At 34.6% G+C, this 120,588-nt stretch overlaps 2 protein-coding genes across 2 annotated transcripts; one reads left to right on the top strand and one right to left on the bottom strand.

Annotated features, from left to right (window-relative positions):
- The first annotated feature begins 11,600 nt into the window (after window positions 1-11,600).
- Window positions 11,601-69,526, top strand: LOC147074808 (cysteine dioxygenase type 1). Its single transcript, XM_085942969.1, has 6 exons — window positions 11,601-11,793; window positions 40,460-40,862; window positions 47,283-47,429; window positions 54,170-54,444; window positions 68,361-68,530; window positions 69,357-69,526. Exons 2-6 carry the CDS (start codon window positions 40,540-40,542, stop codon window positions 69,390-69,392), a joined length of 951 nt encoding a protein of 316 aa, XP_085799095.1. The 5' UTR covers window positions 11,601-11,793; window positions 40,460-40,539; the 3' UTR covers window positions 69,393-69,526.
- Window positions 69,527-76,014: 6,488 nt separating this feature from the next.
- LOC147074807 (uncharacterized) lies at window positions 76,015-114,141 on the bottom strand. The gene is made up of 14 exons (XM_085943249.1): window positions 113,997-114,141; window positions 109,647-109,752; window positions 106,693-106,775; window positions 105,101-105,258; window positions 103,860-103,992; window positions 94,927-95,074; window positions 93,480-93,547; window positions 91,431-91,725; window positions 90,476-90,588; window positions 84,183-84,395; window positions 82,227-82,354; window positions 79,043-79,169; window positions 77,499-78,433; window positions 76,015-76,023 (listed from the first exon to the last, which is right to left on the bottom strand). Exons 1-14 carry the CDS (start codon window positions 114,082-114,084, stop codon window positions 76,015-76,017), a joined length of 2,604 nt encoding a protein of 867 aa, XP_085799375.1. The 5' UTR covers window positions 114,085-114,141.
- Between the last annotated feature and the right edge of the window lie 6,447 nt (window positions 114,142-120,588).

The raw sequence follows: 120,588 nt of genomic DNA, 5'->3' as shown, positions 1-120,588 counted from the left end.
ATATTATTACTTAATAATATATATGTGAGCATTTTCTTTGCGAGATAAATGGTGCTGTCTGGCTTTGAATGCGGAAGCTACTTCAAAAATATTCATTCATCCTACCTAATTACCTACGATTTGTAAGTAGGTATAATAAATTTACATCATAAATTATTAATTCAAGACGATTATACATAGTAAATATCATTTCATACAATTTTCCTCATTACTAAGGATGGCGTAACTAAAATTACAGGTTTTTCCAACAATATCCTTCCATCTAGCTAGAACGATGGTACGCTGGTCATGTCAATTCAGTCGCTTCCACTGAAAGGCGCACATCCTCGCAACCTCACGCCTTCGACGTCACCAGAGATCACTCTTTTCTCCAGCTGAGATCTCTTTTTACCACGCGACCGAAGAATCGAAGAACGTGTCTCTAGCAGTTGGACCAGGGACGTTGTTTGCTGCCAAGCTCTTCTTGTACTGACATATTATTATTATATTCTATCGGATTCGATGAAAGTCCAGTTTTCAACAGCGAATAGAGATTGAAAATATAATCGTTAAGACGACCCCTTTTTAGTGGTTTCTTGTGCTGCTTCGATTGTTTTCCATTAATAAATGTATTAACATCATCATCAGCCTGAGTCTATCCACTGCTGGATGAAGGCCTCTTCAAGCTGCTTCCACTTCGCTCGGTCCTTTGCGTTGCGTTGCCACGTACTTCCGCAGAACTTTATCATTGCATCGATCCAGCGGCCTCTAGGTCTACCTTGCGGACGTTTTGTACCTCTTGGATACCACTGGATGACAAAAGTTGTCCAACGAATGTCTCTTCTTCGAACTTCATGAAATGAAAACTTATTATAGTATACAGACAATAAACATAATAAAACTAGTTCTTTTCCTACTTGGCCCCAACTGACATCCAAAATACAAAGTTTGTTTGTTCAAATTACCTGCCAATTCCAATTTTGATTTTTCACGACAGATAAAGTTTGCATATTTTGAAGTAAATTTCCATTTCTTTTATTTGACTTGGCTGTCAGAGTTATTTTTATTTCGACATGTTGTAATATGCCATATGCCTAGATACAGACATTTGATTTTTTGGTACTGTTCGGTTATACGGAATACAGAGGAAAACGCATTTTGAAAATACCCGATATACTGGATTATTTGTTAATTTGGGTTAGTTTAGATTAGGTTAGGTTGGGTTAGGTTAACCTAACAAATAATCCAGTTTATCGGCTATTTTCAAAATGTGTTTTCCGCTGTATTCCGTATAACCGAACAGTACCGTTTTTTTTCCTAAATCAAAACAATGAATCTCCTTTTTACAACGTTATTATTAGCTCATATTCTTGTTTGACCGGTGGTTGTTTGTCCAGTACAAATCTTGCAATCGATTTTTAACTAACTTCCCGACTAGCTAGACATTTGAAACTTTTAGAAAATATCAGAACACGATGCCAATGCATTCTTTTAATACTTTTAGCCATCTTTAAGTATAATTGAATTCATTTTCAGTTAATTCTGTTTTGTATGAAAAGTTATTTCAGAAAAATCCGTAAAAAGCAAAAGACTATGATTGGTTGCTAAAGGGGTAGTCCTAGCAACTAAATTATTAATATATACGTGCGTTACTATGGAAATCAAAATGAAATTTCAGTATTCTATATTTGTTTGTTTGTTTGTTTTTAATTTACTTCATATCAAGTACAAGTTTGAGCATATTGAGCATAATAATTCAACAGAAAATTTAAAAACGTTGTATATAAAAAGTTCTTTTTATCTTGTAATTATTTAAAAGTCGATTTAAAAATTTGAAACATCCTGTTTCTAAACAATGCGTATGTGTGAGTATTCTGGTCGCCTCAACTTTCGATAACAGACCTATACTATTATATACCTACGACCCAAAGAGGTTGGACGGTCTTTAATATACGGCCGTATATTTCCGATACAACATTTCACGGTGAAGTATGATACGAACTGCGTTACTCCGATACTTCATGATATTTCGTGATGAATTTCGGTCTCACAATCTGAATTAGGTATATTGAGATTATAATTTTCTTTGTATACGCGATTGAAAGGTATGACCTATTCTTAGCTTCGATTTCAATTTTTGTTTTATACTACTATTATCAATATATTTCAATATAAACAAATTTAATTTATATTATATACGCAAATACACATATGTCTGTAATGTGTCGATACCCTTTTATAGATGTCAACTAAATCCTATTAATCGGTTGACCCAAAAAGTTATCAATTTTGTTTATTACTTTCATTGTATTTATTTGAAGAATGCTATTATTTTCAATTCAGACAAATGAGAATACCGCCAGCGCTCGAAATGAAAAATTATATGAACCGGAGCGCTCGATAATTTAATTAAAAGTGTGTTCAATTGTTCTTTAAGTAATTAATATACTAACCTTATATTATATTACTGACCTACCATTATGTCTCAAGCGTAGGGTGTTCAACCAATGTGTGCTACCCGTACTCACGTATGGCTGCGAGACGTGGACCCTCAACACGAGAGATGTCCAAAGGTTAAGAGTCACACAGCGAGGCATGGAGAGGTGTATCACGCGAAAGGACCGTAAGAGAAACGAATTGGTTAGGAAGCAGACAGGAGTACGCCAAATAGCTGAAATGGAGATGGGCGGGGCACATTGCTCGTCGAAAAGACGGCCGCTGGACAAATGCCGTCATCCAGTGGGTACCCAAGGGGCATAAAACGGCCACAGGGCCGCCCTAAAAGTCGCTGGATTGACGAACTGGTAAAGATCGGCGGAAATAAGTGGCACGAACGACACAGGACCGAGAGAGTTACAGTTTTGCTGAACCAAAAGTAATCCTCATCAATGCACCCAAATCGAGCGGGTCAAAAACTACGTCTATATAGGACAACAAAAAAATAGTTGACGTGTGTATTTATAAGGCAGTGGCGAGAAGTGGAGGTAGGTTGTTAAGATTCGACATAAATGGAGCACACTAAACTTTGTCAGTCATACTTATTTGTTTTCATAGAACTAAGAATACAATTTTCAGATGGTGTTGGTTAGTTTTTAATATTAAATTAAACCCTGCGAAAACCAAGCCATAATAGCTGATAATAGTCAAAAATTACTCGTTTATCTATAAAATATCTAAAATTATGCCATTAAATCATACATCATTGTGGATATTTTATACAATATAGAAGAATATTTTTTATCTATTATGGTTTGAGTTATCCACGGCTTAATGAATTTTTAAAAACTAACCATCACTATCTATAATATGTATTCTTAATTCAAATATTAATGAAAATTTGTGCACTTTTTTGGCGGATCACCAATAACATACCAAAATTTTTATGGTTTGGGTAGGCAGGGTTTAAAGGATTTTTAAAAACTAACCAACAGTGTCTGGACTAGGGATTCCAATCCCGAGATTCCGAGCTATTTTCGATACCTATGAATCCCGGGATTGATAAACATAATCCCGGGATTTCGGGATTGATTTTTTTATCAATTTTTATGGAACATAAAATAAAAGAGAAAATATAACAGAAAAAAAACTTTTATTAAAAAATAACTACATTAGAAATAAACTGAGTTTGAATGAAGTTTGATTTATTGTAAGTTGCCGATTCATTTTATTTTTTCACATAAAATATTAAAAACGAGAAAGATTGGAAAAAAACAATGCTTCGCACTTTTAATAAAGTAATTCCACCGTGATCTCATACGTTTTACGGCAATTTCATATTTGCCTGACTAATGATATTTGCGAAGCGGAAAGGCCATAAGTACGCCATGATTATTTGCTTTACTATTTTAAATCTCACTAATCCATTCGTTAAGTCTTTACTATCAGAAACAGCAATCTCATATTAAATTCACATTATTATTTATATATATTATATTTAATATTATTTACTACATTAAACTTATGTATTTCCAAGATTGAACGTAGATATACAATATTAACAATAAATGTCTTAAATATTATAAATTATACTAGATTTATTTTAAACCGAGTTTATCAATGTTATGTGTAAATATAAAAATTGTATATTAACAATGGAAAAAATACCAATCCCGGGACCAGTCCCGAATCCCGGGATTGTCAAATTGTAATCCCGAAATCCCGGGATCAGAATTTTGGCTCGGGATTGGATTCCCTAGTCTGGACAGTGTAGTTTTAGTTCAATGAAAACAAATATGTATGACTGAGAAAAATTAGTGTGCACCATTTATTTTGGATCTTAACAGCCTACCTTCACCCTTCACTACTGGTACCTACATCATTTGGAACATCCCAGAAACATACATGTAAAAAAAATATTGAATTTTTGAATCCGCATTATGATACGGTATTATAAAGTTGTTATTTTGAATATTATATACATTTGGCTTCAGTATTACGTAAAAATAATTTTCTTTTATTCATGGTCATTCAAAAGTGGCAACACCAAATGCGCAAAAGCAAACTAAACAACCAATGTAATATTGGAAAATAATAACATCATGTTTTAATAAAATTACAGCATCATTGAAAAATGAGATAACAAATTCCAATAACATGTTTTTCGACAATTATTAACACCATCTAAGTAAGTACATAATATTGGTTACATAAAAATTGTACGTAAAACATTTCATCGTAGCACAGTTCGCCGTGAGCTTTCCATCGGAAATAGATGACCGTATACGGTCTCCAATTTTATTAGATTCAATATGAACATTAATTCAATTTTCATAGCCGATTTTGGTCAAATTAATGAATTCAAGAATGAAAACCTAACCTAACCTAACAAATAATCCAGTATATCGGTTATTTTCGGCCGCTGGAAACCGACAAGAACCGTGTTTTATTTAGACACGTATTTTGTCTCAGTACACTGTCTATACGACCTAAAGAGGTTGGACGGTCTTTACTATACGACCAATATTTCCGATACAACATTTCACGGTGAAGTTTGATACGGCGAACTGCATACGTACACATTTCCGGACACGCATAATATTATGTAGATTTTATAGCCAATGCTCTAATTACAAGAGCAGACTCTACGACTCACGCCGATAATCGTGAGCAATCGTCAGTCAACCAGCTACCAATTCGATCATGTTGACGTCTGATTTGATTGGTTCATGCCTATTAGTCTAGTCAAGTCGTTGAGAAGTCATCCGGGTCCACGATCCTCAGTGATATGCCATTTATCGAAATGAGTTTTATATTCTCCGGCCCTGGGGGTTCTAAACCCGGAAACACCCCCCTTGTGTGCGCGTCTGCCTCCGTCAGTGGCAAAGACATACTAGGCGATTATTTAAATTTTAATGCCTACCTTCTTAAGAAAAATAATTTTTAATTGCATATTAACGTACGAGTATTTAAATAATCACCTTATGTTCTGTAAAAATAATTTAATTTGCCAACGACATCTGTCGTATATGTAGGAATGTATTATAATTAAATACAGATTACAGCACCATCTGTGAAAGGTTCAAAAATGCCACAGCGCGTTGTATATCGGATTATTCGCCGAGAATGCTGATTTTTTTGTATGGACTTTATGTCACATGACTTCAGTATGTCTATCACAATGTATGCAAAACGATAGGCTCTGATGCGTAAGTCTAAAATCTTTGCATGTAATATTATTGTCCATGACTGCAGCAGAAAAAATCTATGGTATTTAATCACATATTATTAATGGATATAGATTGTTTTTAAAAATAAAAAAAATATTTTTTCTATTAATTTTTTATGTGTATAAAAAGTTCATCGAATTAGCATGTCGTTATCATTAGTGTGTACCTATTATCGTATAATATATCGTATTATCTTCTTATTTTATTTAAGTATAACTGACAAGTGTGTTCTTTTTCTCTGATATCCAAAGTCTACCTCTTTCCAAAAGTCAACCATCACCACTGGCCTCAGTATATTGCTATTTATATATACCTACACACAACATAGGTTGAGCAAGTGTCTGACAATGGCATCCTTCAATCACCTAAATAATTTGTATGTTTTCCACAGAACAGATTAATAAATATAATTCCGATAGGCTATATTCAATACACTACATTTTGACGCAGGGTTTTGAATGTGTGTGTTATACGAAAATGAACCACGCATTATAGACGTGCAATAGTGTGTAATACATCAATATTAAACGAGCACCAATGCATAAACAGAGAGCAGTTCTCAGTATTCGACGTATGACGTATTCTTGACTATGTTTACGTTTATTCCGTATTCTTCCGCACTGGAGATCAGTTGCCTGTTACTCCGTACCCGTTAGGTATTTCAGTTCCCATTATTTCTGAGTTTCATGATGTTTCCGTTTCTCATTTCATAAACCAGTGGATTTGAGTAGGTACTCAATTGTCACATTTAAATTTTTTTGCACGTTTATTAAAACTGTAGTTCTGCACCCTAACTAGGGCTTCGCTATGTACCTACGTTGAACCTAACTTATCAGATTGAATTTATATTATATTGTCGCATATCGATTTGATTTATGCTCCATTTTGATAAAACAGCCTCAATTTACCTACATATTATTTTATAGGCACGATTATTCTGAAATAAAACATAATTCATTTCTAATAAAAATAAATATTTTTGGATTGGTAACATTATAATAATATGATTATATTTTGGTTCTGCAGAACCACACTGGCATGAAATGCATTTGGGTGCCTGAATAGTATCTTCAAAAGTGACCTCCCATTATGTCTTAAGTGTTCAACCAATGTGTGCTACCAATGCTTACGTGTGCATGTGAAACATGGACTCTTAAGTTAAAGGTTCGAATACATTATCATCACGTTACGTGCTGTTACAGTAAGCTAACGTTACATGAGAAAAACGTGTAATGTCGTTTTTCTTGCTATTTAAAATTACTGATGCTCCCATCCCGTAGCACATTTTGAACCTTTAGTTAGCAAAACCTGCCTACATGGCCAGAACAACAATGAGGTCACCTCACGCGTATCGCGCTACATCGCCAGCCGCATGACTCAATGAACGTTTTTCTATTATGTTTTGCACGCCTATACATTTTCGACTGACGTCAAAACGCGTGTTCTTTGTTTTCATTCTCTCTCTGGATTTTCTATGTTTATCTATGTATGGTCTGCTGGTTTGGTTCTGTTCAAAATATTATCAATGGATGCAATATGTATTGCAAGTAATTTTAACATACACGTAGAGACACGTAGAGACTGTTAAAATTAATTGAAATTACCATACATAATAATATATTATAATAATTCGAAATACTAATAAATTAGAGTTGGCATTTTCCATAATTGAATTTCTATTGATAGTGATCATTCAAAATATTCTGCGGAATGACGAAACCATAGACTAAATTTGTCACAGTTCGAGCATGTGACAGTACGTGGCGTGATCATAATGTGATTGCAGCATTAAACAGAGAAATGTCGTGAGTCGATGATTTTATGGGAATGAAATCAAAATTGACCACTAAGGGAATATGGTATACATATTATATACTTATATTATGTGTTTTTTCTTCTATAATAATATTTTTTCCGTTCGCACATTTCAAAGGTCTTGACCCGAGATTGTACATGGATGCGTGCAATAATGGCGATTGATAATATTATTAATATTTTAATAATAACACATTCAAAATAATAGTTTTTTAACCCTCTAAAAATATTATAATAATTGACCTGGCACTTAGCATAAAGCCAGAGCTCACTTTGAGCGTAGCAACCTAAGTCTTGGGGATCTTCTCCCAGGACACTAGTTTCAGATGCTTCACATCACCAATTATAGGGTCCCGCGATACGCTCGATTAATACCGAGTATGGTGCGGGGCGGATTTCGGTGGAGGGCGCCTAATTTCAATGGTACAGATTTTTATTTTTGTAATTTCCATAAGCTCTTCTCATCCCGGCACTTTGCATTAGAGTAAATTATTTAAACTCAGTCAGAGCTCACTTAGAGCGTAGCATCCTCAGTCTTGGGCATCTGCTCCCAGGACATTCCCAGTCATACATTAAAAATAGATGCCTCACATCGCTACTGTAGTGTCCCGTGATACACTCGATTAAGACCGAGTGTGGTGCGGGGCGGTTTTGTTTGGAGGGATTAACTTCAATGGTACAGATTATAACATTAATTCAAATTTTATCTAATTATAACAAAACTGTGGTTACAATTTTGAAGCATGGAAATTCTACATTGAAGTTAATGACCCCACCAAACCACACTCGGTCTTAATTGGGCGTATTACAGGACCATACGTTTGTGTGTGAAGCATTTTTTTTAACGTTTGGGAATGCCTCAGGAGCTGATGTCTCCATGAAGTCAAATGTGGTTTGACTGAATTTACATGACTTTAAGTTAAGAGTACACATGAGAGAGAGGAGCACGTACCTGCAGGTAAAATTAAAAATCATAATAAGTAACAAAAGTTAACACAAAATTTCCGAACAATCTAAGTGAAGAGATATTCACGTAGGCCATAAATGATGTCGTAAATTTTCTAAATGCAACAGAACTGGCAATTGTGGCGACCAGGTCCGATGGGCCCAGCAGTTGGATATGGAGATTCTACATCAAAGTTAATGGCCCCACCAAACCATATCCACCCCGCACCATACCCGGTCTTAATCGGGCTTATCAAAAAGTTAAGCTACGCGCGTTCGATAACCATTTGTGGATACGACAGCTCGCAATAAGTGGGCTCGCACACCAGAACTCGCCGCATGCGTCTTACGACGAATTCGTCGATGTGACGTCATCGTAAACCAAGAAACAAACGTTATCAAATGGAGCTTCGCAGATTGGCCGGTGCAACTGCGACGCGAGACGATCCGCAGATGCAACATGTCGCATTTCCTATAGCCTGCATGTTGTATCTAAAAAAAGTCGACTCCGCGCAAGCGCACAGCTGCACAAACGGCCATTTCTCTCCAGACTGTCGCCGCGTTCGGAGCAGACACGATGCGGCGAATGTCGATATCGCTAGGCAGATGTGCGAGGTTTTATCAAGGAACACCGCCTGCCCGTTCTCGGAAGCTTTGATTTATGGCGGTTAGGCACACGAGGCGAGTTGTGATGTGCGAGCCGGCTAACTCATAGGTATGATCCTTAATTATACTTGTGTGCCAGTTGTGTATTGCTTGAATCAAATAACGGAGCGTCTGGGTATGGTGAATGCACCCGGAGAAGTGTAATATGTAGCGATTAAAGCGGCTAGAATATAGGCTCTAAGGTTAAATACTCATGGCACTTACAAAATTTTATTAATCACCATTTCCAACCATTAAAAATCAATAAAAAATATCATGGATTTTTTCGAAATGGACTCTCTCTATAACTATTTTTTTGTGTGCATGCCTGGAAGGAACTCCTGCATGCGCTCGGCTGCCTTTAGATGGGCGATAACGTCAAGAGGGACGCAGAAAGGCTGAGTGTGACCGACCGGAGAGAGTGGCTCGGGACAGAGATTCCTGAAGGACGATTGTACAGTCGGCCATGGATCTGAATGGTGTGTCTATAGTGCCAGCTTAACTAAAAATTATTTTTATTAAACTATTTTTTATTCAACGAATAATTTCTACTTCTTTCACCCTGTAACGCTCCAGCATTGGAGCATAGGGCAAGCACAAGTTCGCGACACTTACCTCGGTCCATCGACAACTCTTACGCCTTCTACCATGTCAGACCTGCAGCACGTAGATCGCTTTTGTAGCACCGCAACAGGTGAGGGAGGGCCGGCTACGGCGACGGAACCCTCGAGGTTGTGGTACGAAGTGTGCAGTGACGTCCCGTGGGGGTAGGCAGATTGAGCATCGCTTGGGGGCGGCAGTTACTCGAAGGGCGGCAAATCGAGAAGAATAAGTAGGTATATATAGAAATAGGTATCTAAACTTAGTATTCACGGAAATATCTTACTATTAAAAAAATTACCTCACTGGTTGGAAAAAAATGTATTTATTAACATAAAAGGTTTAACAGGACTGTAATTATTTTGTCGGGTTTGCGATGTCTGGTTTACTTCTATTGTCCTTGGACGTAACGTTCTTGATGACCAGCAATGACACAATATAGAAGTTTGCGAATTAGATTTCAATTATAAGTAGATACAATATAATATGGTGGTTCGTAGTTCCATTTTTGACCGTTATTCAGGTAAGTTTGTAGGACTGCATATATTTTGTTAGTGATGTATCCACACAACACATTTCTTTGATATTGGTGTCATGAAAGGAAGATAAAAATACTATATAAAAATGGGGCGGCATTTTGGCGCTGCCTAGGGGCGTCATTTTGTCTAGGGGCGTCACTGGAAGTGTGACACTCTCAGGCGGCACCCGGTATTTATGTCCCAGTCTAATTATTTACTTACAATATAATTATTTAAGAACATAGCATTCGTTATTGAGTATACACTGTTTGAAAAATATAAACACTTACTGAACGGGAAAGCACAGCAGTTTCAAATTCCGTTCGTTACCAATTTAAAAACAAATCTAATAGGTATGTTTGTAATGTGTATGTTTATTTATTTGCAGGTATATGTATCTGGATAATTCACACACCCACGATGGCTGAGTTGTTTACGCGTCGGCTTACAATGTCGTGGGTCCCAGATTCGAATCCTGGGTCTGAGAAATACACATTTTTTTTGTGTTTGGAGTCAGAGTATGGACCCAATATGTTGAGCAAGTGGATAACATCAGTTTCTCATAAAAACAAAGCTCCTCTCTGTGGAGGCCCATAATATGATCCTCTAAGGCAGCGTTTCTTAGCCTATGGGTCGCGACCCAAGATTGGGTCGATTAGTATGTTTAGTGGGTCGCGAAATATTCTCAACAAAACAATATTCTGGCAACACTGTTTAACGTTGAAGTTTCACGCGATCGTAGTGTAATAATTGTAAACGAAGCACTGAAAGAATGTACTATTGCCTTTTGCAACAACATACATCACAACATGCGAATCAGGATTTTCTGCTCTGATTGTAATGAAATCCAAATTTCGAAATAGACTGTAGCCAAAAGAAGACCTAGGATGTAGCCTGTCTAATATAACACTAAACTTTGATGAACTCTCAAAGCTTATCCAAAGCCAAGGTACACAATCAAAGGATCAAAATGTTGTTTACAAAAACTGTATTTAGTATTATTAAAATAAAATAAATTATTGTCAGTACGTGCTATTTTATTTATTTTATCTTGGGTCGCAGATCGAAAAGGTTAAGAAACGCTGCTCTAAGGAACAAACATGGTGAATCAGTAGAAGTATCTTGCAACTGGACAGCTTAAAACACCTGTACCTAAACAACACACCAGTATGTAGGCACATAAAATGACGACAGTTTATTAAAACTAAACCACTGAAACCTGTTCAGAAGTTTTTGTTTTTTTTATATACCATCAAGTTGTAAACAATAATTATTTAAATGTGAGATCGTAGATATAATTGAAGGGTTTACAAAGAAGAGATATCAACGCGTCACTCCGTCATTGAACAAACTTTCCCCCTCCACGAACCATGCGAAAAAAATAAACTACATAGATTAAAAGGCAACTTACTTACCCATTATCGGTTCTGTCACAATATTCATTCGTTTGTGCTCTGGGGCAGTCGTTTAAACACGTTTTTACGTACGTATACGTTTAAAAGTGAAATAAATAATATATATGAAAAAAGACATTTTCGTAATAATTGTGTATTTTGAAAAATATTGTGTACATATTTATATTTATTTATGCAGTTCTGGTGAATTATAGATACTAATTTATTTTGGTAAGTTCTCATTCTTTTTTGTTCATTAAAATGAACTACAGAAGATTCTCTTGAGTTATTAGAAATGTATTTATTTATTTATAAACGGTGCATGTACCGTAAAAACAAATTTATAAAACAAAAAAATAATAAAATTACAATGTTACATTCCTTAAGGGGGGACATGCTCGTCGAAGGTCAAAATTGAGTTTTTATTGTATTTTCAAACCATGATCCTGGACACGCCTTAAACGTTGTAGATGATCTATTTATAGAATTTTGAAGCCTTATTATCCTTTATAGTTATTTTAAACATTTGATAACTGCATAAAGTATTTTTGTTACATAAAATAGTATTCTTTTAAACCTCTCGCTCTAATATTTTAGAATATAGTCATATTTCGGTACATAACTGTGCAGTGGTGTTAAGATTTTTTACATTTATTAATTTTTAAACGCATTTAATAAACCATTAGCATAATTTATTACGAGATAATTTTTGTAAAATATTCACGATAAAAAATTATATTGCTAATCTCTGTGATCCCAAATTTGACAAGAATTAGGCATTTTATTATTCAAAAAATCGGCAAGATTAACACATTTGAAGATGATTCTAAAGATATTTATTATAAGCTATGTCTTTGACCATTCAAGTGTGATAAACATCTTATGAATAATGATTGCTTTATAATAATTATTGACCTAAGAATAAGGTAGTGTTTTTTTGAAATACGCCATTTCTTTTGTCATTCCCCAGTGGTTAAGCTACAACATGCGGCCGTAGCCATAAAATGACAAACTATAATTAAAGTAGGAAGTAAAATTATGTTAACGCGCGTGTTTGAACATGTACCTAACCGAATTTTTTTTTATTTTTTTTTAAACGGTACATGTTTAAACACGCGCGTCAATATCATTTTACTCCCTACTTCAATTATAGTTTGTCAATTTATGGCTACGGCCGTATGTTGTAGCTTTACCACTGGGGAATGACAAAAGAAATGGCGTATTTCAAAAAAACACTACCTTATTATTAGGTCAATAATTATTATAAAGCAATCATTATTCATAAGATGTTTATCACACCTGAATGGTCAAAGACATAGCTTATAATAAGTATCTTTAGAATTGTCTTGAAATGTGTTAATCTTGCCGATTTTTTTAATAATAAAATGCCTAATTCTTGTCAAATTTGGGATCACAGAGATTATCAAAATAATTTTTTATCGTGAATATTTTACAAAAATTATCTCGTAATAAATTATACTAATGGTTTTATAAATGCGTTTAAAAATTAATAAATGTAAAAAATTTTAACACCACTGCACAGTTATGTACTTAAATATGACTTTATTCTAAAACATTAGAGCGAGAGGTTTAAAAGAATACTATTTTATGTAACAAAAATACTTCATGCAGTCATCAAATGTTTAAAATAACTATAAAGGATAATAAGGCTTCAAAATTATATAAATAGATTATCTACAACGTTTAAGGAGTGTCCAGGATCATGGTTTGAAAATACAATAAAAACTCAATTTTGACCTTCGACGAGCATGTCCCCCCTTAATCTTGCGAATTATTCGTTGAATAAAAAAAATACTTAGTTAATTAAAAAATATTAGCAAGTTCAAGTAAGTTACAACAAAAAATCTTGGAGTGATCCATGACGTCGGTTAGTAATTAAAGTAATACTTACTTTGATTTAAAATACAAAAGCCGATGGTGTTAAGAGCCATTAGTTAAAATTTGTCGCAATTAAGTATGGACCCTTTAGCATAGTGGTTTATGTGCATGGGCGCGAAACCCGGGAGCTGCAGGTTCGATTCCTGCGGGGTGTCCTACTTTTTTAAAAAATGATTTTTTTATTGGTTATAACAAAATTATGTATGTTCAAAATAAATTGTATTTTAACATTTATTTAATAAAATACAAGTTGAGTAAGTACACAGCAAAAAAACAGTACTGTGGGTATTGAACATGTCAATGGACTAATTATTCAAAAATGAATACCACAATAATACAAATTCAAATTGACTTATTTACACTTTTAGTGAACTTTACAAAAATACAAATTCAATCCCTTCACAACACGACATGAAAAAACAAAAAAAAAATCTGTATATACTTAAGTACATAATTTGACAACATCTCATGCATATACACGCTATAAAATATCATTTTGTAAAAAAAATAAAAGTCACCCGACGGGACTTGAACCTGTACCTGCTGGATTCGCGCCAATATGCTTTTCCAATCAAGCTACAAGCATCTTACAGAATTACGACGATTTTAGCTAGTAGTTGTTACATGAAATGCTTATCGAATTGCGTTGAACTGGTGTCCTATTTTTTCTACAAAACGATTATTATAGTGTGCATATGCATGAGATGTTTTCAAATTATGTATATTCAGTATATAGAATGTTTCATTCTCAAATCTTGTGCCTTGTTCGTTTAATAAAAAAATAGTTCATTTAAAATTCTATATAGGTACTTACATACCAATTTAATAAATGTATAATAACACCATTACTACCTACGTGCGACCACTCACTTCCTTTACGTAATATCCCCCATGTCCAAACCGTCCCTGAAATTTTTACCACAGTTAATACATCCTGCGATTCGTGATTACGTCTAGCCACGCCTTACGTAACAAATGAATAGCTCCATTGGATTCCCAAAAGGGCTGACCACATCCTGGAATAATAATTGTTGTCGGGAGATGAAATGCCAATGTGTGTTTTGCGGTTTGTTAAAACACTCGATAAGTTATGGCGCGTCGTGTAAACTTTGAAAAGCTATTATCTCGCGCAGGGCCGCCGCTAGGAGCGCAGCTGCCCGTGTGCGATACAAAATAAATTTAATGATAATCTTTATTTGAGTCATTATTTTTTATTATAGACAAGCTGTGCAGATCATATATTATAAAGTACCAATCTCAGTATACTCTATAATCATATAACACCGAACAAACTGTTCATAACACTTGGGCAGATACATTATTATGAATATGTATGTAATAATTATAAATTACCAATCATTTACGTCGCGCACTCATAAAATTTTGTTATTATTCAAACTGGCGTCATTCAGTGGCGAAGGGTGGAAGTAGGCTATTAGATTTGACATAAATAGTGTACATTAAATTTTGTCAGTCATACGTATTTGTTTTTATTGAACTAAGACTACAATTTACAGATGGAGTAGGTCAATTTAAAAAATCAATTAAACCCTACTAAAACCAAACCATAATAGTTTTGGTATGCTTTGGGCGATCCGACAAAAGTATGCACACCTTTTCATTCATACTTTTTGGTTTTCGTTGAATAAAGGATATATATTACAAATGTTGGTCAGTTTTTTTTTTAATTTATTAAGCCCTGCTTAAACCAAGCCGTAATATTATATAAAAATATTATTATGCTTATCTATAAAATATCCATATTTATTATATTTGATTTATTGTCATAATTATAGATATTTTATAGATAGACGAGTATTTTTTGACTATTATCTATTATGGCTTGGTTTTCGCAGGGTATAATAAAATGAATTTTAAAAACTAACCAACACCATCTGTGAATAATTGTAGTCTTCGTTCAGTGAAAACAAATACGTTTCATTGACAAAGTTTAGTATGTATTATTTATATTGGATCTTAACAGCCTACCTCCACCCTTCGCCACTACGTCATATTATAATATATTATTATATCTAGTATGGTTTCATTAAATGAAATACTCTCAAATAACGTAAATTACCAATCATTATTTACGTCGCACATTTCAATAATTAAAAAATATTATTATTCAGACTACAGTCATAATAGTATATTACATAATATCAAGTATCATTGGAGACAGCTTGGAGAGGAAGCCTGCGACCGCTCTTTGATTCAGCTGTCTACGTTTTTCCGAACACGTTTTGCACATAAGAATGCGGTACCCACGATGGCCGCGCGGCTTAAGCGTCGGCCTATAACTCCGTGGTTGCCGTGTTCGAATCCTGGGTCTGGCAAGTACACATATTATTTTTCAATTTGTGTACAAGTCAGAGTATGGCCCTAATAGGTTGAGCAAGTGGCTAACATCCATTTCTCGTAAAACAAAATCTGTTAATAAAAAACCTCCACTCTGTGGAGCCCCATAATATGATCTTATTAGGATCGGATACGGTCAACACGTGGAAGCTCTGATCTAAAATCTATGTTTCTCCTGTCTCTCGTAGTCCAGTGCGTAAAAAGTTTGCCTTTTATCCAGGGGCTCAAGGTCACAATATATTTATGTGATTTTCTCAAAGTATTGAGTATTTGCGATTGTTTCACTTAAATTACTAACTACACTAATGTCATTAGGTTTCATGTCCTGTTATAGTGTTGAAAAGAATATATTATAATTAATATGTGTATTTTTTTTAACCTGCGGTTTTCGGCGGCTAAAATAATCTTAAAAACCCAAATAAAAGTACCTAGCCACCCCTTTTATACGTAATTCATTGTTAAATTTCAAGTTACAGTTGGTTTTTATATCAATAGAAGGGTTTTGAATATATTTTCTACTACCACAAAAAAAAATACATGAATAATGATAATAGTCGGCACAACCCTTAGTGCAGTTTTCAAAATCTATGACTAGTGTAGAGCAGTGGTGCCCAACCTTTAGTATATCTTGAGCAAATTAAGAATTTAAAAATTTTAGGCGAGCCACGCATATGACGATGACCTTTTTTTGAAAAAATCAGCACAATATGTATATAAACAATACTATTACACTACTACTGTTTATTGCTACTTCTAATCTACTACAAATTAAAAACAATACAGTACAAACAAAACTTATTAATAATTAATATGTCGTCAAAGGGTTTTTTGTGCATTGCAAGTATATGTGCAATCTGAAATGAATCAATTGTAGCAGCTCTTGATTTAGTTACAGACTTAGTAAATTTAGATTGTTGGGCAACTAATGTGGCTTTCGATTCTTTCACTTTAGATTTTCTTAAACCGACGTCCCTAGACAAAATGCCGCCCCTAGGCAGTATGAAAATGCCACCCCATTTTTTATACAGTATTTTTAATCATCCTTTCATGACTCCAATTTAATAAATAACCAACAAAATAGTATATAGGTAGGTATCACTAAAACATAGAAAGTTAAATTTATCCCCAAAAGTGGGGATTATTGACGTTGGAAATATAGTGGCTTCTCATGCATTTTTGCGATACATTAATTTACTCTGTCTTGAGGAATTAAGGGTGATCTGTGTCGCTTTTCTTCTTCACAAAACTTGGCAACATTTGTAATGATATTTTTAGCCTGAGATCGCAAAGGTTTATGCATTACTAAATCGTTAATCGATATAATGACGGAACAACCTTCGATACAGACTAATATCGTTTACCAGGAGTGGTAGGTTAGATGCTCTCTGTTAGAAGAGGAGGGTGCATCTTTAGTTCTGACGATAAATACAATTTCCGTGCGCACTGGTTAATAAGCCAGACTGTAATTATTTGAAAATCTGTACGTCTCGTTTATGGTCACCGAGCACGTCGAAAGGCAACGGAAGTAAACTAGACATTGCGAACCCGACAAAATAATTAAAGTCCTGTTAAACCTTTTATGTTAATTAATACATTTTGTGTCCAACCAGTGAGCTGATTTTTTGAATTGAAAGATATTTTCGTAATTAAGTTTAGGTACCTACTTAGCTATTTCTGTATATTATACCAAATGGTTCTCCTCGATTTCCCGCCCTTCCAGTAACTGCCGCCCCCAAGCGACCCTCAATCTGCCTACCCCCAGGGGACGTCACTGGCTGTTAATAGGATATTCAGTACCATATTTTATTATGAACCGTTGTAAAATGTTGCACCTTTTTCCAATAGCAACTGTGTAATAAAACTTAGCAATAGCAACGCGAGCCACATTAAAACGGTACGCGAGCAACACGTTGCTCACGAGCTACGGGTTGGGCACCACTGGTAGAGAAACATGGGGTAAAACAGCCTACTGGATTATATTAATTTAAACACACTCATAATAATTAATTAGTGATGAACATTGTATAATATATATTTTGTGATCACCTTTTCGCCTAATGACTTACATATTTGAGATTTTATAACTCTCATCATCATCATCAGGGGCGCGACAACCCGGTGTGGGTATTGGCCTCCTCCAACAGCTCCCTCCACCTGTCCCTATCCATTGTGGCCGCTTTACAATTCGGTACCCCCACAATACTGCAGTCACTGGCAGCTCCATCCAACCAGCGAATCATTGGCCTGCCTCTTCTTCTACGCCCTACTGGATTGCTGGACATCACTCTCTTTGCCGGTTCATTGTCATTCATATGGTGCACATGATCTAGCCATCGCAGTCTCCCAATCTTAATTGATTGAACTGCGCTGCAATCTTCGTACAGCCCGTAGAGCTCAGCATTATATCTTCTCCCCCAATTGGTGCCGTCCCTGATCGGTCCATATATACGGCGGAGAATTTTTCTTTCAAAGATGTTCAGGGCTCGTTCATTTCGCAGAGTTAGTGTCCAGGTTTCCGATGTGTAGGTGAGCACTGGCTTTACAAGTGTCTTGTAAAGAGTGCTTTTAGTTTGGCGAGATAGTATGCGGGACTTAAAATGTCTTAAAATTTTATAACTCTACTACCTAATAGTAAATCCATACATTGGAATGTAGATTTTTATAATATTAACTATTTTTGGGAATCGTAGTAAATTAATGATAATATGATATGAGGTAATAAATAAACCACCTGTAAAACCGTTTCGCTATAATATTAAAAGTATATAATCATAAAACCAGACAGCGTAATTCCATTTGATGGTAATTATATCCATTAACTTTACGTTAATTAAAAATAACTGTGTTATAATATTTTATTTCCATTTTGATGTATTAAATAATGAACAAAATTACGGATAGCGTTTTATATAGGTATCAATTGATTAAAGTTATTTTTTTACAGTCTGCAGACAAAACGTTACTGTTACGAGCCATAGAATTGTACAATATTTAAAAATAATTACAAGATAAAAAGAACTTTTTATATACAACGTTTTTAAATTTTCTGTTGAATCTAAACTTGACTTGACTAGCTTAAACGATCAAAAAAAAAATTGTACTTGATAGAAATAATACTGAAATGTCATTTTGACATGTCATATTGATTTCCATAGTACCCCAGACCCCTCCCCTAGCAACCAATAATGGTGTCGAAATAACTTTCCATACAAAACAGAATTAACTGAAAATGAATTCAATTCTACTTAAAGATTGCTAAAAGTATTTAAAAAATGCATTGGCATCGTGTTATGATATATTCTAAATGTCTAGCTAGTCGGGAAGTTAGTTAAAAATCGATTGCAAGATTTGTACCGAAAGAACCACCGGACAGATAAGAATACGAGCTAAGAAAAACGTTGTAATAAAAATACATACCTACCTTCCCCAAAAATTAATACTCATTAGACCAGAAACGCAATTCTTGGTAAGGCTTCTACCTATCTATCGATAATACCAAGTCAGAAAAGCTACCTGGTCGGCCAAATTGAATCATTTTGAAATCTGCGTGTTCCCGCTCCCAAAGTTAATAGGTCACATGTAAATTGTACGTAAAACATTTCACCGTAGCACAGTTCACCGTGAGGCTTCTATCGGAAAGAGATGACCGTATAGTATACGGTCTCCAATTTTATTAGATTCAATATGAACATTAATTCAATATTTTCATAGACGATTTTGACAAAAATCATGAATTCAAGAATGAAAACCTAACCTAACCTAACAAATAATCCAGTATATCGGCTATTTAAAAAAATTGTTTGCCACTGGCTTCCTGTAAACCGACAAGAACAGTGTTTTATCAAGACATGAATTTTATCTTAGTACTATACGGCCCAAATTTAATATAAGACCATATATTTCCGATACAATATTTCACGGTGAAATGTGATAAGGCGAACTGCATACGTACAAATTTCCGGACACAAAGTTAATAATATTTAACCTTTATTGGCTGAGTCCAATGACATTATTAATGGACGACGCACTCAGTACAGTAGCTAGCAAGTAAATTCGCCCATAGTGACATTCGCACGTGCATAGGTAGACGTCACGCAATACCCATTATGCGATATCACGCATCGGGAATTTATAGCATTATCACCTTTATTGTAACGGCGTTAGAACAGTGTTTCTAGTATCAATGTTCGTTTGAGCGAACCTGTTCGAACCGAACCATTCGGCAGACCCGACAAAAAGTTTCGGGAATTTATAGCAATATCACCTTTATTGTAATGGCGTTAGAACAGATTATGCCATTCGGCAGACCCGACAAAAAAAGTGAGCGTCATTTTTTTTTTCCAGATGCTTCGTCCATATTAATGTCATTGGCTGAGTCAAACCGCAACTCAATAACGTACAATTCGTGTTCTTCCTTATCATTTTAAATTATCTATAGGTACTTATCTTATCAATTATTTTAAAAGTTCAATAATTCCTTATACAACTTTACGAATTAAATTTATTTGAGAACATCGCTATATTGTGGCTTTGCGTTTTATTAAAACTCTTTTTTCCTTAAAATGTTGCCAATAGTGGCAACGCGTGGCTTGTCTATTTTCACGGAATATCACTGCAAAATCTGTTAGAAAAAATGAATATCTATCTATCCATATCAGATACACGAGTTTTAAAATATTTATACATTGTTCAAAATTAACAAGCGAGCAAATAAAATACTTGGGATCAACTTTATCCCTACATTCCTTATTGCTACAAAATTCTATTCTTTATATTTCAATAGTTTTTGTCAGAAAAACCTACGTGATTTTTTATATGCCGTATGGTGATCATATTATGCTCCAGTGGCAAAGGGTGGAGGTAGGCTTTGTAGATCTGTCATAAATAGTGCACACTAAACTTTGTCAGTCATATGTATTTATTTTCATTGACATAAGACTACAATTATTTACAGATGATGTTGGTTAGTTTTTAAAATTCAATTAAACCATGCGAAAACCAAGCCATAATAGATAATAGTTAAAAAATACTCGTCTATCTATAAAATATCTAAAATTATGCAATTAAATCATACATAACTTTGGATATTTTATAAATAGAATAATATTTTTATCTATTATAGTTTAGTTTAGACAGGGCTTAATGAATTTAAAAAAATGATTCAACAATATGTGTAATATGTATTCTTAATCCAACTAAAACTAATAAGTATGAATGAAAAGTGTGCACAATTCTGTCGTATCGCCCAAAGTATACCAAAAGTATTATGGTTTAGTTTAGGCAGGGATTAATTAACTTAATTTATTTTTAAAAACTAATCAACACTGTCTGTAAAATTGTATTCTTAGTTCAATAAAAACAAACACGTATGACTTACAAAGTTTAATGTGCACTATTTATGGCAGATCTTAACAACATACTTCCACCCTTCACTACTGATATGCTCCAGCTAAAGTGCAAACATGGCCGAAGAAAGAAAGAAGAAAATTGTACTGTTTCTCATAAGCTTTTGCGAATTCTCAATGAACCGGTTTTTTTTTTAAGAATTATTATTATTAATAATATATTATTAATTAATAATGTCCTTGCTTTTTCGTACAAGGTGGTTGTTAGTAATTTTCACATCATCACAATCACAAACACCCAGGCATTGAGAAAAACACATAAATATTGTGTCCTCACCGGGATCGAACCCAGAACTCTCGGGTGGAAGGCCAGCGCCTTACGCACTGCACCACGAGAGCCGCTCAATGAACCCCGTTGGGAATTCCCGTTATAGTTTCTAACAATTACGGATGTAACTATTAGCAGACTCATATCCGAAATTTTGTCTGTTAAATAAAATAAACAAAATGATTAACTAGTGCCCGCATACGACAGTTATAGTTGATATTATTTACAGTTCACTTTTCGAAACGTGGTAATAATATTAAAATGTATTCACATATTATGTATATAGCTTCAAACCGATTATCGATTAATAGGTCGGGTAATGCTTACGGGACTCCAATTTAAAAATGTCAATAAAGTGGTTTTCTTTAATATCTTTCGACCGTATCACAGTTATCGTGAGCTGTTCTATTTAATTGGATGCGGCGTCGAAGACCTGGGGCCTTATGTTGTAACTTGCGAGTTGAAGTCGCCCGGCGACATGACGTCATATGACATCATTGTGACGTACTACCGGAGTGAGTCAATAGCATTCGAGAGATTAACGCTACTCTAATACTGGCGTTATTCATTGTCCCCATACACAAATAGGTGTTTCAGAATAATATAATCTATGGTTAGCCGTGTGCATTGAGCGGCTCGCCTCGATGCGTGTATTGAGCTTACGTCACAATTACGTCATTTCGTCGGGTGACTTCATGTCACAAGTTATAACATAGGGTATTTGGCAGCGAAAGTGGGATGAAACGACCAAGGGCCGGTACACTTATTTGTTTTTCCCTAATATAAAATGGTGATTGGAGATAACCATGTTGACTCCTGGCCACTACACCAGTCAATTTTTGACAGGCCATGGTGGGTTGCCAAGATCTTTGAGTTTGAACTTGCTAACCGACTGACATGACCATGCGGCGTAGAAAAACAGGATGCAAACCACATCCTCTGGGAATGCTCGAAAATGTGCTCCGAGAAGGAAGAGACGCTCAAGTCGGTCCAACTAGCTGTTGGGCCCATCGGGCCGTCCGACCTGGTCGCCACATAGGCCAATTATTTTGCTTTTAGAAAATTTGCGGCGTCTTATCTCATCTCTTCACATAATTTTTGCTGTCCGTATGATTAGCTTCATTTTTTGTTACCTGTATATAATATTTTAAATTCATTTTCTTTTGGTTAATTTTATTCTCTGTGCCTTTTCTCTCCCTCGGCACTTTGCATTAGAGTAAAATCAGTAAACTCATTCCAAAGCTCACTGCATATTATCCCTTTTCCAGGGACGCCTTCAGTTATTAATGAAAACATATTATTATCAGTTAATTGTGGCTAAAAAAGGCACTAATTTTTTCTAAAGTTAATACATATAACAAGTTATCCAAAATGTAACAGAATCTTGGTTACTAACGTTTCATCCAATTTTATTATACAGTGTCTTATTTTATAGTCATGTAAATTCAGTCAAAGCACATTTTCATGGCAAACATGGCGACCTCGGTCTTGGGTAACTGCTCCTGAGAAATTCCCAGTCATAAAAAAATGATGCTTTACAGCCAAACGTAGGGTCCCGTGATACGCCCGATTAAGACCGGGTATGGGCCGTTCCTAGAAAAGGGGTCTATACGCAAACACACTTAAATAACTAAAATTAATTACTTATAATTTTGGTGATGTATGGTTATATTTTTAATCATTGGCATTTGCTTCTCTTCTTGGTCGTGCACTCATGGTTGAGGATCATGACCACGAAAGCATTTGCTGACGTAACTTAAAAATCTCCTCTCTCCTATAAAATTTAGTTTTTGCATATAGACACCCTTCTGAGGAACAAATTTATATTGGCAATGTCCTACAAATTAGATGAACCCAGTCCTGAAAACCAATATGTATTTAATTATGTAAATTAAGTACATAACTACTATAATTTAAATTGTATTATATTTCAATTACGACAATATCGTATATCACTAGTTTACAGCAAAAAATTAGAGCCAATTTAGATGTCCGAATTATCTAATAGGTATGGAGTTGATTTTTATTATTTTAAAATAACAGTAGATATAGGTCCATGCTTTGTAATCAAACACATTATTCAAACATCACAATGTGAACCCTACTTGTAGATTTCGAGACAAGCGTTCTGTTTACTATTCCACTGCTATTGAGATTTAAATATTCATAATGTTATCAGTTAAAATGAACCCAACGGGGGCCAAAGTTTTGAGAAGATAGTGAATTCGCATTATTAACTGAAGTTTTATTTTTGAAACTATCAAAAACCAAAGTTCTTTGTAAAAGGGAGTATTCAATAGAACCTACATAATATTATTTAAACTTCCAGTAAATGTTTTAATAGTATTCAAACTATACCGAAAAGCTTTTAATAATAGACCACTTAAGAGCTGGTACTCAGAATTTTAAGCCCAGGTGCATGTGCATACATAATGCTGAGCTCTACGGGCTGTACGAAGATTGCAGCGCAGTTCAATCAATTAAGAGAGACTGCGATGGCTAGGTCATGTGCACCGTATGAATGACAATGAACCGGCAAAGAGAGTGATGTCCAGCAATCCAATAGGACGTAGAAGAAGAGGGAGGCCAAAGATTCGCTGGTTAGATGGAGCTGCCAGTGACTGCCGTATTCTGGGGGTACCAAATTGGAAAGCGGCCACACTGGATAGGGACAGGTGGAGGGAGCTGTTGGAGGAGGCCAGGACCCACACCGGGTTGTCGCGCCCCTGATGATGATGATGCATGTGCATACTTGAATGGATTTGTAATATACATAATATTATTGGTCTGCCTAAGTGAAGGTCTCCTCTAGCTTCTTCCGCTTTTTTTTCTGTATCAAGCTCTCCGCGAACACGTAGTTCCGTACGATATTATTTTAATGTAGATAATGTAATCTATTCTTTGAAAGATTTTAGCCTGAAAACTGTTCAAACCGATCATACAATTATTCAATTATACCAGAAGCATTAAACGAAGTGTATTTCTCATTAATAAATTATATATTATATTATTAGCATGTGAGATCCTAAGAAGAATATTGGCCTCCGCAGAGTGGAGGTTGTATTAACAGATTTTCGTTTTTACTAGATAATAGACGGATGTTAGCCACTTGCTCAACTTATTAAGTCCATACTCTTGAATCCAAACCGACACCATACTTATATAGGGAAACAATTCAAAATACCTTGTTCTAAAATAATGGCGTTTAAAAATTTTGCACAACTTTTGTAAATGTGTTTATTTTTTTACCACGTTTTTATTCGTATCCGGAAATTTGTACGTAAACAGCTCAACGCAGGACATTTATTCGTACGCCGCAGTACGTGAAACATGAGTTCGTGTAACATTTAATCAAATGACGAGTTCTTCGTATGCTACATGATGTGGCAAATTTTATGAGATGTCTTTACTAGGTTATGCTAGGTTAGGTTAGGGTTAATCTAATTGGAACAGTACTATTTGCAAACTATCGCCGCATTTTGTAAGATACGTACAAATGTATTCCACGGTGAAATGTTCAACGAACGCTATGCTATACGAACTCATGTTTCACGTACTGCGGCGCACGAATAAGTGTCCCACGACGAACTGCATACGCACAACTTACATGTAACCGTTTTTATTAGCTCGTATTCTTGTTTGTCCAAGATTTGTATTGGACGATTGAAGATTTTTAACTAATTCCCCAGTGGTTAAGCTACAACATACGGCCATAAATTGACAAACTATAATTATTGAAGTAGGGAGTAAAATGATGTTAACGCGCGAGTTTGAACATGTACCGTTTAAAAAAAAATGGAGTTTAATTGAAATTTTATAAACTAACCAACACTATTTGCGATTTGTAGTCTTAATTAAATGAAAAAAATACCTACATATGACTGACAAAGTTGTGTGCACTATTTATATCGAATATTAACAGCCTACCTCTACCCTTCGCCACTTCTACCTACTACTAACTACATCTTCCCTTGCCTGTCTCCTTATCCATTTTCAAGCGGATTAAGATTGCTTAAGAATGTGTAAGTACATTCTTTTCTTTTTCTACCATGTCCGTTTACAATCATGATCGAAATTCCTAGAGACATTTGATATTATTGTGGGTATATCTTTGACTCGAATGCTACCTGAAAAATACAGCTACCAACCCCCGAACTTCATTAGTAGTTTAGAGAGTAAAATTGGTGGAGTATTTATAGAAACATTTCGAATTCGGACCAAGGGATACAACTTTACAATAATTAATAATAAATTATCAAACACACTAATATTTACCGCTGCTAACGTAGCGTCTTTTGTCGGATGAAGTATTTTTGTAACTATAGCTTAAATAATACGTATGAGGTATGTGGCTTTAAATCTATCGTTTTTTGACATCGCAAATTTAAAATTTTTATTTTTACTTAAAACCTAATATTTACTTATCTAACATACATAATTTGAAAACACTTATGAGACAATATATAACCAATAGAAAAAATCTTTTAAAAAAAAGTAATACACCCCGCAGGAATTGAACCTGCATCTCTCGGGTTTCGCGCCCACGCACATATACCACTATGCTAAAGGTACCATACTTAATTACGACAAATTTTAACTAATGGCTTTTATAATACTTTCTGAAGCGTTTTCTAAATTGAGCTACTATTGGCTGTCGGCTTTTATATTTTAAATCAAAGTAGGTATTACTTTAATTACTAACCGACGTCACGGATCGCTCCAAGATCATGGGCGTGAAACCCGAGAGATGGGGAGGGAGCTAACAGGGCCCTAGCCTGGGGGGGGGGGGGGCGAGCTCAGACGGGGCCCGGCGAGGCGAGTCAACCAGATAAGTGAGATAAACACATCTATCACAAATTTGCTTCACTAGTAAAAAAAAGTCTCCTGCGTATTTTCATTGTATAATATTATTATTTAAATTTTTAAGGGTGTTTCAATACTCGACATAATTCCATGGATATAAGTATTAAAATATACAAAAAAAACATTAATTTTACCGCGAAAACCATTTGGAAAACGCTACTGTATCTTTAGCGATAGGTTGGGGGGTCCGCCAAAGATCCTAGCCTGTGGGCCCGCTTCAGGATGTGGGGCCATGCTGACAAAGTTTAGTGTGCACTATTTATGTCGAATCTTAACAGCCTATCTCCATCCCTCGCCACTGGTTGGTACTAAGCCAGTGTAAACAAGCTCATATTTGACCGTTTCTTGAAAATAATGACATACTTATTTAAATTGTTTGTTTTTTTTGTTTTTTGACTTTTTTAAATAAGTACCTATAAGAATCTTTAGACAAATTGACTAATAAAATATTAAAGTAAATGACATTAAGAATGAACAGTTTGTACATCGATGGTCTAATGTTAATAACTATGACGAACATGACTGTTTGATGTACCTACTATGAACAACAAAAATACTGCCCATCGACTGCGAAATTCCTGTATATGTAGTTACTTTAACAAAAATGTAAAATCTCGTATCTAAACATTGCAGAATAAATCTGTAATAGCCCTTATCTTACCTCTAACCTGTCAAGCGTGTTGCATGACGTGTGTTGAGTTCAGCTTCAAAATGTAAAATTTTTGAATTATTTAAAAGGTAAAACCGTAAGTAATATAACAAATTTGGATATGTATCTTTATATATCTTTAGGTATGTCACATTTTATTGGATGTTGTCATTATATTAGGCGTTATGTGCTTTGTTTTACCACTTTTTACGTTACCAGATATCGTGGCGAAGGGTGGAGGTAGGCTGTAACATCTGATATAAATAGTGCACATTAAACTTTGTTAGTCATTCGTATTCGTTTTTATTGAACTAAAACTATAATTTACAGATGGCGTTAGTTAGTTTAAAAAAAATTAATTAAACCCTACCTAAACCAAACCATAATAGTTTTGGTATATTTTTGGCGATCCGACAAAATTGTGCACACTTTTTCATTCATACTTATTTGTTTTAGTTGAATTTGAAATACATATTACTAATCTTGTTAGTTAATTATTTAAAGTTTATTAAGCCCTGCCTGAACCAAACTATAATAGATAAAAAAATATTATTCTATCTATGAAATATCCAAAATAATGTATGATTGAATGGCATAATTTTAGATGTTTTATAGATATTATTGCGTATTTTTTGACTAATATATATTTTGGTTTGGTTTTCGCAGGGGTTAATTGAATTCTTAAAACTAACCAACACTATCTGTAAATCGTAGTCTTAGTCCAATGAAAACAAATACGTATGACTCACAAAGTTTAGTGTGCACTATTTATGCTTGAGCTTAACAGTCTACCTCCACCCTTTGCCACTGCCAGTTATTGGTATGCTATGTAGTTACAACATAATATGTATATATAATTTATAGATGGAGTTGGTTAACTTTTAAAAAAATCAATAAGGCCAAACCATAATAGTTTTAGTACGCTTTGGGCGACCCAACGAAATTGTGGACACTTTTTCACTCATACTTATTTGTTTTCGTTGAATTAGGAATACATTTATTACACATGTTGAGAGTCAGTTTTTTTTTTAAATTAATTAACCCTGCTGAAATATTATTATACCTATAAAATATCCAAACTTATATATGATTTAATGTCATAATTATAGATATTTTATAGATAGACAAGTATTTTTTTACTATTATCTATTATGGCTTGGTTTTCGCAGGGTTTAATTGAATTTAAAAAACTAACTAATACCATCTGTAAATTTTAATCTTATTTCAATGAAAAAAAATACGTACCTCCATATAGCCTACCTTCACCCTTCGCCACTGCCAGTTATTGGCATGCTATGTAGTTACAACATAATATGTGAACTATTAACAGAAGTTAAAGTCCCTCCACCAAACCCGCCCCGTACCACCCCCGGTGGCAATTGGTGATGTGAAGCACCTAAGAATTGGCCTGGGAGTGTTCTGGGAGAAGATGCCCAAGACTTAGATTGCTACGCTGAAAGCGAGCTCTGACTGAGTTTACTGAGTTTACTCTAATGCAAAGTGCCAGGGAGAGAAAAAGCACATAGAAATTACTAAAAAGAAAATGAAACTACTTGTTTATTAAATTAAAGAACGAAGCTAATCATACGGGCAGCAAAATTTATGTGAAGAGATCTTCACGCCCGTAGTAAGACGCCGCAAATTTTTTGAAAGCAAGATAATTGGCCTTAGTAGCAACCAGGTCGGACGGGCCGATGGGTCCAACAGCTGGTTGGACCAACCTGAGCATTTCCTCCCGTTCGGAGCACATACTCAGACACTCCCATAGGATGTGGTTGGCATCCTGTATTTCCCCTCCGCATGGACATGTCGGACGGCTTGCAAGTCCAAGCTCGACTATTAACAGTCAGATACGGGATATTAAATATTTAGTTTTTTTTAGCTTCCTGCACAATTTGTAAAAAGTTACTTACGGGATGTTAACATTAGGCCATCGATATTAAATTTGTAATAATAAGTAAGTCTTAGTATGTTTATGAGGAAATTTATACATTTTTTAAATCATACTAATTACATATTTGTATTTTGACCTTATTTGAACTAACAATATAGCGAGATGTAGATTATTTCGTTGTACGTAAGTATTATTTAATATAATAAAAATATATTTTACATATCAGAATTGAAAATTTGATAATATTGACGTCTTCATATATTATTATTTTCTACGATATTTTAATATTATGACAAAAATATGAATTAATCGTATTAAATTTTCTTTATTTCACGTAATAAACTTTTAATTGAAATTTAAAACATAGAAATTCATGACATTGACATCAGCTACTTGTAAATTGTACGTGAAACATTTCACCGAGGCACAGTTCGCCGTGAGCTTTCTTATCGGAAAGAGATGAGCGTATAGGTACTATACGGTCTCCAATTTTATTAGATTCAATAAGAGCATTTTTCAATTTTCATAGCTGATTTTAGCAAAATTCATGAATTCAAGAATGAAAACCTAACCTAACCTGACAATTAATAAACCAGTATATCGGCAATTTTAAAAATTTGTTTGCTGCTGGCTTCCTGTAAAGTGTAAACCGACAAGAACCGTGTTTTATTTAGACATGAATTTTATGTCAGTACTATACGACTCAAAAAGGTTAGACGGTCTTGAATATACTGCCATATATTTCTGATATAAGATTTCACCGTGAAGTGTGATACGGAAAACTGCATACGTACAAGTTTCCGGACACGGTTGATATCATGATACGAAGATAATCAAAAAAGTAACCTTAATTCGAAATGTGGTATTGGGGCGAAAAGGGTATAGGACGATTCGGCGCCGAGACAATTGGGCGCTACGCAATCGTATGAAATTCGAAAATAAATAGGCGTTCGTGAATTATTATAGGTATTGGTGAGAATTTAAATAATATGCACACATAAATAATGATTTAATTGTGCATATCTTTAAGATCTAACGAGAAGAGACTTGTTATATTTTCATAATATGAAGCGTCAGGCATAATAATTATCAATCCACAATAAAAAAAAATATTATATAAAGAGCAAAATGAATTAAAATTACTAGGTAGTAGATTGAAATGTATTAATATTCCTCGTCTATTTTATGTATCAAATCGTAACGAACGTCTATTTATTTCATTAATGAACGTTATTTTATTCGACAGTGTGGCGCCCACTTGTCCTGGCGTCCAGTTGTCCCAGTGCCGCGCAGAATGCTTCGTATTTACTTCGTATTTTATAAGTACTGACATAAAATTTATGTCTAAATAAAACACGGTTCTTATCGGCTTACTATTTACAGGAAGCCAGCAGTAAAGAGATTTTGAAAATACCCGATAAACTGGATTATTTCTTAGGTTAGGTTAGGTTAGGTTAGGTTTTCATTTTTGAATTCATGAATTTTGCCAAAATCAGCTATGCAAATTGAATTAATGTTTCTATTGAATCTAATAAAATTGGGGACCGTATAGTATACGGTAATCTCTTTCCGATAGAAAGCTCACGGCGAACTGTGTTACGGTGAAATGTTTTACGTACAATTAACATTGTAACCGTGAACCCATTGAGAAGGGCGTTTGACAGTCAAATCGTCCGTGTCACAAACCTTAGTCATGAACCTCTGACGAAATGGAAAATGAAGTAATCTTCTAAGCTGTTATCAGAATAAGTTTTTCTGTTCCATGAATAGGCTTTGGTCTTATTTATTTAAACGTATGTTTCCTTATGTACGAAATATTAAGAGCATTTTCACATAAATATTTATTAAGTTTGTACAATTTTATCAAACACGTCATGTCGATTGAGACAGTCATAAGAATAAGTAATCCTATTGCAAGGTGAAAGAATAACACTATATTATTATTACATTTACATACTAATTAAATAAACATCAAATTTCTCAAAATATTTCGTAATTTATTGTTTTACAGTGTTGTTTTCTATTGTGACTTAACTGTATTGCCATAGGGATTAAAACTTAAACTTATCTCACTCATATGGCAATAATAGAATCAAAATATTGCATATATTATATATGTTTATATTAATAGGCCTTGTGATGTTAATACGTTTATTATTACACTTAGATTATATTGTTGATTTATATCGATTTAAGTAAACATATTATGCAGTCTCCCCAGAAACAAGTATTTTGATAATATAATAAACATACGTATCGCATATCGCGGACATTCTGTCAATGTGTTATATCTGAAATTTCAGTCGAAATATTGATATTGGTCGCCAATCAATGTCACAGAACTAGGGATTGCAATACCGAATGAAAATATCAATACCGGTTTTTCGGTATTTATTATTGAATACCGGTATTCGTTGAAACATAAAAAAACAGTAAATAAAGCTATTAAAATCTCTTTAAAACATTATTTTATAGCAAAAACCTACTTACCTACGTTTATTATGTTGACATTTAAAAATATGTTTTGATCATAATATTGTAGAACTGGTGATTTCCACAAATAATTTCAATATATTGAAAATTTTAACTAAAGCCTTCTAAATGGCTAGTCCATTAAGTGCAAATAAGTGCGGTGCAGGAAAAGCTCATTCAACGCTTATACAGTCATTTCAATAATTGTATTATATAATAATTGAAAATTTTACCCAGATGTTTTCTATTTCGAAATAATATTATGTTAATTTATCCGGACAATTTTATAGGTATATAGGTATATTTGATGGATTTTGTTTTGTTATTATTTCACCTCTGTTGGATTCAGTCAATATATTTTCATTTTAGCAGCACATAGCTTGTTCACTCAATTCAATAGGCAATACAGTACAAAGTAATGAAAAATAACATTAAATTCATTTTCAAAACGTAAACAAGTGTGATTTCTTAATACCGAAAATTCCGGTATTTTGGTATTGATAAACACTTGAATACCGGTTTTTTAATACCGGTATTGCAATCCCTACACATAACTATTGCAATAATTGGTCGTAGTTACTCAACAAGTCCGATGAATATCTTAAATATCGAAAACAAATTCATCTTATCAGAACACACAGATTTTAACAGTGAAATTTTGTTATCTGAATTATCTCTTTGTATCAACATAATATTATTACATTGTTACTATGAAGATCGATCGAAAAATAAGATTAAATAATTACGATTATTATACGAAATCAATGCAATCGATAATAATAACGTCTTATATTCATATCAAATCAATGAATGCTTCGTTCAGTATTTTACCTTTCTGTACAGTTAGTCATTTTGTAGATAGGACTTATTGACAGAATTCCCGCGATCTTGAGATAAAATGATTCAAAATTTTTGCTGGTACCTAAAGTGCAAATTATCAATAAATATTTGGTGCATAGAGGTCGTTCATTTTAATATGAAGTTCAAATTGGACATAGCTATGCAGAAAGTAGCCAGTCCACAAAAAATAAAAAAAATGAGATTTGATATAGATCAGATGCGAGATGGTTTTCTCTACATTGTGCTGAAAATAGCCAAGCCGCATAAAAATTATTCTTGAAATAAAATACTATTTACAATTTGACATTTTACATACATTTTTAATAATCATGTTGTTACTAAAGTGCCATTATCTCAGCTTGACATTATTGTGGACTGGCTACATTCTGCATAACTACGTTCAATTACGGTTCCATGAATAAACAGAACAGCTATAAATAGAACTATGACATCTTAGGAAAAATAAAACATTTAATAATATTGAAATTGTCGTATCTCTATATTATGCTTTATAGATTTTTAATAACACAGGTTTTTAATATGCCGTAAAAAATCAAATTACATATGTAATTTCTGCATTCCTAATCACTGGAAAGCCTAAATTAAATGGTGTTGCCGGACGCCGGTAAGCTATGTATATTTATCGTCTTAATAATTCTAATAATATTATGTTCAAAATGCTTCGGTGACTAGGTACAACGAAATAATGAGTTTAATAATTCTGTGAAGTTGTAGATGATTATCAAAATCGAGCAGATAAATTGAGGTTTTTACGTCGTATGGCCAACTTCTCCTTGTACAGTTCAAGTCGAGCCCTGGCCTCCTCCACCGCCGTCCTCCAGCCAGAACGGTCCTCCGCACGTATTTTCCAGTTCCTGATTTTTAGCAGCTGGTTGGCATCTTTTGTAACGTTATCACCCCATCGTGTGCGTGGTTTTCCCACTGGCCTTTCCCCCCTGGGTTTCCTTCGAGGATCTTCTTCAGTATCCGTGACTCAGGCATGCGCTGGACATGGCCTGCCCAGTTTAGCCTCTGGAGTTTTATGAAGGTGGAGAGTTTTGAATCTTGGTTTAAGCGGTACAGTTCCGTGTTGTACCTAATTCTCCACTCCCCACCATCATTCATGGGTCCGTATATCCGCCTCAGGATCTTTCTCTGAAAGCAGTCCAACACTTCAGCTGTTTTCATATTTAGCGTGGTATGGCCAACATGCAGTGATTATTTATATATATTTCGTTTATAAACTTAAGTTTTATAAGTATTTAGTTAATAATTAGATAGGTACGATAAAAATGAATGTTTTATTTTTCCCCTGGCTGTTCTGTTTATTCATGTTCTGTTTTGTTCGATTACTTCAAATTGCATTGGCAGATTCTCAGTCTGGCCAAACCGTCTGCCAAAAAGTCACATTTGAGTCGTTCCCTGGAGTTGTGACCGAATTGAAACAATTCCTATTTTTGGGTACGATCATGTCGAAGATTATCGAGAACATACGAAAATATCCGAATTAACCTTGAGCTTCTAAAAGTGGCCGCGCGAGCGTGTCCCATCAAGCGTTTGACATAAAAATACAATTGACGTTTACACAATGATGGGGCTTGACTTTATTAATTATTTTAATAGACAATAATACTTCGGTGAAAGCTGCATTATTCTTTTTTATTTATATAGTGCAATACTGATACATTTAAAGATTAATACATCTGTTTACTTGACACTGACATGCTTATTTATAAAGATTTAGATAATATTATTTAACAATATTATTATAATGCTGTGGTGATTGACAGTGAAATAACAATGTCTCTATCAGTACTAGTAAAATATAACGATTATAAACAGAAACTTGGTACACACTCAGCGGGCGGCGAAAATTTTATTAGAAATATATTTTCTTCAATTACGTAAGGAGTTTATGATAATATATACTACGTTGCGACATTTATCACAGAGCGGCAAATGAAAGAATTAAAGCGAAATATACAAGTATCATCTATATTCATATTTGATACCTACCTTAATTTAATATACTAAAACCGATAGCCAACATTATAACGCAATTCGATAAGCATTTCATGTAACAACTACTAGTTATAATCGTCGTAATTTAATAAGATGCCCGTAGCTTAATTGGAAAAGCATACTGGCGCGAATTTAGCAGATACAGGTTCAAGTCCCGTCGAGTGTCGTATTTTTTTCTACAAAATGATTTTTTCTAGTGTGTATATGCATGAGATGTTTTCAAAGTATGTATATTCAATAAGTATAATGATATATTATTCTCAAATCTTGTGTCTGATTCGTTGATTAAAAAAATAGTTTATTACGTATGTTGTATTTATATTTGGTTGCCGTAGTGTACGGATCTATCAATTTACGTAATTTGAAGCTTTTTATAACATAAATATGTCTAAAACGATCATGAGTGATGTTAGAATTATTACTAGTAAAATTTTGGTTTATTGCGAAGAATTCGCTTCTAAAAGGGGAGCCTATAATTGCATTATTTAAGCATGCCTCTAGCACGCGTTGCCGCCATGATAGGTACGTCACTGAGAAGTCTTCTATATGCGACTACTGTGACTTCCTGTTATCGCCGATTTCTTTTTGTCGGACAGTACTGTGCGTTATACGCAAGAAACACAACTTCACATAGCTGAATAATACACACTCTCTTTATATCAGTTTTTCCCAAACTTTCGACATCTGTGTACCCCTTCTATAATCTTCTTAACACTGAGTACCCCTTGTCAAAAAAAGTTGCATATACTTTAACAACAATAAAAATATATTTAATTTTCCTTTTTTAGTACATACACAAAATAATAATAAACGAAAAATAAAATTCATTCATAATAAAATATAAATAAAAGTTATATTATAAATAACATTCATTATTATTAATGAGACGAATGAAATTGATTATGTTGAGACAGATCATCATAATTTGGTTCCTTGGTTGATAATTTTAATCTGAGATGCGGTTCCACATCCGAAAGCCTGTTCCTTTTTTGACTTAATGTCTACAAAATGCTGAAAAAGCAACTTCACATAGATAATAGAAGTTGGAAAAGGCAAGATCTATTTCAGAACTTTCTCTGTTAAAACTGGATACAAATGTTGCATTTACAACCAGAATGACGTTAAAGTACACTCCTTGTATTTATTTTTCAAGAATCCGTCTGAAGCTAACTCCAACAATTGCTCTTCTTCCGTATGCGATAAACCTTCTAGCATGGGTTTTGTATTGATGTCGTATTAATTCTTGTTGTAACCAGACGGTGCAGCGCGTACCCCCACCAAACTCTTCCTGTACCCCAGGGGGTGCGCGTACCACACTTTGGCAAATACTGTATTACTCTGAGGTTTGAAGCGAAGAATATTGTTCAGTTATAAATTAATGTGCCAGGTGAATATAATTTCACTGTCTGTACTGTATGTCAAAAACAATTTCACTGAAAATTACATCGTCGCTAATGGCTTGTTATTAAAAATATTAATTCACAATAATTATCAATAACTGGTTATGGAATCTGGTTTAAACCACCAACTGTCAACCTAAATCATGTCGCCTCACAACAAACTTCTGATAAATAGAAAACTGTTTTATCTTTCGAGAAAACAAATAAATATGATCTTAACTTACTTATCGTGGCATTAAAATAAGTACTTAAGTATTATATTAAATTTATAACTATTATATATAGTTATCTGCAAAATATCTTTTATTATAAAAATCGTTGCACTGGGTAGTGGACGCTGAGCTGCATCCAAGATTTTTTCTCATAAACAACCCTGTTTACAAGTTTTGTAAGGGTAAAATATTTTTTTAAATTATCAGTTATCATAAATGTGTGTACAACAGTGACGAAGGGTGGAGGTAGGCTATTAAGATCTGACATAAATCGTGCAACACTAAGCTTTGTCAGTAAAACGTATTTGTTTTCATTGAACTAAGACTACAATGTTTATAGATATGTTAGTTTTTAAAATTCAATTACACCATGCCTAATCCAAGCCATAGAATATATTAGTCAACAAAATATTCGTTTATCTATATAATGTCTAAAATCATGCTATTAGATCATATATAATTTTAAATATTTTATAGATACAAGAATTTTTATCGATTATGGTTTGGTTTAGGTAACGCCATCTGTAATAATTATAATATGTATTCATAATTCATCGAAAACAAATATAATTATATGACTGAAAAAGTGAACACTATTTTTGTCGGATCGCCCGTAGCATACCTAAACTATTATGGCTTGGTTTAGGCAGGGTTTAATTGAATTTAAAAACTAGCCAGCACCATTTGCAAATTTGTATTCTTAATTCAATGAAAACAAATAAGTATGACTGAAAAGGTTTAGTGTGCACTATTTATGTCGAATATTAACAGCCTACCTCCACTCTTCGCCGTCGGTGTACAAAACAACCTCGATATAACGGACTAAAGCGGGTGAGGGGGTGTCCTTTAAAGCCGAAATTCCGTTATATAAAAACACAAATATTAACCTGTGTATTCGTCTTCGGATGATAATAAATATCCAGACACACCCGTTGTGGAGTGACGTTAAAGTTCGATGTCTACGCGCTTACTTGGTTATATGTAAATTGTACATAAAACATTTCACCGTGGCACAGTTCGCCGTGAGCTTTCTTATCGGAAAGAGATGACCGTATACTATACGGTCGTCAATTTTATTAGATTCAATATGAACATTAATTAAATCTTCATAGCTAATTTTCGCAAAATTCATGAAAGCAAGAATGAAAACCTAACCCAACAAATTTAATAATCCAGTATATCGGCTATTTTCAAAATTTGTTTGCTGCTGGCGTCCTGTAAAGTGTAAACCGATTAGAACCGTGTTTTATTCACCTAGACATGAATGTTATGTCAGTACTATACCTCCCAAAGAGGTTGGATGGTCTTTAATATACGGTCATATAATATTTTCCGGATAATAGTTTCCGGACGCGCGCTTGCTTTCAGTAATCCTACTTTGAAAAAAGAATCAGGTTTTGTTTGTACTTTTGAAGTCTGCTATTTTTGAAGTTATACTTCTTTTGGCACGTTTGGGAAGTCAGATCAGAGTGTATTTTTGGCGTGTGACATGTAACACATAATTTATTTTTTCACACGAAAAAAAACGTACTTGATTGGATTCGAACCACCGATTGTTCGGTTATCAGCCGAACGCACTACCTTTACGCCACAGTATGATACTGCAATCGTGACGATTATACAGTATAATATTATAGTTTAGAATTGTTCCGTTGCCTAGGCAGCGAATTTATTATTGTCGGCCATCTTCAATTCCTTACGTAAACAAACGTTTAAACGTCTGTTAGTAATATAAGTTAAAGTGTATAAAAATAAACCAACGGCGTTCCAATAAGCGGTCCTTTTTCTTGAGTGTGTAATTTAACAAGATAATTAAGAGCTAGTCAAAGTATCTAGTTTATCACAAGTTTTGTTTTTGTTATGTTACGCCAAAGAAGTATAACTTGTAACGCGCGTACATAAGTACACACACCGATTTTTTTTATAATGAAATTTACTCTCTAAAATTACAAAAATGCGTGTAATATAGTTGAATTTCGTTATCTGACGAATACATTGTCAATAATAATGTCATTAGATGATCAAGATGCGATCTGTTCACTGATAACTTTGTTGTTGGGTGTGTTGTTTCTTCTTCCTTGCTATCTCGAATTCTTATACGAGAGGTATGGCGTGATGTCATGCGCAGAACATTGTTTACAAGCGACGATACTGGGATTTAAACATGTATATTATGCTCCTTTCACATTATACTGTTTTGACCGTACGGCAAAAAATCGAACGGCGACATTCTTTCAGTGGCGTAAAGAAGAGCATGGCCCAATTCACATTACACGGCGACGATTTAAAACCAAAACGGTTCCGTATAGCAGCCGTCTATTATCACTATATTCACGGCGCCCGGACGACTCAGTGGTGTACGTGACCTAATGCACGCTTTCACATTAGACGATTTAAAATCGACAACACTCAACTACAAACTGAGCTTGTGACGGAAAATACCAGGGAACTCAGAAATAATGGGAACTGAAATTCAAAACGGGTAAGGCGATAGCAGGTAACCGACTCGAGTAAGGAAGAATCCGTGTTAAACTTCCACACGTGTCAAGAATACGTTTTACGTCAAATACTCAAAACTGCTCTCGGTTTATGCATTTACGCTCTTTTAATGTTGGTGTATTACACACACTATTGCACGTGCATAATGCGTGCTTCATTTTCGTAGGACACTCATACATTCAAAACCCGGCATCAACATGCGGCGTATTGAATATAGCCTATCAGAATTCTATTTATTATCTGTTCTGTGGAAAAAACCGTGCATCAACCGTATAGTGTGAACTTGTTGCCGATTTGGATGTTTACAGTTCGATTTTTTCCGTACGGTTATAACCCAATAGTGTGAAATAAGGACTACACGTTGTTTTTAACAATTTTCACATTTCACCAGATATTTTGTCCGTTATATCGAGGCTTTACTCTAATAGTTTAAGCATTATCATATTTTGTCAATTGAGTTTATGCTATCCGGAATAAATTCTACTCTCTCGTATGGATACGGTAATTTTTTCTTTGGTCAAGTGCTTTCATACATACTAAGCAGGTAAGTACATAATATTATGAGTCTCCTAGAATCATATCTCACATTCTCCAAAAATCAAGTTTTGACTAAATCGCAAAAAAACACACTTGCACACTATTTATTATCAATGAATGGTATTGTTTTATTTGATTCGCTGATGAGTAGATAATGACTTTTTAATTAGCACATTTAAAATGCACGTCAATTACATCGATCGGCCGCCTGGCCATTACGCGCATGTGCGTCTTCAGCGTCCAAAGTATTAATATGTAAAATTCGCCATAACAGTGTGAGAAAGACATAGATTCCCGGTTGGTTAGAGATAGGGATTGCAATACCGGTATTTCGAAACCGGTATTCAATTATTCATCGATACCGAAATACCGGTTTCAAAAATACAAAATAGCGGTATTTTCGGTATTAAGAAAGCATACACATTAATGTTTTTTGAAAAATTGAATTAATATTTTTGAATTTCTTATTGTTGTTTATAACTTTCAATTATAAGTGATATGTTATAGGCTTATTGAATAAATCGGACATTGCGTTGCGATGCGCTTAGGTACTAGGACTCCCGTTACTGTACAGTCACCTTAGGTTACTCAGCCTATTAAACCGCAAATATGCCAGTTAATATGCACTTTGGCATTTTCATATTTCAGCAATTCCTTGAATCATCAATATTACATCTAATAAAAATGTTATTATTTTCAAAATCGATTATATTATCCAGTAAATACATATAATTTGTGGATATCCGTCAGATTTTATTTATCTACCTATCACTGCATACAGAGCATCGCATTATATTACAACAAAAGAGATATGTCTAAAAGTATATGCGTCAAAGAGAGACATACTCAATAATTGTGAGAAAGTGATATTAATAGAAATGCAAGTGTTGATTGATGCCTTTTTGATCATTTTATAGATAAAATAATTACAAGATAAAAAGAACTTTTTATGTACAACGTTTTTAAATTTACTGTTGAATTATTATGCTCAATATGTTCAAACTTGTACTTGATATGAAGTAAATAAAAAACAAATATAAAAATACTGAATACCTACTGAAATGTCATTTATATTTCCATAGTAATGTACGTATATATTAATAATTTCGTTGCTAGGACCACATAGTGGATTGGATTACGGATTTCTTCCGAAATAACTTTTAATACAAAACAGAATTAACTGAAAATGAATTCAATTCTACTCAAAGATGGCTAAAAGTATTAAAAGAATGCATTGGCACCGTGTTCTGATATATTCTAAAAGTTTAAAATGTCTAGCTAGTCGGGAAGTTAGCTAAAAATCGATTGCAAGATTTGTACCGGATAAACAACCACCGGACAAATAAGAATACGAGCTAATAAAAACGTTGTAAAATAGCAAATAATGATGAAACCTTATTGAACTTATTTATGTTACCAAAATATGCACTGTCCTTTTACGTACTGTAATATTGTCAAAGGTGACATCACCGAAACGGACGGAATTTATTAGCGTCGTAAAGGGGAGGTTAAGTCATTTCACTCATGCCCTGTTTACAATATCCCATTTCTAATTAGTTTTCTTCTCTTTATTCAACAGGTGGAATCCTCTACATTGAAGAAAACTGACATATTTAATAGAAAATTATATTAATATTAATTGATAGCAATTGTTTAAAAATGGACGTATACCAATCATCAATGGTAAACGAAAACCAATACAAAAACTCATCTGGACCAATCCCAATCAAATGCAAAAGTAGTGACAATCTACTACATAATAAAAACCTGCATAACTTGTCGTCCAACGTGGGGTCCTATGATCGCCCGGCGGAGTGCATCAAACCGGCGAAAACAGTAGACACCCTGGACGAGCTGATCAAAGAACTTCACAGAATCTTCGAGTCAGACCATATCGACGTGGAGTACGTCAGCCAGCTGATGCTGAGTTACAAGTCGAATCCTGCCGAATGGAAGAAGTTTGCCAAATGTGACAGATTTAGGTAAGATATTTTATTACTAATTTAAGGTATACAAAATAATTATTGTGATGATAAGACAAGTGTTATAAAACTGGCAAACTCATGCGTCTTCTCCCTATCTCCGTCTCTCCCAGACAGTTACGTGTATGTTCTGTTGGTCTGTCTTTGTTTTCATGTTTCAGCGCGTCTATTCTATAATACACAAGACTGCTTTTCGCCCACTACGACAGCTATCTAGGGTAGGTTTGTATCAAAATATTAGCACTTATTGTAACGATTACAATAAATTAGTTGTAATTGTTACAATAAGTGCTATGTTTTAACAGTACCTCTCTTGGCTGTGTTAACTTTAGAGCGAGATATACATTTTTGACTATTAGTTAGTTTGACGGTTTACTTATTGTAACAATTATAATACCTCAATACAAAAATATGATAAAGTGATAATATTTATCACTTTAGCTGTCGATAAGTATAGAATAGACCCACAGACTAAAATTATGGTTTTGCCCACATGGCGCGTGTTTCGCTGCGATTCGCCGCAAGTGAATGTGGACACCTCAATGAGATCACATGTACCTCAATCGCGCGCGACGGTCGTCACGGTGCAAGTGCTTGTGGACGGCTCAATGAGGTCACATGTACCTAGAATGCGCGCGAATCAAAACGCACTAGTCAAAACGCGCCATGTGGACAAGGCCTATTTATCTACCTTTATCAACCTGGCGGAGTTTCGTGACTTTGTTGAGCACGCCATCGCTGAAATCATGAACTTGTCAAGTGGCGACGCTTACCTAATGGTTTTAATTTAAAATCAATATAATTGGCCTTTTTGGCGACCATGTTGGACGGTCTGATGGGCCCAACAGCTGATTGAATTGACCTGGACCGCTTATCACTTTCCGTACACAATTTAGGACGGGTGACAAGACCAAACCCATAGAGCCTGACAGCGAAGCCAGCATGTCCAGTCAAGAATTGACTTGTGTAATGGTCTGGAGTGAAAGCGGTTGAAATTTATCGGTTTTATTTTATTTTTATCGTGGGGGTCTCAAAACCAGTCGGCGTCTCGAGACTCCAAGTCCTTAAACCTGGCACTGCCCATTGCTCAACGTGCAGATTTTAACATTTGTTTTAGAGCGACCTGTTTTTATCTTTTATTTCTTTTGCGATGTTTTTCTGCTTGGCATGATCTTAACTACATCGTCAATATTTTGAAAGGTCAAGTTTAATTATAGTTTAAATTTTTTGAATATTGCATAATATTATGGATTAAAAATAAACCTCTGCATAAATTAAAAAGGCAGCTGTTGCACCTGCATCTGTCTGCATCTAAAAATGCAATAAGACGAATGAGAGCAAAATAACATAATATCCTTCAATACATTCTTGCAACAAAACCGGCTAATAAAAACAATGAAAAAACATCGAATCTCTTAGGTAAGGCCGCGTTCACACTCGAAAATAACCATCTCTATATTCGTATGGTGTGCCCACACTATTTCAGAGTTATTTAATGCAAAATATACATATATGAACCGCCACAGCGCATCTATTCTATACACAAGACTGCTATCGGCAGCTATCGAGGGTAGTTTTTCATTTTTTTGTATCGAATTATTAGCACTTATTGTAATAATAATTACAATAAGTTAGTTGTACTTGTTACAATGAGTGCTATGTTTTAACAGCACCTCTTTTGTCCGTGTTATATTTTAGAGCGAGATAGACAGTTTTGTCAGTGTTTATACTTGTAATTGTTACAATAAGTGCTGATACTTCGTCACAAAAAATGAATAACTACCCTAGATAGCTGCCGATAGCGGCCTATAGCAGTTTTGTGTATAGAATAAATGCGCAGGAACTAAAAAATACAAATTATTTAGGTGAATAAAATAACACTTCTTATTTTTCTTCGTGACTTGTTCTTATGACTGAGGATCATGTCCTGGATGATTAGACTGTTGAAAAACCTTCTTAAAAGGTCTCCCATTCTTCTCGGCATTCATCAGTGGGAGTAGCCTATCTAGGCGTATACCGTGGCGTAACGAACGTTAGGCGCTCTTCAAAGTTGTGCCGAAAGTGTCCTAGGAGCAACTTCCCAAGATCTTGGTCGGCGTGCACTAGAGTGTGCGTGATTCCTACTTCGATATAATGTATAACGGTCAATTCTCGATGAGAAAAGACCTCGCTAGCCGTAACATTTATGATGTTGTGCAATCATTAGGGGAACCCAATGTTTGCTGTACTATTCGGACGCAGCATATCTAAAAGACAAGACAGCGCTTACGACATAAAGGACACTACCGATCCTAATAATTTTGACCGTTAAGAGCGTACATAAGTGAAACGGAAAATAATTTTCAACTGTGTGTAGAACGAAATTTCAGCCGCGTTGCAATTCGGAGAACGATAGCCGACCTGTTTGCACGTCAATTTGTTTTGTGGTGGCGTCGGAGGAATATATTCTTAAATCGTGTAAAGATGACTAAAAAATGTTCCGCATGTACTTGAAAAAGAAGACATTTCAATGAATATACTATTATTAATACGAATATAATAATAAACATAACATAAAAAGGACGCATGTTGAATTTTTATGACAAATTATATTTCGTTCGGCTCGCGTCATTTGCATAATCCGGGCATCGCCTAGTCACGATCTTTTTAGACCATGCCTCAGCTGAAGTATAGCCTTAAGCTCTGTCAGCTTGACCTGATACAAAGAATCCGACACATGGGTATGTAGCGAATCGCAAAATGCCAATAGCATCATCTTGCCCATAGGATGGTGTACGTGATTCCATAGTAATTCTAGACTACACTAGCGTCGACATCGACGATGTCTATAATATTCATTTCCGATCGCGCTTTTTTCTCGGCGATACTTTTGCCGAGAAATCGGCCAATTTCGAAAGTGACCTACCATAATTATTTTCCGAGAGATAAAAAATACAGTCAATCAATTTTAATGACAATCTACTGCTGCCTGAGGAATGTCAAACGATTATTCCACGCAGTGGAGTAGTTAAACCCCCTGTGTAACGATGTATATTAACATATTTTCATAAACATCGTCAAAAACAATCAGCAAGTCAAAACCTGAACAAAAACTAACCATAAGTCCGAGTAAGAAAGCATTCAGCAGCTGGTGTGTAATCTCCGAAATGTATTTATTTAAGAAAACCAATTACTGTGGACAATGGCCCCACAAGGGGGGGGGCTGACAGGGCTCTAGCCTGGGGGCCCGGGCTCAGGAAGGGCAGGCGTGGCGAGCCGACCAAATAAGTGAGATAAACACAAATTTGCTCTAATAGTAAAAAAAGTCGCCTGCGGCGCAATTTTGATATAATATTAATAATTAAAACTATTTGATTGTACGATACATTTTTTTACTGTGTTGATACTCGACAACTCCATCATTCAAATGGATGTAGTCGTACATATTAAAAATATAAACAATCGTTAAAAATACACTATTTGGATAACGCTACTGCAGCGCGTCACGCTGACTTATCCTTAGCGATAGGTAGGGGGGGGGGGGTCGCCAAACATCCTAGCCAGGGGCCCCGCTTCACGATATGTGGGCCATGCTGTGGACATAAGAAATCTAAATTCAAGACGTACACAACATGAGCTTTACATTATAAAAAATATTACCCTACAAGAGAGAAGAGAATACATAATATAATAATAATACTTACTTAAAAAAATAGAATAAAAATAAAAACATACTTAAGTACAATTAACCAAAAGTTAATAAAAATTAATCAAAAATTAATAAAGTTAATTAAAATTAAGTAAAATAATCAGAAAAATAAAATTTTGAAAACAAAAAACATAGCACAATTTTATACAGCTAAATAAAATTTGGAATACAAAATACATATCACGTCACCGAAAATATCTACGTCTTTGTATTCTTAGTTCAATGAAAATAAATAAGTAGGTATGACTGTCAAAGTTTAGTGTGCACTATTTATATCGGATATCCACAGCTTACCTCCACCCTTCGCCACTGATACAATATATATATATATATACAAGGATGCCAATGACATGATAAAATTAAGAAGATGGAATCAGCATGATCCCGGACTGAAAGAGTTAACTGCTTGGCCACAAGAATTACCATTAATAACACCCTTTTGAGGCATTCGACGCAAATCAGGTTGCTATAAAAATAAATATACATAGAGATATTCGCCGTAACTGTGTAAGATTGTATATGTCCAGCTACTGGAATAACTATGTTGCCAGTGACGTCCCTAGATAAAATGCCGCCCCTAGCCAGCGCCAAAATGCCGCCTCATTTTTTTAATACAGTATTTTTATCATCCTTTCGTATGTCCAATATCTAAGAAATGTGTTGTATGGATACATTACTAACAAAATATCAGACTTCTTATTCGCAAATCTCCACGTGTCGTTTCTGGTCATCAAGGATGTCGAAGGGCAACGGAAGTAAACTAGATATCGCGAACCCGATAAAAGCAGTGAGCTGATTTTTTCAATGGAAAGATATTTTCGTTATCACTAATCTTAGGTAGCTATTTTTAATATTCTAAATGATTCTCCTCGATTTGCCGCCCTTCGAGTAACTGCCGCCGCCAAGCGACGCTCAATCTGCCTACCCCCACGGGATGTCACTGTATGTTGCCATATAAAAGTTACTTAGTTAATGTAGATACGTATTTTTTATCATTTGAAATGATAAGTAAATTTCACATGATAGTTATTATCTAAATAATAGGAGATATTACATTCGATGTCATCCCGGTCAAAAATAACCGAATTTCGTTAGTGTTTTGCCAGTTTAAATATTATAGTTAAGCGGCCTTCGTGGTGCAGTGCGTAAAGCGCTCGCATTCCATCCGAGAGCTCCAGGTTCGATTCGCGGTAAGGACACAATATATTTATATGATTTTCTCAAAGCCTGGTGGATTGTTCCACTTATATTACTAAATTTACTACTGAGTTGCCAGAGTTAAATTAGAATTTTGTTTCAAATTCAGTACTTTACTGACAAAATTTTGAATTTAATTTGTAAAAGACATTTCACTTAAAAAATGATCTAAATTACGCTCAAAAAATCTATGGTTTCGTTAGTAGGGCTTCCTGTCCGGTAGACCACCCGGAGTTTATCACTTGTGTGCAAAATAACATAGCCATTACATAATATACCTATGCAAAGGTTGATTGGCGTTATCGTGAAAGTATTAGTCAGTTTATATAATGAAGTAGGCAGTTTTCAGATGTCAAGGATAAACACCACATAACTTCGGAATATACCTAGCTTTTTTTTTGCATATTTCTTAAGAAGTTAGGCTTTAAATTTTAAATAATCGCCTAGTAGTAATCTTCACCTCTGTTGTAGTGAGTGCAATAGTGTTTTTTTCTTGAGGTGTGGTGCATAGCCATGGGCTACATGCCGGTTCAGATTAGTCGTGTAATTTGGTAGAGTGGCGAGTAATTTAGTAACTAAACATGTATGAACAGAGAAATAATTTAGTCGAGTAATTTAGTAAAATCATTTAGTCGAGTCAATCCATTTTGTTCTATTTTTTCGGTCGAGTAGCGGCCCCTACCACCTCTCACTAAATACCAAACAAGCCTGAACACGTTATCTTTAGTCAAGTTCATTAGTTATCGTAGAATTTCTTCCTCCAATTCTTTTAATATACCTAGCCATTATAAATGAAATTATTAACTTATTTATTTTTTGAAAATACATAATTTGAAAACACTTCTGAGAAGTAGTATAAAAAGTATTTTCAAATTATGTATGTTCAATAAAAAGAATGGTACATTCTTAAATCTTGTAAATTATTTGTTGAATAAAAAATAATTAATTAATTATTTTTTGCTTTGTTACGCTGTGCTCAGTTCATTTTGACACGTCAATAGGTGCGTACTGACTCGCGTGGTCGCGAGGCAGCTTGGTGATAGAAAATATACCTAAAAACCTCGTGAGGCAAAATGCTCAGTCAGTCAGTACGCGACTCGCCCGAGCATTGCCACAACCGATCCAATCGTTGTCGGTTTATCGATGCTCAAAAGTGCTGCGCGCGGCTGCCTCGCGTGACGTTAATTTTGTTGCTGCGCATCGATTTTCGCAAAGCAAATACCCGAGGCTGCTTGCTCAGTCAGTACGCGCGTATTCACTTCATTGGTAACAAAATTACTCGCCACTCGACTAATCCGAACCGGCCTTACGGAATCAACGATTGCAATAATGCACCGTATTGTGAGAACATGTTATCATGACGTAATGAAGGCTCGATGTCTTATTGGTTGAATCCAAATGAAGAATGGAGAGCTCCGCGATTGTAGATTTAGAGATTGGAGATGGCCACTATTAATAAAATAATTGCTATCATGACTTAGAAGTAATTTATTTTAAAAAACCTTTTAATATTAATGTTTTATTTATTTCTCCAGATACACAAGAAACCTAGTGGACTCTGGCAACGGAAAATTCAACCTGATGGTCCTGTGCTGGGGGGAGGGTCACGCGTCTCCGATCCACGACCACGCGGATGCCCACTGCTTCATGAAGATGTTGAAAGGAGAACTCGAAGAAGTCAGGTTCGAATATAACACTTATATAGAAACCTAGATTAATTTTATAATATATCAAGACATCTGTCAATCCTTAAGGCGAAATGCAATACTCCTGTAATACTACTAGAGGAATCTATCGACATACATAAACGTAATTTACACTGTAAAGTGCTTTAAAATATAATCAATGCCTATCTAAAAAAAAAATGTCAAAAAATTGAAAAGAGTACCTACTTTGAAAATTCATTAATATTTGATCAATCAGCATCTCATGTAACAGATGTCAGCATTCTTACCTTTGATCAGTGGTGAATTTAGGGACACTGGTTGGTTTTGAGCCCCCTACGATAAAGCCTAAAATAAAAAACATAAATTTGAACTACAAACGTATCTAGTAAAAATAACCGAATATTTTTAATATAGTTTGGAGAAACTTAATATGCAGTAAACACCTATTTCTACAAACAATAATAAGATTTTGTGTTGTTTTGTTACAAAGTTTTTATGTGATCATAATATTATGGACCCCCACCCACCATAACACCCACGGTGGCCGCACGGCTTAAGTGTTGGACTATAACGCCGAGGGTCCCAGGTTCGAATCCTGGGTCTGGCAAGTACACATCGCACCCCCAGTAAGATACTGTAGTAAGTCAAAATTTGGCATTTTGCAGGAGAGCCATTTGAAGTTTCAAATATTCTTTGTAAATACAGGAAAAGTCTGAATGTAAAAATTATTACTCATTTTTATGGAAAAACATAATCTATTTTCAATTGTATTCATCATTTTTCTCTAAAACATATACAAACGGAGATATTTGAATATTTCTGAGTTACGACTGTATTTTATTAGGATATTTGACAATTTCATGGTCAAATTTGAATCAACTCAATACTTTCTATGTAAATTTCCCTACCATCACTCTAATAATTTCAACTAATTTGTTGGGCACTGTAAAGGAAGGTTTTCAAAATATTAAGTTATGGTACAATCTTTAAAGATTTATTGAAAAAAAAAGAAAAATACAATTATTAGTTCAAAAAAACAATAAAATAATTAATTATTTAATTTAATGAGAAAATAAAATTTTTACATACGATTTTTAATTTTTAAACATCACTTGGAAGAGAAGCAAAAAAATCATAATAAAATTCACGATGTTTAGCGGTGCAGAGGAAAGCAACTCCTTCTTTTTAATTGTCGTTATTTTTGGCCTCTCTTGATATGCTTTGGATAAATTGAGACCATCTATTGGTAACGGTTTACCTATTTGCTGTTGTCGAACATTCAATTTCCTACATTCTTCATGATAACTGGTTTTAAAAAAAATAATGTATGGATAGTCTCTGTCTACTTTTATAACTTTAATTTTCTGCCACAAAACTTTTTCTCCATTTTCATCCGTGTTGTAATTTTTACCGATTTGATCTGCTAGTTTTTTCATGTTGAGAAAATTATTTGTCGTCATGGGTTTAACTATGTATGGTTGTCCTGTTTTCTTACTTGTTTGTACAATGGTAATCATTTGGCTGGACACAAATATTGGTTCAATTTTTTTGAGCCCTAGTCTTCTGCTGCTCAATTGTAGAATGGACGATATCGCCTTCATTTTGTTTATGCCCGGTGACCAAAAACCTATTAGAGATTGTTGTATTTTTTTGTGAATTCCCGGTGGCATATAAATACATTGCAGCAATGTATTTATTTTTATTCTGCCCGGCACAATTATCACTGTAAAAAATAAAATGCTCATTGTGGTGATATTTTTCACATGCATTGTAATCGAGTACACAGCTACCAATTTCATTGGATCCTCATGCAGCTTGACTCTCGTCCCACATGTATCAGTTTGCAATATTTTCAGTGATATTATAGACTGTAAGATTGTACATTGCCAAACTTTCGTTTATAATAGAAAGTTGACACATTTCCGCAAGGAAGCGGTAAAACAGCCTGCAAATCATATACAGCTACATTAATGACACTATTTTGGCCATTAGTTCGGGACTCTGCTACGTCTTTGGTCTTTTCATCCCTTGCCTCTTTTTTCCAGGTTGATGTGTCTCATATTTTTCTTGAAGTTGCTTTTTTTCACCTGGTGAAGAATTATTGTATAGGTCGCATTCAACGCACAAATCTTTTTTAGGCTTAAAGAAGCCAATATTAAATTCGTCATTAAATATGGATGCGTATAATAGTGTTCTTTTCCAAATGGCATATTGCTGTCAGCTTGTTGTTTTTTGTATAACCGATACATTTCAGCAATTGTTAATTTACCATCTAAATACAATTTACACGTCTGTGCACGTAAATAATGTTACTCGATCACTGGAAAAGACTTAATGTGAGCTCTTATATCATTTTTTTAATCATCACCAATTTTTTTGTGATTGCCATGGTGATCTCTTGTTTTCCACGCAGTGGAGCAGTACCTTTAACTCACCCCAAATGTATTGATAAACTATTTTTGCATACTTCTTGTATTTTACTTCCATTTAATTGTTGATAACAAAAATTGTTGCCTCTGCTGCTTCCAGTTTTTTTTGTTTGAATACTTTGGAACAATAATATCCATTCAATTAGTGAGAAAATTACGCTGTATCTTAAGATTTTCTTGTAGTAACAGTGTTACAACAGTATTTTTTTTTAAAGTATTGTTTTAGTTTTTTAGAAAGCTTCTTGTAAAATACTGTCGTAACTTAGTTACAACACTATTTTATTATCTATTTAACAGTTTTCGGAAAGTAATGTACTGTATTAAGTGCTTTCGCTCTGACACTATTTGAGTTTGAGATACGACAGTATTTTATTAAAATAGCAAAAAAAAATACGAATTCAACCACATCCATAACTCGAAAACGCCCATTTCAGACTTACGACAGTATCTTACTGGGGGTGCGACATATTGTTTTTCAATTTGTGTCTGTCAGGGTATGGACCTACTACGTTGAGCAAGTGGCTGACATCCAATTCTCGTAAAAAACAAAAATCTGTTAATACAAACCTCTGCTCTGTGGAGGCCCATATGATCCTATTAGGATCGGGCATGGTCAAAAAAAATAAAATAATATTATTATTATGACATAAATTCTGATTAATAGAAATTTCATGTTTTTTTTGCATATATTGAACATTACCAATTATTAATTTAAGACGTTCACAACATGAACATTAAATACTAAATACAAAAAATATAGGTACCTATGTAGCTGCAGAATAATAGCATATATCTATTATTTATAAAAATATCAAATTACTTTGCAGTAATATATTCCCAGCGAATCCATTTCCAAGTAAACAATTCAGCTAGACCAGCAAGTCGATTGGTGAAATTAGAGACGGTGTATTATTACATCATATCACAACACATTGTACCATTACGGTGTATTAGCTGAATAATCATTTTTCATAGTATTTTCTTAGAACTGTAATAACAAATAATATTTCATTTCGCCACTCAATTTAAAACGCTGACTCTATATTTAGTTTAATATGATTATGTAACAGAATTTAATGTTAATGTACTACCTTGTATTGTATAAATAACGAACAACAATTTATCTCAATGTCACTCGAATCAGAGTACTTAGCTGGTAACTATCATGTATAATATACTATTGTACTGATACGCTGCTAATCAATCTCACCCCGCTACATCGTAGACTTCGTCATTATCATTATCCTCAACCTACACATCGAACACCACACTAGAGTGACCCAACAGGTATATATAAATTAGATATAAGGAAGTACACCGAATGAGCTAAGCAGACCCTATAAAGTATTCTAGCATTGCATAAAATTTGGGTTTAGTATTCCAGGATTCACCTTCCGAAATCATCAATGTCTATGAATATTATATGATATTTATAATTTAACTAGTCAAAATAATCGTAAATAATACATTATTTATAAATGAAAAGCAGTGACGTTCCGCGGGGGTAGATAAAGCATGCATTGTTTATATGCGGTAGATAAAGTAGGGATAATAACAATACCATTTTTGACAACATATTTCGTAGAAAATAGAGTAATGTTCGGTTATCAGGAATACAGCTGAAAACACATTTTGAAAATATCCGATATACTGGATTTCTTGTTAGTTTGGGTTAGTTTAGGTTAGGTTTGGTTAGGTTAACCTAACAAATAATCCAGTTTATCGGTTATTTTCAAAATGTGTTTTCCGCTGTATTCCTGATAACCGAACAGTACCGAAAATAGTTTTTTGTTCGCCTGCGGCGCTGAAAAATATTGGCTGCTCAAATCTTTAGTAGTAATGCATATCAGATGTCTAAAAATGAGGGTGTGGTAAAGCACTGTTAGTTTTTTTTTTTTTATACTGGACAGTAGATCACAGCCTATCTGAATTTGGACATGCCTGAAGCATCACAAGGTGTAGGATCGTAGTAGATGCATTCCATATTTTTTTCTTTAACTTCCCTCTCTGACCACTTTCTTCGCAAATGTATTCTCTCACTCTGTCGTGAGCAGCCCTCGAAATGGAAATCTGTACGAACCGGAACGCTAAATAATTTTCCGAAAATATTAACATAATTTAATGTATATGTATTTTATAAAAATGGTTGTGTTAGATTTTAGTTATTGTATGTCACATTTAGCCCAGATAGTCAAATTAATAATTTGTCCACGAGACGGAGCACTAATTTTGGGATTTCGTGAATCGTAACTCGGTCCGTTTCGAGTCCTGGTCGTGAGGATTATTATTATATCACATATTTTGCAAACATAACTAATATTGTCATATTGTTGATTCGATGGCAATGTAATACGTCATAGATATGACAATAACATGCGTCATAAAAATAACTACGTTAAAAACGCCACTATAAAAAAGCACAGACAAAACAGCCCACAGAAAACTCTTGACTTCAATAAATAAACTATATTTTTGATCATTGTTTGGAGTTTGGACAATAATTATTAGTCTCAGATTGAATGTTAATTGTTTATGTATATACCTACATACCAACCTTTTTATCACGTTTTCGTATTCTTGTTTGTCCGGTATAGATTTTTTCTTGTGTGTCCAGTACAATTTTTTATTGTTTATCCAAGATTTGTATTGGACGATTGAAGGTTTTTAACTAACTTCCCGACTAGCTAGACATTTGAAACTTTTAGAATATATCATAACACGACGACAATGCATTCTTGCAATGCAATACTTTTGGCCATCTTTAAGCAGAATTGAATTCATTTTCAGTTAATTCTGTTGTGTATTTTCAGAAAAAAATCGTTAAAAGTAATGTTTACTACTCACTATTATCCAATTCAATTCAATTCAATTTATTTATTTTTACATATTGTGGACATTACAAATTATAAGTTTAAGACGTTCACAACATGACATTTAGAAACAAAGAAATATAAAACAGTATTACATAAAAAAGAGATTGATCAGAATAGCAACTAAATTATTAATAGATACCTATATACTTGCGTTACTATGGAAATCAATATGAAATGTCAAAATGACATTTCAGTATTGTATAATATTTATTCAGTATTTCTATCAAGTACAAAAAAAAAGTATTAATTAATCAAGTTTATATGATTCAACAGAAAATGTAAAAACGTGGTATATAAAAAGTTCTTTTTATCTTGTAATTATTAATTATCTAGTTCTCGACTGTCTTGAACGAATAAATTAAATAACAATATTTAAATTTTGACATATTATATGTCATCCAGTGACAGATTTAGATAACGTGGATGCTTGAGGCACTGACTGATTTTGAGGTATCTCATGATAAGAACTAAAATAAAACCAATCATTTCAACCACCAACGTTCTTAGCAAACATATAAATGTAGATTCCTAGTATTACATGTTTTAACTAAAGATATTTTAACAGGGATTTTCTTATACTTTGGGTTTTAGTGTATATTTTTAAAATTTTGATGTAATTAAATAATAACATGACTGTTTTGAACTGTTTCGAGTTTGTCGAATTGAATGCGTCGTTTTCGTCAAAGAGAATTGCCACTGTGTACCACAGGAAAATTAATTCCTTCTCAACGAAACTTACTCTCAAACGCCGTAGTATGCAATCATTGTTAATATATTACATCAATGTTTGTAATTGTATGAAATGTGCCGCCCCTAACTAGTGTATGACCTGCCCGTTCCACGAAACGTTACTGACCATTTGTGTTGTATAAACTTACTCTTAAGCCAGGTACTCATTAGTGAGCCGTAACTGTAACCGTTCCAGATACTGTAGCTAATTATTTGGCGTCCATACTTGTTACTGTAATCTGCAACGGTCACAGTTACGGCTCGCCAATGAGTACCCGACTTTATACATAATGCCGGGTCCACACCGAAAACAAGTCGCGCGACAACTCGTTAAATTTTACGATAAGCATGATAATTATCGTAAAATTTCTTAAGCAATTATGATAATTATCGTAAAATTTAACGAGTTGTCGCGCGACTTGTTGCCGGTGTGGACCAGGCATAATATTACTATTACAGATAGTTTAAATATTCAATTATGTATCCTGCATAATATACTATAATATAAATAAATAATGAAATTACTATAAAATTGTAATATTATTATTTAAAAAAACAAACAAGGGTTAAGGTCAAATTTCGATTACGCACAGAATGTGATGAAGTGTCATTGTAAAAATTCCATTTAAATTCTCAGAAAAAAGACATTCTTGATAAATAATATGACTTGATAAATATATTTTTTTTATTATTATATAAATTTGTATTTTAATTCTGAATTCAGATACGCCTGGCCTCAGAAGTACGATCCGATCATCAAAAACAAAATGCCGGACCTTGACGTATGCAGTCACGCAAATGGCGGCCGTTGTCAAAATGGCGGCGACGCGGAGAATCTGAATTCGAAATTGGAATCGAGCTGCCGGATTGGCGGGAACGACGACAGCTGTTGCGAACACGGGCCGGATAAAAACGAAAACATTGTCGACTGCGAGGAGCAGCAAATGGTCGAGTTGGGAAGATCGAGATTAGAAACTAACGGAGTCTGCTATATTAATGGTAAGTTGATAGATACATATAATAACATTGTGACAGAATCACATTGTCAAGAGATCAAGACAATACATACGCGTTTTTATGAGTTTAGTGGATGCCAATGACTGACAGGGCTCTAGCCTAGGGGCTCGGGCATTGGAGGGGCCCGTCGTGGACGTTCGACCAGCTAAGTGAGATTAACACATACTGCAAATTTACTCTATTAGTAAAAAAAAAGTCGCCGGTGGCGCTACTTTACTTCAGGACTATTACCTAAATATTTTAAATATGAGGTTGTGTGTTGCAATTTGATTTAATATGATGATTGATATACTTACTTAAATGATAACTCCCGTGTAGAATTTGGGAAACAGTGCTGTATGTATAGCATCACATTGTCCTTAACCTTAGCGACAGGTAGGTGGGCTCGAAAGACATCCTGGGCTTGGGCCTCGCTTCAGGATGTGGTGGCCATGATGGCAATGATTCTATCAGAAAAAGCATAAACTACGTGGGTCCAGTGATCTAGTAGCGTCGAAGCGCACCGGGTCAGGTGGCGGAGGGATGATTTGGATAGATAAACAACAGCAAACCAAAATTACTTTAAGCACCACTAAGCAAGTCTCAAAAACATGCTCATTACTTTGGATTTTTCCATACTTACACTACTTACTTACTTCATCCTGTCACGCCCCAGTGTGAGGGCATAAGGCAATCACAAAATCGAGTCACTTCCCTCGGTCCATCAGCACGTCTCGCGTCTCCCTCCATGTGAGACATGTTGTGCATAGATCGCTTTTGTAGCACCGCTGCGGAGTGAGGGAGTGTCGCACTCTCTGGCGGCATTCAGACCACATGTCCCAACCACGTGAAGCTTCTCTTCACATTTTTATACACACGTTTATGCAGCGTATACGGTTTAGGCCTACGATGTATTTGCAGGGTATCAGGAATCAGGATACTTGTTGCTCTACTATTAGTTCTTTCACCGAAGTGTAAAAAATGTTGCAAAGTAACACCAACATTCATTATTGTTTAAAGAAATAAGCGAAATGTCATAAATAGTATGTTTGTACTATACGTCTGACAAGTTATGTTTTGAACGTTAATAAAAAAAATATGGAAAGTAGACGAATTTCGAGGATTTCGCGAACATGAGCTATACGATCCGGTTCGCGCCGGTCCGTTTCGAGCACTGTCGGCATGTAGAAAATAATATGAAGCGCTAGCTTACATCAAATTTTACATCATAAAAGCTACCCAAAACTGAAAAGTAACCCTACTTAATTTTTTTTTGTGTCTGGGCTGTTATTTCACGTTGTCTGGTTGGAAAAATTCCTTTGAAGTGTATTGCAAATAATTCTTTTTTAATTTATTAAACACTTGTCACTTAGTAATATGCATATTATATTATAATATATCCGTAATATTGAGCTAGGCCAGTGGTAGCAGCGAACCTATGGCACGTGTGCCACTAGCGGCATGCGAGATGATTTTGCATGACATGCGAATGTTTTCTTTTGAAGAGAAAAAATACCCATAATAATAATGAATGATAGATCGCAATCTATAAAATAGGCAAATACTCTAGAAAAATAAGCATTAAATTTAATGTAAATATATCATTGTACCTATAGGTTGGACCTTAGGCTTTATGCGTCACATGTAATGTTATCGCACTAATCTCATCAGGCGGCGGGGAAAGCAGCTCTGCGAATTTCTAATATTGGCCACTGCACGAGAGAATGCCTCATCTGATCGGAGCAATTCTGGTGTCAATTTGTGCTTAAAAAACCAAACAAAGCAAAATAGTAACAACGATTTCATTTCTACTCGCAAAAATGGCTATAAATACGTAAATAAGCCACAAAAACTTGGTGGAGCCTGTAGTAGTAATTCTGGCAGACAGTTTCAAAATTAGTGCACCGAAATGTATGGTGTAATTGAAAAAAAGTACACGTATACTATGTACTGTGAGTGGTATCTAGAAAATCATCATTTTTTTAGTAGAATTCTTAAAATTACTTATTCCCTGTGCTCGGCACGTCAGACAGTCGAAAAATAATATTTGGGGAGTTTTGACACGCGTACGTAAAAAGGTTTGCCAACCCTGGACTAGGCAATACTTACGTTAAGTGTGTGCCGTATGTAGATAAAGGTTCATTAAAATATTCTTAATATGGAATAATTCCATTTTATTTAAAGCAAATTCAACATGTCATAAATATATTGACTACCCTTGACAGTTCATAGTTGGAAATTGCTAGTCTAGTACAATAACAATGCCTTTATATGCCTTGTGCATATGGACAAAGAGAAAATAATAAAAATGACAGATAAACAGGCAATTCAAAGTTATCTGAATATGTATGAAATAATAAACTTTTGAAATTGGATATTATGTAGGGTAATTTATTTTCAATAACAAATAATAAAATTAATGATAACCATCTTTGATATTGACTAATAACTTTCTATGTTTTCTTATCTAGAATTAAGCAATTAATATTTATATATTTATATCTTGTAATAATTAATATCTTGTTTTATATAATTATTATAATGTTTAATTTTATATCGAAGGTTTAGTTTCAGTAGGCATCAGTGGCGAAGGGTAAAGGCAGGCTATTAAGATCCAACATTAATAGTGCACACTAAACTTTGTCAGTCAAACATATTTGTTTTCATTGAACTAAGGCTTTGTACAGACGACGCGATTTGACTCGCGCGTAAAAATCTCGCGCGCAATCGATGTGCCGTCATTGAGCCGTCCATATGTACTCGCGCCGTGTCATTTATCGCGCTACAAGCGCAAGCATTCGCCAGACTCTCGAGTACGTGCGTATTATGAGTAAGTCGAGGTAATATATGCGACAATAATTACCGATAGTTGCAACGATTATTTAATTATTGTTGCGTCTCATGTTGAATACTAATTATCAAGTAGGTATAGTAAACTAATAGTACTTCATACCCCCACGATGGCCGCGTGGCTTAAGCGTTAGTCTATAACGTCGTGGGTCCCAGGTTCGAATCCTGTGTCTGGCAAGTACCTACGCATATTGTTTTTCAATTTGTGTATGAGTCACGAGTATGGGCCTAATAGGTTGAGCAAGTGGCTGACATCCATTTCTCGTAAAAACAAAATCTGTTAATACAAACCTCCACTCCGTGGAGGCCCATATGATCTTTTTAGGATCGGACATGGTCGATAAAAAAGTAAACTTATGAAACGCGTTATATGGACGTAGCCCACATTTGATTGATGCTTATCATCTGGAAAAGGCTTAATGGCGCCTGTACACGTGCATGGATTTACTGGCAGCAATAGTGCGTATTTTAAACTATCGCGACAATAACTGTTTACACGTAAAAGTGCAGACTGTCTCTACACGCGATGTTGTCATTTTATGGTACTATTTCGTACTATTTGACAGGTAGTGAAAATCGGTCAATCAGAAAATTCGTTCGTAGTTCGTTTTTTTGTTGGCAGGTTCGCCACTATCGTTCTACTGCGCAGGCTCAGATCGAAAAAATTCTACTGTCGCATGAAAATTCAGAAGCTTCTAAACTTTTTTTGAATCATACATGTAATCTTGCCAACTGCAGGATAATACATGTTTACACTTTACCCATACATTTCCTTACTGTCAACAGTTAGTAAATACTTGCACGTGTAAACGGGGTATAAGACTATAATGTACAAACAAGCCGTAAAGATAATAATGAAGAAATATTCGTCTATCTATAAAATATCTAAAATGATGCCATTAATAATCATTTTAGATATTTTATAGATATAAGAATACTTTGTACTATCTATTGTGGTTTGGTTAGGCATGGCTTAAAGACTTCCTTATATTCCAATATTCTCAAATAAAAATATGTATTAATATAATAATTAATTCAGACTGTAGGTACCTAGGTTTTTCCGATGATTTTTAACAATATTGTCACGATATCTGTCATAATAAATTTAACGATATAACTTAATAGCAAGACACAGTCGACTAGAGATAACACGTTGTTTGAGGTTACAATAACAAATATTTGATTGAATCTGGTGACAACTGGAATTGAATCGTTTTAATTGATTTAAAAGTCTGCAATGTGGGTACCTATGTTTTAAATAAAATTGATGTCAAGACTTATTTATCCCTTAGAATTACAAGGATTTCGTTGTACTTTTTGATTCAGGAAGCATTTCGTGGAGAGATGATCGCGAGAAAAATAAAACATAAAATATTCAGTTAGTCATAAAAATTATGTAAACTTACATTAGTTATGGATAGTAGATATTCTTTGCAACGTCGATTTACCTATTTTTTGGATATTAGTTAAGATTTTTGACGAGGGATGCTTTCCATTTTATTCACTTTAATTTACATGCTCCTGTCAATTACCTACGTGATCGCAGCCATGATTTATTGTGGACCGGAACTGTTTCCTCGTGTCAAGCCTATCAGGCACGATTAGCGAGGGGAGTAATAGTCAATGCGCTCCCCAAAGACGTAGACATTTTCAGTGACTCGCTATATATTTTGTACTCGAAATTTTATTTTTCTAAATTAAGTATTTATTATAACAATTATTATTGTTTTATAAAATATATTCTCTTCTTCTCTCTTATGAGGGTAATATTTGTTATAATGTAAATCTCATATTTTGCACGTCTTGAATTTAGATTTGTTATGTCCACAATGTTTTGTTTTCTTAAGGGGGGACATGCTCGTCGAAGGTCAAAATTGAGTTTTTATTGTATTTTCAAACCATGATCCTGGACACCCCTTCAACGTTGTAGATAATCTATTTATATAATTTTGAAGCTTTATTATCTTTTATAGTTATTTTAAACATTTGATGACTTATATAAAGTATTTTGTTACATAAAATAGTATTATTTTAAACCTCTCGATCTAATGTCTTAGAATATAGTCATATTTCGGTACATAACTGTGCAGTGGTGTTAAGATTTTTTACATTTATTAATTTTTAAACGCATTTATTAAACCATTAGTATAATTTATTACGAGATAATTTTTGTAAAATATTCACGATAAAAAATTATATTGATAATCTCTGTGATCCCAAATTTGACAAGAATTAGGCATTTTATTATTCAAAAAATCGGCAAGATTAACACATTTGAAGATAATTCTAAAGATATTTATTATAAGCTATGTCTCTGACCATTTAAGTGTGATGAACATCTTATGAATAATGATTGCTTTATAATAATTATTGACCTAAGAATAAGGTAGTGTTTTTTTGAAATACGCCATTTCTTTTGTCATTCCCCAGAAGTTAAGCTACAACATACGGCCGTAGCCATAAATTGACAAACTATAATTGAAGTAGGGAGTAAAATGATATTAACGCGCGTGTTTGAACATGTACCGTTTAATTTTTTTTTTTTTCAATCGGTTAGGTACATGTTCAAACACGCGCGTTAACATAATTTTACTCCCTACTTTAATTATAGTTTGTCAATTTATGGCTACGGCCGTATGTTGTAGCTTAACCACTAGGGAATAACAAAAAAAATGGCGTATTTCAAAAAAACACTACATTATTCTTAGGTCAATAACTATTATAAAGCAATCATTATTCATAAGATGTTTATCACACTTGAATGGTCAAAGACATAGCTTATAATAAGTATCTTTAAAATCATCTTCAAATGTGTTAATCTTGCCGATTTTTTGAATAATAAAATGCCTAATTCTTGTCAAATTTGGGATCACAGAGATTACCAATATAATTTTTTATCGTGAATATTTTACAAAAATTATCTCGTAATTAATTATACTAATAGTTTAATAAATGCGTTTAAAAATTAATAAACGTAAAAAATCTTAACACCACTGCACAGTTATGTACCGAAATATGACTATATTCTAAAACATTAGAGCGAGAGGTTTAAAAGAATACTATTTTATGTAACAAAAATACTTTATGCAGTCATCAAATGTTTAAAATAACTATAAAGGATAATAAGGCTTCAAAATTATATAAATAGATTATCTACAACGTTTAAGGGGTGTCCAGAATCATGGTTTGAAAATACAATAAAAACTCAATTTTGACCTACGACGAGCACGTGGGCCGTTTTAAAAATCAAAGGGGTACGCATGGTAAGACCTAATTTTACCCGACCAGATTCAATGATCATTGCGAGCAATCGTCGATTTTCAAAAGCACGGAACGATTCAGCTACCAACTCAAAAGTGACTTGTCATCATGATACGATATGAATCAATATGATACAATTTATTTTATGTAGGGAATTTAATAACAATTCGTCAGCTGAATGCAAAACTATTCTAACTCACATTTGAAATATTTCAGAAGGGAGTTCTTTGAAACAACCTAATTCAGTAATTTGTTATGTTTATGGATAAATGTATACATACGACTATTGATGAAAATAATGATGCATAAATGTGTCTTTCACAGAACAGATAATAAATAGAATTCCGATACAGTAAATTTTGACACAGGGCTTTGAATGTGTGAGTGTCCTGCGAAAATGAACCACGTATTGTAGACGTGCAATATTGTGTGTAATATACCAATATTAAATGAGCGTCAGTGCATAAACCGAGAGCTGTTGTCAGTATTAGACGTATGGCGTATTCTTGACACGTGTTTAAATTTATCCCGTTTCTTCCTTACTCGAGATCGGTTGCCTGCTTCTTCTCACCCGTTAGGTATTTCAGTTCCCATTATTTCTGAGTTCCCTAGTGTCTTTATAAAATATTAAATAGCTTAAATATGATGATTCAAAGAACACTTCTGTAAAATACTTCAAATGTAAGTTAGATTAGTTCTGCATTCTTCTTCTTTTTCTTTCGACCATGTCCGATCCTAATAGGATCATATGGGCCTCCACAGAGTGGAGGTTTGTATTAACAGATTTTGTTTTTACTAGAAATGGATGTTAGCCACTTGCTCAACCTATTAGGTCCATACTCTGACGCATACACAAATTGAAAAACAATATGTGTACTTGCCAGACCCAGGATTCAAACCTGGGACCCACAACGCTATAGGCCGAGGCTTTATATAAATATATATATTTAATAATATCATATAAAATGTTTTTTTCTGACCCTTACCGCCTTCTGAACTTGCCACCCGGATGTTTTACACCCCCAACACCCCCGCTTGACGCGTCCATGTCCACATTGTTATTTTGTCTTTTTCTAGCGTATCTTTAAATTATCAAATTGATAAAAAGATACGCTGCAACTTTGATAGATTTATATCAAGAACCATTAATTATCAGCATGGCAACACATAATAGCCAGTGATTGTAATCAAAATAAAATATTGAATAAACAAAAATAATTACGAATAATAAACTCAAAAGTGCCTGATGTAAGTGTCAAAGAATACTTAGTTGTTTTTAAACCATAATCTTCGCTCAACGGGTCAAAATGATTGTGTTGAAAACAGGTCGAAAATATATTATTATTTTGATACTATGTTACTAACCTAAGATTTTGATGTAACTATCTGAAAAAAACATGTTTTTATGATAAAAATGTGCAATATTAATAATATTTTACATGTCTCATTAGACATAATATGTTACCTTAAAATTCAACGGAAATAGATTATCGTGTGGCGATTACAGAACAGATAAAATAAGATAAAAATCTGATATCTAGTCGCTATGGAACAAGACTTTGAAACGAAATACGGCATATTATTTATTTGTCATAGAAAAACATGAAATTTATGGATACAATTAATATATCAGCATCAGCCGGGGTCAATCCACTGCTGGATGAAAGCCTCCCCAAGCTTCTTCCAACTCTCTCGGTCCTGTGTCATTCGCTGCCACGTATTTCCGCCGAACTTTACCAGTTCGTCAATCCAGCGGCTTTTAGGGCGACCCTGTGGCCGTGTTCGTGCCCCTTGGGTACCACTGGATGACGGTAATTGTCCAGCGGCCATCCTTTTGGCGAGCAATGTGCCCACCCATCTCCATTTCAGCTGTTTGGCAAGGTCTATTACATCGCGTACTCCTATCTGCTTCCTAACCCATTCGTTTCTCTTACGGTCCTTTCGGGTGATGCCCAACATACACCTCTCCATGCCTCGCTGTGAGACTCTTAGCCTTTGGACATCTCTCGTGTTGACGGTCCAAGTCTCGCAGCCATACGTGAGCACGGGTAGCACACATTGGTTGAACACCATACGGTCACTCTTGAAGATACTATTCAGACGTCCGAAAGCACTCCATCCCAGCTTTGTTCTTCGAGCAATTTCATCGTGCATGCTTCCGTCTATGGACACCTGCAGTCCGAGATAGACGTAGCTGCTGACTTGGTCGAGTTGGTTGCCATTAACACAGATAATCGCAGGGTCCGAAAAACAGTTCCTCATCACTTTTGTCTTTGAGACATTTATCTTTAGGCCGACCGTTTGACTGACATTTCGGGTCTTGTGGGAGTTAATATAGTTAAGAGTGAGAGACAATGAATGTCTAATTATACTAATATCTAATAATATACACATTTTAAAGATAGGGGGAGAAATAATGATTAATAAAACAAAAAATGTTCTTAGTGTACGATACTTCAAAAGAGAGATGACGTGTACATTGCCTGGGTTTTAGTACACGGGAAGTTTATTGTCCGGGGTTTTTTATCTATGGGGTTATTGTCCCGTTACGGTAGTTGTATCGGCGCATATAGTGATAGTGGTTTTTTTACAAACACTTCAACTATTCATAATTTTTTTTAAATGTTAAAGTTTTTACCAACTTTATTGTATAAATTAGTCATGTAAGTTAGAATAATTATTAATAATTAATTGTATTCATTGTCAGTGCAGCGCACGAAATGGAAAAGTTTACGAACCGGAGCGCTCGACAATTTTCTGAAGATATATATAGTTATCAAATTTTATGATTATTTCTTAAAAATGAGTGTGTTAGATTTTCTATTACATTACCTATCTAGCTCAAATGGTCAAATTATATTTTCCACGAGACGGAGCAATAATTTTACCGATGTAACGGCGCTCCTATGCGCTCTGGTCCATTTAGAGCCCTGTGTCAGTGTGTATTTATTTACCTTTTGGTGAGTGCACGTAGTGCCTGAAGATGCCGAAAGGCGAAATCGGTGTCGCAGAAAACGACTCAAATGAATGTAGAAATAGTAGTAATGATGAAAATAGAATTTGAATACAAAATAATTACAAGATAAAAAGAAATTTTTATATACTTAAACGTTTTTAAATTTTCTGTTGAATTATTATGCTCAATATGCTCAAACTTGTACTTGATATGAAGTAAATTAAAAACAAACAAACAAACAAACAAATATAGAATACTGAAATAATGTAATTTTGATTTCCATAGTAACGCACGTATATATTAATAATTTCGTTGCTAGGACCAGCCAATAATAGTGGATTGGATTACCGATTTCTTCCGAAATAACTTTTCATACAAAACGGAATTAACTGAAAATGAATTCAATTCCGCTTAAAGATGGCTAAAAGTATTAAAAAAATGCATTGGCATCGTGTTGTGATATATTCTAAAAGTTTCAAATGTCTAGCTAGTCGAGAAGTTAGTTAAAAATCGATTGCAAGATTTGTACTGGACAAACAACCACCGGACAAACAAGAATACGGGCTAATAAAAATGTTATAAAAATGAACGTCGGTCCACAGTGTTGGTAGTCTTATAGGACTGGCCCAGGGTAAGAGAATTTGGTAGAATTTTGGTAGAAGGTTGGATACAATTTGGTAGAATCTCGATAGAAGATGGGACCAAACGATGAATAATGTCGTTGACTTGAATTGTTACAATCATAGACAAACGCGGTCACCGCAGTTTATATAATATTATAGTAATATTATTATTTTTAGTTCTCTTTACAAATCACGTACATAATAATATTTCCAAAAGTTATCAATTCAGCGATAACCTCTCCACAAGAAAAATCCAATACCAATAAACTTACGTGCGTTAGTTTTGAACACTATGGACACTGGACTAACTAACATGATTGAGTAGGGAATAGGACTTCCAATCCCGGGATCCCGAACTATTTTCGGTACCTATGAATCCCGGGATTGATAAACATAATCCCGAAACTTTCGGGATTGATTTTTTAACCATTTTTATGGAGAAACGAAAATATAACAGAAAAAATACTTTAAATAACAAATAACTTCATTAGAAATAAACTGAGTTTGAATGAAGTTTGATTTATACCCATGTGTAAGTTGCCGATTCATTTTATTTTTTACAGACCATTATTTTTTTCCCACCTCCATTGTATCCCTTCGATATTCGATTCTGTGAAGATCCTCCGACAACTGCTGAAGTTAAAGAGGCAGTCAAAAGACTGAAGCGCAGGAAAGCTCCTGGAGATGATGGCATCCATGTAGAATTTCTGCTCTGCGGACTGAGCGCTGTATTGCCGTCCTTGTGTGACCTTCTGCATGAGGTGTGGGAAAGGAAGGAGTGCCCCAAACCCTGGAGGGATGGTACCGTTGTTACTCTGCACAAAAAGGGTAACCCACAAGACTGTAATAATTACAGAGGAATCACTCTCCTCAGCGTTCCCGGGAAGGTGTTGGTGCAGATTCTCCTGTACAGAATTAGAAGTCCCATGCTGGAGGTTTTGCGTGTGCAGCAGAGTGTATTTGTCCCGGGGAAGTCCTGCTTGGAGCATATTTCAACTCTCCGATGCCTCCTGCAACAGTACCAAGAGATGAATATACCTGTCGCTTGCTGCTTCGTGGACTATGAAAAAGCATTTGACAGTCCTCATCGTGAATCTCTGTGGCAAATTCTGCTAGGCTATGGTGTCCCACGGAAACTGGTCGCCGTGATAAGTGCTCTCTACACCAATACAATGTCGCGTGAGAGCAGCCGGAACATCCTCTGACCTCTTTGAAATCACGTCAGGAGTCAAGCAAGGGTGTGTACTTGCGCCCTTTCTATTTATCATCATGATGGACATCATAATGCATAAGACGGTTTGCCCCGACAGTAGGATACGTCTTCATCATGATGATGACACAACCGATATATGCGAAGAAAGACTGTGCGACTTGGAGTATGCAGACACACAGTCGTGTTTGACTCGACGATCGAAAGGTTGGAGGTGACCATGAACAGGCTTGCCGCGAACTCGAAACGTGTGGATCTTCGTCCGAATGCGGCTAAGACCAAATCCATGTGCAGTGCTGCATGCAGCGACGCCGACACTCCTCTCCGGGTTTCCGGTCTGCCCGTCGAGCTGGTGTCCAGATTCAAATACTTGGGTGCCACGGTTGCCGATGATGGTGGTATTTCTGGTGAGCTTGGAATCCGCATGGGTATGGCGGGCTCTACGGTCAACCAGCTTGGAGTCGCATGGAGGTCAAGGCTGTATTCTGTGAGGAGCACATGTCGTTTGTTTAACGCGTGCGTGCTACCTGTGCTCCTGTATGGCTGTGAGACATGGCATCTTACTAAGCTTCAAGAGTCTCGGCTTTTGAGCTTTGAGAATCGATGTCTCCGCCGAATCTTAGGGGTACATTGTTACGACCGCGTTACAAACAACCGAGTTCGTGAGCAGACACAACAGCCTTCGGTGATTGAAGTTACCACGAAGAGACGATTTACGTAGCTGGGACACGTATTCCGGATGCCGCCAAAGAGTGCGGCACTTCGTACCCTTGTGGCACAGCCTCAAAGGTTCCGTCGCCGTGGCCGGCCCTCCCTCACCCTGCAGCGGTGCTACAAAAGCGACCTACGTGCTGCAGGTCTGACATGGCGGGAGGCGCAGGAGTTGGCGATGGACCGAGGGAAGTGGCGCCAACTTGTGCTTGCCCTATGCCCCAATGTTGGGACGTGACAGGGTGGAAGAAGAAGAAGAATTTTAAATCTCGCTAATCCATTCATTAAGTCTTTACTATCAGAAACAGCAATCTCATATTAAATTCACATTATTATTAATATTACAATATTATTTACTCCATTAAACTTATGTATTTCCAAGATTGAACGTAGATATACAATATTAACAATAAATGTCTTCAATAGTATAAATAATTATACTAGATTTATTTTTGACCGATTTTATCAATGATATTTGTAAATATAAAAAAATTATATTAACAATGGAAAAAATTCCAATCCCGGGACCAGTCCCGGGATCCCGAGATTGTCAAATTGTAATCCCGGGATCATAATTTTGGCTCGGGATTGGATTCCCTAGCATGGAATGTAATTAGGGATAGAATTAATAATTGGTACCTACTCAAAATCTGGATTTCCGCTATATTATTCTCAAATCTTGATCCCGATCATGGCGCCCATACCAGTGCCGAAAGGTGGAGATAGGATGATTATACATCCACCGAACTTTATATGTTCGTATATCCAGCGCGCTTTAGGACATACCCGTGGGCGTTTAGTGTCCTTTGGGTACCACTGTATGACGGCATTTTTTTGTCCAATGGTTGTTCACTCGCCAAGCGACAGGTTCAGCATATTGTCAATTCATCTGTTTAATGACTTCTATCACATCGTATACTCTTGTCTGCTTCCTTATCGATAGGTTTCTTTTGTGATCTTTACACGTTATGCGCAACATTTCCTACACCTTTCCATACCACGTAATTTTTTGATGTTTCACATGCATACGTGCGCGAAGGCAGCACATATTGCTTAAACACTTTACGCTTAAGACACAATGGGAGGTCACGATTGAAGATACTATTTGGGTCCAAATGCACTCCATTCCAGTTTAGTTCTACGAGCAATATCGTCATACCAGTAGCAAAGGGTGAAGGTAGGCTGTCAAGATCCGACGTAAATAGTGCACACTAAACTTTGTTAGTCAAACGTATTTGCTTTCATTGAAATAAGACTACAGTTTACAAATGGTATTGGTTAGTTTTTAAATTTAAATTAAACCATGCGAAAACCATGCCATAATAGAGATAGTAGTCAAAAAATACTCGTATATCTATAAAATATCTAAAATTATGAAATTAAATCATACATAACTTTGGATATTTTATAGATAGAAAGAAATTTTATAGATAGAATAATATTTTTTCTATTTTAATAATTTAGTTAAGGCAGGTCTTAGTGAATTTGTTTTGTTTATGTCGGATATTTTTCGGAATATTGTTTATGTTGGATCTTCACAGCCTACCTCCACCGCTCGACGAAAATGATACTATCAAATAGCAATTCCTACATTATACCAAATTTGATCCCACAGGGAGTATTACCGAACATCTAGTACAGGGGTAGTCAACCTTTTTATACCTACTACCCACTTCTGTATCTCTGTTACTAGTAAAGTTTTGTAACCGCCCACCGGTTCCACAGTAATGGTGATTTATAAAGTAGGGAAGTAACTTTATAAAATTTATAAAGCAGAGTTACAGCAAGTTAAAGCATATAATAATAATTACTAACTAAATACTTTATGTTTGGCAGAATAAATCTTTATAAAACAACTTATTGTAGTTCAATCTATCTTTTTATTTATACTTAGCATACATATAAGCATGAAGTTTGATGAAATTTCATTTAAATAATTAAATTATTAATGAGATCCCTGAGGCTAATGCTACGAAACTAAATACTAAATATCTTGCTCAATATTAAGAAAATGTTTTTGAAACGCCTGCCGCCGACCGTGAGAGCTGGAACTCTCACTAGTGGGCGGTAGGGACCAGGTTGACTATCACTGATCTAGTATATTATTTTATTTATTTATTGGTCATACTATCATATGAATATCTTGATTTAGAAGGCATGCGCCGCATCCACAGCATATGTGGACCGCACGCCACTGGTGCATATGTATGATTGGTAGGTCATGTTCGATAAAGATAAAATGATTATGGTATTTCGTATTTTTTTCTCCAAGATGCATAGACTGATTATTTTCTTTCCGTGTTTTCAGATTCTCTTGGCCTCCACCGCGTTGAAAACCCATCCCACGTGGATCCCGCTGTGTCTCTCCACCTGTACTGCCCACCTTTCGACGCGTGCCATGTCTTCAACCAACAGACTGGACTGAAGACCAAAGCCCAAGTTACATTCTGGTCCAAATACGGACAGAAGAGAAACAAGGTAAATAATGATCGCTGATATATCTTGCAAATCTTAGCTGGCTCTCACATATATAGGTACTTGCCTCGTCTGCCGCACAGCCATAAATCAAACCTTCCAAGAACGTCGATCCGGTGTTGCATATGAAGACCGTGCACATCTACCTAGCACCAGTCGCACGTAACCTTCGAAACGTATATATATTTGGATGCGGCGATCGGCGGAGCCGCTATAGGAATGAATAATTCATAGGTGTTCGTATGCATTCAGGCGCGTCTTCGACTTGCAGCCTGGGAATAATGCAACTTGTTGATTGCAACAGTAGATGTTCTTTTCAAACTAAAAAGTCGCATTAAACCAATCTGCGGAGCTCCATTTGGCAACGTGTGTTTTGTGAATAACGATGACGTCACATCGACGTATTTGACACGTTGCAGACGAGACTAATTTTGATGTGAGAGCCGGCTAAGACATTAGCTTCTTACGGAGTTTCCAGTTTCGATTCCCGGTAAGATCACAATACGAATAAATGTGATTTTCTCAAGCCTGGGTGTTTCTGTGATCGTTTCACTGCTACTGTAATCAGCCCATTGTAGTGTATAAAAAGGAAAAAAAACAATGTGGATGTTTTTCTGTTACTGAATTCGTACTACATAAATAAATAGCAACTATATATATTAATAAGCGAGTCGAGTTGGTAATTTTATAATGTTGTCAACTCTAGTGAGGCCAAGACTATATGTTCAATTCAAACATTTTCAGTGTAAACGAACTCAAAAAACGTATCATCATAAAAGAAATTCCATGCTTCTTCTTAATTTTTATATTGTTTTTTTTTGTGTTTCAGGAAATTCAGGACACGAGGGCTCCTGAAGATAATTAAAAGAACAACACACCAAATTATAATTAAAAAATAACAATAAATATTTTTTGTTAAATAAAATTTTAAACATTTGGATTAATAATTGTTAACATTATTTTTGTGTGTATTTATATAAAACAGCATTCCAATACCATTTTTAAGTAAATGTGCGCTTAGGGCAAGATGCTTTGACTCGACGCACAGTTTGAATGTCACACCACTAAATAGTGCAGGAATTGTCATAATTAAGTATTGCTCATAGAACTTGTGACTTCTCGAATTCAAGAATTTGATTTTGGAGAATTTCCGAGAAACTTATATTTACGATCGATTTGGTTCCACAATTCTTTATGAAAGCATTTTTGTGGAACAACTTTACTGTTCTGGCCCAAAGTTTACTGACAATTTTGAAAAATATCTGTTTAGAATATTTTTTTTTACCATTTCAAATCATTTATTACTACCCTGATAAGAACGAGAATTTCATTGATAATTTTTCGAGAAATAAAAATCTCGAAATTTCTAAAAAATAATTATTTCTCGAGAAATGAGATTCTTATTTTCGCAATATTTATCGAGACGATAAATTTTGATGCCCACTTTTAACTGTGTACGGATTTTGGACTACAGAACAGATTAATATTTGTGAAAAAATATAGCACTGCAGCATATATTATGCTTGATTTACATATGCAATATGGTTGACAGATGCCATGTGCGTTTCTCAAAATTAACAACGTCGCCACTTATGTTAGTTATGTTAATTTAACCGACATCTCTGCATCTGGCCCTTAGTGTGTTCAAAGCTAGTAAATAATGTATTTTGTAATTGTAAATATCAGTGGTGGTCTAGCCCACAAGCCTTAAAGAAGTGACAGACGTTAGATCAAGAGGTCCTGAAAATCGAGTTGTGACTCCAGTATGTTTTGGCCTCCTACGCTTAGCTGCGGGTCTGTCAGAAGCGATAGAACTCTTCCAACAAAGACAATCATAATAATATTAAATGCGGCTTTAAACAATATATTATAATAAGTACATAATTTATAATTTATATATATAATTATCGTTTAATAAGTACATTTCGAGATATGTATAATCTTAGGTATAATTTCCTGACCCCTTATATTTAGTCAATCTAAATTATGTATACCTATTGATAATTAGTTTAATATAATTTTCCATTGCAAGCTTCCTATCTCGATTTTCAGGGTGAACTTATTTTATGTAACAGATTTACACAGAAAATAAATTGACGAAAGACCACAGTTATTTTAGGAACTGATGATTGAAGGAGTACAAAGTAACAACTCGAGGTTGTGATCAATAAATCTCGGCTAATCTCGACACCCGCGATGGCCGCGTGGCTTAAGCGCCGGTCTATAGTGTCGAGGGTCCCAGGTTCGAATCCTGGGTCTGGCAAGTACACATATTGTTTTTCAATTTGTGTATGAGTCAGAGTATGGACCTAATAGGTTGAGCAAGTGGCTGACATCCATTTCTTGTAAAAATAAAATCTGTTAATACAAACCTCCACTCCTTGGAGGCCCATATGATCCTATTAGGATCGGACATGGTCGAAAGAAAAGAATCTCGAACATCGAGAATTGAATTATCCGAAATTCTCCAGAAATCGAGTAACTGTCAAAAGGCTAAGCTGCCGACCACAACCTGAATTAAAAAAATAAATAATGGAATTTCTTGATTTCTCAGTCAAACAAAAGGCCACAACTTTGATTTTGAACGAAATTTATTATGTTTGTCAGTAAAATTTATATTTACCGAAATATTTAAAAGTGAAAAGAAATCGGCAAGAGGTATTTTCATAATAATGTATATTTCTAGAGAATCTCGAGATGAATAAACCAATCTCGAATTTTCGCGAAAAAAAATCTTCATAATTTCGAGAATTCTCGAGAAATGAAAAAACTTTATAAATCAAGCTTGTAGTTAAGCATACATAAAAACTGCAACTTTGAAATCAATTTACTCAAATTGGTACACTTTATAATTGGATCTCGTTAATCGTCAGACCCTTCATTTATTCTTTTAAAATACTCAATGGCACATGGCATGGTCAATAGACTGACTTAGACTCCAGATAATTGAACTTTCTAGCTCGTAGCCCGTCACGTTCATTTTGTTACCAAGTAGTCAGCTGGGTTTAACTTATAACCAGCTTCTTGGGAAGTTCTTACTGGAACTCTCCTAGCAGGTACAACTTCTCGTCGCTTCTCATTTGGGCACGTGTCAAAAATGTTGACACGTGGGAGAAAATAATGTGTAAGTACTTCGAAATAAAGATTCCACGTGTAATTGAAAACTTCCTTACGTGTAGTACAAATCCATAGAATTTCAAATCAAGAAAGTGAGCATCTCTGTATAACCAGAGGTCTAGTTTCTATAGTAGCAGTAAGGCCAAAGGCTAAAACATTTTAAAATAAAGAAAATGAAGCCTCATTTTATATAAACGTGTCTTAAAATCAGTTATGTGCATGTGGTTTCCAAATATCTTAAGCCACCACTGTTTAAAATGTAACTTATATATTATTTAATAAAATATAATATTAATAAGATGTTTTAAATTTATAAGAATTTTAATAAATATTTAGAGTAGTATATAAATATTGTAGGATTATCTTTTTGTGTAAAATAATGATATTATATTAGTTTAAAAAATAATTTCTAAATAAATAAAAATACTTTATATTATTTAATATGTTGTTCTTCTCCACCACCTCTAATACCGACTTACAAACTTATCTGTAGAATGGTCAAAAATGGAACTACGAACTACCATAGGACGCCATTTTAAAAATTTCATTCGAATGACAGATTATGTCCAGTTACGAGTGTTGATTGGGTAGTTTTCGACAGTGGCTCCCCCATCCCATTCTTCAGATAAGTTTGTTGGTCTGTACTTAGCTATAATATTTTTTCAAAACATTGATCGTATGGAATGGATTAGCGAAAAACCCGCCGAGATTGTTATTATAATTCGAATTATTATACTGACATCTTGCGGTATAAAATAAAAATTGTAGGTATATGGAATATTACTCCACTTGAGGCGATAATTTCAGTTAAAAATAATTAGGTAGTTAAAATCACAATATTCTTTCTATATTGATAAATTCATTTCAGTGACTACTGACGACACTCAGCGGCATACATAACAATGTAATGCCAGTAATAGATAAGGAAATCATAATTAGACTGTTAGGTTCGGTTTTGTCATCCACGAAAATATTAAGAAAATGATAGGTACCTACCTACGAAAGAGGAAGGTGTCCCCGGAAAAGTGGTTTATATAATTCTTCTTCTCATTGTGCCATCCCCTAGCGGAGGTCGGCCACCATCAAGGCGATCTTATATTTGTCGTCTGCTACCCGAAAAAGTTCAGTGGAGCTGCACTCGTACCAATCACGGAGGTTCTTAAGCCACGAAATGCGGCGCCGTCTTCTGCTACGCTTCCCATTGATCTTTCCTTGAATGACAAGTTGGGGAATGCTGTATTTTTGTCCTCTCATAATGTGGCCGAGGTATTGTAGTTTCCTGGTTTTGATACTACGTAGAACTAATCGGTCCATCGCCATTCGATTGAGAAATTCAACATTTGTCACCCAATCAGTCCAAGGAATTTTGAGGATGCGTCTATACAGCCACATCTCGAAAGCTTCAAGTCTCCGTGACATCTCTTGGTTTAGCCTCCATACTTCCATACCATAGAAAAGAATTGAGAGCACATAACAACGTACCATACGCAGTCTCAGACCTAGGCTAAGATCTCGATTGCTAAGGAGGCGTCTAATTTTGAGAAAGGCGCTCCTTGCGATCTCAATTTTAGTTTTTATTTCCTGAGACTGGTCCCATTTCTCATTGACCCATGTACCTAAATATTTATAATGGGTCACACGTTCGATTGGTTTGCTGTTAATGACAAAATTTGTGTTGGTGTCTGGTGTCGCTGTTTTTGATACTAGTAATAGTTTTGTTTTCTTGAGGTTCATTTTTAAACCATAAGAATTACTGACCTCATTAACCTTTTCTACCAATTGATGTAAACTCTTTAAACTATCAGCACAGGCCACAGTATCATCGGCATATCGTATTTATGTTGATTGCGATTTGGAATGTGCGATCTATGTTTATATAATACATCATGTCAAAAAGTGACTTTATTTACTAAAACGGGTCTATATAGCACTCACGATATTGGGAAGTTTTATTATTTTAATTGTCACACTTTTTGAGATTTTGGCAACACTAAAATGCTTACCGCAAAAAAGGGGTCTATATGATTATTTTATTATCCAAAATAAAAAAATAAAAAAATTTACAATGATAAAGAGTGGTTTCATGAACATAACTATTATCACAGATATACTCCAAAAGTCCGCATGATCGAATAAAACGTTTTTTTCTCTCCTGAACAAGATTGAAGTACACATGCTTTGGCGGTAGAGGCGTTAGCAACTCTCCGTTTGACATATTATTAAACGTCAGAAATTCGTACGTAGTAGGTATGTTAATCTATTTTTTCTATCTTTTACATAACTATTACCGCTGAAAGTATTATTTTGTGTTTAAATTCTCATTTAAATATTTATTGTGATTTTGTAATACAGAAACACACATGTTTGTTTGCAAAATAAAACGGAAATTCCGTGTTGTTATATTGGAGACGTAACTAGTTTGTTTAAAGATTAATTGGCTACGTACTTCAAAAATGGTTTAATAATGCAACGATAACGGTAAGTACTGATTAAATATGAAGTCATTACCAAAATGGATAAAAATGTTATTTAATTTCCATGAAATTCAGAAGAGTTCCGTCATGACATGTTTACTTTCTATCTTACTATAACGCATGGACATGAGGTATAAGCATGCTGAATGCTTTCTCACTCGCACTTAGCCATTTCGTTTGAGGCTCTATACACACAATATCTCCTGTAAAACTAAAAATTTTACGTAAGTATTTCAGTTAAAGCGGTTCGGTGACGTGTTTTGCAGTGCTTCATTCGTGAATTGCCCTCGGAGGCTTCAGAAGAAAGAATAGAATGCTATCCAAGTATTCGAAAAAAATGTCTCCAAAGATAACTTGAACCTGTTAAAAAAAACAAATGTGGCGCAGCGTACAGTAAAAACAAAACAATGATTCGGTTGGTCGATGGTGCGTGTGCGAAAGTTTAGCCCTACTAGTGCTATTAATTACAATTTTTTTTTTTTTTTAACATATTGTGGACATTACAAATTATAGGTTTAAGACGTTCACAACATGACATTTAGAAACAAAGAAATATTATTAAAACAGTATTAGGTACATAACAAAAGAGATAGATCAGTATTAAGTTATTCTACCGTAGAAATGTGTAAATACAAAAAATATTAAGTATATAGGTACAAGGAAGTACACCGGGTGAGTTAAGCAGACCCTATTTTAAGAATTTATAAAACAACGTCCACCTATACTCATTTTCACGTAGATGGAATATATTATCAACATCCGAAGCGATTTGGTTGAACAGAGTTATTGCCCTCCCAATTGGCATCAACCAATGGCAGGTTAGTTCTGCTCCTCGGGTGAACAAACAACTGATGCTCCCGATTTCTAAGATAGTTATCAGAGACACACAAGTCAATACTACCAATAATGGCAGAGTTCTCATTCACACCACGTATAAGTCGAAAAAAATACGTGGACAAATATTGATATATTCTAGCACTTACACTACAGTATGTAAGCATACCTAAGAGAAAGTCAGTTGGATAAAGCCACCAATAGTATCCATATAACCTCAAATAAAGGAGTCTCAAAAATTTCTTTTGAACTCGCTCCACCATAAGGTCATATTTCAACTGATGCGAGGCCCAAACAATCGACCCACTCTCAAGCCGGCTTCTCACTAAGGAATTATAAAGAATTTTTAATTCAATAACATCCGAAAAGACCCGGGAAGTACGCAAACCTGGCAGTCGATATGCTCGTAGCGCTGACAACGTTATACGTATTCGTACGCATACAATCCACGAACCGAATCATTGTTTTGTTTTTATTGTACTAATGCTGAGTCCTGCGAATAATATAGTAAATTGTCTTGAGGACGCAAAGACTCAGATGAGCTGGTCACGTTCTTACATGCGATGGATAAGGTTTATGAAGGAACCCTTGGGCCACCCCAGGAGGAGATGGGCGGATAACGTCAAGAGGGAAGGCAGAATGTGACCTACTGGAGAGAGAGAAAGCCCGGGATAGAAATTGATTTTTTTTCTAGATGCCTTTATACGCACCTTTACCTCGCATTTACTATCGAGATTTCTTTAAGGACTTTGGGATGCAAACTACTCTATTTGATATCAAATGAAAATTGTGCTGGCTGAGAAATATGCCTTATTAAAAACTATTCTTCTACCCGCATCGGGTATTGCTAATTTGAATTCGGCCAGGGCCTATGAAACCGCCTTGCAAAAACCCTGGGAAATTCTTTGTAGCGCAAGGCGGTGGCGATTCTGATGAATATTTTGTCGTATTCATTGGGAACTAAGAACTGCAATTTATAGCTGAGTTTTCCCCATGGTAAAAGAAATGTCACATAGGACTGATATTCTGAGCACATACTTATCCTATCTTATATGACTGCAATCACTGGATCTGAAAGGCATAAATTAGCATTACATGTCGTGCAATTGGCCATGGAGCTGAATGGTCTGATGTACAAACTTAAGTAAGTAAGTAGTGCAGGTTGGATAGGTCTGCAGTAGTCATTATCTTCAATATCGAAAAAAAAATGTCGCCGTTCGATTTTTTGCCGTACGGTCAAAACAGTATAATGTGAAAGGAGCATATACATATTTAAATCCAAGTATCGTCGCTTGTAAACAATGTTCTGCGCATGACATCACGCCATACCTCTCGTATAAGAATTCGAGATAGCAAGGAAGAAGAAACAACACACCCAACAACAAAGTTATCAGTGAACAGATCGCATCTTGATCATCTAATGACATTGTTATTGACTATGTATTCGTCAGATAACGAAATTCAACTATATTACACGCATTTTTGTAATGTTAGAGAGTTAATTTCATTATTAAAAAATCGGTGTGTGTACTTATGTACGCGTGTTAGAAGTTATACTTCTTTGGCGTAACAAAACAAAAACAGAACTTGTGATAAACTAGATTCTTTGACTAGCTCTTAATTATCTTGTTAATTTACACACTCAAGAAAAAAGACCACTTATTGGAACGCCGTTGGTATATTTCTACACACTTTAACTTATATTGCTAAATTATATAATGGTTTCTCGTTGTTTTTATTTTTAAAGTACCAACTGTCACTCTAGCATTTAAACTTTTGTTTACGTAAGGAATTGTAAATGGCCGACAATAATAAATTCGCTGCCTAGGCAACGAAACAATTCTAAACTGTAATATTATATTGTATAATCGTCACGATTGCAATATCATACTGTGGCGTAAAGGTAGTGCGTTTGGCTGATAACCGAACAATCGGTGGTTCGAATCCAATCGAGTGCATTTTTTTTCGTGTGAAAAAATAAATTATGTGTTACATGTCACACGCCAAAAATACACTCTGATCTGATTTCCCAAACGCGCCAAAAGAAGTATAACTATAAAAAAATAGTAAATAATTTTTGACGAATTAAAAACCATTTTTTTTAATAATAGTAAAGACAGTTTAATTATTTATCATTTATTGATTAAATTGTTTATGGCTGATAGTGAGTAACGATACAAATAATTGATTACTTATTCTCTAGATATATTTTTTAGCTATCGAAACATTAAACTTATTTTGTATTTAAACAAAAATCAAATTACAGAGTTACTCAATGTCTTAAATGCCACTTTCAATCAATTATTTATCGTGTGCTCAGCATTAGACCTTTTTTTTATTTGCTTATTTTCTACCCCAACACTATCCGCTGCCGCAGTGATATGTGAATTATGCGCTTCGGTAACAGCAGTTTTTGTGACTTGTATGCCATCTTGACTGGGTCCCTTTACTGTTCCAGAATTTTCTTCGTTATGTTGAGTTTCAAATCTACTATAACTTGAAATTACAGGATCTACCGTAGTACTCATGAATTTAATACTAGATACTTTTTTTTTGTTAGTCTGAAATCCAGTTTGATTTGGGTCATTCACTTCGATAGTATTTTTGGAGACTGCTACTTTGTCATTGACATCTGTTTTTGTTTTAGTAATAATTTGAATGCCAGGCTGCTTTGGGTCCATCACTATAATCGTATTTTTATCGTCTTTTGTTGGAGATATTTTGTTTATTGGATGGTTTGCCTTTTCAACATTTTCTATTGCTGAAGTCAATTTATTATATAATGTATTTCCAGCTGTTTTTGCAATCATCTGATTACCAGACTGGCCTTGATTTTTCAACGTGTAAATATCTTTATCGTCATCTTTATCAGACCTCCTATTTCTTGGATGATTCGCTTCGTAATCAGCATCTATTGCTGAAATGACCTTAGAAACATCTTTTTTATATTCTGCACTTCTGGCACTCCTTTTAACTTTGCCATTACGTATACGTTTGGCTTTTTTTGTAATGATCTGATCGCCTTGGTTAGGGTCTTTTAATACAGTGTTTTTTGAAAGACCTTTCTTTTTATGTGCACCAGACCTTCTCTTCCTCGAAGGAGCATCTGTTTTAGGTGTTTCAGTATCTGATTCCTCATTTGGTATCTCAGCTTTTTTTGTAAACACAAGGTCATTTGATGAGTCAACAATGGCTGATTTATCAAGCAATATTGGGCTATCGGTCGATGTATTAAGAACTGTGGCGAACACTGTGTCATTATTGACAGAGAATAGTGGCACTGTAGAATTATTAACTTCATCCCCGAAGATCATTGGATCATCTTGATAGTCTTCATTATAATCGTCTTCTTCGCTAAATTCTTCGACATCTTCATTAGTTTCTTCTCCATCCGATTGATCATAGTCTTCTGAATCATTCTCTCCTTCTTCATCCTCTTCAGACTCAGACTCTTCTCCAGAATTGTTGTGGTACGCCTTATCTGTAAGAAGAAGACAGATACAGATATTACATAAATGGTATATTTTTACGTAGATACAGGGCTCAAAATAGACCGGAGCGGCGTTCCGGTTCGTGAAATCGGTAAAATTATTACTCCGTCCATGGAAAAAAAATTGACCGTCTGAGCTGGGAAGGCCATATACACATACACTTATATAACTATGTTAATATCTTTAGAAAATTTCGAACGCTCCGGTTCGTTAACTTTTCGGCGAGCCGGTATATGAATTACCAATTCGTAGGTGTGCGTATGCGTTTTGGCGGCTTCGACTTGCAGCCCGAGACGCATGCGATTTGTTGCTTGCTGCACTAGATGCTTTTAGTCGCATTCCACACAATATGCGGAGCTCTATTTGGCAACGTGTGTTTTGTGAATAATGATTAGTCACATCAACGTATTCGACACGTTGCAGACGAGGCGAGTTTTGATGAGCGAGCCGATTAAGGTTTGTTTGCGTTGAGTTGAGTTGATACCACGAAGGGTACTTTTGAAAGAATCACTGTCATAGTGTAAGTATTAATAATGCGTGAATCATGGAGTTTAATGGAATATATTATTATTCTAATAGAAATCTGTGATTTCATTTACCCAAAAGACAGATGTATCTTTGTCTCTTCCAGCAACCCAATCCATAGATAAGTCCCGTCAAATGGTTTTCTCTGTCCAAATTAAGGCAACTGAATTCAGATTTAATCTCTTTGTCGCACCAGGGTAGCTGTGAAAAAAAAGTAACAAATTTAGATTTGCTAATATTTTCAGACTGCGCCAAATTGTGGTGGCCGTAATCCCACCTACCTCGAATTCCAGTATTATTGTCACAAGACCAAGTGACCGGTAGTCACGGGTCATTATATACCATGATACAAATAACATTCAGTTAGCTCAAGTAATAGGAAGCAAGCGGACGTGAGCAAGTTGTTAAGCTTTACCGTCGTTTCTTACCTACAGCGTGACTCAAAAAGAATGACATCAAGACAGCCGTTGCGCGTAGTCAGCTCAAGCGAACAAACGAGTGCGTGTTGCCGCATTGCGCTATACAGACTGATTCAGAAATTATTCGTGGGCCACGGCCAGGTCAGCTTGATATAGTGTGACCGTCGTACAAGCGATACTTCTGAATACCTGGCAAGCCATCATACCGGCTCTCATCATCATTTATTAACCTCGCCTATCATCCATCAACAGTGTACCGTCAAGTGCCGCGCACCGAGTAACTCAAAAAAACAATACCGCATGAGTGCTAGTGCAACCAGACCACGGAGCCATCATAAATCATCATAAAGGTCAGTGTCGTGCATTCTGTTAAATCGCCCCCACCCCTAGATCCGGAATCCACATCATCCTTAAAATTATACAGTCCACTGCTAAAAGCGCCACCATTTTGATTAATTAAAAACCGTCTCACCACACCTAGTCCACGCCTATTAATTGCCAGAGCTGCAGCTAAAAATCGCCTATTATATAATACATAAAAAAACCCCTGCTTACACAACATAAACATAGACCAATATCGTATCACGAGGCCCTATATTTGGATGTGCATCAGTATTTTTTTTACGACAGGGTATCTCTCGGAGTAGATACCCTCAACTCAGTGTACTTTGACCAAGGCCTGAACAAAAACGAACCATAAGTGCAAATGCGTCAGCCTGTAACGTGGTGGGTCCCAAGTTCAAATCATGGACCTAATACGTTGAACAAGTGGCTAACATTCAATTCTCGTAAAAACAAAATCTGTTAATGCAAACCTCTTCTTTGTGGAGGCCCATATTATGATCCTATTAGGATCGGATATGGTAAAAAAAATATATTTTTAGATAATTTAGTAGAAAATATATATAACCATGTTGTGTGTGACGTCCCTAGACAAAATGCCGCCCCTGGGCAGCGCCATATTGCCGCCCCATTTTTGTATAAAATATTTTTTATCATCCGTGTTCATGTCGTTTTTGGTCACCAAGGAAGTCGAAGGGAAACGGAAGTAAACTAGACATCACGAACCCGACAAAAAATACAGCTCTGTTAAACGTTTTATGTTAATTAATGCATTTTGTTTCCAACCAGTGAGCTGATTTTTTTAAATGAAAGATATTTTCGTTATTTAGTATTCAGTTTAGGTAGCTATTTCTATATATCGCTCACGAGAAAACAATACCTCGTATGCCCCAAAACACGAGATGAAGAAAACTCTTTCAAGTCACTATCAAGGCATAAAAATTCTTCATTTTTTGTATATCACTATTAAGATTAATAGTAGAATACGAAAAATACGTAATAAATTTGATGGAATCATAGAGAATATAGATATTTTTTCATCTCATCCACAAAAAGTGTCATGTGGCATACGTTGTATTGCTTTCTCATGAGCGATATACCAAAATATTCTCCTCGATTTGCCGCCCTTCGAGTAACTGCCGCCCCCAAGCGACGCTCAATCTGCCTACCCCCACGGGACGTCACTGTGTGTTTACATTTGGTAGCCGTACTGAGAAACAACATAATGGTACCTATAACGTTTCGGAATCAAGTATGGACCAAACAGGTTGAGCAAGTGGCTAAGATCCATTTCTCGTAAAAAGATATAAATAAGTTAATACAAACTTCCACTCTGTGGAGTATTGGACATGATGACATGAGATATAGAGGCATAGAGGACATGCCACGAGGCCCAATGTCAGTAGTCTAGTGAAACAGTGGTGTAATTAGTAATAGAAATGAAACAATCACAAACACCCAGTCCATCACATAAATATATTGTGACCTCACCGGGAATTTAACCCGAAGTGCCTGGATGAAAGGCCAGCGCTTTACACACTGTACTACGAGGGACGACGTTTTATTATAGAAACTAATAAAATTGTAACATTACTGTCTGCAATGCTCAATGAACAACATTTTTTGATCTCATTGCTTTTCGGCAGTAGCGAAGGGTAGAGGTAGCCTGTTAGGATCCGCTGTAAATAGTGTACATTAAACGTTGTTAGTCATACGTATTTGTTTTTATTGAACTAATGCTACAATTTACAAATGGTGTCGGTAAGTTTTTAAAAATAAATTAAACCCTGGCTAAACAAAATCATAACCTACCCAACACCATCTGTAAATATTTGTACTACGAGTATTATTTCAATGAAAACAAATACGTATGACTGACAAAGTGTAGTATGCACTATTTATGGCGGATCTTAACAGCCTACTCCATGGCCCCCACATCCTGAAGCGGGCCCCAGGCCAGAATCTTTGGCGGGCCCTTCTACCTATCACGAAGGTTAAAGGAAGTCTGACGTTAGTGGCGTTTTCTAAATGGTGTTTGAGGTCAATAAAAATTCAGTGTATTTTTAGCGATTTTTAACACATCTAATTATGGAGTTGTCGAGTATCAACACACAATATCCAAAAATTGCATCACAGAACCATACTTATATTTTAAAATGGTAATAACTCCGAAGTAAAATAGCACCGCAGGCGACTTTTTTTACTATTAGGGCATATTTAAGATGTGTGTTTATCTCAATTATGTGGTCGACCCGCCAAGCCGGGTTCCCCAAAACCCGGGCCATGGCCTACCTCCACCCTCCGCCACTGCAGTATACGGCCATCTCTTTCCTGTACGATAGTTCACGGTGATCTTTGATACGGCGAAATGTAATACGTACAATTTAGAAGACGTAACCTAAAAAGCAATCAACTTTTAACTCTCGTCAAAAGTAGTGGTTTAAGACATTTCCTTTCATACACAGATATATTAATATTATCAATTGAAACCACTCACGTTTGCTCCATCTGTACTTCCGGAGGTTGGGGGTCCTGGTATCTTCTTCCTGGTGTACGGGTCCATCCAGTAGAAAGCACTATTTTTCCCTGTTTTAACTTCTCCAGATACCCATAAGTGGTGGAAAGCTGTGGAAAGGACACGCATAAATTACAATTTCAAAAATCGTTTTGTCAGTTAGGGATTGCAATACCGGTATTTAAAAACCGATATCCCAGTATTTTTCGATTCCGAAATACCGGTTTTAAAAATCATAAACGGAAACAAAATGTATTAATAAACATAAAATGTTTAACGGAACTGCATTTTGTTGTCGAGATGTCCTGAAATATTGATTTATTTAACAAACATCAATGCCCAGCAATGACAAGTGCCGACATTTATCTAATTTTTAATTTTAATTCCATCATCTCCACCATATCTTAAATTTAATTACCTATTTTTAAACGTTTACATATATGAATACACGAAAGGAAATAGGCTGACCCTGAGATATAGGAATTTTAATGAATAATTTGTTTATTTTTCATAAAGGCACTATTTTATTAGCTTCTCAATAGAATTAACTTACATTGTAAAAACCCATTGTAAAAAAAACGATATTTTATAAAAGGAAAAAATACGTCGCAACATTAATTTAAAAAATAAGGACTAAGTGCCACGCGATATATTTAAAAAGAGGGAGTAAGTCGCTGCAATGGTACATATTAACCAAACGGCACTTAGTGCCTATTTTTAAAATAATCTCGCTGCCTCTTACACCCAGAGCCATCTTTGAATATCCATATAAGCTTTTTTTTGCACTTAGCCATGTATTTAGAATACTTTATGTGTACATTTCGGGCACTTAGTGCCTATTTTATTTCGTGTATTCATATGTAATTTTTTTTGAGATTTTTATATGTAGTATATTTCGTCTATTGAATTCTAAACTATATTAAACGCCAAACCATACGATGTGCAGGAAAGCGAAACCTATACTTAATTCGATTTTAGTTCTGTAATATCGAAATATCAATAAAACATTTTGGTGTTTCAAATTACAATTAACTTTGGGGAATTTTTTCCAATTTTAAATTTATGAAAAATTCAATACATTGGTAAATGGTGTCAATTAGGATACTTGGCATGAAAATAATGGTTTTTTAAATTCAATATAATCTTATGCATTTAGGTTTATACAGAAATGTGGAAAATTCATAGAGAATCGATTGTTGTAAAAAAAATGTATTTCGGAAAATTGGCGTTTAAGATAGTTTAGAATTGGACAGACGATTATTGGTAGATACTACTTTTCCATATATTTTACCAATACCGGTATTCAATAATAAATACCGAAATACCGGTATTGGTAATTTCATTCGGCATTGCAATCCCTAACAGTGAGAGAATTAGTAGATGTTTTACAACGTTTTTATTAGGTCGTATTCTTATTTGTCCGGTAGGTGTTTATCCGGTACGAATCTTGCAATCGATTTTTAACTAAATTCCCGACTAGATAGACATTTGAAACTTTTAGAATATATCAAAACACGATGCCAATGCATTTTTTAAACACTTTTAGCCATCTTTAAGTAGAATTGAATTGATATTTAGTTAATTCTGTTTTGTATGAAAAGTTATTTCGGAAGAAATCCGTAATCCAATCCACTATTGTTTGTTGCTAGAGGTCTGGGGTCCTAGCAACTAAATTATTAATATATACGTGCGTTACTTTGGTCATCAATATGAATGTCAAAATGACATTTCAGTATTATTTCTATCAAGTACAATTTTTTTGATCGTTTAAGCTAGTCAAGTCAAGTTAAATGATTCAACAGAAAAGTTAAAAACGTTGAAGGTACATAAAAATTTCTTTTTTGTCTTGTTACTTATTTTACATTGTTTCTACAATCGTAGATGTAGAAAAGGGTAAAAGGTAAAAGTTGTCTGAAGTAAATAAAAAAAATATCTTACGTTCGAATTTGGATTCACCCATTATGAGTAGCAGGTGTGTCATCACCTTTCTGTCAGTGATGTGCGCAAGATGAGCTTTTTTGGATTTGCAATCGTTGATAGCTTCTTCCCAGGTCAGCCTGGTTGGTGGCACCAAGTAGAAGAACTTATCATCAGACGACAAACGCCGTTCTGTGACGAAACTTCTGCTAAAGCGCACCGCTGGTAGATCCTCTAAAATTAATAATGACGTATATTCAGTGACGTCCCGTGGGAGCAGAGTGGTCGTGCATTGCAACGGCGGATAAATAAAGGGCGACGAATGAAGTAACGAATACAAATATTACGACTAATATCGACATATAAGTTTAAAAAATAATAATAAATACGAATAATAAAAATGTTGACAATACAATAATTATTGTTGTATTGTAATTCTATTCTAATAAACACTGTTATCTGGGTCTATTCTATACTTATCGACCGCTAAAGTGATAAAGTGATAAATATTATCAAACTTAGGGTAGGTTTGTATCAAAATATTAGCACGTAATGTAACAATTACACGAAGTTTGTTTTTATTGTTGCAATAAGTGTGATATTTTAACAGCAGCAAGATAGGTGCTGTTAAAATATAGCACTTATTGCAACAATAAAAACCAGCTTCGTGTAATTGTTACAATCCGTGCTAATATTTTGATACAAACCTACCCTAAGTTTGATACTATTTATCACTTTAGTGTTCGATAAGTATAGAATAGACCCAATGATATCTTTTATAGTGTTAACTGTCAATTAATGGTGGAACTGAATTGTATTATTTGATTAATTATTTGTTTAATTAAATAAAACACAATTTAATAGTACTTATTCCACTTAATTAATTAAAATTTGGACCGGTTTCGTCCTCCTCGTAAGGTCATTATATTTAAGTAGATAACTACACCCACAATGGCCGTGTGGCTTAAACGCCGGTCTATAGAGTCGAGGGTCCCAGGTTCGAATCCTGGGTCTGGCAAGTACACATATTGTTTTGTGTATGAGTCAGAGTATGGACCTAATAGGTTGAGCAAGTGGCTGACATCCATTTCTCGTAAAAATAAAATGTATTAATACAAACCTCCACTCTGTGGAGGCCCATATGATCATATTAGGATCGGATATGGTCGAAAGAAAGAAAGATAACTATTGTCGAACAAGAACTTCTTGTCCACGTATTAAAACTGTGAACTCTAACAAGCCCCTCCTGTGCAGTTAATCGCACTTCCGTTTCATTGCGTTCAGAAATTATTGCTGTGATTGTATTTTAATAGACTAGAATAGAATAATAAAATAGACTCAGTAGCTGACATATTATATTACCATAGATACGTGGATGATATTTTGATTTGCTGGAAAGGAACTGACCGTCAACTTAACTCGTTCGTCAAAAGGGCTAACGCATTGCACTGTAATATTAAATTCACGGTCGAAGTAGAGATAGAAAACAGAATTAATTTTCTAGACCTCACTATTCAGAGGGTTAATAATAAACATAACTTCAAAATATATAGAAAACCCACCTTTACTGAAACTACTATACATAAAGGATCGCAACATCCATGGATTCATAAGTTGGCGGCATACCATGCCATGATCCACAGGCTAGTTAGCGTACCCATGAACAAATTAGATTTTGAGGATGAACTACATACCATTAAACAAATAGCCTTAAGTAATGGATATGAAACATCAATGGTAGATAAAATATTATATAAAAAACAACTTAAATTAGCTAGATCAACAATATACCCTAACGTTAAAGATTCAAATCTTTATTACAAGTCCATTGGTTATCACGGCATTATTTCAGACAAAATTTATCAAGAAATTAAACATAGCGTTAACGTAGCATTCAAAGCTAATAATAATCTAGGATTAAACTTAAAAAATAGTAAAGATAAAATCAACAAACTGGAGAAAAGCGGAGTTTATAAAATAACATGTGGCACATGTAGTCTATGCTACATTGGTCAATCTGGCAGGTCAATAAAAACTCGTTTTGAAGAGCACCTCCGGTCTTTTAAGAATGGTAAAACAGATTCTCAGTTTGCTAAACATTTGATATCAAACTCGCATAGCATCAGTAACAATGAAACGCCACAATGTTTGCATATATGTAATAAAGGTCTAAAATTTAATTTACTTGAACAGTTGGAAATTAATCGCGAATTATCCAAAAGTAATGACATAATTAATGAAAATTTGGTAATGTATTCGTCGCCACTATTAAATATAATCTAAACACACGATTAAGACAATTATACTAATAATATTTTAATTGATCAATAATGTCAATAAATAACCATCGAATACTGTAATTTTGATAAATTTTGAAAATTTCGATATCCATTTTAAAAAAATAAAAAAAAACCCACTTAGGGTTTTCAAAGTATTAATAATATTACAATTAATAATAATGTAAAAATTCATAATATTGCTGGAACGAATAAGAAAATGTATTCTGTCTCTATCTATACACGTATAGTATTTAAGCAAAGGCAAACGGCCTATCTGATTAGTCTTGATAATGGTGTTACAACCGAAATAGCTATCGACAAACCTTTTTAAAAAAACCTGTAGAATTTAATATTAATTATATTTTCATTTCTTGTATTTTAATGGTTATTGCTTATTATGGACGTTCGTTGCGATGTATTGGTAGGTATTTTGTCACTTTTATGATTTTGTTTGATAAATGCCTGTTTTAAGATTATTATTTACTTGAACATACATAATTTTGAAAAACACTTCTGAGAAAATATATTATAACCAATAGAAAAAAAAAATTGAAATAAGTAGGACACCCCGGCAGGGAATCAAACCCTGCATCTCCTTGGTTTACGCCCCGTCCGTGCATTATCCTCTATGCCAGTGCTCCGCAACCTTTTCCCACACACGGCACACCAAAGGTCTTCCGAGAATTCCGCGGCACACCACACGTAAAACCATTTATACACCAAAACATGGACCCCACATCCTGGAGGTGGACCCCAGGCCAAGATCTTTGGCGGGCCCCCTACCTATAGCTAATGTTGAAAACAGCGTGATACTCCAAAATAGCATTTTTAAAATAGTGTTCGACGTAAAATTAATGGTATTGATTTTATTTTTAGCAATTTTTCGTATTGTTATACTATATTAATATAATAATGGTTAATTGTCGGGCTAGGAATAATTATTTGCTGAATATTGTATTGACACAATAATAATAAATTGTATCCTACAATAAGATGTTTTAAAATATTAATACTAGCGTAGTAAAATAGACTTTTTTTTGACTCGAAAATTGGAGCTGAACTGCAATAGTTTTATAATGTTTGAGGCTTTTACGGTTGTTTTTTATCGTAGTATATTCTTGGGTTTTCACCGTGTCTCCTTCTTCCTTATTTACTCGACGTTTCGGGCTCGTTGCAGAGGCCATTATCAAGAGATATGTTTTATGATGAAATGTAGTGTATGTATGTGAATGTAAACGTTGCTCTAAGAATGTCAAATTGAATCCGATTATCTAAGAGCAAACGTTGCTCAGAGTAATCTGTCGATCATTACGACCGGGGATACTGGCTCGAATATTAGATTTTGCTGATAGTGCCGGAAGCCATGATGTTTTTAACCGTAATCCATCATCCCTATTGATATTTTCAGGGTTTCTGTGGATTTCAATCCGAGGATATTTTTTATTTACCGAAATCCAGAAAATAACCAATGGAACTTCGGCGAAGTTCAGATTTAGCGTCCCGTCATTTATCAATTCAACAAATTCCTCTGGAATTTATAGGAAAAGAGCTTCTATAGAATTTTCGGCATTGGTTGCAAAAGGGTTTCGTATCCAGTCGCATTGATTGTATGAAAGTACTGATGAAATTTCTTTTGCAGCGAAGTTAAATGTTTTTGAGACGGATCCAAAATTGATTGCTTGTTTTCAAAATGGTAGTCTGGTAGTTCGTTTGGAACATTTTTAAAGATCCTTCTCGTAGAGATCGAATTTATTTTTGAATTCTGCTAATTTATCAGAGCACGTCAATATATTTTCATTCTGACCTTGCATTGTTTTATTAAGTTCATGCAGGTGCTCAAATATATTACTAGCCATGTACGCATATATGGCTAGTAATATATTTAAGCTATTGCACCGCGGCACACCTAGCATCGTGTCACGGCACACCAGTGTGCCGCGGCACACCGGTTGCGGAGCACTGCTCTATGCTACAAGGTGACAAACTAATTTCTACAAATTTTAGCTATTGGCCTTTTTAATTGGCGCTCTTCTAAATCAAGCTTCTTTGGCAATCGGTTGTTGTTTATTAAATCAAAGTAGATACCTATTACTTCAATTACTAACCGGCGTCGCAGATTTCTCGCGGGTCAACTTTGCAATAGTATGGATGAGTTTGCATAAGTAGGTGTAACAACCGATGCACTAGGTAGAATCGTCGCCAATATATTCAATCAAAGCAATCATGTATCAATAATTAATTTATTAATGTTGTTTACTGTCAATATCTAATGGAAATTAAAAAAAAAATATAATAATAAAAAAATACATACGTTTTTACGATGATTAAAATATGAGAAGTAGATGTCAAAATCATATAAGATATCTATCGTTTCATCATTGATTTTATTTGAAATGGCAAATGGCTGGATATGTCGTTCAGCGAGTAGACAACCTCTGGATAGAGTAATAAATAGAATTCAGATAAGTTATACCTCAATACACTACATTTGAAGGTAGGTTTTGAATGTGCGAGTGTCTTACAAAAATGAAGCACACATTATAGACGTGCAATAGTGTGTGTTGAAACCGTCAAATAGATCAATATTGAATTAGCGTCAGTGCGTAAACCGAGAGAAGTTGTCAGAACGAAAGACAAGTTTAGAATGACGTATTTTTGACACGTGTTTAAATGTATCCCATATTCTTCCACACTCAAGATCGGTTGCCGTTACTTCACAACCGTAAGGTATTTCAGTTCCCATTAATTCTGATGGAAACTGCGCCATCCTTGGTAGTATTGACTTATCTGATAATCATCTTAGAAATCGGTTGTCTATTCGACCAAGGTGCAAAACTAACCTACTATTAGTGATGCCAATTGGAAGGGCAATAACTATGTTTAATACACGTCGGATTTTGATAGATTACACTTACGATAGATGAGTTTAGGTGGACATGTTTTATAAATTCTTATAATATGGTCTTCTTAACTTTAACTCATTTGGTGTACTTCCATGTATCTAATAATTAATTCTGTGTTTCCTGAGTAGCACTCAAGAGGCACTAAATGCAAACAGGGACGCCCTAATACCTCCTGGATAGACAAGCTCATAAACTTCGGTATATGTGTTACGCCGAATGTACGAAATTGACTATTACATGAAATGGGCAAAATTATATAAGAAATAGGTAAATTATCTGCCGAGTACGTGAATTCGCCAGGGTATGGAATTCGTAAACTGTCAACATGACAGTAGAAAAAGTAAATTTAATACGGATGGTTTTATTAGTTATAATTGGACATAATGTAATATTATTATTATTAGGTTAGGTTTTGTAATTCTGAATTCAACTGAATGTCCATTTTGAGGTTAGTTAACACGTGTCAACAAACTATCACAAACATACAATCGACCATTGCACGATTGATACCCAAGCACGAATCAAATCGCGAAAATACCTTTTAATAAAATTCTTCCATTATCATATTATTAAAGTTCTAGATTTTTTTGCGCATAGTAAATGGATATGAACGTCATTGTAGTTATTGATTGGCATATTTTTAAATTATAATCAATCACATTTGACACATTTGATTAGTTTGATTAGTTGCAAAAAATACCACCGTAGCGCGACCATCTATTTTGACCATAGATAATATACGTAAATTTTGACCAATGCATGAGCATATTTTGACACATTTAGTTAAGTTGCAAAAAACACCACCGTAGCGCTACTATCTAATTTGTCCAATGCATGAACTAGGCAGAAAAATTACTGCCGAATTAACGCACTTGGCAAATATTTTGTCTAATTCAAAGGGCTTGCATTTTTCAAGATTTAGGCAAAAAAATTGCCCATTTCATGTGATAGTCAATTTCGCACATTTGGTGTAACATATGTATGCTGCAGCACAGAACTAGGGACCGTGAAGAGTGGAGAGACCCGAGGCCTTTATCCACCAGTGATTGGAAGCTATACCTAATTGCTTGAGTGTGGATAGTGGTTGTTTGTGCTTTGTTTATTTTGTGTGTGTCTTAAGTTATGTTCTCACTCATGCAAATGAAACCCTTTCTTCTCTCACATCTGGCCTCCAGGAAGATAGTATGATCGCACACGTGACGATCCAATAAGAGGCAACCTTGCTTCTTACGTGGCACATATTTTCTGAAAATAAATCAACCGAAAATGATAAAAATGGTTACGTGTAAATTGTACGTAAAACATTTCACCGTAGCACAGTTCGCCGTGAGCTTTCTATTGGAAAGAAATGGCCATGTACTATACGGTTTCCAATTTTATTAGATTCAATATGAACATTAATTCAATGTTCATAGCCGATTTTAGTAAAATTCATGAATTCAAGAATGAAAACCTAACCTAACCTAACAAATAATCCAATATTATATCGGCTATTTTCAAAATTTGTTTCCTGCTGGCATCCTGTAAACTGAAAACCGATAAAAACCGTGTTTTATTGAGACATGAATTTTATGTTGGTACTGTACGACCCAAAGAGGTTGGACGTTCTTCAAAATATGGCCATATATTTCCAGTATGAAGTTAGATGCGAATCAGTCAGCTGTATACACATGTTTGATAGTAGAATAATTATTCCGCAACGAATTTAATACTGTCGGCCATTTTCAATTCCTCGCGTAAACAAATAATTAAACGTCAGAGTGGCAGTTGTTACTTTAAAAATATAAACAACGAGAAATAATGAAATAATTTAGTAATATAAGTTAAAGTGTATAGAAATAAACCAACGGCGCTCCAATGAGCAGTCCTTTTTCTTGAGTGTGTAATTTGACAAGATAATTAAATAAAGAGCTTGTCGAAGAATCTAGGTTATCACAAGTTTTTTCTTGTTTTTTTACGCCAAATTAGTAAAACGTCTAACGCGCGTACATAAGTACACACACCGATTTTTTTACAATTTCATGTTCTATCGGGCCAATATCCTTTATATATCAAGGATTTAAATATTGTCTGCCAGAATACCTTACCGGAATGGAGGGAAGTCCGCCTTTGACCCGATATGTCTACGATTCGGTCTACTGGGTCTGGGACCCCTGGTGGGTTGTGGTCTGGTGGTGGTCGGGAGTCTCCTCGTTGTCGTTTCCGAATTCGATGTCGATGTCGTTATCCTTTCCGTTGTCCTTCCCCTTGTCGTTGTTCTTGGCGTCTTCCTGGTTGGCCGCGTTGGTTTGCTCTTAGCCGCAGTGATCTCTTCGCCTGAGTGGAGCCAGGTCCAACGACCGTCCTCCCCTCTACCTCCAATCCACCCACTCTCCATTGCTCCTAAACGAATACGGAAATAAAAATTAGAAATAAGAATATTAACGTTAGAAATGGATCAGAAGATCTCTTTCAACCATCTATTCGGGTCAATTAATCATAACTCAATACCCTTACGCAAGCGATCCAATGACGAATCAAACGTCCGAAGACAATAAAGCGCGAATCAAATTGAGGTGCATGTCGCCTACTATCACGCTGTCTCGTCTATGATTTTGTCATTTTGCAGAATATTTTGAATTATAACCATCTCTGTAAATTCACTGAAGAATAACACTGATGAAGAGTGCCAACTATAATGTATTTGAATTATTATTAATTATTCATGCTAATTTAAATTAATTTTAACAGATTCTTCATTAGCGTATATTAAAATTACTTGCGACATGACATCCATAGATAATAATTTTGAACAGAACCCAACCTGCAGACCATAGATAATAGACAACATTCTTATAGAAAATACATAGTGCCAACCGCTAAAAACAAAAAAACGTGATTTTGACAAGAGTCGGCAAAGTGTAGGCACGTAGAAGATGATAAAAATGTTTATTGAGTCATACAGTGCAGTTCAACGTGAGGTGACCTCATTGTTGTTCTGGTGATTTTGGCAGATTTTGCCAACTGCCAATGTTAATTTAAAGGTTCAAAATGTGCTACGGGATGGGAGCATTAGTTTTATAACATACATATAACAAACACTAAGAAAAACGACATTACACACTTTTTTCCCGTAGCGGCAGTTTACTGTGACGTCACGTGATAGTAGGAAACATGCACCTCAATTTGATCAGAACTTTAAGGTTCAAATATTATGATGGTGCACGTCGCGTACTGTAGCGTGATGTCACAGTAAGTTGCCGCTACGGGAAAAGGTGTGTAATGTCGTTTTTCTTGGTGTTCAAAATGTTATTAAACTGATGCTCCCATCCCGTGGCACATTTTGAACCTTTAAACGAACATTGTCACTTGTGGGTTAGCGAAATCTGCCAAAATCACCAGAACAACAATGAGGTCACATCACGCGTACCACACTGCATCGACACTTGCATATCGCTTCCGTACTGGCCGAAAACAGCCGACCCCAAACCGAACATCAAAAAGAAAAGGTTTTTGTTGTTGGACTTGTAGCTGTCAGTATAATAGTGATCAGATATCTATTTTGAATGTATCAAATTATTCGACCATTCCCAGCGAGTCATATTTCAGTAAACAACTTTATATGTATCAGCGGATCTAATAGCGATATGAAATACTCTATCCCAATGGAAAAGTATTTGAATATCTATTCCCATAGGCTCATATTGTATTACGACTGTAATAATAAATAAACTACTCGAATTTAACCTGCTGACTCGTTCACTAGACTAGAATATAATGTTTATGTATTACTTTTGACTGTATAAATAACGAAGAATGATTTATCAAAATGTCACTCGAAGATACGTTTCTAGCCTGTTACCATCGCAGTCTCGATATCGCTTCGCTCAACATCTGATTGTACTGAGGTGCGGACCTCGGCTCCGTACCTATCATATGTACTGTCATTGTAATTTGAACTGCTGTAACATCTATTGTACCAACCATTACGCTGCCAATAAAACTCGCTCCTGCATACGCCATTTACGACTTCTTCATTATCATCCTACAACCTCCCCAGTGCCAGTTGCCAATTCAACAGTATATAATTAAAATGTTTGGTCAATGTCATCAAGTGTAATTGTTGCAATGATGATAATTATGATTATGTTACTTACTTGGTCTGACTTTCATCATCAATATGGTCAATTCGTCAACGCATTCAATGTCGTCAAAACTGGCCAAACTGCAAATATATAACAGAAAACAAATTGATGTAAGTATTTAAAATGTCTTCCTCTTTTTTGTTCATAATATTGTGACTAGATCCCAGTGGCGAGGGGTATAAGTAGGCTGTTAAGGTCATACATAAATAGTGCATACTAAACTTTGTCAGTCAAATGAGTCGCTTAGAGTCATAACTCACATATTCCAAAAATCAAGTTTTGAGATTATCGCAAAAAACTACTAGAGTATTTTTTTTTTGCATTTAGAAGAAAAGTATTGAACTCCCTTGAATATTAATGAGTGAGTGAGTTGATTTACATTATTTAAAATATATATATATATATACTACTCCTAACGCTGCAGACATACAGCATACCATGAGAAATAAAGCTCCCTGATTGGTTAGAAAGGCCATGGTGACAAAACTCACATTATTCTTTGAAATATGTGAGTTATGATACCAACAGTGAACTTTTTCAACGATTTTCACATGGCTTAAAGTAAGTTTTGATACCCAACTATTTTCTGTATATAGATTAATGCATTTAGAATCAATTAGCATATTTAACTCAAAAATATCAAAATTGCAATATGTGAGTTATGACTCCAAACGACTCAAATGTATTATTTTTCATTGTATTAAGACTACAATGTGTAGTGAGTTTTTAAAATTCAATTAAACCTTGCCCAATCCAAGCCATAGTAGATAATAGCCAAAAAATATTCGTTTATCTATGAAATATTTAAAATTATGCAATTAAACCATACATAGATTTAGATATTCTATAGATAGAATAATATGTTTCATCGATTATAGTTTGGTGAGGCAGGGCTTAATGGATTTAAAAAAAACTAACCAATACCATCTGTAATTTGTATTCCTAATTCAAAGAAAACAAAATAAACCCGCACTTTCCCTGTATTTCTGTGTGTGTAACATATACCGGGGTCAGTATGCGACAAAAACCACTAAAAAGTGAACACAAGACCATTGGTAATTGCTGTAACAATTATGATTTCACATATATTAAAAAAAACTGGAAGTGTTGAGTATTGTTTAGGGCGCAGACACACGGCATTACAGTCGACGTGCGTCCACTACAATGCCGTGTGTCTGCAGCCTTTACCTTGGGTAAATTCAAAAAGCGGTCTTCTTAAGTACAACCTGTGATCATTTCAAGAAGCGCCACAGGATAACAAAGGATTACTAACGTCAAAACACTGAGAGTGTTGAGTTTTGCTTAGCATGCAGACACACGGCATTGCAATCGACGTGCGTCCACTGCAATGCCGTGTGGCTGCAGCCTTACACCTTGGGGTAAATTCAAAAAGCGGTCTTCCTAAGTATAGCATGTAATCATTGCAAGAAGCGCCACAAGATAACGAAGGACTACTGACGTCATTCCGTGAAGGGCGCAGTAATTGACGGCCTGGTCGAACGTGACCCCTCCTGCGAAGATGGTATATTCCCTTCTGCCGCACACCGCTGAGTCCTCCCTGGTCACTGAGTGGGTACCGCCACCACCTGTTTGATCATCAGGGGCATCTGGAAAAATGGCATATACAGTGTATAGATTGTTGATGAGTAAGCCAGAGTAGTCTAGTTAATCGCATATAATGAGGGAAGCGATGGGTTTATATTAGGGATTCGAAAACCGGTATTAAATAATTATTTCCCGATACCGAAATACCGGTTTCAAAAATCCAAAATACCGGTATTTTCGGTATTAAAAAAGCACACTGACATGACCCCAAAATGTTGGCCTTCAGCTGACATTTCAGACGCAGTATTTGGCAACGCGACTATGTGGTCTGACCTCCTAGTCAACCCTTCTGTTGAATAAGTACGTCGATCTCTTGGCAGAGCTTATGTATGAAAGTCCCACATTTCACACTGATGGATCTGTGTGAGATCCATCAGAGTGAGCTGTGGATGAGAGAAGTTGGCCATAAGGAGCCATGAGTAATCATAAGCCTAAATATAGACTTCATGTGGAAATTGCTAACGGAGTTTTCTTTGATATCGTGAATATGCTATCCTCATCAGACCCGACACGTCTTCGAGACCTTCGATATTGACCCCCGCCTCAAGACCCTGAGCTAGTCACTAGTGCGGGTCAAGACTATATGTTTTTCAAAAATGAATTTACTGTTATTTTGTCATTACTTACCTACTACTTCTAGATTGTATATTAAATATGGTTTATAAGTAGTTTAATGCTGCCAAAACGCAAATTTGAAGCGCTTAGTTTCAAAAGCCCCTAAAACTGTTTTTGAAAATTTTTGAGTTAGATATGTATTTATATGGATATTTTTATTACCTATATTATGGCCAAAGATTGAACTTTATAAAACGCCAAAAACCGTTAATACGTATGATCAAAAATTAGGGTAAATTTCAAAACCCGCTAAAATGGGTGGGTGTGCTTTTCAAATACCCCTAAAATGGAAAGCCAAAATACTCTTTAGAATGTAACGAATTAAAAAATAAATACATAAAGTTTACAGATTCAATAGGTATGATTTTTTCTCATTTTTCTCAAAACTACCTAAAATTGTTTTTATCATTTTTCTCAGAACTACCTAAAATCGTTTTAGGGGCTTTTGAAACTAGGCGCTTCATACATTGGCTGAAACTAACAAAAACTAAAATAATATTTTTAAAAAATCCCTCAAATATAGGTATTTATAGAATTGTCGAGACGAATTAACATTCGTGGCTAATTTCCAATTATTCTATAACTATTGATCCAACGTTGATAGTACATCCAACAAACGTTGAATTTCAAAAAGATTTTTCTGTTCTCGGACTAGATAGTATTTGTAAAAATTACCAGTTCTAAAATATTATGATCTATTCTATACATATTTACAAATGTAACATAATACATGTATATAGGTACTTTAGGTTGCTATAAAATAGTTATATTTATTGATAGGTACCTACTTCTCTGTTTCTATAATATGTTTTCACGAATACCGGTATTCAATAAGAAATACCGGTATTTATATATTCATTCGGTATGCAATAGTAATCCCTAGTTTATGCTAGATTTTTTTTAAATATTGTAAATTCATTTCCATAGTTTATCGTACAAGGTGGGCCGGATATAAATACATATTATATCGTCACTGTTCTGGCTACTGACACTAATTCGAAAAAATGACATATTGAGTTAGTTATACCAAAATGTTCCTTATTTCAAACTTTACCGTCTGGAAACCTTCTTAATAAATAAACAGTCTTTATTTTAAAGTCATACTTTTTACGATTACTTAATAAACTCACATGATGGACCATTTCAAACATTTTAACAACTTCAAAGTCAAATTTCTCAAAACTATTATTCTCCAGTTAGTGTGTTCTGCCAGATCAGAGACGATATATCATTTTTATTGCTTTAATTTACTTGAGGACATACAGATTCTTTCCTAATGATAAAGAAAGTCAAAAGAATTTTCCAACTCGTTTTCTTATGTGTGTTATAATGCAATCCCTGTCCACCGGAAGAGTGATTGCTCATTTAAGGCATATCTTTTTACTTCCTCGTGGGTTCATTTTCAATTTGTCTATACTGACAAGTATTAATTTCCATGTTCCCCATGGATGGATGTGATGTTTCATGGTGCTGTGTATCGTGCGATTAACCTGTTTATAGCACGATCAACGCTGATTTTTTTTCAATATAAGATAATATTTTTGGACATGAACCTGATCACTGCCAGAGCCGAGTTAATTCGTTAAAGCATGTATGTCGCGTCAGGCCATGGACGTGTTAACTCGTACGATCTTTTAAACGTCTTAACTTCTGAATAAACCTGTATCTTAGAGATGAAAGTCTGGAAGTCACATATTCAATATTTTGCAGAAGAGCAGTTGTAACATAGTTAATCTAATCTAGTTAAAATATTCACTCGCGTTTGGATTAAAACCCCGTATGTTGGACTTTCACACTTTTGCAATTAATCTTTTTGCTATAGCTTAAAGCATTTAAGGGGGGACATGCTCGTCGTAGGTCGAAATTGAGTTTTTATTGTATTTTCAAACCATGATACTGGACACTCCTTAAACGTTGTAGATAATCTATTTATATAATTTTGAAGCCTTACTATCCTTTTTATTTATTTAAATATTTGATGACTGCATAAAGTATTTTTGTTACATAAAATAGTATTCTTTTAAACCTCTCGCTCTAATGTTTTAGAATATAGTCATATTTCGGTACATGAATGTGCAGTGGTGTTAAGATTTTTTACATTTATTAATTTTTAAACGCATTTATAAAACCATTAGTATAATTTATGACGAGATAATTTTAGTAAAATATTCACGATAAAAAAATATATTGATAATCTCTGTGATCCCAAATTTGACAAGAATTAGGCATTTTATTATTCAAAAATCGGCAAGATTAACACATTTGAAGATAATTCTAAAGATACTCATTATAAGCTATGTCTTTGACCATTCAAGTGTGATAAACATCCTACGAATAATGATTGCTTTATAATAATTATTGACCTAAGAATAAGGATTTTTTTTTGAAATACGCCATTTCTTTTGGCATTACCCAGTGGTTAAGCTACAACATACGGCCGTAGCCATAAATTGACAAACGATAATTAAAATAGGGAGTAAAATTATGTTAACGCGCGTGTTTGAACATGTACCTAACCGATTTTTTTTTTAATTTTTTTTAAACGGTACATGTTCAAACACGCGCGTCAATATCATTTTACTCCCTACTTCAATTTTAGTTTGTCAATTTATGGCTACGGCCGTATGTTGTAGATTAACCACTGGGGAATGACAAAAGAAATGGCGTATTTCAAAAAAACACTACCTTATTCTTAGGTCAATAATTATTATAAAGCAATCATTATTCATAAGATGTTTATCACACTTGAATGGTCAAAGACATAGCTTATAATAAATATCTTTAGAATTATCTTCAAATGTGTTAATCTTGCCGATTTTTTGAATAATAAAATGCCTAATTCTTGTCAAATTTGGGATTACAGAGATTATCAATATAATTTTTTATCGTAAATATTTTACTAAAATTATCTCGTCATAAATTATATTAATGGTTTTATAAATGCGATTAAAAATTATAAATGTAAAAAATCTTAACACCACTGCACATTCATGTACCGAAATATGACTATATTCTAAAACATTAGAGCGAGAGGTTTAAAAGAATACTATTTTATGTAACAAAAATACTTTATGTAGTCATCAAATATTTAAAATAAATATAAAGGATAATAAGAGGGCTCGCACATCAGAACTCGCCGCATGCGTCTTACGACGAATTCGTTGATGTGACGTCATCGTAAACCAAGAAACAAACGTTATCAAATGGAGCTTCGCAGATTGACCGATGCAACTGCAACTCTGCGACCCTGCGACATTCGTCTAGTTGCATTGGCCAAAGCCTGCATGTCAATGTCCGGCCAATATCGACTCCGCGCATGCACACAGCCGCAGAATCGGGCGAATCGGCCATTTCTCTCCAGACTGTCGCTGCGTTTGGTAGAGCTAGAGCTAGCAGCGCTAGGCAGATGTGCGAGGTTGTGATCGTGCAACATTCGCCGGCAGTCTCGAAGGTTTTAATTTATGGCCGTCAGGCACACAAGGCGAGTTGTGATGTGCGAGCCGGCTAAGGCTTCAAAATTATATAAATAGATTATCTACAACGTTTAAGGAGTGTCCAGGATCATGGTTTGAAAATACAATAAAAACTCAATTTTGACCTACGACGAGCATGTGGGCCGTTAAACAAACTTAAATTGGACATTCATTCAGCTCTAAAGTATTATTATTGGACTACCGTCGTTTTAGAAGTTGGACTGCCAAATTAAGAGGACGTGAATACACATTTAAATCTGCATACTTATTGCAAAAATGATAAAAATGTAACTTCCGCACTTTTAGTTCTAAGGTACCTACAGCTGTTTGTGTATATTTTCTAAACAATATGTATCATTTTAGTGTGAAAATATTCACGATTAACTCGAGAAATAAATGTTGATTTAAAAAGTTTTCATAAATATTTATCATTTTGTTCCTATTTTATATTTTAAGGGATTTATTTTATTCCAAAAATTAGCTGGCAGTGAATACGTTGTAACTTACTTTCAATATGGACCTCCTCGCCAAATCATTTTTATGTATGCTTACAACAGATTAGAAATGGGACGACGAATTGTCCAATTTAATCTAAATGAGATACTGCCAAAAGTTGTTAAGTCTCGAAATCATGTTATGCAGTAATTGGAATTTGAAGTTTGACATGCCCTCTGAAATCAATTATAGTGCCAATTTCTTTGTGTTTTATGTGCATGTTCTATATATCAGATGACCTTGATTTTTTTTATAGAATACATTAAAATTTATAATATAAATTTTAAATCATCAAATCAATTAATCGATAATCGACAATTAAAACACAATATAAGTTGTAACAGGCCGTTTCATACCGATATACTAGATAGAATTTACAATAGCTCTTCTCGTGTGTGATATAAAAACTTCAAGATGTAATTTTAAACGCTAACAGTTCTTGTTGGGATTATTTGTTGCTCCATATTAACACCACACATTTCAAGAATTATTTTGCTTCGTTCTGTTGCCATTTTCACTCAATGTTTAAACTTTAAATGATTTTTTTATGAAAAGACTGTCGAAATCCGTGTTAACTGTCAAACGACCGACCGAGAAATGTACGTGGCTTAAGTCTTCCTTCTGGTTCATAACTTACCCGGTCGGCCGGCAGAGTTTAGTAAAACAACCATTATTTTCATACATTTGCAACGTAAGATGTATAACGCCTTTTTCCTTTCCGTAAAAGATTACTTGAACGACTTATAATGTCATTGATGTGGAATAAATCCTTTTTCCTGGACGCAAATTTCAAACGCCCTTCTTTTTTAAAAATTAAAAGCTAAAATTTGATAATAATTTGGCATTTTGCAGCTTACATCCTTTGGAGAGAACGTGTATTTAGTTGTGTGCAATGCTATTATTCAATAAAACCTATTTTGCAAAAAGTGAGGGTTAAATCCTTTTGCCTTTCCACAGTCGATATTATATAGACACATAATTCGTAGTTGACTCTAAATACCGAAATTATCGACTTACCAACTTTTGACAGCTACACGTCATGTTTTAATTTAAATCAACGTCGTATTTTAAATAATTCGAAATACGAAAGCATTTGAGAAAAAAACAAACGATATACATTATTTTCTTTTATGAATTTGCAAGACCAAACGATTAACATTCGTGCATAACATTATAGTTACGACATATTTTTAATATATGGCTTTTGGTATCATAAAAAGTTTTACATTATAAATAGGTAGTAGTGAAATTTTTATTGTTATTTATTTTACAAAAATTTACATAAAGTATACCTAGTTAACTAAAACAATATTACCTGTTTATGGTCTTTATATGACGCATTCCGAGATAATATTATAATATAGTCATAAAATGCCTGATAATTTGATTGTTATTAGTAATATATTAGTAAGTAGTGGATAGGTATTAGGGCTTGCAATTCTAGGATCCCGTTCGATTACTTAGCTTCAAAATCCCGATTAATAATCCGCGATTCTGACATTTATATTATGATTTTTGTTAAAAATTAGTAACAATAAAGGTGGATTATAAATATGATTAAAATATAAGTATATTATTAAAAAGATGCAATTTTAGTGACTGTTTATAATATTTAGGTAGCAGTGGCATACGGTCCATAGATGCTGTAAATGAGGAGCATCCCCAGAAATAATTGATATGTAAATATGGTTAGAAAATCACAACCATTACTTCATCGGCTACTCGTCAGGATCCAAATAGTAGGTAAATAAAGGTATATTTTTCAAACAGCATCCCTATAATTAGTAAAAGTTACCTAATGCCACTAATATACAGCTACTGCATCATCATATTATGGAAGCTAATACTGAATACTAAATATAATATATAATTTATATTATGTTAGAATGGATACAGGAAATATAAACAGTCATAATATGTAATAGTGGCGAAGGGTTAAAATAGGCTGTTATGATCCGCCATAAATAGTGCACGCTAAACTTTATAGTCATACTCATATGGGAATGGGACGACTGGACTCCGGACAATTGGACGCCGCACTGTCGTAGACACGTATACAGAACGTAGACGAGGTATTTTAATCAGTTTCTATCTACTACTTAGTAGTTTTAATTGATTTTACTCTTAACATAATGTATTCTTTATTGCGGATTGAGAATTACCATGCCTAAGGCTTATATATAAAATATTTATATATAAAATAAAAAACTCTTTTTTCGTTGGAACTTAAACATATGCACGATTAAATCATTATTTTCGTCTGCATATTTACATTCTCACCAACTATTAAATCAAAATATAATCATTTAAATATAAATAATAATATTAAATATTTTTTTTAAAGTACCTAACGTCTATTTATTTTCGAATTCCGTAACGTCCAGTTGTCCCGGTGCCAAATCGTCCTAGACCCTACTCATATGTATTTGTTTTCATGGAAATAAGACCACAATTTACAGATGGTGTTGGTTAGTTTTTAAAATTCAATTAAACCCTGCGAAACCAATCCATAATAAATAATAGTCAAAAAAATACTCGTATATCTATAAAATATCTAAAATTAGGCAATTAAGTTATACATAATTTTGGATATTTTATAAATAGAATAATATTTTGTATCTATTATAGTTTGGTTTAGGCAGGGGTTAATAAATTTAAAAAAATGAACCAACAATATGTGTAATAATATGTATGTTTAATCCAACGAAAACAAATACTTAAGTATGAATGAAAAAGTGTGCACAATTTTGTCATATCGCCCATAATATACCAAATCTATTATGGTTTGGTTAGGCAGGGTTTAATTGATTTTTAGTACGTACGACGACTAATAAAGTAATAAAGTTAAATGTGCATTATTTATGGCGGATCTTAACAGCCTACTTCCACCCTTTGCTACGGATGACTGTGGATCGCAGCGTTACATCACTATCTAACTACTTTCGCAGCTGTCATTCTGTTTTGATCTATGCATGGCATTTTGACATTACATCGACTCGACATTTTATGCATCTCGGCCCTAAATAATCAATACGTAGTACCTATACAGTTGTTCCTCGTTTCTTTTATATTAAAAAAAATAGATACTCTTTGATAGATTTGTTTTGGTTTTAATAATCAATTTGTTCATTTCACAAATTTATAGGATGGAAGAATATTATCTATAATAAATTTTGCTCGATATAAAGTTATAGTCTTAATTGAAATATTATATTATGGTTTTATTCATTTCCTTTCGCCAGGTGCAACCTTCTATCTTTCATAGGTCCTGGGAGTCAGTGAAGTTTGTCTCCGTGCATAATCTCTAATGTAATTCCGACCCATTTTTCCCTTCAGGGTGTTTTTCAACTATCGTACTATTTGAAGTTTTGGCGATAGCTGTAAAGCCAAATATTTTTTAATTAAAAAAAACATCCATGTGGTTATTTCATCGTAATCGATAATCGACCAAAAATATTTTTTTATCACGTTTTAAGTGAATTTCAATGACATTATTAATGGACAACGCACTCAATACAGTAGCTAGCAAGTAAGTTCGCGCATAGCGACATTCGCACATGTATAGGTAGACGTCACGCAATTTCCATTATGTGATATCACGCATGGGGAATTTATAGCAATATCACCTTTATTGTAATGGCGTTAGAACAGAGTTTCCAGTGTCAATGTTCATTTGAGCGAACCCGTTCGAACCGAACCATTCGGCAGACCCGACAAAAAGCTTCGGGAATTTATAGCAATATCGCCTTTATTGTAATGGCGTTAGAACAGATTATGCTATTGGGCAGACCTGACAAAAAAGTGAGTGTCATTTTTTTTTCCAGATGCTTCGTCCATATTAATGTCATTGGTGAATTTAGAATAAATTAAATGATTTGTCTCTGTTGTATATTACGCAATATCCTCTTTTTGTGAAGTTGTTACAAGATTTCTATCAAAAAGCATCTATTTATACCGTTAAGTTTACCATCTTCCAAGATGGCTGCCTTACAGCATGGCGAGTATTGATTTTAGATACGTTATTACTAGCAATATGCATAATTTTACATTTTCTATATTATACAAAGCTTCCTTTATAAGGCAGTAGCGAAGGGTGGAGGTAGGCTGTTATGATCTGCCATAAATAGTGCACATTAGTAGCACTCGTGGTTCGTTGATTCCTTAAATGTATATATGGAAATAAAATCATTATTTTGATACTGACCTCTCTCACAGGCAAACGGTCTCTCCAGAATGCATTCTAGATCTATAAAGACTGGATGGTCGTGGAAACCTCTTTCGATCGCCACACAATTTGCTCCGTTCCTCGGCGGGGTTATCTGAGTCCTATTTAACCACTAGGAAAAAAAACAAACCCAATTAGTTTCATCATAACACTGAAGAATAACTCTTGAGATGAATACTTTACCTACCAGAGGCACCTGGCGGATAAATACGAAGCTTGCAATTTTTAGTATTCTTTGTTGTGGATGATAATTGAATAAACATTTCAAAACGTTTAAATTTAAGGGGAATATAGAAGACAGAACACGATAAAACAGAACATGAATAAATGTAATATGATTTAACATTGCATGAAGAAACAGCGGTGACAAAATAGAACATGACTAGCTAGCATAACTCATGGGTGACTAGATACAGCGAAATAATGAGTTTAAGGCGAAGTCTTCACTGAGCCTTTTTTAAAGAGGCACCTAGCGGAAAAATACGAAGCTTGCAATTTGAGACATTTTTTTGATAATTTATTACCAAAATTCTCTCACGGACCAGTGACGTCCTGTGGGGGTAGGCAGATTGGCCGTCGCTTGGTGGCGGCAGTTACTCGAAGGGCGGCAAATCGAGGAGAATCATTAGGTTTATATAAAAATAGGTACTTATCTAAACTTAGTAATAACGGAAATATCTTTCCATTAAAAGAGTCACTGGTTGGAAAGAAAATGTATTGATTACCTACCATAAAAGGTTTAACAGACCTGAATTTTTTATCGGATTCGCGATGTCTAGTTTACTTCCGTTGTTTTGTACGTCACATCTTTGATGATTAGCAATGCCACGTGCATATTTGCGAATTATATTTGAATTATAGGTACATGTACTGACCAAATTAATTTATCCAAATATTTTTGCCAGTCATTCGCGAGTTTTGAAAGTTGTCAGGTGTATATTTAAATGTATTTATCTAAAACCGTGGACACGCAATATTGTCTATTGAAGTATGGCATTTAAATTAGATTTAGTGGTACCTAAATATTTTGTTAGTAATGTATCCATACAACACATTTCTTAGATATTGCAGTCATGAAAGCATGATAAAAAATACTGTATAAAAATGGGGCGGCATTTTGGCGCTGCTTAGGGGCGGTATTTTGCCTAGGGACGTCACTGTCACGGACCACCGGTTGGGGACCGCTGGTTTAGGATACCTAGTTAGATAAGGATTTTTACCAGTGGATATGCTTGGTTTGGCGGGTCGTGGATAGTTGCTGGAGGGACCCAAATGTCGCTATTTAAACGTCGAAGGGGGATGCCAGACGGCACCCATTTATAGCCGTTTGGATTCCTCATGTCGTCTCTCTTAGCCCCTACCCACACGTGTTCCAGAACTGTAAAAATGCAATATTTGATTTTATTAAGGGTCCACATTCCCAACGTAGGTCAAAATGGAGTTTTATGGTATTTTCAAAGCATTATCCTTAACGTTCCTTAAACGTTGTAGATAATCTATTTATATAATTTTGAAGCCTTATTATCCTTTATATTTATTTTAAACATTTGATTACTGCATAAAGTATTTTTATTACATAAAATAGTATTCTTTCAAACCTCTTGATCTAATGTTTTAGAATATAGTCATATTTCAGTACATCCATCTGATATTGAGATTTTTTAGATTTATTGATTTTTAAACGCATTTATAAAACCATAAGTAAAATTAATGTTAAAAATATATAGTGAAATATGTACGATAAAAAATTATATTTTATAATCTCTGTGATCCCAAATTTGACAAGAATTCGGCATTTTATTATTCAAAAAAATGGGCACGATTAACACATTTGAAGATAATTCTAAATATACTGATTATATGTAAGCTATGTCTTTGATCATTCAAATGTGATAAACATCCTACAAATACTGATTGTTTTATAATAGTTATTGACCTAAGAATATGGTAGTATTTATTTAAAATACGTCATTTATTATTATCGTATTAGCATTTAACAGTGGTTAAGCTACAACATACGGCCGTAGCCATAAATTGGTGGCTACGTGCCAGGTGACCTAGCCATATCCTAGCGAACGGACGCATACTATACTATCGCAATGGCCACACTGCACGGTTCGCGCCTCGCTATGTGATTATTAGTCACCTCGCGAGTCTCCCAGCGAACAAACGTGTTGGTTATTTTTATTGTGCCACCAAGTGATTTTGCAAGATGGCGGATGTTTCCTCAGTATGACAAACGTCAAACACCGTATATTTTGAGGTTATGAATAGTGACGCATGGGATGGATTGACATTATGCACCCAACAAGTTCGAATTTGAGACTTTCGAAATTTTAAACTTAAATACTCTGTGAAAAGTAGCTTTCTGGTTAGTTTTAGTTACAAATAATTGAAAAATGATGCATGTCACATCCTTTGGGAACGTCCTAAAATGTGTAAGGAAAGGCGAAAAGCTGCTCAAGTCAGCTAAACCAGCTGTTGGACTCATCGGACCATCCGACCTGGTCGCCGTAAAGGCCAATTTTCTTGCATTTAGAAAATATGCGGCGTCATATTGCCAACATACAGATCTCTTTGCGTTGCGTGATACTTCAGCCATTCAGTCCCATAAATACCATCTTCGTGGTGTAGGGATACCTACTCTTTTGCATTTTTACATTTTTGATTTTCGGTCCATGTTAGTTGCTTCTGCTTCAATGGTTTTCTTTAGTCCAATGCGAAACGAATAAAATTATTATGCATCTTCTCTCGAATATCTCTGATTAATATAATATTAATAATCTTAACTATTTTAATCAATTGTTCTTACATAAATCTGTTTCCGAAAGCATTTCTGCAAAAAATGCGGCCTTCTCCATCGTATCAATGACCGCCAAAGTTCCGTTCATCCCCCTAAAATACGTTAAAAAATACATTTTATCATATTATATTAATTAGATCAAGAGAATCTGGAAGTCTCCAGTAGGCATAATCGGGATCCATCGTATTTCACACTGAAGACTATAATATTTTACTCCAAGCTTCAATATCAGAACAGAAAATTCTTGGTATACGTGACTGTGAAATCAATACTGCCCTCATAAGGAAAAAGGCAGATTTTGACAAAAATCACAAATTGAGATAGTGTACAGATAACGCTCAACGTCAAATTCTGAATCATTTGACTTAAAGTCAAAAGCGGTATAAAATTTATTTCAGTATAATATTCGACATATTGTTTTTAATTTTTTTTCACAAAAACGGTAGTTATTCTAAACAAAAAGACATTATAACGAGTTTCATAAGTAAAAACACAGCATCGATTGAAAATATACTGGTTTTTGCTTATACCATAATATTATATCAAATGATTCATCGACATTATTTAAAAATTTGTTAAGAAAAGTTGAAAAAACGGTAATGTCTCATTATCTCAAAATGTGACTTTGGCAAATAGCTGCCTTTTTGCTTATGAGGGCAGAATATCTATGTACATAGTTTTATAAAGGAAAAGGGACGTAACCCTCAATTTTTCAAATTAAATCTTTTTTGACAATAACATTGTACAATACTAAACACACGTAATGTCCAAAGGATGCAAAGCGTCGATGACATTGAGCTACTTTACAAGCTACAAGCCGGCGAATTTAAAATCTGCTTGTAAAATCGCCCAGTGTCATCATCGAACTAACTAACAAGCAGATTGTAAACAATCTACCGAGAAAAATTGAAACCCGGGCTACTTTAGTCGATACTTGCTGGCGTGTGAGCCGATCTCCGTCTGCGCAGTAGAGCGATGGTGGCAAACCTGCCAGCTAACTACTCAATACGTCCTGTCAAATAGTATCGAAAATGTCGGTTTCAACAGCTTGCTAGCTTGTTAGCTTCTGAGCAAGTGGAAAGTTTTGTGTGTCATCATTAAAATCCCACTAGCTGACTCGCCCGTTTTTAAACTCGCCGACGAGCATCTTGTAAAGTCGCTCAATGTCATCGACGCATAAGGTGCTAATGCCGATTTATTATCTAAATTTAGTTGGCATTTTTTTTTTAAAACAAAGAAGGAAGTGAAGCTGGAAAAACGACTTAAACATAATTTTTCTTGGTTTTTCTTTAATTAACTCAATAATTAATATTATCGCATCTATTCTATATACAAGACTGCTTTTGGCCGCTACGGAAGCTATCTAGGGTAGGTTTGTATCGAAGTATTAGCACTTATTGTAACAATTACAATAAATTATCCATATAAACAGTCAAAATTGTCTATTTCGCTCTAAAATTTACCACAATCAAAAGAGGTGCTGTTAAATCATAGCACTTATTGTAATTGTTACAATCAGTGCTAATACTTCGATACAACCCTACCCTAGATCACTGCCATAGCGGCCGAAAGCAGTCTTGTGTATAGAATAGATGCGCAGATTAGGCACATAAAAACCAAATATTATTAATTATCATGAACTTCACGGTTATTATTGTATATTTTGTATTATTTTAACTTTGACCGAAAACTAGAATAAAAACGTTTTTGTGCTTCCTGTAAAAATTGATTTTTGTGGATTACGTCCCTTTTCCTTTCTACGGTCGATATGTAGATGTAAATTTTGGAACCTGGTGAAGTAACAGAAAAGGCTTTTATTTATGCAATCCAAAATAAAATTGTCAATAGTACTCAAGGTTAAAACCAAAATTTTAGCGACGCATTAGAAAATGTGTTGTCACAAATCTAATTGATGTTTTCCGACAATAAAAATCCATTAGGAAATAGCATAAATCACAGAACTGATTAATAAATAGAATTCAGATAGAATTCAAATACACTACATTTTGAAGCAGGATTTTGAATGGGTGAGTGTCCTACGAAAATGTAACACATATTATAGGCGTGCAATAGTGTGTGTTGCAACCTTCAAACCGAGAACAGTTGTCAGAAAGGACAAGCTTAGAATGACGTTTAAACCACAAAATAGTTTTGGTATATTTTGGGCGATCCGACAAAATTGTGCACACTTTTTCATTCACACTTATTTGTTTTCGTTGAATTAGAAATACACATTACACATGTTGTTGGTTATTTTTTTTAAATTCACTAAACCCTGCCTAACCAAACTATAATAGAAAAAACATTATTCTATCTATAAAATATATTAAATGATGTATGATTTATTGACATAATTTTAGATATTCAGAGTATTTTTTGACAATTATATCTATTATGGTTTGGTTTACGAATGGTTTAATTGAATTTTAAAAACTAACCAACATCATCTCTAAATTTATTGTAGTCTCAGAGCCGTTTCAGATGGGACACCGGTGTCGCACTCGTATATAATATAGGTGGCCTTTGTATTATGTTTATGAACGCCCCAGAGCTAATGAGTCAACGCATAATTTCGCGTTATAAATTAGAACATAAAACTGGCTGGGGTAATAAAAAATAGTGTATCGGCGGCTTGAGAATGTAGCGGCCGACGGAAAAGTGTACCTGGCACGACACACGAGTGTCCACCGTCTGTACGCTCCCATTTAGTTATGTGTAAATGCGGAATCTCAGCGACGCCGGTTGCTCAACAAAAAAGGCGACACTCGTGTGTCCCGCCTGAAAGCTCCCTTAGTTCAGTGAAAACTAATACTTATGACTAATAAAATTGAGTGTGCACTATTTATGGCGGATCTTAACAGTCTACCTCCACCCTTCGCCACTGATAGGTATACTACATATTATAGTAGATTTACCTTGGAAATAATCCTTATAATTCGATAATCAGGAATTAGGTTACTTACTTGCAAATGTGCATGGCCTCGTCCCACTTTGCCCTGACGCTATTCACAATGAGTTCCTTATCCAAGTAAAGGAATTTTTCCATATTTCTGGTCTTCTCGATTGGAACTGACAACAAAAAGATTCTTTTGCATTAAGAGGGAGTGTAGTGCTACTGGAATCACATCCAGTGATGGAATTACGAAACATTTTACACAATTATTTACATTAAATAATACTATTTTGATAAAAAAATACACAATATTACGACTAACATAGTACTTAAATATTTTTGTCATAAAATTTTACTATAAAAATATCTATAGGTATTTTAAGCTCTTTCGAAGGTATAGGAAAGATTTTTTAAAGACTTAATATTCACAGTTTTAGTCCATTTTGTTAAATTCGTAAACTCATCTTGTACTTATACAACAATTTTTATTCCTTGGAAGGCCTGAACAAAAAAGACCCATTAATGATAATGAGAAAGCATTCGGCACGCTTATATCTCCGCAATATGCGTTAGTGTAAGATAGAATTTCTACGGCTGAATTAAATATTTTTTGTACACGCCGCCAGTAAAAAATATTGATTTGAATGACTAGTCATTTAAAAACTGCGAGCACATGTTTGAACTGAAATTTATTGTTTTTGTGTTAAATATAAAGTTAGTGGTAATTATTTTTATTTAATTTTGTAGAAAACTATGTTGTGTTTAATTTAGTAGCCGTACTGAGAAGCAACATGATGGTATAACGTTTTATAGTTAAGTTAATAATAATAAAATTGAGGTTTTACTGTGCGTTATCCGCATGAAACATGGATTCATTTTGCCGAAAAATACCCACTCTCTTTATATTATTACTCTGAGGTTGGAACCGTTTTTTATTTAGGTAAATATCTAATTTAGCTTGAATATGATTTAACAGTTTTATTTATATAAAATTTATCTTTTAATTGTAAATTATATAAAATTTAATGTTTCATAATAATAATTATGTCACTAGATGTCCTTAGTAATACCATAGAAGTTCTCCACGTCGTTTTATTCTATATTATTCCATAATATGTATACAATTATTATTAGTAATGGTCTCCCGCAATGGCCTGTCGGTTAGAAACCCGGCTATGGCAAATTCACTTGTTACTGTTTATTCGATGTGTGTGTTGGACGCAGAGTATGGACCTTATATTTTGAGCAAATGGCTAACATCCATTTCTCGTAAAACAAATCTGTTACGAAATCTTTTCGTGAGAGTAACAATGTGTCACAAAGATACATAAGCCCGATCTCACATTGAAATCGTCTCGACTGGGCCATACATAAAAATTGGGTACAATTTTGCAAACTATCATCAGTGCGCACAGGCGATGCCATGCTGGAGCTAAGACTTCACGCGACTAGCCAAAAATGAATTAAAAAGCAGATTATGCTCATGCGTCGATGCGACATTTTGCTTTTATTCCTGCACCCCATGCTGAGTGAAATTAATTGTTATAAGCGACAAACAGACTTTTTTTTCTACCAAAAATGTTGCATCGGTGCTGTTTGCATGTGTTTTGTGAATTCCAACAAAATCACATCGCCAAATTCGACGTGTCGCAGTCGTCGAGACGAGTTTGTATGTGCGATCTGACTAACGGATTCGATCGTCCATTTATTGCTTTTTGCGCGCTCTTTCCTGTCATGAATGCCATCGTTAATCTGTCGCCAGATTCAACAGTGTGTATCTTGATCATGGCCCCCACAAGGGGGAGGTGGCTGACAGGGTTCTAGGTTGAGGGCCCGGACTTAGGGAGAGCCCAGTGTGGCAAGTCGAGCAGTGAAGTGAGATATGCACCGTGTCCGGAAATTTGTACGTATGCAGTTCGCCGTATCACACGTCACCGTGAAATGTTGTATCGGAAATATATGGTCGTATAGTAAAGACCACCCAACCTCTATGGGTCGTTTATAATTCGGTCGATATAATTCATGTCTAAATAAAACACGGTTCTTGTCGGTTTCCAGCGGCAAACAAATTTTGAAAATAGCCGATGTACTGGATTATTGTTAGGTTAGGTTAGGTTTTTATCCTTGAATTCATGAATTTTGCCAAACTCGACTATAAAAATTGAATTTATGTTCATTTTGAATCTAATAAAATTGTAGACCGTAGATATAGTACACGGTTATCTCTTTCCGATAGAAAGCTCACGGCGAACTGTGCTGCGGTGAAATGTTGTATGTACAATTTACATGCGACCGATATGCACACACCACGAATTTGCTCTAATAGACTTGGGGACTAATACACTTGAAGAATATTAACATTTAAAAATATCTGGCTGTGTGATGCAAATTGATGTGATATCATGAGTGTTATAATCAAATGACAATAATTGACGTGTAGAGTTTTATTTTATAATTATTTTTAGTGTATTTCCAGACTAACGAAAATTACTATTTTAATATAGATAGAAATAGAATATAGAAAATAAATAAAAACGAAAATATAACAGAAAAAAATACTTTTAATAACAAATAACTACATTAGATATAAACTGAATTTGAATGAAGTTTGATTTATACCCATGTGTAAGTTGCCGATTCAATTTATTTTTTCACATAAATTAATAAAAATGAGAAAGATTGGAAAAAAACAATGGTTCGCACTATTAACAAAGTAATTCCACCATGATCTCATACGTTTTATGGCAGTTTCGTATTTGGCTGACTAATTAGGTAGCGGAAAGGCCATAAGTACACCATGATTTGTTTTACTATTTTAAATCTCGCTAACCCATTCATTAAGTCTTTACTATCAGAAACAGCAATCTCATATTAAATTCACATTATTATTTATATTACAATATTATTTACTCCATTAAACTTCTATATTTCCAAGATTGAACGTATACAATATTAACAATAAATGTCTTAAATGGTATACGGGATCAGAATTTTGGCTCGGGATTGGATTCCCTATACATTACCCTTTATAATTTGATTAATTACATTTTTTTAAAAACGAAACAGCTTTAGAAAAATATAAATCAAATCATAATTTTTGAAAACACTTCTGAGAAAATATATTACAATCTTTTTGAAAAAGGTAACCACCCGCTGGAATCGAACCCGCATCTCTCGGGTTTTGCGCCCACGCACATATACCACTATGCCAAAGATACCATATTTAAGTACGAAAAATTTTAACTAAATAATGACTTTTATAATGCTCTCTAAATTGAGCTAATGTTGGCTATCGGTTTAGTATTTTAAATCAAAGTACGTATTACTTTAATTACTAACCGACGTCACGGATTACTCCAAGATATTTTAGTGTTGTAGTGTCAGGGTGTCTTACTTTTTTCAAAAAGATTTTTTCTATTGGTTATAATATATTTTCTCAGAAGTATTTTCGAAAATTATGTATGTTCAATAATTAGAATGTTACATTCTTAAATCTTGTGAATTATTCGTTGAATAAATAAGTAATTAATTATAAATCAAATCGTAAAAATGTAATCATATTATGAGAAGTGTAATTGGAAAGAATTTTGGTCGACGAATGTTTCTGAAACCGTTTAAAATATGTGAATTTGGATTTTACAACGTTTTTATTAGCTCGTATTCTTATTTGTCCGGTACAAATCTTGCAATCGATTTTTAATTAACTTACTGACTAGCTAGACATTCGAAACTTTTAGTATATATCAGAACACGATGCCAATGCATTTTTTTAATACTTTTAGCCATCTTTAAGTAGAATTGAATTCATTTTCAGTTAAATCTGTTTTGTATGAAAAGTTATTTCGGAAGAAATCCGTAATCCAATCAACTATTATTGGTTGCTAGGTGGTCTGGGGTCTTAGCAACTAAATTATTAATATATACGTGGATTATTATGAAAATCAAAATGACATTTCGGTATTATTTTTATGAAATACAATTATTTTTGATCGTTTAAGCTAGCAAGTCAAGTTTATATGATTCAACAGAAAAGTTCTTTTTATCTTGTAATTATTTGTCATTGGTTCCAAAATCTGATTTGGGTATAGATCGCCTAACTGAGAGGTTTATTAATATATTTTTTTTTACGAGAGTTAGTCGCTTGCTCGATTTATTAGGTCCGAACACACATGTAATTTGTCCATATCCGGGATTCGAATACGAGACCCACGAGATTTGCGTTGTTTGTATAAATAACATTATAATATCAAATCTGCAATGGTTATAGTAAGATTACATTAAAAAAAATTATATTATATAATTATTCTTCTAATAATTGGTATTTGTTCAAGGTTTTGACAGTAAACAACATTAATTTGAAAAATTAACACGTAATTCGAATTATATTCGAACGTAATTCGTAAATTGGCTTCACACTTACCCAAATATTCAGAGTCCGCTCTGATTAGATTGGGCAGTATGGTCACTACCGCAACCACCAGATAGGTGACCACCATCTTGGAGATCATGTTGAGGTCTGCTGTGGATTCCAACACCTCAGTGCTCACCAGTATAACAATTCTTTCTTATCTGCGTAATTTATAAATGTTACCAATGTTTCTAATGTTTTATTACATGTTTGATAAACTTTTATATTTTACCGTAAACCAGGCATTTGTTATATGCTACAACGATAACACTGTTAACAAAATATTATTACTAATTATATTCTTCATTATTTAATGTTTTGTCAACATTTTTTTTTTAAACTTAGAATTTACATTTTTTATACAACTTATTACCTAAACATTTCGTTGAAAATATCGCTCGTGTTATTAATAATCCACGTAATGATTTTGAAGGACGCACCAATTTTTTAACACCTTTGTTGATTATCTGATAATTTTTTTTTTAAAAAATAAATATAAAATACACTGTGAATTAATTACTTATTTACATAATCAAGTCACGGCCCAGCATACGGCAAGCACAAGGTCACACCACGTCTCGCGTCTCCTGCCATGTGAGATCGCTTTTGTAGTATCGCTGCAGGGCGAGGGAGGGTCATCCATGGTCACTATTCATAACCAATTCAAATATATTTTTGACACATGAATACGTGTATTAATTAAGGCTCTAAGTACCAAAAAGTAGTATTGCCTGTAGATACAAAATACCGAGTCATTGCAGTAAAATTTCATGAAGCAGACCTTTTGAAAAATGTGGTTTTACAGTGTGAAGCAATCACGGCAGCTTCTATAATTTTAGGTATTAGGAAGTCGCAAGTGTCAACACATCATCGTCAGCCATTTTATATTGAATGAAGTTGACCACTGTAGTGCTATTTACACCATTATAAATAAAACAGGCCAATGGACTTACAACGTCAACAGGTTTAAATATTTTGCTGTATTTTTTTGACTTGCTTGAGGCACTTAGACCATAGCTAAAGTTATTGGCGTTAGTATGTAGAACACTTTTCTTTAAAAATGTCAGTTTTTTTGTTTTTGGTACTTAGAGCCTTAATTAATACACGTATTCACATTAGAATTAGTGTTTTATGAAGGTCGAAAATGAAGAATTTGGGGTCTTTGCGAGCTTACCCTAGGCTAGGGGTCGGCAGTTTGTTAAGTGAGAAGAGCCAAATTTCAAGGAAACAGGATAACAAAGGTACAAGAGAGCCCCATATATATAATATACATAAATTATGTAGGTATATGAATATGGATTTTAGGGGGAAAAAGTTCAAGATTTTTGAAGTTATACTTCTTTAGGTGCGTTTGGAAAATCAGACCAGAGTGTACTTTTGGCGTGTGACATGTAACACATAATTTATTTTTTCGATTCGAACCACGATTGTTCGGTTATCAGCCGAACGCACCGCATTTACGCCACAGTATGATAACAATCGTGACGATTATACAGTATAATATTATTACAGTTTATTCCGTTACCTAGGCAGCGAATTTATTATTATATGTACGAATAATTGTTCCGTTGCCTAGGAAACGAATTTATTATTGTCGGCCATTTGCAATTCCTTAAGTAAACACACGATTAAACGTCAGAGTGACATTTGGTACTTTTAAAATAAAAACAACGAGAAACCATTATATAATTTAGTAATATAAGTTAAAGTGTATAGAAATAAACCAACGGCGTTCCAATAAGCGGTTCTTTTTCTTGAGTGTGTAATTTAACAAGATAATTAAGAGCTTGTCGAAAAATCTAGTTTATCACAAGTTTTGTTTTTGGTTTGTTACGCCAAAGAAGTATAACTTCTAACGCGCGTACATAAGTACACACACCCATATTTTTTTATTAAAAAAATTAATTAGAATGGCGTCCATGCATCGCTTTTGATAGCTTTACTGTATATGGCAAATAGTTACTTATTTTTTATTGAATATATGATTGTAATTTTTCATCCGTTATTCTGCTTCTAAGTTTATTTCTTATTTGGTTCATAGATGAGATTGTTTGTTCGCATATATAATATGTAAAATTTCTTTTATTTTGTTAACTGTCAATTCATGGTGGAACTGCATTGTATTGTTATTTTTATTTAATAAAACGCATTTTTTTTTGTAGTTCTTATTCCACTTTTAATCAATAGATTAGGACCGGTTTCGTCCGCCTCAGAGGGACATTTTCAACATTTGAACAACAGTTTCAATTTCAACAGTTGAAAATGTCCCTCTGAGGCGGACGAAACCGGTCCTAATAAGTACTACAAAAAAAATACGTTTTATTAAATAAAAACAACAATATAATATGTAGAGCCAGAGATTGTGAGATTACCAAAAGCTAGTTTTTTTAACGCGTCATATTATGTTTCTGGCAAACTATTCCATGTATCAATTATATTGTTGTTTCTATTTTAGACAGTTGTTTTATAACTGTCCACTTGTGCTGAGAAATCAAATTGGCTGGTCAGATCTGTGAATTTGTTGCTCCGCAGTTCCTTGCTTTTAAAATCTGTTAACTGCATCTGGAGTGAACCAGCATATATTATGTTCAACGGTTTCAAGTTAAGTTCATTGACATTTATTTTGAGAGGACGTACGATAAAAGCTGGTGTAGTCTTATTTGCTCTGAGCTGGTGAAAACGTTCACCAAAACTGTTCTTCATTTTTCTTAATACACTGCTGAAATAAATTGCATCAAAACAAGTGCTTCTTTCGTGACGATACACGTAGCACGTGTGAGCACGCAGATAAAGAATATGACTACAGTCATTGCCCACTGAAGAAGGAAGCCAATACATTAGACGACTGGACCTACTTTTCGCCCCTCCCGTTGACTTGGCATTGCCTATAGAGTGCTCATACTGACGTGTCTGTCGTGTTCACTTGTCGGAGTATAATTAGTTTCAGATTATTTTACCGTATCTTGGAGACCTTGGAGTTCACCTGATTTAGTGGTTCTGTGTTATTAATAATTGGAAGTGACGATCAAAGTAAGTAAACTTCTTCTGTGTATAATAATATCATAATACACTAGGACGTTTGTCAATGTGACAGTCGATTCTAAGCGACAATAACTAATAACTTATTTATACTCTTCAGTCATTATAGAATACCACTCTGCTTGCGAGTACGTTATCAATAAATAGTATGGCAGTGGACCACTGGTTCCTTGTGCAAAAAGTTATGCTCAGGCTTTATTAATCTAAAGATGGCGGTGCTAGCGTAAATAGTGGTAGAGAGTATGCCGTACGAGTCTAAGTTTGTGCGGCGGCTCTATCTCAAAAACTCTGAGATGAGGTGAAATTGGAGTTTATGTCTGAAGAACGGCAAACGTCTATGCAAAGAGCCGCTTCTGCCGACCCCTGGCCTAGGCCTTCGATAATCTGTTGACTTTGTAGGAAAAACGTATATGTCATTATGACACATTTTCTTTTCTTATCTTAGAAATTAACATTTAATGACCACATAAAATATATTAATACCATAAAAGAATATTGTTGTAAATATCGTCGTATTAAAATTGAGAATAAAGAAGTCATGTTTGGTACATCAGCGCACCTATTTAATACACAAAACTGCTATCGGCGGCTATCGAGGGTAGTTTTTCATATTTTTGTAGTGATAATTTTTACAATAAGTGAGTTGTAATTGTTTCAATAAGTGTTATGTTTTAACAGCACCTCTCTTGGTCGCGCTAACTTTAAGAGCGAGATAGACAGTTTTGACTGGGGGTAGCCAACTTGGTCCCTACCGCCCAATAGTGGGCGTTCCAGCTTTCATGATGGGCGGTAGAGGTTTTAAAAACATTTTCATTGTGTTATTGTCATCTATAAAAGATGATGTAACTCCAGAGGATATTGACAGATTCAGTAGCCACCTTAACGACAGTTAGGTAGCTTTATAAATTTTATAAAGAAAAGTTACTTTCCTAATTTATAAATCACCATTGCTGTGGAACCGGTGGGCGGTTAGAAAATTGTACTACTAACAGAGATAAAAAGTAGGCGGTAAGTATAAAAAGGTTGACTACCCCTGGTTTAGACGGCTAACTTATTGCAACAATTACAATACCTCAATACGAAAACATGATAAACTACCAACTTATGATAACCGCCGATAGCGGCTGATAGCAGTCTTGTGTATATAATATATGCGCAGATGTCTATTATAGTTATAGATAGCACTTCTTGTAGTTTACCAGTTATAATTAACTACCTAATTTTGTATTCAACGAATAATTCTCAAGATTTAAGAATGTAACATTCTTTTTATTGAATCTACATTATTTTGAAAACGAGACGTCGTTTAGTAATTAAAGTAATTACTTCATACCCACTTTGATTTTAAATACTTACAAAAGCCGCTCGCCAATATTAACTCAATTTGGAAAACGCTTCAGAGAGTATTGTAAGAGCCATTAGTTAAACCTTGTGGAAATTAGATAGGATACATATAGTGGTCAATGTGCGTGGGCGCGAAACCCGAGACACTCAGGTTCGATTCCTGCTGGGTGTCAAAAGATTTTTTTTATTGGCTCTATATTATTTTCTCAAGTGTTTTCAAGATTATGTATGTCAGCAGTCAATGTCTATGTCACATTGTCACAATTGTTACAATGTCACATTGACTGCTGACTAGATAGTTACTTTTTAATTACCAAATTTATTTAGCATGCTAATTATATCGAATGGCTATCTAATCATTACGCGCTAGATGCGTATTTAGCGTCCAATTAGCGTACCATTATAGATAAAAAAATATATTGTATTCGTAAAAATTTTCAATGGAGTTTGTAATTGTCTCGTAATTTCGCACTTGCTAGGACCGGCTCTGGGCAAGATAGGTACACTGCATCGACCTCAATACCTCTTTCAAAAATATTATTCTCCCTTCTGGATATGTGGCCAAAGAACTGCAGACCTCTAAGGGGATAATATATTTTTGAGAGTCGAATACTGAATAAAATTTTGAGAATATAATAGATATGTAGGTACCTGTAATAAACACGATTACAACGTAATATAATGTTTACTCACAAATGAAAACATTAATGTATTTTAAAAAAGTGCCCAGTTAAACCATTATTTTGTCTTAATACCTACTTCCAGTGGCGCACCCAGGGGGGGGGGGCAGGGGGCCTTGCCCCCCCCCCCCAAATATGAAAATCATCAGAATGATTTTACACATTGAAATCGAAAGCCAATAAACTATACCTTGGGCTTAGACAAAAAACAACACGGCAAAAAATGATTTGTAATTCTCCATCACCCTTTTTAGTAAAATTTCTTAGATTTTAATTTCTAACACAAAAATTTCGAAACACTGATGTCAGGTTTTTTTAGAAACCCGTTCCCTAATGAAATTCTCGGTGTCCACCTGAATTCTGGAGTGGTATAGGTGATGGCTGGGGAGGGTTGACAGGGCTCTAGCCTGGGGGCCCGGGCTGTGGGGGGCCGGCGTGTCGGGTTGACCAGATAAGTGAGATAAACACACATCATAAATTATCTTTAATAGTAAAAAAAGTCGCCTGCGGCGCTATTACACTTCATGACTATGAACATTTTAAATTATATAATTGTCCAATATATTTTCAGATTATTATGTGTCAATACTCGACAGCTCCATTATTAAAGTAGATGTATTGAAAATCGCCAATAATTCAGTATATAAGTACCCTCAATTTGAACTAAAACACAATTTGAAAAACGTTTTGTAGTGTTTCACACTGTCTTTATCTTGTATCTAAGCGGTGGATAGGGGGCCCGTCAAATACCCTAGCCCAGCGGTCGGCAAACTCATTAGTCAATAGAGCCAAATATCAACAGTAGAACGATTGAGATTTCTTTTGAGAGCCAAATTTCTTAAACTGAAATTATATGCGTAGGTAGTAAGTAGGTACACTGCTAATTTACTTAATAAACTTTAGTTAAAGTTTTAAGTCCTAATTAAATTATAGGTAGGAATAAAACTGAATATCATACGTAATAATGATCTTATTTATTAATAAAAATTAAATTGTAAGTCAGGTATCCATAAAATTGAATCATGACAATGACTGACAAACTCAATGTGAATAATGGCCTTGCATCTCCTTGTAAAGTTTGGGTAAGTCAGGTTCGTATGTTGTTGATTTAATTTTAAGCTTAAGCACGATTCCAGGTTCTCATCAATAAATCGATTTCTCAATTTACTCTTGATTTTCTCTCTTGGAAATCCTTTTACTCACCAAAAAACTTATTAACATTGTTGAAAGATTTTATTCAGTACATAATTAAATACAGAACTTTATTTTTCTTGACTCTTCTCCTCAGCTGCTTTCTTCCTTGCATCATCGACAGAATATTTAGCGCAAAATTACGAGTTTTTAGTTGTAGTATCTCTCTAAATTTGAATGCGCTAATTTTTCCCGACACATAAATAAAGGTCGGTAAGCCATTTAAGTTTTGAATAAACGCGAAGTCTCGGTCTGTTCAACATTACATTTACGGTTATCCTCTTCTATTTTCTTTGCTTCTTATTTGTAGCCATGTCAAATATGGCAGAGAACATCTGTGGCAGAGCCGC

The sequence above is a fragment of the Rhyacophila brunnea genome, unplaced genomic scaffold (genome assembly GCF_057557595.1).
Source record: "Rhyacophila brunnea isolate RB1 unplaced genomic scaffold, BYU_Rbru_1.0 scaffold_15, whole genome shotgun sequence".
Lineage (NCBI taxonomy): Eukaryota > Metazoa > Arthropoda > Insecta > Trichoptera > Rhyacophilidae > Rhyacophila > Rhyacophila brunnea.
The sequence above is the reverse complement of the archived record's forward strand: the minus strand, read 5'-3'. Positions and strand labels throughout refer to the sequence as shown.

Excerpts from the sequence above, each read along its gene's own strand:
- LOC147074807 (XM_085943249.1), bottom strand. The coding sequence starts at position 114,084 with ATGATCTCCAAGATGGTGGTCACCTATCTGGTGGTTGCGGTAGTGACC. Across the intron at positions 91,726-93,479 it reads GATGATGAAAGTCAGACCAA|GAGCAATGGAGAGTGGGTGG; the intron begins GTAAGTAACATA and ends GTATTCGTTTAG. Across the intron at positions 82,355-84,182 it reads GGGTGAATCCAAATTCGAAC|CTTTCCACCACTTATGGGTA; the intron begins GTAAGATATTTT and ends TCCTTTCCACAG.
- LOC147074808 (XM_085942969.1), top strand. The coding sequence starts at position 40,540 with ATGGACGTATACCAATCATCAATGGTAAACGAAAACCAATACAAAAAC. Across the intron at positions 40,863-47,282 it reads GCCAAATGTGACAGATTTAG|ATACACAAGAAACCTAGTGG; the intron begins GTAAGATATTTT and ends TTATTTCTCCAG. Across the intron at positions 54,445-68,360 it reads CGGAGTCTGCTATATTAATG|ATTCTCTTGGCCTCCACCGC; the intron begins GTAAGTTGATAG and ends CCGTGTTTTCAG.